This window comes from Colletotrichum tamarilloi, assembly GCF_030869305.1.
Source record: "Colletotrichum tamarilloi strain Tom-12 chromosome Unknown Scaffold_15.1, whole genome shotgun sequence".
NCBI lineage: Eukaryota > Fungi > Ascomycota > Sordariomycetes > Glomerellales > Glomerellaceae > Colletotrichum > Colletotrichum tamarilloi.
Genome location: NW_026849398.1, coordinates 581,207 through 715,126, shown reverse-complemented (window position 1 = coordinate 715,126; position 133,920 = coordinate 581,207). Strand labels below are relative to the sequence as shown.

The 133,920-nt window shown below is 53.6% G+C and overlaps 40 protein-coding genes across 40 annotated transcripts in view; 25 read left to right on the top strand and 15 right to left on the bottom strand.

Annotated features, from left to right (window-relative positions):
* Positions 1-1,819, top strand: part of CTAM01_05927 (uncharacterized protein) — a gene marked incomplete at both ends in the record, with an annotated part of 2,217 nt that extends 398 nt beyond the window's left edge. Inside the window, one exon of the mRNA XM_060521957.1 lies at positions 1-1,819. This exon is cut by the window's left edge and continues 398 nt beyond it. Coding sequence (XP_060383626.1) covers positions 1-1,819 — 1,819 coding nt within the window.
* A 3,691-nt stretch (positions 1,820-5,510) lies between these two features.
* CTAM01_05926 (KH domain-containing protein) lies at positions 5,511-6,768 on the top strand (the record flags this gene model as incomplete). The annotated part of the gene is made up of 3 exons (XM_060521956.1): positions 5,511-5,919; positions 5,975-6,576; positions 6,631-6,768. 3 exons carry the CDS (start codon positions 5,511-5,513, stop codon positions 6,766-6,768), a joined length of 1,149 nt encoding a protein of 382 aa, XP_060383625.1.
* Positions 6,769-8,351: 1,583 nt separating this feature from the next.
* On the top strand, positions 8,352-9,775 carry CTAM01_05925 (UAA transporter; the record flags this gene model as incomplete). The annotated part of the gene is made up of 3 exons (XM_060521955.1): positions 8,352-8,584; positions 8,677-9,470; positions 9,543-9,775. The coding sequence occupies 3 exons, from the start codon at positions 8,352-8,354 to the stop codon at positions 9,773-9,775; spliced, it is 1,260 nt and encodes a 419-aa protein (XP_060383624.1).
* A 2,290-nt stretch (positions 9,776-12,065) lies between these two features.
* Positions 12,066-14,420, bottom strand: CTAM01_05924 (dual specificity phosphatase; the record flags this gene model as incomplete). The annotated part of the gene is made up of 1 exon (XM_060521954.1): positions 12,066-14,420. One exon carries the CDS (start codon positions 14,418-14,420, stop codon positions 12,066-12,068), a length of 2,355 nt encoding a protein of 784 aa, XP_060383623.1.
* Positions 14,421-22,373: 7,953 nt separating this feature from the next.
* CTAM01_05923 (uncharacterized protein) lies at positions 22,374-22,787 on the top strand (the record flags this gene model as incomplete). Its single annotated transcript, XM_060521953.1, has 1 exon — positions 22,374-22,787. One exon carries the CDS (start codon positions 22,374-22,376, stop codon positions 22,785-22,787), a length of 414 nt encoding a protein of 137 aa, XP_060383622.1.
* Positions 22,788-23,248: 461 nt separating this feature from the next.
* On the top strand, positions 23,249-25,728 carry CTAM01_05922 (uncharacterized protein; the record flags this gene model as incomplete). Its single annotated transcript, XM_060521952.1, has 2 exons — positions 23,249-23,314; positions 25,672-25,728. The coding sequence occupies 2 exons, from the start codon at positions 23,249-23,251 to the stop codon at positions 25,726-25,728; spliced, it is 123 nt and encodes a 40-aa protein (XP_060383621.1).
* An 8,971-nt stretch (positions 25,729-34,699) lies between these two features.
* Positions 34,700-34,913, bottom strand: CTAM01_05921 (uncharacterized protein; the record flags this gene model as incomplete). The annotated part of the gene is made up of 2 exons (XM_060521951.1): positions 34,700-34,779; positions 34,838-34,913. The coding sequence occupies 2 exons, from the start codon at positions 34,911-34,913 to the stop codon at positions 34,700-34,702; spliced, it is 156 nt and encodes a 51-aa protein (XP_060383620.1).
* A 1,259-nt stretch (positions 34,914-36,172) lies between these two features.
* On the top strand, positions 36,173-36,526 carry CTAM01_05920 (uncharacterized protein; the record flags this gene model as incomplete). The annotated part of the gene is made up of 1 exon (XM_060521950.1): positions 36,173-36,526. A coding segment is annotated over one exon (354 nt), but the record flags the coding sequence as incomplete, so codon positions are not given.
* Positions 36,527-37,199: 673 nt separating this feature from the next.
* On the top strand, positions 37,200-40,994 carry CTAM01_05919 (uncharacterized protein; the record flags this gene model as incomplete). Its single annotated transcript, XM_060521949.1, has 2 exons — positions 37,200-38,714; positions 39,027-40,994. 2 exons carry the CDS (start codon positions 37,200-37,202, stop codon positions 40,992-40,994), a joined length of 3,483 nt encoding a protein of 1,160 aa, XP_060383618.1.
* A 1,022-nt stretch (positions 40,995-42,016) lies between these two features.
* CTAM01_05918 (Tpt1/KptA family RNA 2'-phosphotransferase) lies at positions 42,017-43,078 on the top strand (the record flags this gene model as incomplete). Its single annotated transcript, XM_060521948.1, has 2 exons — positions 42,017-42,244; positions 42,392-43,078. 2 exons carry the CDS (start codon positions 42,017-42,019, stop codon positions 43,076-43,078), a joined length of 915 nt encoding a protein of 304 aa, XP_060383617.1.
* Positions 43,079-43,560: 482 nt separating this feature from the next.
* On the bottom strand, positions 43,561-45,127 carry CTAM01_05917 (uncharacterized protein; the record flags this gene model as incomplete). The annotated part of the gene is made up of 2 exons (XM_060521947.1): positions 43,561-44,696; positions 44,911-45,127. The coding sequence occupies 2 exons, from the start codon at positions 45,125-45,127 to the stop codon at positions 43,561-43,563; spliced, it is 1,353 nt and encodes a 450-aa protein (XP_060383616.1).
* A 703-nt stretch (positions 45,128-45,830) lies between these two features.
* CTAM01_05916 (uncharacterized protein) lies at positions 45,831-46,877 on the bottom strand (the record flags this gene model as incomplete). Its single annotated transcript, XM_060521946.1, has 2 exons — positions 45,831-46,468; positions 46,535-46,877. The coding sequence occupies 2 exons, from the start codon at positions 46,875-46,877 to the stop codon at positions 45,831-45,833; spliced, it is 981 nt and encodes a 326-aa protein (XP_060383615.1).
* A 618-nt stretch (positions 46,878-47,495) lies between these two features.
* On the top strand, positions 47,496-50,850 carry CTAM01_05915 (WD repeat domain-containing protein; the record flags this gene model as incomplete). Its single annotated transcript, XM_060521945.1, has 5 exons — positions 47,496-48,075; positions 48,133-48,762; positions 48,813-49,382; positions 49,430-49,522; positions 49,574-50,850. The coding sequence occupies 5 exons, from the start codon at positions 47,496-47,498 to the stop codon at positions 50,848-50,850; spliced, it is 3,150 nt and encodes a 1,049-aa protein (XP_060383614.1).
* Positions 50,851-52,507: 1,657 nt separating this feature from the next.
* On the top strand, positions 52,508-52,642 carry CTAM01_05914 (uncharacterized protein; the record flags this gene model as incomplete). Its single annotated transcript, XM_060521944.1, has 1 exon — positions 52,508-52,642. A coding segment is annotated over one exon (135 nt), but the record flags the coding sequence as incomplete, so codon positions are not given.
* Positions 52,643-52,879: 237 nt separating this feature from the next.
* Positions 52,880-54,428, top strand: CTAM01_05913 (phosphoglycerate mutase; the record flags this gene model as incomplete). The annotated part of the gene is made up of 4 exons (XM_060521943.1): positions 52,880-52,915; positions 53,133-53,874; positions 53,941-54,052; positions 54,284-54,428. The coding sequence occupies 4 exons, from the start codon at positions 52,880-52,882 to the stop codon at positions 54,426-54,428; spliced, it is 1,035 nt and encodes a 344-aa protein (XP_060383612.1).
* A 240-nt stretch (positions 54,429-54,668) lies between these two features.
* Positions 54,669-54,836, top strand: CTAM01_05912 (uncharacterized protein; the record flags this gene model as incomplete). Its single annotated transcript, XM_060521942.1, has 1 exon — positions 54,669-54,836. The coding sequence occupies one exon, from the start codon at positions 54,669-54,671 to the stop codon at positions 54,834-54,836; it is 168 nt and encodes a 55-aa protein (XP_060383611.1).
* Positions 54,837-60,042: 5,206 nt separating this feature from the next.
* Positions 60,043-61,366, top strand: CTAM01_05911 (uncharacterized protein; the record flags this gene model as incomplete). The annotated part of the gene is made up of 3 exons (XM_060521941.1): positions 60,043-60,328; positions 60,394-61,227; positions 61,287-61,366. 3 exons carry the CDS (start codon positions 60,043-60,045, stop codon positions 61,364-61,366), a joined length of 1,200 nt encoding a protein of 399 aa, XP_060383610.1.
* A 1,152-nt stretch (positions 61,367-62,518) lies between these two features.
* On the bottom strand, positions 62,519-62,994 carry CTAM01_05910 (uncharacterized protein; the record flags this gene model as incomplete). The annotated part of the gene is made up of 2 exons (XM_060521940.1): positions 62,519-62,759; positions 62,825-62,994. 2 exons carry the CDS (start codon positions 62,992-62,994, stop codon positions 62,519-62,521), a joined length of 411 nt encoding a protein of 136 aa, XP_060383609.1.
* Positions 62,995-66,017: 3,023 nt separating this feature from the next.
* On the bottom strand, positions 66,018-68,524 carry CTAM01_05909 (WD repeat domain-containing protein; the record flags this gene model as incomplete). The annotated part of the gene is made up of 6 exons (XM_060521939.1): positions 66,018-67,270; positions 67,321-67,463; positions 67,514-68,046; positions 68,104-68,265; positions 68,322-68,439; positions 68,502-68,524. 6 exons carry the CDS (start codon positions 68,522-68,524, stop codon positions 66,018-66,020), a joined length of 2,232 nt encoding a protein of 743 aa, XP_060383608.1.
* Positions 68,525-69,024: 500 nt separating this feature from the next.
* CTAM01_05908 (adenylosuccinate lyase) lies at positions 69,025-71,757 on the top strand (the record flags this gene model as incomplete). The annotated part of the gene is made up of 16 exons (XM_060521938.1): positions 69,025-69,151; positions 69,215-69,342; positions 69,453-69,528; positions 69,589-69,611; positions 69,735-69,760; positions 69,809-69,886; positions 69,987-70,025; positions 70,078-70,433; positions 70,554-70,581; positions 70,703-70,832; positions 70,882-70,930; positions 70,991-71,040; positions 71,091-71,106; positions 71,154-71,215; positions 71,305-71,358; positions 71,431-71,757. The coding sequence occupies 16 exons, from the start codon at positions 69,025-69,027 to the stop codon at positions 71,755-71,757; spliced, it is 1,569 nt and encodes a 522-aa protein (XP_060383607.1).
* A 373-nt stretch (positions 71,758-72,130) lies between these two features.
* CTAM01_05907 (uncharacterized protein) lies at positions 72,131-72,487 on the bottom strand (the record flags this gene model as incomplete). Its single annotated transcript, XM_060521937.1, has 1 exon — positions 72,131-72,487. One exon carries the CDS (start codon positions 72,485-72,487, stop codon positions 72,131-72,133), a length of 357 nt encoding a protein of 118 aa, XP_060383606.1.
* Positions 72,488-73,590: 1,103 nt separating this feature from the next.
* On the top strand, positions 73,591-74,007 carry CTAM01_05906 (uncharacterized protein; the record flags this gene model as incomplete). Its single annotated transcript, XM_060521936.1, has 1 exon — positions 73,591-74,007. One exon carries the CDS (start codon positions 73,591-73,593, stop codon positions 74,005-74,007), a length of 417 nt encoding a protein of 138 aa, XP_060383605.1.
* A 1,958-nt stretch (positions 74,008-75,965) lies between these two features.
* CTAM01_05905 (uncharacterized protein) lies at positions 75,966-80,104 on the bottom strand (the record flags this gene model as incomplete). The annotated part of the gene is made up of 3 exons (XM_060521935.1): positions 75,966-79,383; positions 79,805-80,013; positions 80,102-80,104. 3 exons carry the CDS (start codon positions 80,102-80,104, stop codon positions 75,966-75,968), a joined length of 3,630 nt encoding a protein of 1,209 aa, XP_060383604.1.
* Positions 80,105-81,659: 1,555 nt separating this feature from the next.
* CTAM01_05904 (uncharacterized protein) lies at positions 81,660-81,860 on the top strand (the record flags this gene model as incomplete). Its single annotated transcript, XM_060521934.1, has 1 exon — positions 81,660-81,860. One exon carries the CDS (start codon positions 81,660-81,662, stop codon positions 81,858-81,860), a length of 201 nt encoding a protein of 66 aa, XP_060383603.1.
* Positions 81,861-84,582: 2,722 nt separating this feature from the next.
* CTAM01_05903 (uncharacterized protein) lies at positions 84,583-85,185 on the top strand (the record flags this gene model as incomplete). The annotated part of the gene is made up of 1 exon (XM_060521933.1): positions 84,583-85,185. The coding sequence occupies one exon, from the start codon at positions 84,583-84,585 to the stop codon at positions 85,183-85,185; it is 603 nt and encodes a 200-aa protein (XP_060383602.1).
* Positions 85,186-86,229: 1,044 nt separating this feature from the next.
* On the top strand, positions 86,230-86,562 carry CTAM01_05902 (uncharacterized protein; the record flags this gene model as incomplete). The annotated part of the gene is made up of 1 exon (XM_060521932.1): positions 86,230-86,562. The coding sequence occupies one exon, from the start codon at positions 86,230-86,232 to the stop codon at positions 86,560-86,562; it is 333 nt and encodes a 110-aa protein (XP_060383601.1).
* Positions 86,563-87,711: 1,149 nt separating this feature from the next.
* Positions 87,712-89,772, top strand: CTAM01_05901 (F-box domain-containing protein; the record flags this gene model as incomplete). Its single annotated transcript, XM_060521931.1, has 1 exon — positions 87,712-89,772. One exon carries the CDS (start codon positions 87,712-87,714, stop codon positions 89,770-89,772), a length of 2,061 nt encoding a protein of 686 aa, XP_060383600.1.
* Positions 89,773-90,436: 664 nt separating this feature from the next.
* CTAM01_05900 (uncharacterized protein) lies at positions 90,437-91,962 on the bottom strand (the record flags this gene model as incomplete). The annotated part of the gene is made up of 3 exons (XM_060521930.1): positions 90,437-90,678; positions 90,739-91,833; positions 91,890-91,962. 3 exons carry the CDS (start codon positions 91,960-91,962, stop codon positions 90,437-90,439), a joined length of 1,410 nt encoding a protein of 469 aa, XP_060383599.1.
* A 2,445-nt stretch (positions 91,963-94,407) lies between these two features.
* CTAM01_05899 (uncharacterized protein) lies at positions 94,408-96,447 on the top strand (the record flags this gene model as incomplete). The annotated part of the gene is made up of 4 exons (XM_060521929.1): positions 94,408-94,639; positions 94,710-95,158; positions 95,218-96,224; positions 96,333-96,447. The coding sequence occupies 4 exons, from the start codon at positions 94,408-94,410 to the stop codon at positions 96,445-96,447; spliced, it is 1,803 nt and encodes a 600-aa protein (XP_060383598.1).
* Positions 96,448-96,796: 349 nt separating this feature from the next.
* On the bottom strand, positions 96,797-98,923 carry CTAM01_05898 (uncharacterized protein; the record flags this gene model as incomplete). Its single annotated transcript, XM_060521928.1, has 1 exon — positions 96,797-98,923. The coding sequence occupies one exon, from the start codon at positions 98,921-98,923 to the stop codon at positions 96,797-96,799; it is 2,127 nt and encodes a 708-aa protein (XP_060383597.1).
* A 1,410-nt stretch (positions 98,924-100,333) lies between these two features.
* CTAM01_05897 (uncharacterized protein) lies at positions 100,334-102,253 on the bottom strand (the record flags this gene model as incomplete). Its single annotated transcript, XM_060521927.1, has 1 exon — positions 100,334-102,253. The coding sequence occupies one exon, from the start codon at positions 102,251-102,253 to the stop codon at positions 100,334-100,336; it is 1,920 nt and encodes a 639-aa protein (XP_060383596.1).
* Positions 102,254-102,594: 341 nt separating this feature from the next.
* On the bottom strand, positions 102,595-103,059 carry CTAM01_05896 (uncharacterized protein; the record flags this gene model as incomplete). Its single annotated transcript, XM_060521926.1, has 1 exon — positions 102,595-103,059. One exon carries the CDS (start codon positions 103,057-103,059, stop codon positions 102,595-102,597), a length of 465 nt encoding a protein of 154 aa, XP_060383595.1.
* Positions 103,060-107,352: 4,293 nt separating this feature from the next.
* On the top strand, positions 107,353-109,187 carry CTAM01_05895 (major facilitator superfamily transporter; the record flags this gene model as incomplete). The annotated part of the gene is made up of 3 exons (XM_060521925.1): positions 107,353-107,529; positions 107,634-107,734; positions 107,837-109,187. 3 exons carry the CDS (start codon positions 107,353-107,355, stop codon positions 109,185-109,187), a joined length of 1,629 nt encoding a protein of 542 aa, XP_060383594.1.
* Positions 109,188-112,725: 3,538 nt separating this feature from the next.
* CTAM01_05894 (6-phosphogluconolactonase) lies at positions 112,726-113,511 on the bottom strand (the record flags this gene model as incomplete). Its single annotated transcript, XM_060521924.1, has 1 exon — positions 112,726-113,511. One exon carries the CDS (start codon positions 113,509-113,511, stop codon positions 112,726-112,728), a length of 786 nt encoding a protein of 261 aa, XP_060383593.1.
* Positions 113,512-119,510: 5,999 nt separating this feature from the next.
* On the top strand, positions 119,511-121,217 carry CTAM01_05893 (Wd tetratricopeptide repeat domain-containing protein; the record flags this gene model as incomplete). The annotated part of the gene is made up of 1 exon (XM_060521923.1): positions 119,511-121,217. One exon carries the CDS (start codon positions 119,511-119,513, stop codon positions 121,215-121,217), a length of 1,707 nt encoding a protein of 568 aa, XP_060383592.1.
* A 1,461-nt stretch (positions 121,218-122,678) lies between these two features.
* On the bottom strand, positions 122,679-122,909 carry CTAM01_05892 (uncharacterized protein; the record flags this gene model as incomplete). The annotated part of the gene is made up of 1 exon (XM_060521922.1): positions 122,679-122,909. One exon carries the CDS (start codon positions 122,907-122,909, stop codon positions 122,679-122,681), a length of 231 nt encoding a protein of 76 aa, XP_060383591.1.
* Positions 122,910-125,217: 2,308 nt separating this feature from the next.
* Positions 125,218-126,843, bottom strand: CTAM01_05891 (uncharacterized protein; the record flags this gene model as incomplete). The annotated part of the gene is made up of 4 exons (XM_060521921.1): positions 125,218-125,673; positions 125,760-126,117; positions 126,312-126,525; positions 126,723-126,843. 4 exons carry the CDS (start codon positions 126,841-126,843, stop codon positions 125,218-125,220), a joined length of 1,149 nt encoding a protein of 382 aa, XP_060383590.1.
* A 1,186-nt stretch (positions 126,844-128,029) lies between these two features.
* On the top strand, positions 128,030-128,996 carry CTAM01_05890 (uncharacterized protein; the record flags this gene model as incomplete). The annotated part of the gene is made up of 4 exons (XM_060521920.1): positions 128,030-128,243; positions 128,340-128,506; positions 128,597-128,754; positions 128,837-128,996. The coding sequence occupies 4 exons, from the start codon at positions 128,030-128,032 to the stop codon at positions 128,994-128,996; spliced, it is 699 nt and encodes a 232-aa protein (XP_060383589.1).
* Positions 128,997-129,660: 664 nt separating this feature from the next.
* CTAM01_05889 (zinc finger protein ADR1) lies at positions 129,661-131,990 on the top strand (the record flags this gene model as incomplete). Its single annotated transcript, XM_060521919.1, has 6 exons — positions 129,661-129,717; positions 129,769-129,796; positions 129,846-130,167; positions 130,218-130,455; positions 130,521-130,655; positions 130,713-131,990. 6 exons carry the CDS (start codon positions 129,661-129,663, stop codon positions 131,988-131,990), a joined length of 2,058 nt encoding a protein of 685 aa, XP_060383588.1.
* A 254-nt stretch (positions 131,991-132,244) lies between these two features.
* On the top strand, positions 132,245-133,409 carry CTAM01_05888 (uncharacterized protein; the record flags this gene model as incomplete). The annotated part of the gene is made up of 4 exons (XM_060521918.1): positions 132,245-132,271; positions 132,328-132,516; positions 132,579-132,916; positions 133,010-133,409. 4 exons carry the CDS (start codon positions 132,245-132,247, stop codon positions 133,407-133,409), a joined length of 954 nt encoding a protein of 317 aa, XP_060383587.1.
* Positions 133,410-133,920: the final 511 nt, after the last annotated feature.

Sequence of the window (133,920 nt, the reverse complement as noted above, 5' to 3'; positions counted from 1 at the left end):
GGTTGCGGAACCTACACCCACTCAGCGCTCTTTCGTGCTACCCCCGCAGACGAACAAGGCGAGGTCATCACCGCCGCCTAGGAACCGTATCGCGCGCGCCTCGACGTTTGATCTCATGACCAACAACCTCGTCAATGTCGTCGACATGCCCTATGGCTCGGGCCTGTCGCCCATACCCAGTCCTGGCCTCCCGTCGCCGAACCAGCAACCCGGGGCCAGTTCAGGACCTTCATGGCAGCAGACAAACCGACAACCTAGTCCCGGATTATCGTGGCAGACTGCGAACACCAAACCGGCAATTAGCCCAGGGTTCTCATCTCAGGCGTCCTCGGCCAAGCCGCAGCCGAGCCCTGGATTCTCCAGTCAAATGTACGGAACTCAGAAGAAGTCGAGTCCGAAGCCAGCTAAACAGTCGGATCCTAACATTCTCTTTGATGCTGAAGAGTTCGAGCTTCAAGGAGACAACGATGACGATGACGATGATGAATTTGGAGACTTCGAGACTGTTCAGACTCCCTTCCCAGGCGCGGACATGAGCCCGACCCTGGACCCAAGGCCGCCGACCCAACAACAGCCATCACCGCAGCCCGCAAAGCAACAACCACCTTCCATGGACCTCCTCTCTCTCGACGATGACTTCGCTCCAGTCTCGCAGCCTCCACAAAAGAGACCTCAGCTCTCTTCTTTGAATCTCAACGCGCCCACATCGCCGTACCCCCAGGCTCCCAAGTCGCCCTCCTTCCAGGAACGTAACCCCTTTCCAGGGCTCGGTCTCACCACACCCACTTATGGCGACTTCAAGAAGGAGGAAAAGAAGGACGAGAAGCCCGAGTCGCCTACGCCTGTCACAGCCTGGCCAGCTTTCGGACAGACCTCACCCACGAAGCCTTCCGCCGCTAAGAAGCCTTCTGCTACCACCAATCTTCAAAAGACGCAGGAGGAGGACGAGTGGCCAGACTTTGAGGATTTCCCCGACGACGAGCCTTCTGCGATTGATTCTTCCAGGCCCCCGGAGAGCTGGGATTGGGACGCGGTCGACGGCGTCAAGTCGTCCACTCCAGCTCCAGCTCCTAAATCCAGCACCACTAGCACCGCCAAGAAAGCAGCCCCTAAAACCAAGAAAGAAGCATCACTGGCAACAGCCTCAGAAATCCCTGACGACGCCCCGCCGCCCATCAACATTCCTCCTCCCTCCGTTATCCTCTCCATCTTCCCGCAGTTACTCGACCTTGCAAACTCGTCACTCTTCAAACCCACGTCCCAGCTAGCGGCACCCATCCGGAAACGCATCCTCGAAGACCCGAGCACGGTGATCTTCCTCCGCGGCTACCTTCTCCTCGCCACCGTCGCCGCCCGCGTCATCGCGGGCCGCAAGCTCCGCTGGCACCGCGACAAGTTCTTGTCCCAGGGCATGGCCATCTCCGCGGCCGGCGCAAAGGGCATGAAGCTCGCGGGCGTGGACAAAGCGCAATCGGCGCGCGAGGACCGCGAGGCGGCGGACGTGGTAGGCGTGTGGAGGGAGCACGTCGGCAGGCTCCGGTCAGCCGTCGCGGCGGCCAACTCCACCGCCGGCGCCAAGAATCCGCGGGACCAGCTCCGCGTGCCCGAGCTCAACGAGACGATTCCCGTCTCGACGGCCAAGGTGGTGCCCACTGCGCCCAAGCCGTGCGTCATCTGCGGGCTGAAGCGCGACGAGCGGGTGAGCAAGGTGGACCATGAGGTCGAGGACAGCTTTGGGGAGTGGTGGGTTGAGCATTGGGGTCACAGGGCCTGCAAGAACTTTTGGGTCGAGCACGAGAAGCAGCTGCGTCAGAGGTAAAGGGAGACAGAGAGGGGAGTGGTTGTCGTAGTGGGCGGATGATGCGATTTACCTCGCATCTTGTATATAATTGCACTGCACATACATGATACCTCGAGTGCTTCATTTACATGGATTGGCCGGCTAAGGTCTTTTCCCAAATATCAAGGGCATCTAGATTGACAACTCAACAATTCTACAGGTGAAGCTTGACTGGCGAGGCCTTCAGGCACAGTGGCAACTCGAACTGAAAATGTGCAAAATCGGCTTGAGTTATCTCTGCGGCAGTGGACCATTTCTCAGAGGAGGGCCAGGTAAAAAGCTGCGGGATCCTGACCGAAAATTCTATAGCAGCTCCAGCTGTGCATACCTACTGCCTTTACCTAGGCAAGGTAGCTCGGGGTGAGCTGTAGCTTATCAATGAGCAAGGAAGAGGTACAATGCAGTCATGTTTAGTGAATGGCACGGGAGGGCTGCTCTTGGATTTGTTGACGGTTTGATCTACCCCGCTGTTGAGCTGCCTCGGTCAGCCAATCCGGAGTGCTGGAGGTGCAAAGTCTTCAGAGACTGTCCATTGGCATCGCGGCTCTGAGAGCTAGGGTCTCAGCAGCGACGGATGGCCGGACACTAGTCAAATGTCGGCAACGGCATCGTATGGTGACCGGCTAGCGGGGAGGCTGGCATTGAACGAATAGCAGGGCGTGATTGCTTTTCCCGTGCAGTCCGCGTAGTAAAGTGTGTGGCTTCGAGTTACACCAGATAAAGAGCTCTGTTTCTGTCGCAGGAAAGTCGAGAAACTTGACAGATATACGGGCGCTGGGTGCCATGTACTGTTGTATGAGCTGAGTCAATGCGGCGCAGGCGCAAACTCCAATGGGATTCCTGACATGCGATTTTGACAGATGGACGGCGTTTTGAGACCGGGACGAGTGGGAGGCTGGATCTGTCGGTGCCGTTTCGCTAAAGTGTCGGCCGCACTAGCCGGCCGCTCGCTCGACGTGTAAATAAGGGAAAGATGGCGGGGAGCCAAGCAATCAAAGTCACTTGTGCCCGCGCTGGATCACCGTTGACGCACACTGCAGCGCCGCAGCGTGGTGACGGGTGGAGCAGCAAAGTTCCCTTATTGATCGGGGCGTTGCCGTACCATGCTGGAGGAGCCGAGGAGGTTTTTTGGGGAATTGGTCAGCTCCTGGAGCTTGGGACGCCTGATGCGCAGCGACTCGAGCCTGCGACAGCTCTGAGGAACTTATCTGTCACTGAGGTGCAGACTGCGATTGCGATCCGAGCGAGACGGATGATGGCCACAAGAGCCGTTTGGTCGCATGTCGCGTGTCGCAAGTTGGGCAACATATGCCAAGTTGGATTGGACACTTGTTCGATCTGAAAGCTCGCCAGCGAAAGGTCCGATGCGGCTGGGTCAGGCACCACTGGCAGCAGATCCCAGGTAGGCTAGCAATGCGCATTACTTTGAAAGATTCAACCCTGGAATGGAAGACGATTCGAGACGGTCGGGAATGCTTCTTCCCTGTCGTGTGCCCTGGCGGGGATCAGTCCGAGGGAGAGCTACAATACTATGTAAGAGTACTACTGACATGTACTTCAAGAGGCCGCCTGAACGAGGGCCCCGAGCCAAAGTTTGCACCCCACCATTGAGGAGGTGTAAGTGGTGTGAGAGACAGAGGAAGAGATGGATGAATAGGTCTATCGAGGCTCGTGTGCTGAGAGAGGCATCGCAGTCCTTGTGAATATGGCGTGCCTATAATAGTGGCCGATACCTAGGCGAAAGATTGAGGCAGTCGAGGGGTTTTGGAGGGGACAGAGCTTGGATGCGAGACAGCTGGTCGCTTGGTGTCTCGTCTGCTCCATCTTCCGTCGTTACCTCACACCTGATCTTGCCGCATATCCAAAGTCGCATCCGTGAGTACCAGGGAAGACGGGAAATGGCAAGGAGGTGGAGGAGGTGGGTGTTTCCAGCTTCTTGAAGCCCGCCCGGACGGAAACTTGAAGGTTCCATGAGTGAGTGTCCCTCGAAAGGAAGGAGCCCAAGTGCTAGGTAAGCTCCATGTGGCGTGGAGGGGTCCCGTCCAAGGTGAAGTACCTACCTTACCTACCTTACCTACCTCACCTCCCATGCCTCAAGATGTACAGGCAAGATACCACTCGGGAAGCATGTGCAGGAGGGGCAGGATACTTGCTGTGACGATGGCCCTAGCGTTGCGACATGTATTGCTACGGCCAACTTCCGCCGATAAGGTACACGTGATCAATTGTTGCAGGGTGGGGCCATGGGTAGCCAGCGTTGAGGTCTGGATGCGTTTTCCTCTATTCACTGTCGTACCTACCCGGTCTTCCTGCCCACTCAAGCCCCTCACAGATCAGTCCCTTCCATCTTCCAGCGACGAGCTCCCCCGATTCTTTCCCCAGCACACCTAAGTACCATACCTTCCCTTACGCGACCCATTCTGGACCACAGACTTCCACTCAAGTATCCGCAAGGTACCTCTTGCACCACAACTTCCATTACACCCGACCACAGCTTAGGTACCTTACACAACCACCACCACCAGACACCTTCAATAGCCAGGCCGGGTACACCTGTCTTTCTGCTCCAACTCACATTATCGTAAGTACCTTCTACCTTTGCTTTTCCCAGCCCATCCAGAAAAGAAGGAGTTTGAAAAAAATACTGAGGCGCACTTTCCCTCCCATCGCTCTCACACACTCACATTTACCTACCGACTTTTTCTCCTCCCATTTTCCGCTCCCACTCTTCTTTTCCTTCACCTCACTTCTCCACGACCGACCTCACTTCTCTCTCCCGGCCTCCAACTCTTCACCTCTTCCACCTCTTCACCTCACCAACTCTTCCAAAACAATTCCTCTCACGACCGCCTCTTCAACTCTTCCACTCCCACTCTCAACCTCTCGCCCACACCCGAGCGCCTCTACCTCTCTCCCATCTACTCCTCTACCCCTCCATTTCTCAACTTTCCCGATCCACCACCCACTTCAATCCACCACCTCATCCTCCCCGCCACCCACTACGCAACTACACATCCGTCACCGCAAACGAGCTGCACCAACGCACTCCAACCTACCAATCTCTACAGACCGAAGCTTCCGCTTTACGGCTTCAATTCACTAACGTCCTGCTTTATTGCTTGACAGCTGAATTTCTACAAGTTTCACGCTTCCACGTCAGCGCATTAACTTGCAGCCAGTACCTTCCTGATCAAAAGTTCAGGAAAATACTACAGTAAGTTGCAGCACACAAAACTACCACCCCGCGCCATCATTACCCCCACTTTGAACGTGCAAGAGCTCCTGGCGTCAATCCGTCCACCATATCAGGACGGGTCAGGGTCAGGCATAGCTGACCCTGAAAATCGTCACGCTCTATATGGTATAAAAAATCCCGACTACCAAAGTTACGTGCCACGGCCACGGTTTGGAGGTAGTTTCGATTCTCCTGTTCACCTTTACGCGTCCTCGGGTGGGGAAGTCGACGTGCCTGCCCTGGACTATCGGGAAAACCACAACTTCTACAAAATCTGAACTCTTACTCTCCCTTGCCTTTCACTCTTTCCTCCCACTACACCACTTCCTTTTTCACCCATTTTTGGGTTATTTGTTGGATTATTGTACTAATTGCGCCTTTCTTTTAGAATCCTTTTCGAATCAATTGCCCCAAGCACTTTTCGAATCGCTCAAAATGTCCGCTACTCAGGATAACATTGCTGCCAACGGCAACGACCTCGTCGGCTCCCTCGACCAGTTGAAGCTTGATGATGGCGAGACCCGTCTTGGCCCTGACGGAGAGCCCGCACCCCGCACCGACGAGGAGTACGCCGGCTCTCAGCTCACTTTGAGAGCCATCGTTTCCTCCAAGGAGGCCGGTGTCATTATTGGAAAGGCTGGCAAGAATGTCGCCGAGCTTCGCGACGAGACTGGCGTCAAGGCCGGTGTCAGCAAGGTCGTCCAGGGCGTCCACGATCGTGTTCTCACCATCACCGGTGGCTGCCAGGCCATTTCTGAGGCCTATGCGATTGTCGCGCGCGCTCTCCTCGAGGGCGCTCCCGCCATGGGCATGGGAGGTGTTGTCTCCAACACTGGCACCCATCGTAAGTCTACCTCATGTAGTGCGCAAGGAAGAAATCGCTGACATAGCAATCTCAGCCATCAAGCTCTTGATTTCCCACAACCAGATGGGTACCATCATCGGTCGCCAAGGTCTCAAGATTAAGCACATCCAGGATGTGTCGGGCGTTCGCATGGTTGCCCAGAAGGAGATGCTACCCCAGTCCACTGAGCGCATCGTTGAGGTCCAAGGCACACCCGAGGGCATCAAGGGTGCGATTTGGGAAATCTGCAAGTGTCTCGTCGACGATTGGCAGAGAGGCACTGGTACCGTCCTCTACAACCCGGTCGTTCGCACTCAGCCGGGCACAACCTCCACCGTCAGCGGCACTTCAAACAGCTACTCTTCCGGTGGCGGTCGCGCCTCAGAGTACTCTGCCCCCCGCGTCATGCGCACTGGAAACGGTGCCGACTTCAGCACTACTACCAACAACGGCGGCAGTGGTGGTCGTCCTTACGGCCGTCGTTCCGATTCTGATGCTGCTTCCCGAGGCCCTCCCACCCACGACGAGAATGGCGAGGAGCTCCAGACTCAGAACATTAGCATTCCTGCTGATATGGTCGGTTGCATCATTGGCCGCGCTGGAAGCAAGATCTCCGAGATCCGCAAAACCTCTGGTGCCCGCATCTCTATCGCAAAGGTATGACACCTATTTACCACAAAACTTCATGCTCAAGATAACTAATCTGTCCAGGCTCCCCACGACGAGAGTGGCGAACGCATGTTCACCATCATGGGTACCGCCAAGGCTAACGAGTCTGCCCTTTTCCTGCTCTACGAGAACCTTGAGGCGGAGAAGATGCGCCGCCAGACGGCCAACTCTCCCGAGTAAAAAAAGCGTTTTCAGAATCGTCCCTTTTCAGTTCGTCATCCGGCCTCAGGGGCCGGTACTTGCAGACAATGGCCGCAAGGCTCAATATCTGAGATGAGGAGTGTCTTACTTCAGCACATCATCTCTGGGACGCGACAAAACGCTTTTATCAATTGCTTTGTTTTTCTTCGACTTTCGAATATCTGGGCCAAGGATCCCCAGACACGCGCACAAGTATGGTCGCCGGGATGGGACCACGACAACTTTCACTTTCCGTCTTCATGAACGCTTCGAGTTGCTTTTTGGGAGGATGGTCCTCCGGTCTACGTTTGGGCAGGCATCAGAGGTCCCTAGGTCTACGGACAGGGATTGTATTCAGCCTTTCCAAACCGAACATACGGCACGACTTATGATTACCTCATGCGGATACCTCTTTGAAGCAGAGTTGCTTGCTTCAAAAACATTAGTAATGAAAATCGGCCAGCAACTCTACACCCGACCCTGTTTACCCATCCCCAACCCGCCACGATTTCTCACTGGACCGAAGATATCCTCAGTGGCCTGTGTTTTCCAGCCGCTTTTTGGGCTATGGAACTCTTTACTCTCTTGGTATTGACTTCCGATGCCAGGGGGATTCTAGATAGTACATCCGACCCATAGCTAGGCGAATTAACACGTTTGAGCAAGGCCGCTCATAAAATTCTTGTCTCGTTGTCATTGATGTGTCTTGGAAACCTGTCGTGAACGTAGTCGGAAGGATGGTCTACTGGAGATGATGGCGTTCACTCCTATGATGTCCAATCACTGGAAATGGCAAAGGCGAAGCGACCGAGTCCATAGCGTTCTTGTCTCTATCATATGGGGTACTCATAAACGTAGCTAGTCATTTTCCAAAGACATTCGCTCTAAAAGTAAGCATAGGCTGAGAAGGACGGTTGGAAGGTGTCGAATTGCTTCCAGGATAAATTTGCGATCATGATGTGATTGGCCAATGTCAAGCGGGGTCTTGGGGACAAATGTTTGCAATGCCGATCCGGAGAAGAGACACCGGGCTGGGCTGATTACTGATAAGGTTAGGGCGGCGGCAAGTAAGCAGTGGAGGGGAGGGACCCTGAAGAGGCTTGGGCGGAATGGGTGCAGCGTGGTGTGCGTGGGTTGTGTGGTTCGGGGGGGACCTGGGGGGTAAGATGCAACGGGTAAGCTGTCCACCTTATTTTTATTTTGGGATGAAGCCAACCTGTCATTTGCCCAGCTGCTCCTTTGACGTTTACTGTCTGCATTCGCTTGTCTCCGTGTCCACATCTCCATCTCGGGTGTCTATCTTGCTGCTGCTCAAGCTCGAGGTATTGTAGCACTTTCGTTCTCTTCAACAAACATCTTTTCCCTTTCAAGCTTGCATTTTTAGAAGCTTCGCAGCCAGTCGTTGTCGCTCCCTTGCAGCGTTCCGTTTCTCCGGCCCCTTAGCTGCGCGCGCCCACCGTCCACGCTCAACGGGTATTGAGTCGCGCACCCATACTCGAGCTTTCTTTTCCCGTCCTTCGACACCAGCTTTTTGCAACACGACACACCAATCGATTCCCAGGAGAAAGAAACACAGCGACGCAATGGCGCGCTCGAAGCAGGCCACCCCTATCCGTCGACAGACATCGTCCGAATACTTTAGCAAAGCGGACGCCCTCAAGCGGACGCCCAGCAACAGCAATGGCGCCGCGACTTCTGTGACTACGAAGGAGGCCAACGGCAAGGTTGTCGCCACACCTGCGTCGGCGGTTGTTGAGGCAAAGGAGGCCGGCGCCCTCCAAATCCTGATTGCTGTAGGCGGTATCTACGCCTCATTGTACGTCCTGTGATTCTCTTGACTCCCCTAATCCCATGCCCTCTCCGAATACCTCTTCGCTCGGCGCATTGCTGACAAAAGACCTCGCGCAGTCTGACATGGGCCTACCTCCAAGAGAAGCTCACGACGACGCCCTACGGCCCAACGTCCAAACCCGAAGTCTTCAAGTACCCCGTCTTCCTCAACACGATCCAGTCTCTCTTCGCCGCGACGACGGGCCTCCTCTACCTGTGGTTCTCCTCCCGCAACGCCGCCTCCCTCCCGCCCGTCTTCCCCTCGCGCGGCATCGTCATGCCCCTCGCTCTCGTCGCCGTCACCTCCTCCCTCGCCTCGCCCTTTGGCTACGCCTCCTTGGCGCACATTGACTACATCACCTTTTTGCTCGCAAAGTCCTGCAAGCTAGTGCCCGTCATGCTCCTTCACACGACTCTCTTTGGCAAGCGCTACCCGCTGTACAAGTACCTGGTCGTCGCGGGCGTCACGGCGGGCGTCGCCGTCTTTACCTTGCACTCGGGCAGCAAGAAGAAGAAATCCGTCGTCAACCCGGACGCCAACATGCCCTGGGGCATGCTGCTTCTCAGCATCAACCTGCTGTTTGACGGCCTCACCAACAGCACCCAGGACTACATCTTTAGCACCTTCAAGGGATACACCGGCCCGCAGATGATGTGCGCCAACAACCTCATGAGCACGGCCGTCACGCTGGGCTACCTCGTGCTCAGCCCCTGGCTCGTCCACACCGGTCTCGGCGAGTATCTCGGCATGGACGTCGCCGGCAGCGCGGGCGAGCTGACGGCGGCGCTGGGTTTCATGGCGCGGTACCCCGCCGTGTGGTGGGATGTCCTCGGCTTCGCGGCGTGCGGCGCCGTCGGCCAGGTCTTTATCTGTATGTATTGGTCTATTTTCCTCCTGATACCTGAGAAACAACAGCCCTACTAACACTGCCGGCCTTTTGTAGTCTACACCCTCTCCACCTTCTCCTCGGTCCTCCTCGTCACCGTCACAGTCACCCGCAAGATGGTCACCATGGCCCTCTCCGTCTTCGCCTTCGGCCACAGCCTCACGAGCATGCAGTGGGCCGGCGTCTCCCTCGTCTTTGGCGCCATTGGCGCCGAGGCGCAGATTGCGACCAAGGAGAAGAGGGCCAAGGAGGCTGCGAAGCGCGCGGCGGCTGCTGGGAAGACGCAGTAAACGCAAGGATGGAAAGGAATGTTCTTTCAAGGTTGTTTAGCTTTGTATTCGGCACTCTTGCTTTAAGAGAGATCTTGACTGCAAGGCGGCAACTTCTTCTTCCTTCACGTTAACCTTTTTTCTATCTGAACCCCCTTTCTTGATCGAACCACTTTCTCATCCTCTTCGAGATATCCCAAAACCCTTTTAGCCCCGTGGTACACAACACAAAGGCCACACTTGTTCCTTTCTCGAGGCGGGGGCCCAAATAAGAATAGCAGAACTACCCATCCCTCTAAAGCCTGTAAATGACAACACACATCGTACAAAAGACTTCAAAAAAAAGGGAAAGCCTCAAAGTCGGGGGCCGGCGTTTGGTTGGCGTTTTTTTTTTTTTCTAGTATAGAATTATACAAGGATACAGACACATACAGAGAGTATACACCAAAGATCTGAGACTTTTTTCTCTGATAAAAGATGTCTTCTTCCTCTTTCGATACCAAGCATGATGATCATTGATCGAATCGCCTCGCGTCTGCTTCTTAACCTCTCTCGGCCCTATCTCCCCAGCCTCGCAGACTAAGATACTGTCTGTTTCATTTATCTACAGCAGAAGGAGTGTATGAATGTACACATCTATATGTGTGTGTGTGTGTGCTTCAAAAGGTGATGATAAAGGCCTTGCTCAACGTGAACCCTGAAATATGCCCCTCTGGCACGCCACGAACGCGCAGAGCCCGGCTAGACAGGTGAAGACTTCTCAGCGGAAAAAAAAAAAAAGTACTCTGCCCAAATCCCCTGAATGCCAACCCCGCGCGTTACGAACTCATCTCACTCTGCTCATAGTGTAAGTAAGTAGGTAATCATCAGAACCAGCAGGTATTAGACTGGGGTCAGAGTGTGTGCCATGTCATGCGTGTTGGACTACAAATCTTTTTACTCACTCCTCTGGGCCTATATGGAAATCCTTCATGTACAAAAAGCCCCCCAAGACGAGAAAATGTCTTCCTTACACACACTCCACCGAGACTGCTGGAGGGAGTATAGAAGTTCGACAATGTGTAGGCTATTGGGGACTTTTGTAAGGAGTGTTGAACGTCAGGCAAACCCAACGCTTTGTATAGCAAGACGAGAACGGAAGTCAGACATATTGCCAACACCGCTCTGAGCCTTGTCTTTGACAATTATCCTACATCGGTACCACGAAGAGACCAGCAGGACATGGACTTGTGAGCACACACCTTGTTTTGCTGGTGAATCACTTATGCATAGCATCATCACATTCACACAGAAACAATCAGAAACACTTGGTAATGCATACTTTGTATGACTCTTCGTTTTTTTACAATTCATCTACCTCACTCCCCCTCCACCCCATCCATGCATGCAGTTGTGGTATCCTCGTCTCATCCTCTCCTGCTTCCCTTTGGACTCCATATGCGTTGCGGTAGACTCATCCGTAGATGGACCGCATTGAAAGGAAAAGAAAAAAAGAAAACCCAAGCCTCAAACACAAGAAAATAGCATGGTGTCTTTGTGAGTGTTCCTCACGGCCGTACTCTCTTTCCAAGCGAGCCGGCCCCCGTCGGGAAAGTGCCTCATGAGATATAAGCCTGTACCAAAATCCCTTCCAACTCCGTCGTCCAAAGTGGGCACGCCAATAAACGATTGCAAGAAAGATGGCCGATCCCCGGTAGTCCTTGACTGTCCATGTCCAAACGATGAGAGACGTGTCTCCCATCTCCCCCGTTTCAATATTTGCGTTGTGAAAACGCAATTCTAAATTACACATTTTGGTTTATGGTTGTAGGGTACTTTTTCCGCAAAGTGGTTACGTGACGAAAGCCGTTGTCTCGCCACTCGCTGCGCTCTGAAAAAAGGCTTGAAAACGACAAAAGAGATGCCAACTCCAGGTGGATGCACCATTGAGCTAGGCTGGTGTTTGTATGAATTGGGAAGTAGGCACGTCCACACAATGGTCGGCAAGTTCCACTGTTGTCCTCCTTTTCGGTCCTTTGCCATTGACGATACGACTAATGCAACTGCCTTTTGATCGATTGATGCAGATCAAGGTATTCGAGTGTTTGCCATGCACCTGTTTCGGAAATCGTCCAAAGCCTCGGTGTCCGTCAACCTCGTATCGATTGCAACGACGGTCGCTGCATTGTTGCAATGCACGCGTATTTGACTAGTTCCATGTCGCAAAAAATAGCAACAATAGTCAAATTTCGGCCGAGTACCGCCGAGGTAGTTCGGTCCCGGGGCGTTTGGTGCTAGTGACTAGTGGCGGTGTGTTCCGTCCTGGCTGTGGTCATAGCAGCTCATCAATAGACCTCACAATTGGCGTTTCACCTTTTGTAGGCGGACTGCGCGGGTCGGCAACCTGGGTGGGTCGTCCGAAGGGGTAGAAAGGATCCCTGGGGAACATTGTTTCTCTAGGCGAGAACAGGCCTTCGCTTGGAGTTGGCGGAACCTCGACAAATTGCATGCCTGGAAATCCGTGATGGGAATCGTGCAGCGGGTTCTTCGTCATCGTCTCGGCCCGGGGTGACAGGAGAGCCGCGTCGTCAGGAACTGCGCCAACCATGAAGTGTCTATCTTTGGGAGCCGTAGCCTCCTCTTCGCGTTCCAGTGATGGGCCAAGGTTCAGACTAGAAAATCCAAAGCCAGCGGCAGGACCGAATCGGTGAGCTCCAAATCCGGGAGAAGGGGGCGGGCCAGGCGACGGCGGCGGCTTGGCAAAGAACGATGATGACGATGGTGGTGCAAGGCCCGAAACTGGCGGCGTAGGCTTGAAAGGCATCAAGCGATCAACGTCAAAGTTCCCAAACTTGGCAGAATTGTCGTTCTCCTTTTCGGACCAGGAGAAGCTTGATGGCGCTGAAGACGGACCAGGTGAGATTGGCTGACTGCCGGGTGTTGAAAGGCCTCTGGCACGGGTAGGGCTGCCCTTCTTCGGGCTCGAAGTTCCAGAGCTTCCTTCCTTCTCTCCAGGCAGAGGAGCGGTCAAAGGCTCTTTGGGTGCAATGTCAATAGCCGCATCTGCAGAGAGTGTCAGGCGGTGCTTCGTAGGGCTTCGTCCAGTGCGAGGGCGGAAGGCTGATCCAGGCGAGGTCTTCTTCTTCGACATCTGCTTCTGGAAATCCTGCAAGCAGTACATGAGCTTCATGTTGGGGCTGATCCACTTGCTCTTCTCCTGGGCGGCGTAGTAAGCGTCGTTGACGCTGAGCTCGGGGTTGCGGTACAAGCCGTAAGCAATAATGAGACTGGCGGATCGACTTGCGCCTTGCTGGCAGTGGACGAGCACCTTCTTACCCTCCTTCGTCCGTGTCTCAATGGTCTCGCAGAGGTGCATCAGATCCTGCGCAATATCCGTATTGTGGTCCCAGGGCATGTGGATGTACTCTGGGCGCTTGATAGAGAATGACATGGCCTTGGGCGTTGTCGGTGTTTCCGGTTTGTCGTTGGTTGGGAACTCGAAGGCGGTAGAAAAGCTAGCGTTTGACACAGCCGTGTCGGGAATGGGGCTGAGGACGGCTGGAGAGTCTGACATGACCTCGTCTGACTTGGGCAAGAAGTTGAAGGGGTTGTTAACTTCCCGCGCGACATTGATGACGGTGTCAAATTTGGAGGCTTCGTCGGCGGTCGGCTCCAAGTACAGATAGACATTGTCTTCGTAAATTGCAATGGGGCCATCCGGATAACCCGGCGTCTTCTGGTCCTCATTGTTCTCGTTCTCGTGGTAGGGTTCGAAGTCGAGGGTGGCGCGGCTCGCGAGCTGAGTCCTAATGGGCGAATCCTCCTCAACGATTGTCGTGTCGAACGACTGGCCCATACCAGTCTTTGTCGGCCTCAAAAACTCCGAAAGACCCGACTCGTTTCTTTCTAAAACCTTGGGGAAAGTCATTCCACCCGGAGGGCCAAAAGTCGCAGACTTCAGCGAGGGCAGCATGTGAGGTGACGAGGTCGAGTGCTTGAGGGCTCGTCTCTGCAAAATGGGTGCCATACCAGGGGTGCCGGGGACCTCTAGGGTATTTCGCATGACCAGATCTGACGTTTGGGTTTTGAGGCTGAGCTGACTAGGCTTACGCTTCATTGCTGGAATGGTCGGCTTGATGAAAGAGGGCGATGCGGGCTCGGAAACCAGTGTTGAGGCACTATTTCCCATGAAAGGCGGCTGAATTGACAGGCCCTTCATGTTCTTAGGACGACGCGGCGAAGGAGACGTCATCGGACGGCCGAAGCTAGTGGTTTCTGCTGCGGACATGGTGTTCATTGAAGACAATGGACCAAGGCCGCCAAAGGACGTGGCCGGGAAAGAGTTTAGGGGTATCAAGTTGACGGGAGAATCGGGGGATGATGAAGGGGACGGGTCCGACAGCGGGGAGCAGTCACTTGTTGAGAGCGTCGTTGTGGGCGAAGACTCGGCAGACTCGGACGCCTGAGTAGAGGTGCTATCGTGGTGCTTGTGAGAGTGGTCCATGGTCGGTCGCAAGGACTGGACCGGGCTGGCCAAGGGCTTTCCGGTGGCCTCCATATCGATCAATTTGGGGTCGACGAGGGTGACGGTCTCTTGAGCGGCGATTGTCTCTGCGTCAAGATCGAAGACTGACATGAAAGAGGGGATTTGATCTTCGTAGATCCTTCTTGCCGCTGCTGACGGCATGGTTCTGTGTACCTTTTGAATGGGCTGCCCGAATCCCTTCTCTCTTTCTCTTCTCTTGCGCGAGGGAAACGTGTTGGCGGCAGTCTCGGGGGACGAGACTGTGTAGGCCGCGAGGGGCAACGTTGGCGTAATGATTAAAGAAATGGTTGCGGCGTTTGGCGTGGAAGGAGCGGGAGTCGCGGTTGATGTTTGTAGAATGAAAAGAAAAGGCCGGTTGGCAGGCGAGCGGGCGGGCGATTGATTGTAGATCGGAGGACAGCGCTGCTGAATCCCGTGGATGGTTTTGTGTCCTCGTCGTCGGCGGGGTGGTTGTGGTGGTCCAAGTCTCTCGGCAGGACCGAAGTGTCTCTCTGTTCTCTAACTCCTCCTCGTACTCGGGGCGGTGCCGCAGGGTGCGCAGGGCAGGTGACCAGTCTCGCGACAGGAATAGGTCAGTCGAGGGTTCGTATGCGGCGGGGGCCCTGGTGGATAGTGGGTAAGAGTAGTAGGACGGTCGTCGTGGTGGTGGTTCGTGAGGTAGGAAGGAGGATAGAGGAAGACGAAGGGGAAGAAGAGTAGTAAGTTTGGTTGGTGATGGAAGAGAAATGGAGAAGAGAGAAAACAATGGCTAGTGGTCACGACGAAAACGGCGGCTCGGGGTTAGCACATGCTGTTGGTGGGAAAGAGATGTGGCACGGTCCGGTCAATACGGATGCATGGAAATCGCCAGGCGGGTATGCGTAAGGTGAGTGTAAGGTAAGGTGGTTGAAGGAAGAAGGATACTGAAGCTGGATTGGATTTGCTTGGTTTGAAAGGCGGCAGAGTATCCGTAGAATTGAGAATAAGGGGAGGTAGTGAATAAGAGAAGAGGGGGTGTTTGTGGTGATTTGGGATTGGGGTGGGAAGAAGGGAAAATGGTGGAAGAGAGACGTGAAGTGGTTGAAAGTTGAGGTGAATGGCGGATGTGGGAAGGGTTCGAGAGAGGAGTACCTAAGGCAAGGTAGAGTTGGGGATGGGCCAACAACTGGAAGGGGAAGGAAAGAGGAACTGGGGCCCTTGGGGCTCTTGCTCTTGCTCTTTGGGGGGGTGTGGGCCGTAGCAGAGAGGGCAGAAGTGAGAACCTGAAGGTGAAGGAAGGCCTGCACGCAAGCGACAACCAAGCGACTGGAGAGTGAAAGGCAGGCCGTCTGTCGCCCAGTCAGTTGCCCTCGTCGAACATGGACGGGCTGGGTTTGGCCTGGAGATGCTAGTCAAGGTCTCAAGGAAGGCCAACGGGTGGTGGGAGGGTACCCCCAGCCCAGGATCAAGTTGCTGGCTGAGGGCGAAGGGCGACCAGGACAGGGGTCCTTCCTTTCCCTGGTATACTACGGAGTAGGTACCACGCAGTAGAGACCAAGGTATCGCAGGAGGCAAGTTTGCGGCAAGAGGTACCTATGGAAACCTTACATTGCACCTGCCTTTCCACTTCCTATGCGGCTGGTCCTCGGTACGTACCTATCCTACCATGCCTCGTCCCCCCTCTCTCTGTCGCCTTCTGTCTGAGGTTCACCTGGCAAAAGTGTCTGAGTGCCCGGTAAGGATTGACGACGAACGTACCTTCTCTGAGCCCTTCCTGTGCCTTTTTATGTCCTCAGGTTAAGGTAAAGTACGGATCACATTAAGTAGCAATTACTACGAATAGAACACCAAGCATTGGATCTCTCCAGAGTGACTACGGATACCCTAAGCATTCGCTTTTCGCCAATGTATCTGGCATAGTAGTCGACACACAACGTAGACGTACGATGGTGAAAGGACAAGAACCACCAGCAACTGGCAAGTCTGGACCCGTACGGAGTACCCAGTGCTAAGGTAGTGGAGAGAGCTCGATGCAAGTGACAGAATTCCCTGTCTAGTCACCGGCCAGCACCTTTTGTCACAGAATGCTGTCCAGAACCCATCGCACGTACGGGTACGGAGTATGGATACCTAGAACGTGAAGGCAGCCCAGGCAGGCTGCAAAAGCGAGGCAAGGCAAGGCAAGGCAAGATGAGGAGGAGAGAGCAAGGCACGGGACACAGACAGGCACAAACTGGAACCCATCTCGACAAAACAAGGTAGGTAGTGCTGGCTGGCGGAGGGGTCAGATCGGGAATTGTTAGTGCGGCCTCGTCTACGGCCTCGTCTGCGCAAGCGCTACCCCCTTAGCTCCAGTATGCGAGGGCGTAGGCTGTAGCCGGAGGTTACTACGTGAGAGCCGTGGACTAGCCCGCCGCCATTGACGAGGACTTGGACTGGTGCCCGTCCTTGGGTTGATTTACTGTTGTTTTAGAGCCGTGGGCACCATCGCGCGACCAAGCCTAGTATATTGTCCACGGGCTATCAGAGTAGTAGTCTGTATCGAACTGCCCGCTCTGTCATCGTCAACACGGCACTCCGCTGTTGTGGGTACGAAGCAACGAACGGACAGACGGGCACAATGTGGTGACTCTGACCTGACACCTGCAATATGCAGAGAACAAGCAGCACAGAAGGCAACCGAACATCAGCACGTCTGTCTGGTTGGGAGTCGTCTGTCTGGACTGACTGATGCCGATGGGCAAAAGAGGGTGGAGGGGCAAAGGCAAGATTCCGGTGTTCCGCTGCCGCCGGCTGCTGCGCTGCAAGATGCAGAGGAACGGCAATGACTGGTCCAAACCCGGCTTCTAGGCCCTGTGTCCTCCTCTTTCCGTGCTCTCAGAGTCAGATCTCTGTCAGCTTGGTCTTGCAATTCACCAATTCAACCAATTCCTCCTTCTCCCCGTGCGAGTTTCTATGGTCCCCCCGCGACTGAGAAAGCGGCAGGAGAGAGCGTGTGTGTGGTGCGCACCTACTGTGTGTGTGTGAGAGGGAAAGAGAGGATTGGCCAGTGGCCGCCCAGCGTAAGTGGAGCCGCCCAACCACACCACTTCCCAGGACGGAATAAGTGGGGTTCATGGCTTGGGGCTTGGTGCGAGTGATCCCCTGGGTCCCTGTGTGTGCCTGGGTCACCCCCAGGAAGTGGGGCACTGGGGCTTCGTCGTGACTGGAGCGTATTTTGCGAAACATGACCGGGGTCTATTAATAGCCCGCCCTCCAGGACCAACTAAGCAAGTACGAATAGAGAAAGAAGGAAAGAAAAGAAAAGGTCCGCAGTCCCAGTCGCGTGCATGCGCCTTGTACTTCGTAGTCGCCCGTCGTCTGGAGGTCGGCGCCAATTTTGGACCAATGGCACGCCGGGGAGTTCCAATTTGGTCACTCCTGCCGTGCAGCCTCGGTACGTACCTGGCCTGTTGGATTCAGTTCATTTCAATCTTTTTGCCTCTTGCCCTCTTCACCACTGCTGGTTCGGGTTCATGGTTCATGGTCTCATGGATCTGCCCAATGTGTGTCCCAGATCCGTTTGCCTACATATATGTCTGTTGCAATTGCTTGCCTCAGTCAGAGTTGTAGTCACGAAAGTAGAGTTGTCGATCAAAAGCTATTCAACACTAAAGATGCTGACCTGCTGCACATATGAAGTGTTCCGTCATTTCTCGCCACTGTTTGGAGTTCTTGTCCCTGATGAAGCTGCTGCCGGCGTTGGTGCCGCGTCTTAATCTCCAGAGAGGAAAAAGATCTGCCAGGGGAACATCTACACACTCCATACACGCAGTAATACCTAGCAATGCGCCGTCGCAGTGGCGGCGGGATTCCGTCTTCCATTGATGGGTGCTTATTTCCGGCTCACTGTCAGTCTAGTGTTTGTTTCTGTGCCTCAAGGCTCAGCGAAATACCTCTCTGCACTTCCTCCTCCTCCGGTTGCGTTGGTTGTTCCACTTCGCTACGAAGAGAACGCCATGAGTTTGAAATTGCTGACCTGAGAACTCCTAATCAACCTATCAAGCTGGCTTCTCAGTGACATGCAGTGGCATGTCTACACATCACACGCACGCACTTACACACAAACGGTCACAGCGATCATACACACTAGTACAACACGCAGACACGGGCTCTCAAGCCATCTGTATCCGTAATACGGGGAGTCATTATTACCGTACGGAGTAATCCAAAGACTAGAAAGAAAATGACAGGCATGTCAAAAAGGAATATAGCTCAACGCCGCCAGGACTGGGCGCAAAGTTGCGGTGCGCAACGCCCAATCACCACTATTATTTCCTCTTAGCAACCCCGAGTGCCAGCGCGAACTCCCGAGCCCCTTGTCTTGTCTTGCCCTATCCAATGGAAGTTTCCGTCTTTCTGCTCTCTGCCTCGCTGAGGCTGTGATACCGAAGAAAAGAGTCTGAACTCTGTAACCGAACAGCCGCCGTCGTCCTGTCCTGCCCTCGGCGGCGGCCTCGTCTCTGGGCTGTCAGATCTCGCCCTGGGTGACCCATATCCCGGCTGTTCCCAGTAATTGCCTGCTACTACTTTTGGCGCAGAGGGCTGGCTCATCTCTGGAGGCGAGAGCCTCCTGGCGTCCTGTGCTTTTTTTTCTTGCTTGTCTTTCCCTGCCTTGCTCCCCCTCCACCCTTGCAACGAAATACCGAGACTCTGGTGCTGCTTGTGCCCTGCGGTGCTGTGCTTCTTGGGTTCCTTGCCTAAGTGGCTCTCCGGATATTCGTGCACTCTGTACAGTCAGCATTTCCAGTCCACATAGCACATTCCTCACGAGAACCCAAAATACCCTCCACTCAAATTTGTATAGGCAAATTCCGACCGACTCTCGGCCGGGATCGTGGGTTTCCGTGGGTTCGTTGAGAGTCAGTCTGGCAAATGTCGATTGCAGATCATTCCATCATTCCAAGCCCACTATAGAACATCATCATCGCCGGGCCGTGCTTCTCATTTGACAATTGACATGTAGCCAATCTGTTGAACCAGGCCAATATCCTTACCGACAACTGGGTCTTCGATCATTAAACCCAAGCCCACCGACCTGAACTGCCCTAGTCTAGAACATGATGTTTCTGAACCATACTTCGTACGTCTGCGGTTACTACCCACAGAGTACCGACGGCTTGCGCGACATGCCACGGCCACAGCCTGCGTTTGCCCGTTCGTGCCCTTTTCTAGATGCGGCCATCACCAGCCAACCACCGGTTTCAGTTTGAACCACCATCTTTTCGAGCAAGAAAAGCCGCCGCCGCCCTTTGTGGTGCCCGCGGCTCCGGCCTTAGCCGCCAAAACATGCTCGGGATACACGCTGTCCTTTCGCTGTCTTTGCCCTTCTGAACACGCCGTAACTGAACACAGCCTTCTTTGTGGCTCCTTCCCTCGGCGGCAACGAAACGCTGCGGCCGCCTGTAGTGTGTCCTCCTCCTCCCCCTCGAGTCCATTATCTCTCTCTATTTGCACTCATCAGCTCGAGTTTGTCCCTCGGTCTCGCCGCCGGACCCCCAATTGCGGTATTCAGTTGCGCGCGGCCAGGCAAGCAAGGCAGGATGGAGACCTTTATTTCATTTGTCGGAAACAGGTACAGAGGGCTCAGTATCCGTTGGAAGTTGATGGCCCCCCCCTACCTAAGTCGGTAAGAGCCACTATAGAGCTACACCCGATCTAGAATTTTGCAACTTCTCCATAGAGTCCATTCTCTCTCCTAAATCAAGGGACCTTTTGGACGAACGAAAATGGAGGTATCCGACTTTGGGGCTCAGTTGACCTATACTACGGATATTCCGTTCCACGTACAAAGAACCGCCCACCCACTCTGTAGGCGCAGGCTTTTATCTGTCGGCGGCTGACCGAGCAGAGGGGGGAGACGCGTCGTAGCCAGTCCCGTGGGATAGTTCGACGTTCGTCTCCATTCTGTGACCCTCGTCTTGCCAGGGATTAGGTTGCCAGTCACCCCAATTCACACTTCTCACAGGATAACGGCTCGCTACATCTTTCTCGAGTAGAGAGGATCGACATCACGAGTCACATGGAAAAGATACTCTCTTTTCCGGTAGGCTGATTATGAGAAAGAAAGAAAAAGGGCCAATCTCCCAGCTGGCACCCAAGGTTTATCGCTTGACAGGTTGGAAGCGGCTAGGGAATTCGATCGACTCTGGCCTCGTGGCAATACTAGGAACCAGAGACAAGATTGACAAGCCACACCTAAAGGCAACATTCCAGAGTCTCCCAGGGCGGCAGGCCTACCAGAGAGAAAGAGAAGCCGAAGGGGGGCACTCAGGGGCAGACGGGGGGTGGTCGGGTTGTCTTGTCAGGAAACCTTTTTCCCTTTGAACTGCTCTTTTTCATTCAAGTGAGGGCGAAAATCCCGTTCTTGACAACCAGAGACATCCCTCCTCCAGTCTTGCCAGCCAGATCCCTGCGCGTCCTCGTATGGGAGATGCCGAGGCAGGGCAGAGCCATCGTGGCTCCTCCATGGATGATACCTCTACCTGACGGAGGGACGGCTATAATGATCGATATTGTCTCTTTTTCTTCTTCCTTTTGCCAGAATTAGGAACACTATAGCCGGCGGCTCGTATATGTGTGTTCCTCTATTTACCCACGCTCACCGTTCGTCAATCTCTCGCAAGATAGATGGGATATCCACCGTCCCTCTTCGTCCCATGTATTGACTCACCCATCCTCCTCCATGCCCCCCCCCCCCCCCCCGTCTCATACTATAACGGCGGTGATGGTGGGGAGAAGAGGGGGGGAGGACACCGGCGTCATCATTTGCATCATCGCGACAACAAAGCAGTTGAAAGAAACGACGTTGACGTTGAAGAGCCTGGACGCGTTGGTCACATGGAAAACGGAGAAATAAAGAACGCTCGGATGCTGATACAACATCGTGGTCCTGAACTACAAGCAGAGCCTCCTGTTTTTCCCCCTTCCCCTTGTTGGATCACCGCATGAACTCCAGATGGTAACCCCGTCTTTTTTTTGTTTCTTGACAACGGGTTGGACGCTCGCAACACAGCAGGGTCATGTTTGCGGCAGACATTCGGCAAGCGGCAACGTAACACGGCGCGGGCGCCCAGCCAGCTCATCCCTAAAACATTCTCAGACTTGAACCAACTCATCGCAATTTCGCGATCGTAGATCAGGAAAATAAAACTCGGTAAAAAAAAACTGTTAGCGGGAACGACCTGCGAGTCTGCGACAAAGTAAAATCACGAGACTAGGTACGGACACAACAGCGTAGTAGTGTGCGATCGATCTTGCATTCCCTCCAAACCCTTTTAGCCATAGGATATACTATGAGAGCTTTTCCCTATGGTTTTTGTTTTTGTTTTTTGTGGCTTGCTCATCCCGCTGAAGGAGCACTGCAGCAAATGATTCAGGTTGGCTTTTGCCTCGTTCATACTGTGCTGCCTTGCCTCTCTTGGGTGTAAGTGTACAGTGTTCCCACGGTCGAGAGTTTTAAGAGGGAGAGAGAGGCAGAAACGAGTCTGTTGCGAGTCGCCGCCCCCACATCCTGCAGCTTTCCAATCTGGCGCTGCATGGGAGATTGGGAGCGTCGGGCCCTTGGTGTGAAATTTGAAGCTATTTTCCTCGACGTCTTGGCAGAATCTGAAACGAACAGGGATTGAACACCCCCTGAGTCGTCAGGGGGCGTGCGCCTTGGGTTTGATCCACTCCCGCGAGTCCGAAAAAAGAAGTGGCAGCGGCAACCTGCGCCAGAGCTCTGATTGGTCGCAAGGTTGACGGTTGCGTTACGGAGTACTTGGGAAGGAGAATCACCGCCAGCTGGCAACCACTTCCACTTCGTCTCTGAGGTGCAGTCTTCATCACCAACAACCTGGGAAAACACCAAGAACCATCGGCGAGCACCTCGGCTTCGGAAGGCAGGCCCAGAAGCACTAGAATGGAGAGTCCGGGGGACGGAGCCCTGATCACCACAGACCCAGCCAGGCCCCCTTCCTCGGAGCGAAGCAGGAAGGGAAGATCCAATGATCACCAGTTTCCTATCCGTATTTTGTAACAAAATAGTGGCAAAAAGAAGGAGCGGCAACTGCGCCAGAGGGGGGGGGGGGGGATGCATGGAAAGGGCAACCAAGGATGGGATATCGAAAAGTCGGTCTGTTCATCCCGCCAACACTCCCATGCCCTGCTTTTCCACAGGGAACATCCCATTCTGCCATCTCTTCCCTTAACTCACCTACCGCAGTACGCATGCGACATTGCTTCATCATCTTTCTTCACAACTTACTCACTTCTCTCCTCTGCAGCATGCGCCATGCCCGCGTCTATTTTAGGCGTCTATCTTCCGCAAATTACGACTCTGCAGGTGACCCTTTCCGGCGTACCACCGATACTCATTACCTAAGTACAGGCTACAGATGCTATCAACTCTCTGCGCGCCTCATGTACAATCCTGCCACAGGCGAGCATTCTTGCTTCTTTCTACTGCTCCAGGGCTCTCTCTCAAGTTTCAAAACGAGCCACTGGCGCCCCGGCAGATCTTCCACCTGAAGAGGAAATGGGGCCTACAAGAACCCTCAAATGTCGTTAACCCAGACCCCTTCCCCTGGTCACAGTCTGTGTGACCCTTCTGCCCAGTAAATCCGGGGCTGTTTTAGCTGCCCGGACTCATCTGCAAAAGGACAGCCGGCCGTTGATACATGCTCAAGTCAGTGCCAGTTTAAGCCTCGTTCGGAATTCCCGTTTAATGATGAGCCTCACCAGCTTAGGGCTCGCCGGCCCAGAATGAGAATGAGCAGAAAATAAGGGACATTTTTTCCAGCGCACATCCAAATCTTGTCGAGCAGCACCAAGTAATCTAACAAGAAATCTTGTTTGAACCTAGTGGCTATTGCTACCCAATTATGTCACTGCCATCCTGAGCGTCACGAAGAAACACCAGGCGCAAAAGGGCACGACAAACTTCTCGTCTCCGTCTCTCCCCCACCGTGCGCGATGAAGACGATGGCACGATGCACATCATCCAGTTCGCATCCAACTATGCCATTCCCGCCCACTCCGTCCCGTCCGCCATTTCGGTCGGTGGGCTTAGCTCTCCCGGCTCCCGAAATAAACCGTCACCTCATTTCGTCCCGTACGGTCCACGGATACCGGGCGACGCGTATCCTTCGTACAGATAAAGCTTGTGCCAGCGCGTACAGAGTACGTGCGTTCCTTTCAACGCATAACGGTTAATATCAATAAGGCATTCAAAGTCAAGCCCCCCATTTCCAGCCGGTGCCCCCTCCACGTCCGTCGTCACGGTACGCTGTGCTGTCACGGGTGGGAACCGTGGGAAGGACCTTGGACCATCAGGCGAACCTCTCGCGTTCACATCTCTACCTAGTGTATATCAAGGCCCATGACAATATCTCCGCCCGATCTCGATCCTTCATTCGACGACCTTGGACCTGCCATCTCCACCGTCTTCGGGTGTCTTCCCTAATATCAATCTACGCCGGAACTCTGCTTCAACTCTCCAACAACGCGCACCCATGTCTCGAGAGTCTGAACTTCTGAAGGCCCCCCCCAGTCCGTTTTAATTTGCCAAAGGGGCCCTACTCAGCCGAGCCTCAAATTCATTGCCGTTTTAGGACGGTGCCTGCCCCGAAGACTGTGTTATTGCTCCTAATTCTGATGCCCCGTCGCCCCAGCAATGCAAGACGGACGTTCAGGCAATAGGCATTGACCAGCCAGCCCTGAGCCGCTCTCCCAAGTTCTGGATGCGTAGCGAACGCGCCCATTGCTGTCCTCTTTTGTCGACGTCGTTGCAACTCGCGCCTCGTCAGAGCCTCGTGCTCCAGTTCTCGAACTCGCTATTGTCAAGACGGAGACGACGCTGGGATCGTTCCCGCCCTCCGTCTCCGTCTCGTCTCACCGACCGCGCAGCATTGCACCAACACAACGCACGCCGCGTCTGCTTGCTCAGCCCTGAAAGGCACACGCAAACATGGCGCTGTTACTTCATGCATTCACGGTTCTTTTTCCAGTCCAGAATTTGGTCGGGCCATCCCAGCTTGTCTGCCCTCTGTCTGCGGCTCCTTGCAACCCTGCAGCCAACTCTATCTCATCCACGTCTCCCCGATCACCATCGCTGGACCACAGATATAGTGTTCAGATACGTACAACGCCACTCTCCATCAAGTCCCATTGTCCCAGCCTTGGGCTCTTTGCCGTTGAGGGTCGCGTTGGGCCTCGTCACCTTTACGGTTTCGAACAGATACCGCGTCAGAGGTTGACAGCAACGAATTCCCAATCGTCCCACCACGGGCCGTATCATCAAACGACACTGAAGCCACCCGGGCGACGTTTTACTCGTCGGTCTTCCTCTCTCAAAAAGGGCTCTCTACATTTCTTGGTCGAGGATCCTCCTCGTCTCAGCTCCGTTGAAAGCACTGGTCTGTGTCTGTCGTCTGCCATCCCAAAAAAAGTTTGACGATTTCTCTTTCGCCAAACTTGAAGTTGCGGATCAAACACGCGGTTTGCTAGCATGACTGTGGTCCCTCTTCCCTATCCCCTCCCAGCCCCAGCCCCCAGCCCCCAGCCCCCCTTGAAGACAACCACCCCAGGCACAGGCACGGACACGAAACCGGCGACATGCTGTTTCAGCGTCCACCTTTCGTCCACTTCGTTCACGACCACGTCGCCCTAGCGACTATGCACGTGAGTTTCCGAGAACAACAGTAACGCAAGCTCACTCGGTTCGGTAACAGTGCCTCCCCTTGCTCGTGAATCCGTCGAGAAAGACATGGCACAATGGGTAATGATACAACGCGAGGTCCAACATACTTGATCAAGACGGGGCGTGATATCGGGCGCGGGCAGTGAGGTGGTTGTTTCCGGGACGCTCCCTCCACTACGTGATCCTAGCCCTCCTCACTATTGAATCTTTTCTTGGGACGCAGTTGTCCTTCGTCCGTTGCCGCCGCTGCTGCCCGAGACTACAAGGCAAGGCAAGGCAAGGTACCTCTGACTTTTGTCGATGCGTCCACTTGAACCTTCCCACCACACCAAACCACTCTCCTGGTAACACCACTGCTTGAGAACTTTAGTCTGGCAGTGCCGTGCCTTGTGTGCTTGTTGCTGCGTGTTGCTCCGGTGTAGTGTACTATGTATGTATGGTGTATGATGTGGACTTTTTTAAGGTTGACATCTGTAACCCGATCACGACAATCATTTACAGGGAGTGATCCACGGCCGGACAACCCCTCTTTCTGCCCGGCGCTGCGCGCAACACACGAGGCGGGACGGGCAAGGCATACTCTGGAGGTTCTACTGACTTTTCTCTGCTGCCTGACGTAGAAACCTGGGTGAAGGTGGTGGAATATGCCACACTTAAGCTGAGCTTTACCACGCGCGGCCCCTCTTCCACCCAATCTCCTCTCTCCTCTCGCAGAGCTCTCAAGCTCTCTCCCCAGGAGCCCGCTCCGGTGAGATCGAGCTCGAAAAGTAAAAGGGATAGTTAGAAGGGTGAAGCTAGCCGACTTAGCTCGGGTAGAAAGGGAGAAAGGGCGCCACCAAGCGACTCGGGAAATCAAGGGTCCTTTTCCCAAGATCAACGAAGTCGAGACCATACGAAGTCGAGACCATACGAAGTCGAGACCATACGAAGTCGAGACCATACGAATTCGAGCCACGGCCTGGCATATCCCCGGAATCTGGTTCAGAATCGACTAGTGCGTGGGAAATGTCCCGTCCGCTGGCGACGGCGGCGACAAGTGGAAAAGAGAGTAGGTGCTGTAGTAGTAGTCTTCGTAGACGGCGTGTGTGGAAAGTCCCGTGTCCGATTAAGAGTCCTGATTCTTCGCTCTCCGCCCGTACGCCCGCCCATGCGCCCCCCGCGCCCTCGGCCGCGCCAGCTCTGCGTTAGACCTGTTTGGTATCGGTGAGAGTGTTTGGAGGAGGCTTTTTGTTGCGATTTACCTACCGAATGCGGAAAGTCTTGCTTCCAGCGAGCGGCGGATGGCGATAACTCAGTATGGATCGGGGGGTAGTGAGGATGGAGAGTTCATTGAGTATATGAGGGATCGAGTCGAGTTTCTCTCCTCATCCAACGGCTGGATCAATATTGTCCCATCAATTGTTACGTAGGTCATCATATTCCTTCATAATAGATACTACATAGAGTCGTGTGAATTGCCCGTAATGAGTATTGTCCCTCGAGGTGCCATTAATACCTGGTGAACAAGTTCACTTTATACGCCCCCGGGAACAAGCCAAGTCAAATCATGTTTATAGTTCCTTGAGAGTAATAGCTCGTTCAAGAGCCGTGGTCTGTTAAAAGGTAAACTGAGGCGAGGTGAGGGGAGGTGAACTATCAAGTGGCTCTGTCCCCCGTATCCCCGACGCCGATCTTGCTGAGGCGGGGCTCGGAGGGGAGGGGGTTTGACCACCGGGTGGTGCGCGCCGGCCAGTATCCCCGCTTTTTACGTTTGGATGCGCCGGCCTGGCCCGCCGCCGTCGGGTCATGCATGAGTTTGAAGATATTTTGCAGCTGTCCTCGATGTCATCATTCTCTGGCGGAAGAGGTCTTTGTCGTGTCGCTTATTTTTAGTTATTGCATTCCTTCTTTGATGAGACTGAGTGTTCATTCTGGTTCTGCTTTGGTTAAAGAGCTAGGTACGTCATGGAGGACCAGGGCGGATAGGATATGAATACCTTACTTTCAAATAGACGATGGCGGTAAACAGCAAGCAAATTTTTATAATAACTGCCCGTAAGCGATGAGGTATCGGCGGCTAGGCTTTGTCTCCTTGTCTGCCTTGATTGGTTATCGTGTTCTCTTTGACTACGCGCGAGGGGGGGGGGGGGGTTAGCCAAAGCTTTTTTTCTGTTAGCCGGCCGGTGAGGTCGGTTACAATTGATCTTTCTACAGACTTTCGAGCAAGTTTACAGTCTTTGTGTACCTCAAGCGCGCGCATAGGGCGAACCCTTTGTGTTCTTCGATTTCGACCTCGAGTCGTAAGGGGCCGGGGTCGTTCGAGAGGGTTCGTGAAAATCTGGTCGAAAGGAGCAAAGTGCAGCTTAGACGTTAAGGCGGCGGCGGAGGCAGCGGTGGTATTGATGGTATATACTTCTCATGAACATGTACTCTGGTAATGACGAGTCTCTGGGTACCTAGTGGCTATAGTTTTAGAGACGGTAGGTCTGATGGGAATTTCACTACCTTCCTTTTCATGATGAACAATGAGCTCAATTGAGCATGAATATTGTGAAGTTTCGACTGGTATATGATGCTTTATCCCCTTCGATTCTCCTGCCTTTGAATCTTGACTGGCTTTTACTTTGAGTCTGCTCTGAGTAGGTTACTTATCTATGGACTTCTTCATAACCATGAAATCCTCACGTGCTCTTATAAGGGGCTGAACCCGTGTAAAACTGGCATCGCCTGAAGGCGTACAGCCAGATTTTCAGCGGTCCTCGTACAAAATCGTGAATGTTTTGCTATTGTATCACGATGCTCAGGTATTCTTGACTACGTGGGTGCGAAGTCCGTACGCAGCGTCAGAAGTTTTGGCCCAATCTATCGCCACATGCCATATCTAGGGACGTGAGGGGAATAAATCATGATGTGTCAGTTTACAAATGTTGGAAAAGCTGCCTGCTGTCAAAATTATCTCAGATCCCTCCGTAAAATCTGAATTGAGCGTGCCCATCACCTAGGTGTCTATCATTCATTGCGCTTTGTGTGGTTCGCGAGGACTCGACTGGAACTCTGGGGCTGCGAGGCTGTCAAACGATTGTACGAGTCCATTGCCTATAGTCAAAACACAACTCAAACTATGCCGAGATTAATCTGAAAGCAGGAGGGATTCGCTGAGGGTCGCTCCTGATAAGGCGTCTGCGCACACATTCGCAAGACATAACGTACTTGACCACGAAGTGCGTGCCGTTTCTGATGCCATTGGGAAGACATCATCTCTGAACTCTTTCCAGGTATCTTTTGTAGTCTTTAGCAGTGTTACTCGACCCAGTAGCTTTTCTAAGGAGTCATGCACAGAACTCGGTTACATTTTGCCAGATTCTTGGTGAATAGCTATAGCTTGCGTCATACGATCATTGCCAAAGTGGCCAAACTCCAGCCTCATTCAACTAACAAGAGCCCTATTCAGCGGTCTTACGGGAGGCCTCAATGATCTCATCAACTACAATGCTCAAGTTAGATCACAATCAGAGAGCTATGAAAGTCCCAAACCTCATAACGACGTCTATACCCTAGATACCCTCTGGGGGCCCGAACCTACCTATGCGGGTTGGTGGGGGGGGGGGGGGGGGGGTTCAAAAGAGGTCCTTGCTTCTGCCTATTAATGTACTATGCTGTATACGCATCCTTCTGCCCGTATAATCGAGAGAGTCTGTACCAATAGTAATATGACCTCTGAGGTCAGCATTATTATTCAAAACCACGATACTCTGAAGCATCTGTTCTAATTCTCTGTTCAAGTATTCAGAATGATCATATGAGTACAGGGTGGGTCGATTCTGAACAAAGAAAATAGAAGGACGAAGGAGCATTGTGCTCGGGTTGTACTAAACACACATACTGATGTGGTTACTACATGTTCCGGGAGGTGCCTATGAGGCATAAGGTCATTGAGCGTGCAGTCTGTTGGAGCACTGTTGAACCCCCCCTCCCCCTAGCCCGCGTAGGTAGTCTTGCGATGGACTGGCCTGAAGCCCGAGAATGCAGGATCGGCTACAAGGTTGTTGAGTTCCCCCTTTGCATTTTGTTGATAAGAGTCACAGGGCAGGAGAGACCAGAAGCCTGGCCACGAGCACTTTTGCCTGGTCTCTGCAGGCCTTCTACGGCCTGTCTCAAGCGAAAACTCTGATGAAAGCACATACGGTGGAGAGACTAGATGTCTATTTTAAAGAATAGAGAAGGAGTATGAGTGATCACTGCCCTGATACAGTACCATTCATGACGGAGACCTGCCTCGCCAATATCCGTCTTCCATCACATGAAGGCAGTCAAGCTTTCCAACCAAACACCCTTGGCAACCATTAATACTAAGGATAAAACAGTCTTTTTTTCTATAGTTCTCCCTCAATATTTGAAAATTTGGCGGTCTTGAATCTGTCAAAGATTTTGCGCCGTTTTAAGAGGGGTGTAACTGGCCCTCAATAAGTCTTGTTGACAAAGATCTATCCCAAGAGACTACTGCCCGGTAGACGATACTCAACGGAGTTGGAAGATGTCGGGAGTTCTTACACCAGGCTGACGAGGTGTGACGATGTAGAAGTAATTTTGACAGTGTCTGCCTGGGAAAACTGCCAGTCAGAGGTTGAGTTCCAATCGTCCTGGTTCTTACAGCACAGGAACCCTGCCAGTGGTTGTAACACAAAGCAATTGTGATTGTCATTTTTGATCAAGAAACGAAAATCCCCCTTGGATGAGCACTTATATGGACCAGTGATTACCTGCCTCTCCTACAAGTTTCCTCTTCATGCTTATCTTCCTTCCCTCTGCCTCTCTCCCCAGTGTCATTCATCTGTGGCTCTTCACTCGGCGAAGAGAATGCTATAAAAGACTCTTGAGATCGGGAAGAGTAAGAATTCTGCGTTGCATCACATCGGATACCCAGACTACACACATCTGTTCTGATGCTGATGTGGATCGACACGCATGTTTTACTACCCTCGGAACACCTGGCTACCTTTTGATCCGGCTCTTTTGTTCTCTGTGTGAACGCAATTATGATCTATGACAAATCGGAAGTAAAACTAGTTACGATAGTGCTGTTGAGAACTAACTTTCAGGCTCACAAGATCAGGTCGGAGACGGGAAGAACATTTTCCCTGCCGGCTTGAGATACTATGAAAACCTTTATATGCCCCTTGATTTCCACGGTGACTTGACCCGATATCTGGCATTCGGCAAGGTGAGTTCGAATGACCCAGTTTCTCTATGAATCAACTCACGTACTAGAAGGTACCGCCACTCCGCACAGCGGTAGAACTAATGGAGAAGAAGACAATACGTGTATAGAACTAGGAAAGCGCCCCTATTCCCATAAGATATGAACTCAAGGCTCTATCATACGACAAATTCTTCATCATTTTTCTCAGAGATACCAATTTCAAACACCCTAAAGGACGACAGAAACGCCTCGAGACTCGAAAAACCTCGACGAACACGAGCAAACCACAAAACGCGGTGACCAGAGAGGGAAAATCACACGCTCGATCCAACATCCTCAACTATCACGACACTAGTGTTCGTCAATCTCACTATGAATCAATACGCTGCAGTTGAAGGACCTCCAAAAGCCTGTATGTTTCCGCCCTTTGAGCCAACCCTGGGCTACCACGGAGTTGACCTTTGCAAAGGCCGATGTGGCAAGCCTGTTATCAATGGCATTTGGGGGATGGTTTCTTAGCAAGGCCATCTAAGCTCGCAATTAATTCCATCGCCACCAGAATGTCAGAAACACCGCAAAAACGGCTATCTTGGATCAATCAGCAGTGCCACCGTCCTCGGCATCAATACTACCGCTCCTTGGACAACACGGGCCCTTGGATACCTCCAGTAAGCAAGCCCACCCACCAGCCTGATCAGCTCTACACCTCTCCGGAGATTTCCTCAGCTCTGTAGATTCAAGGCGGACAAACCTTGAACTGAGAACAAGCCAAGATCTAGATGCTCTTCTCACGAGGTTTTTCTTCGCTCGCCGTGTCTCCGAAAAGCTTGGCCCGGACAAGAAACCTCGGATACCGGAAGAGCCAAGCGTACCAAGACCAACAGAACTTGTAGGAGTTCACAGATCGAATGGATACTTACGATTCTCTCGCGAACAAATATCGTATGGATGTTGGCAGTTCCTTGGCGGACGAAAACCGCCCTTCCCATATCAGATGGGAATCTACTGAGAGGAACATCATATTCGGCACCATCAACACAAAATCCCAATCACGCATGATGGTGAATAAAGTCCCAGAGTAATAGGAAAGGATGGAGGGGGGATAACGTCCTCATCATTCACGCACGCATCGGGAATCCAAAGGAGGGATGCAGAGTTGGGATGGAACATCCGTATACCATTCCCTTCAGGTAGGTCAAGGAAGAAGAGACATACAGGGCTGGTGAGGGTGGCTGGGTGATCGAGGAGAACCACGACCGAGCAACGAAGATGGGCTTCAAACCAGCCAAGAAAGTACTCACAAGAGCCGGATGTCAGATAATGCGTCCAATCAACCGATGGCTCTCATGATTAAACTTCGCCCTGCGAATAAACTTTTGGAGACGGGATGACTGCCTACCCGCCCGTCCATCCGCGAGCTTCAGAGGACATGATATCTCGGATCGAGCCTCAGAATAAGGCTCTCTCTTGACCCTTTCCTCAAATCTAGCCTTCGGACTTATGACATCCGATTCAAGTTGCAAGGCTTCTTACCCTTTGTTGCAGTCATCATTGGAGAGCAATCAAGGACTCAGCCGGCGACTTGACGGCAAGCAAATCGCGTATCAGAATATGAAGATGCGTTGGTCAACTGCACTCCAAGAGACGTCCATCATTCGAGAGTATCACGCAATGATAACGATTACTTCGTAGGGAATAGACGCAACAAAGAGCATCGCATAATCCAATACTTGGATATGCTTGACAAGAAAAGGGGGAAGATGCCCGGCCACGCAAGCCTCAAACAAGTTGAACTCTCAACCGTGAGATCGAACCCATGGTTCGTCCAGAGTGCCCGCCTCCAGACATACGACTCAAGAGATATAGGAGGACCACATAAATGTTTCGTTTGGTTCCGCGCATTCGAGATCCGTGGATGCTGGCTAGCGTTATGAGGCCATAGCCACTCTTCGGCCGTGACTGCCTTTCCTCGGGATATGTTTGCCGACTATATGTGAGGTTGTCTATGTTCACCGGAACGTTTACCGAAGTGTTCCGGGGTCTATTCTCAACTAGGGCTTACTGGAATCTGACGCCCATCAGACTTGGATACATAGAAAATTACTGCGCCCTGTTCAAGCACCCGCTTCGTCAAAGACCGCTAGGTGAGCTTATTCACAGGTCTTCCCGACTTCATTGGACTTCCAACTCATTTTGCTGACGCGCAACCATCAGGCGGGAAGACCGTGCGGCTGCAAGTATCCCTGCTCGTATCCGTACGAGAGGAGGAAGAACCGGACCATTGCGAACGCGGCTGATGGGCCCATAGTGTTCTTGTTGTGCTGCTGGTTTCGAACCCAAGGGAGAGGATTGCCAAACGACCCAAGTGATTCTATGTCGATATGTGATGCTCATTAGCGACGATCAAGTGCACCCCTGCGTGTTATGACAAGCAAAGGGAAACTTTCTTTTCAAGCAGTGTAAAGGGGCAATACACCACTACGGCAAGGCTCTTCCTTTCGATGTCAGAATATGGTCGGGAGAAGGCAATGTATCCGCTGTGACCGTGGAATGCCGCGGACAGCGGTAGCCGCTCAAACTACTTTTAGGACCCTGGCGATGGTGAAGGTAGAATAATCTTTGGCCGAAGAAGTGATGGGACATGCGTGCTGATGCATTTGATAAGTTCTATCACTGCTTCTTGGGTGGTAGCAGAAATAGTTTAGAGAGCATGGTTTGGTTTAGTGTCGCACGACTGAAGAAATGCAATGCATGTCTCGTTTGATGTGGTTGGAAAGGTTGAGACACACTCGATGCGGAGTGCGATGTGGCTTTGGAGCCACAGGAAACCGACTTTCTCTAGAATGTGATATTGCAGCCGATCTTTCACACGACTCAGTACTTCTAAGTTCTGGAACCTAGGAAATTAGTTGATCGCCCCAGCTGTATCCGTATCCAGTTCAGATATACGAACGGGCGAGCGGTATTGCGTTTCCTGCTTGAGGTTTGCGTGGCTGGCAATTCTGCACCTCATCGAAGTCTCATTCTAGTATCCTGGTCGTCGAGCCCCGGTTTGACGGTGATCGGCATCGCTAGCGTCTCCATCTCATAGGGACAGCAAATATCACCCAGGTTGAATCCATGTTTGCTTTGCGTGGAAGCCAACTATGCCATTTGGACACCTCCCCAGCAGCAACAATTAGTCCAGAAGAAAGGCCGTCGGAGAGGCTGCAAGCACTCGAGTGGTAGCACAAAGAATAAAACTGGCTGCGCGTTGGCGCGGATAACACAGTGGCGGGTGTTTCGCTCCTCCTGCATGTTGGGAGTCAAGTCACTGGTGATGACCTGCAGACCCCTTGTGACTGCATATCCGGGGGTCTGCATTCCGTAATGTCATTTCTCTGCCGTGGCGAGGAGTCGAGGACTCGGATCTCGAGGAAGTGGAAAACTGCAAAGTGACAGGTCGGCGCCGTCGCAGGTGGATTGCGAGGAGAGGAGCTCGAGCCTCGTCCCATGTTGCATTGGTGCCGACTAGCTTGGAGGAAACAGAAATTAGTTGGGGAGCACTGAGCGCAAAATGACAGAGGCACCCTTTGGCAGGCAGCTGTCAATCAGACGTCTGCATTTGCGGCCGTCGTGCCCCCACGAGTCCGAGTGTGAATCCAAAAGATTTGGCTGCGAGGTTTCGTCTGTTGTCTGTTCATACGGGTAGATCATCTCAAGAGACGAGCCCGATGTGACTAATCTTCGTATACCTAGCCATAAACGAGTGGAGTGCCGCCTCATGCCTCGGAATGCTTATGTTCTTTCGATCGAATTTGGCACAAATTACCTATCACCTGATCCCCCTATCTTGCCGGCCGTTGAGAAGGGTTTGCAAATTCTGCCAGCGTTATACTCAGCTCTCTATTGCGAGTGTTTTCTCCTGCTCTTATACAGAGATTGGTACGGAGTAGACAGGATCCAGATTCTGCGACCCGGAATCTTGGAGCAGTACGGACAGAGTAGCAGCGCTGCAGCATCGATGTTCCATGTTTGAGACAGGCACGAGTCCAAAGCCCGTGACCTCTTTGGCTTGGTTTGCAGCTGAAGTTGAGAAACGCTAAGACGACCGTCAGCGATGGTTTGACCGAAGCTAGAGGCTGGCTTGGAACCGGTCGAGGAGCCATCCCCTATTTCAGCTGGGCCAACCAGCCACCTCGAATGGTCGAGCTGTGAGTGACATCAAAGACCCCTGGAGGCTTGTTGCCCGAGAGCCGCAAATCCCTGTCCTCACAGCTCATTTGTCCTGATTAAGGTGCTGGACTTCCCTGCGGCATCTCCACCAAAATGGTCTTGGCCTTTTTGTTTTCTCAACGGCGGGACTCGGGGCCTTTGGTCTGTCTGGTATCCGTACCTGTGAGAGGGAGAGAGAGGGAGAACCCAGGTTTCGAGCATACGATATCTTTAGAGATGATAAGAAGCAGTCGAAGCAGTCGCGGCTGAAGATCTGGATCATACGTACGGAGTACGCCGTGAAGTAGAAATATGGTGCCAGTATTCCGTACTCCTGACAGTGCCTGTCCATGGGTCTATAAACAAAATCTATGGCTGGTGGATGTCGAGGTTAAGCGGAGTGAGGGAAGAGGGCGGTGTGTTGATGATTGGTGCCTCGACCCATTTCACTGCTCGGCAACGAAATCAGAGGGACAGGTTTACCGGAGAGGTGGCGGGAGCGCATACGGCCCGCCATAGGGATCCACGAAACCCATCTGCTGGCGGCTTCTGGATGGTTGTCTGCCGCGTTGAAGTGGTGCATTGTGGATGCGGTTGATATGTATGCCGCTTTTGGTGGCCGGGGTCGTCAGGCGAGGATCACGGCTGAAGCCTGAAGCACATGGGCATCAGTCAGGACTCAGGACTCAGGAACCGGGGCAGGCGTGGAATTGTGACGAGGTAAGATGTGCTGTACTTTCTGTATGCCAGGTCTTCGAGAGGGTAGTATCCGTAGCATCTAGAAGCAGAAAGTTTGAGACGAGGTTGAACAGAGTTACAAATGAGCGGTAGTATCTGCTATGCCGGATCGAAGTACGAAACACGCTTTGCTTTGCATCTTGAAGAGGTGTGACTGTAAGTGAGGTGCGAATAGATGTATCGTTAAACGGGAGGTTCCGGTCTTAGCTATTCACTCTTTCCGCAAGAATCTGTCGTAAATGGCAGGCCCCTGAGGAATATCGTCACCCAGTCGGCGAGAACAGAAGGGACATGATCAAATGGGAACGGACGAACAAATACGTATTTGTAAGTACTCAAGGTACGCAGCATTATCCACAGGCCAGTTGAGGTTTCCAGTAGAGTGGGATACCAGTGTACGGGCAGAGGTACCGGAGGGACTTGAGAAGAGGTCCGAGCTGTTCAGGTCTTGTAGCTGCAGGTTGAAAGTGATGGGATGAGGCATCCATATCCACATCCATACCCGTTCGTATAGACGGGTATCTGGAGCACGCAACCTGGATACCAGGTACTGGATGATGCCATATGGCAAGGTAAGGTAAAGTAAAGTAAAGTTGCGGTGGCCGACGAGATACCTGAGGTACCTTGCTTTGCCGGGTCTGTTTCTCTCTCTCCCCGCAGAAGGCAGAGAAGACGACAGAAAGAGCAAAGGAAGAAGAGGAGCAGGAAGGAGGTGTGAGTGGGAAAAACATGTAGTCAGTCAGGTAAGGTAGAGACGACGATCCATGACCAAACTTCCTCTTTCTTTCTGATCTTACTTCAATTTTTACCTTTGCCCTTTTTTAGCTTCTGTCCCATCTTCTTCTTGTCCCGTCCAGTCCCCGGATCGACTGCAACTTTCCTTCTCCCATTTGTCTATCCGACTGTCTGGATTGGGCCAGACTTAACCTTTTGAGGCAAAAACCACACACCACACACCAGAAAACAAGACACCAGGCGAGGAAGCCGTTGCTTTCACACCCCTCCTTCCTGCTTCCTCGATCCGCATTCGCACTGGACTTGTTCACGACGCTCCTTCCTGCCGATTCTAATACTAATTTCGAGCTCCCGCTCTCACAACGCTCTCTGCCGTCTACCATCTGCCACCAGCCCCATCGCTCACTCATTTTCGTCCAATTCCACCCTTTCCCACACACAACTGAGTTGTCCATCGCATCGAGAACGCCGGGCGTCCACCACCAAACACTCCTTGGATTTCCTACTCTTCGACAACAGCGACAACTTCTAATAAAACACACGCACACGCACACGCATGCATCTGCTCTCCCACTTGCAACTCACGAATACCGCAAAGCTCCCACGCCGCTAATTCGCACACTCGCACACTACTCCCACGTATCACCCGACGAGCCAGTGAGACACTTCCCGCTAGACGCCGACGTGCATACGCCCATCCAAATCATCCGAACGAACACCTGATGGACGATCGGAACATACACATTGTAGTACATCAACTGCTAATTGCTAATTAACGAGAGCAACGATCTACTCATACTGCCCGCGAAACTACCTACACACGACTTCACCAGGAGGAGAACCAGCAAGACGTGGCAGGGGAGAAAGGTTGCTTCGACATCTGGAAATTAGACACACGCACGAACCGCTAGAGGCCCAGAGGGGACAGCAACAACGAACATCCCAGAGTCACAAAATCTGCAGCATTGCAGAACCACAAAAAAGAGTAACCGTTGGGAGACGAAAAAAAGAAATAACGATAACGCTTATCAGCAAACAAACGCCTGCAGGCGTGCACACACCACTAATCGACCCGTGAGCCACAGAACGCGACCGGTTGCTCATTGGACGGGGTGGATTCCCATAGGAACTGGCCCTCGACTTTGGTGGACTGGGGTCAGTCAGAGACAAACAGCGCAAAAAGCTCACCCCCGGCCCAGGGAAACTGACGAAAAAAAAAAAAGAGGGCGAGGACGAAAAAAAAGAAGGGGAAGAAAAACAAAGGAGCCCGGCCAGACTCCTCGCAGGCGCAGCGACCGAAGCGAATTGAAAGCGGACCCCGAACCTGGATTTCCTGACTGAGAGAGAGCAGAGGCACCACCCGACCCCTAACAGCCCCCCCCCCCCCGACGCGAACATGGCCACGGCCACAGCAGCACCGCCAGCACCAGCACCCGCACCCGCACCCGCAACAGCAGCACCAGTACCAGCAGATGGTGGTTTCGAAGCTGCGGGCCATGCCCCGACTCTGAATCCCACACAGCTCTCTTCTGCTACGGTATCCGCATCCGCGTCCGCGTCCGCGTCTCCTTCATCCTCATTCTCTTCGCAAAGTGCTGTTGCATTCCATACTCCCTCACTTTCTGCGACATCTTCAGCAAATTCACCTTCTTCACCTTATCACGCACATCGGCTGAGCCACAACTCGTCCAAGCTTCCCGCTTTTCGATTCGCCGACTTACACAAGCAATACCAATCCCCACGCCTAGTGCTCCCCTCACTACTGCACCACATCCCGCCGTCGCCTGTCTCGCCTAAATCGACTCCAACATCCAACGAATTTCACTCGGCACCTGCGATTGGCACTGCCACCGACACAATCACTTTCACCGACACAGGCGCCCTCACTGACACTGACATTGGCATTGGCATAACCACCGACACTGACACCGCCTCTCCCACCACCCTGCCAACAACGTCAGACTTGCAGCTGCACCATCAGCAGCCACAACAACACAACGTCGACCCGGAAAACAACATCCCACCCCAAAGCACCCACTCGACTTCACTTCGACTACACGATCGGCGTCCCTCCCATCGCCAATTGTCCCAGCTCCCACCTCGGATTTCGAGTCCTATCCACGAACTGCCCGAGTCGCCTCCAAAACTCAGCCCTCGCTCCCGCGCATCAACGTATCAGGTTGCTACTCAGTCCACCCCTGCAGCTTCAGCCACCTCACCAAGACGGCCCGCGTCTTATCCCGACCGCCCCGTCATCGTGCAGTCCATCTCATCCCACAGCAACGTCGCAGATCTCAAGACACCTGCTGCCCCTCTCTCCCGACTGCAAACTCGACGTGCGGCTGCATACCGATCCCGCGAGTCGAATGCGACCGATAGCGAGTCACCATCCGCAGATACCGATCACTCGCAAGCCCCCGACACTCCCGACGACGTCGCTCAACCCCAAGGCGACAAAACAACAAAGGACTGGGCCAAGGGACAGCGTGAGCTGATACTGCCAAAGACTTTGGAGAACGCAAGCCCGACAGATGAAAAACGAAAGTCGATAGCCTCGCGACCCCCCGTATCCTTCAAAGCCACCACCGCCAGCACCCCGACCACCTCGGTGCGCGTGGCTCCCATCCGTTCCTTTCGCTCATCCGGGTCTCGTCGAAGTCTGGGACTTGACAGTAGCACCTCCACCATGCGCTCTTTTGACTTTGGCGACGACTACGCCGACTCCAATCAGCGCGACCGCACTCTGCGCGCCCTTGAAGGACGACGCGACGATGACTATTCGCAAATGACACCGCCGTTGTCAGCCGACGCCGACGACACGACCGGTGACGTCTTTATGAAAATCGCCAGACAGGAACCAACGCGCCGTGGCTCTAAAGAGGTTGCGCCAGCGGAGCAGCCAAGTGCCATAGTAAGTTTAGCCATCTTTCATGGGTTTGCGTTGTTGTTTCGGGAAATATGTTAGCGCGATGCAAACGGCCGTGCCCTGCGATGGCTGGCGTCTGTTCGCCACGATATCAAGCCGTCTTCCCGTATCTTTTTGCTTGATCTTCCCGCTCTTCCCACATTTTCCTATTCAAATTCCCCTTTTGGATATGATAGTCCACCACCTCTCTAGCGCTGCTTCATTTCCCACGCTCCGGTGACGCTAATCCAGGCGTACTGGATATGTTGATAGAGTTTCGCCATGGATGAACGTGAGCTTACTGACGATGAACAACAGGCCCGTGTCGCAAGATCTTCGCATCGCCGACCCCTCTCCGCTGCTGTTCCATTGTCTTATCATCATCCTGTATCCCCACCCCAAATCAGTCGCCGTCTGTCCGATCAACAAGAAACCTCCAAGAAGAGAATACGCCAATCGTCAGAGGACGACAGCACTGCTGACCCAATGGCTCGCGCGTTGGCGTACCGATCGCCTTTGACCCGAGACCGGCCTTCATCCGCGCACCCCGGCGAAGACCTTGGTCGCGTAAAGACATTCCATCAATCTTCGTCTCGCTCAACCGTCAACACACCCCGGTCCTTTACCTTTCAAGATCCGATGGGAGAGAACTCTCCATATGCACGGAGAAGGCCTTCTTTGACAGACAGCAACACCGGCTACTCTGCGCGCAGCTCGGCGTACAGACAATCCAACTTGTCGTATGGCCAAACGCGTACGTATAACTCTTCGCCATTGGTTCCTAAATCGATAGAAGCACCACGCACCGAAACGCACCAAGACGCAGCAACGACAGTCGAGGGAACCGAATCGACGGCGACAGCATCGACAAACGCACCGTCGACAGTGTGGGATGAATTGGATGATCTCAAGTCCCGTATCCATCGCCTGGAATTGACCGGCAAGTTACCCAAGACGTCGGGCGCCGCAATGTCAAGAGCCTCAGACGATCGCCCGCCGACCGCAACCAACACGACCATGTCCACCTCGCCGAAACGAGCTTCCGAAAGCCAGCATCCCCACACCGACGCAATTAGCACGACGTCTTCACAACGCGAGGTCCAGCAACCCATCCTTCTTTCTGCTGTCAATAAGTCCAAGCCATTCCTTAGTGAAGAGGTGGCCAAGGCACTCGAGGTGGCAGCAACAGACGCCCTGGCACTGGCCAACATGATGGGGACGGCAGGTCAGCCCGGGCCCATCTCCAGCGGTGCCAGCACAATTGGCGTCGGCACCAGCCTGACGGATCGTCAATTGCGACGCAAGGCTGACAGCATCTGCCGAAGCCTTACAGAGTTAGTCCTGGCATTGAGCGAAGAAGCGGCTGGCAACAAGACTCTCCAAGTCAACGTTCCTACACCAAAGGAAACGACGACACCAGTCACACCAACTATCAACAAGACCTTCACCGGCGGATCATCTGGCCAGCGACGTCCTAGCATAACGTCCGCCGAGCAGCAGACTCTCCCGAAGGCCAATGCTACCACGGTCACGAGCCCGAGGGCCCTCTCAAAATACGAAGAGAGGCGCAACACCATGCTTAACCCGGTTTCGCTCCCCAGTCCCAGGTTTGCTCTTCCACCCGGCACCATTCCTAGTACCCCCGGCGACAGCAGCAAAATGGCGAACCGAAAGTCATCCTTGTTCATTGGCCGTTCGCGCCGTGCTGTTACCGAAGAGCCTGAGGATGGCCGCAGGTCTTCTATGCTGAGGACCCGACGAGCAGGCACAGAGGAGCCGGAGGATTCACGCGAAGCAGCAGGCCGCGAGAATGGACGTCAAACGTCACTTCTTCGCTCACGGAGGGGAACTGTGGGCGGCGAAGACGAAGATGAATCTAGATTTCGTGCCCCGTCCCGCGCTGCTACAGAGCTCACCACACCGGCCCGCGCAGTCTCTCATACCTACCTCTCAAACACCAACTCCAACGAACTCTCATCACCAGCTTCTTCTGCCCTGCCTCGCAGACGGTTCGGAGCTTCCTCTATCACTTCTCGGCTGGTTGCGCCTTCCACACCATCGCTGGCGACGCGCCGATATCTGGAAAGAACTCCAGAACGCGAACAACCTTCCTCGGCTGAGAAAGTCACCGAAGAACGGCCGCAACAGGTTGTTGCGCAGCCGCGACACTTCTCTCTCAGTCACACTTCGTTGCTGAACCGGGCTAGCAGCATTAGCCGCAGACCGAATCGCGACAGCACGATAACGAATTCATCAACGGCTGCTCAGTCGGGCAGTTACCGATAACGTCTTTACGAATCACAGTCACACGGATGAATGTATCATAGATGTCTTATTCTCACGCTGGCGTCATTCTTGTTTTGCATATGGTAACACCGCATGGGCTCGGCAGCGGTTACTCTGTACTTGTATGACAATCCACGAGGGAAGGCCGATTGATTTCTTGGGATCCGCCTTTCCCGTTAAAAAAAAAACAGGCTGGAGTAGAGCATTTGTATATCGGGCAGTCCATAGGAAACAAAAGGTCAAGGACAGAAGCATAGGATGCTTCTGACTTGTTTGGTCAATTTTTTTTTCTCAGCTTGAGACTACGTGATGTTGTAAGAGATGTGACGTTTTGCGCATAAGGTAGGATGTAGATTCCATGCAACTGTGAGTATGTACATCTGGGACGCCTTAGCGCTGCGATTGAGTTTGGTCACATCGCCAGCGGACCAGCCATAAACACGCCAGGGCCCTTATGCGTGAGCGTCCGAGGCCGCCATTGCATCCGTTGTATTGAGAGGCAGTCGATTGAGCTGACAAGTTGACTCACCGGCGACGAGACCAAAAGGAAGTGGAAGTATGTTTGACAGGTGAAGGGGGGCTTTGTTCATTGGATGAGCCACTCACCATGGAAAGGAGGCTGTTTTTTTAAGCGGGTCTTGGGCCCAACCCAACTCCGACTTCACACATCGACCGACCTTACCTGCATACACTGAGGTTTTATACACAAGTCGTCTTACACGCTTTCTTCTCATCCAACGTCTTCACACATGCCAAACCGCCTCTTTGGATCTTCTTCTTCTTCCAGACGAATCAAACAGCTCGCTTCTCGTGGCTTCAGTTCAAGGAGACCGCTGAGTTTACGCTCCTCAGCGACGTTTGCTACTCAGTCGCGGACCCCACTTGCACCACCTTCCTCGACCGCGAGAGGGAACACCAGAAATTACACCAGGTGGAAGACGACTTTTGAACCTCAAAGGTTCACCGGTTCACTTTTGTTTCCGGCTCACTTTAGATCATCGTGGGCCCAGAAAAACGGAGAAATGGCCGACCAATTTGAAGAGACTGCCCCCGCGGCTGGCGACAGTGCGCAGCAACAGAAGAGAGGGGGAGGGGGACGCAGAGGCGGAAGGGGAGGCGGCGGTGGTCGAGGAGGGGGTCAGCCGAGGGAGGTATTGGTTTCCAAGGCGCTTTCGAAGCTTTTGAGGCACCAGGCTGAGAACGCGGGTCTCAAGCTTGACGAGGGCGGGTATGCGCCTCTGGACAAGGTGGTGAGTCTTGAAGGATTCTAACTTCCCTTTTCATAAATGAGAGATGATAAGAATCAGGGAAGAATTTGTCTTCTTGGAGGGTAGACATGATGGTTCTCCCGTCTCATGGTCAAACTCATCAACAGCTACTAACGAGGATACAAAAAGCTCGCATACGGTCCCATCAAGTCTCTCAAGGTAACCTTTTCCGACATCCAAGCCGCGGTCACGACGTCGGACAAGCAGCGCTTCGCACTCAAGCTCAACCCCACGGCGGCGGCGGCGGAGACGAGCGAGGAGCTATCGGCCGAGCCCTCGGACTGGCTGATCCGCGCGAACCAGGGCCACAGTATCAAAGTCGAGTCGGCGGGCCTGCTGACCCCCCTCACGCTCGAGGCGGGCAACGTGCCGGCGGTGGTGGTGCACGGGACGTACTTTGCGTTTTGGAAGCAGATTGAGGCGTCGGGCGGGTTGAAGAGGATGGGGCGGAACCACGTCCACTTTGCGACGGGGTTACCCGGCGATGAGAAGGGCGTCGTCAGCGGGATGAGGAAGGATGCCGAGGTGTTGGTGTATGTTGATGTCGAGAGGGCGTTGAGGGAGGAGGAGGGGATTAAGTGGTGGGTGAGTGAGAACGGGGTCGTGTTGACGGAGGGGGATGGGGAGGGGGTTGTGCCGTGCCGGTTGTTTAGGGAGGTTGTTGCGAGGGACGAGGGGAGCGGGGTTGGTGTGCTTTGGAGGGATGGGGAGAAGGTTGGTGAGTTGCCTGAGGGGTTGAGGATGAGGGCGCCGCCTGGGAAGGGGAGAGGCGGGAGGGGTGGTGGTGGTGGTGAGAGAAGGGGAGGGAAGGCTTGAGGTGGTGATGGTGAAGCGGAAGAAAGACCTAGACACATTGCAGAGGGACAGATGGGTTAGGCATAGACATGTGGTTTCCGCGAGTTGCAAAAGGAGGACTCTTAGGATCTACGGCCCACTAACCTCAGTTTGATGAACCTCCGGACCCGCGAGTACAGAAGACGTCCTACCGTGGCCATATATAAGACTACTCGTTTTAGTCAAACGTGAAGAAGGATATAAGTTATGATATGGGTAGCTGGCGGTCCTTTCACAACTTCCCCTTAGCAAGTCTCATGAAAGCGAAGCGATTGTTGCTGTGCTGTTGGCATACTTTTGGCCAACGAACCTCGACCCCCTATGTATCTCTGCGTTCAAAGCTCCTCATATCTGACATGCCCCCTTTCCACAAAGGTTACTCGCAAGAATCCATCTACAAGCTCATAATCACCACTCAAGTTTCCATGAAACCGCCCGAACCATCGCCCCTATCCGTCATACAATCACTTCCCTAGCAGAAGCTTAGCCGTCCTCTCCCTCTTCACGACCTCCCCCTCCAACCAAATCACAATCGCATCCGCCATCCTCTCCCTCGCAGCCTTCTTATGCAACACCCGCCGGACGGTACCCAGGTCGTCTGGGATCCGCGGGTTGCCGTCAAAGTCGGCGCGGCCTTCCCAGAAGTCCTCGAGCGCTGGGTCCGGCGTCAAGACGTACCGCGGCACGGGGAAGTGGAGCTGCGCGCAGAGGTCGCGGACGCGCTTCTCTGCTGATGTCGTTGCTGTTGCCGACTCTTGCCCTGGCGTTGCAGGTGTTGATACCCGTGCTGGTGTTGAGGTTGGCACGGGAGAGATGGCAGGCGTGGGGACCTGGGACTGCGCCGTGGCGGCGGCGGCGGTGGTGATGGGGACGCCGTCGCCGCCGAGAGAGGGTGTACTCGCCGTGGATGTAGTCGTCGAGTCTTGGGCGGCAGCAGAGGTTGGTGATGCTGTCACGTTGAGGGGGAGAGTTGATTCCGGCGCTCTGGAGGGTTGAGTGGATGTGGGAGGTGATGCTTGGTGACTGGGAAGACTGCTGCTGGTGCTGTTGCTTGCGGTGGTGCTGGGTGCCTGAGCTGGTAGCGATGGAGATGTCTTTGGAGGTTGGTTTGTGTCCTGCTTCTTCCTTGACGCGTCGGCACTGCTTTCTGTTGGCGGCGAGCTCGGCGGGGATCTCTTGGAGGGTAGGACTGACCCGGACGAGACGCCACGACTAGGAGAGGGAGAAGGAGCTGGAGCTGGAGCTGGAGCGGAAGCAGCAGCGGCGGCAGCGAGGGCAGCACTAGCAGCCGGGGCAAACGGCTTGGGAAACTTTGGCAGGTCACCCGAGGGCATCATGTGCCCGTTGTCAATGAGCCACTCGCACGCTGCTTTGGCCGCCCACTGCTTCGCGTCCTTCTTGCCCGGAAAGGACGGGCCGGCGCCGCCGCGGGAGACGTCTTCGCCGGCGTCCATGCCGTAGCCCGGCTGGGGGAAGACGTCGCCGGTGCTGTCAAACGTTGCTGAGCAGGCCCAGCGGAGCTCTTTGGCCTTGCCTAGGCCCTGTTCCTGGCGGGCTTCGTCGGTGAAGGTTACTTTTTGGTTTCTGACCTGTTGGAAATCTGCATGTTTTGGATATTTGATTAGTATGGGTTTGAGGAAATTAAATTCGATGAAGGTGGTTTAATGCTTCGGATCGAGAGAAATTCTGATGCTCTGGGGTTAAAGGGGAAGACGTTGCTTTCCCAGCCTCGAATAGATACATGATCCGATGCGGAGAATGAGGGAATTGTAAAGAGAAGTGTTTGGTGTATAAAGAAAAGTGCTTCAACTCACGATTCAACAGGCCGAGCCAGTTCGTTTTACCCAAGTCCGGTTCCGGTCGCGGGGCCGGACGGAGGAGGATGGCGATGGCCGAGACCTCGTGATCCGTGAGCGGGGCGGGGCGGCCGTGTTCTGCCTCGAAAGCTTCCTTGCCGGCAATGTAGGCTCGGAGGGCCGACCAGTCTACGCGCTGGACGGCTGTGCCGTTTGATGACGGGTCTCCTGCCATTGCGTGTGTATGTTGCGTGCGTGGGTGTGAGTGTGCGTTTCCGTATGTTAAAGTTGCTGCGGCTGCGGCTATGGTGCGCGCTATGGTCTTTGGTTTTACGGGTGACGATAGGTTATGAGTGAAAATGAGAGGATGTCTATGTGGCATCTAAAGCTGAAGAACATGAATGAGAATCATGTTGTATTCCATTAGATGTTCTCTTCTTGATGTATGAGAAGGAGGAAACGGAGGGGTTGAGACGGGTGAAGGTTAACCACGTTGGTGGGGTTGCGTTTTCTGGCCGCTCTGTCCAGTGTGGCTGCTTCTCTTGGCTGGGCCAAAACGGTGTTCTGCAGGAGGCTGCCACTTCTGCGTGGTGACGACCGTGACGCACCTGCAATGGAAGTCAACTCAATCTGGCGAACGTGATTCGTCGTTTATCCGCCCATCATAGATGTTGGTTTAAACATGATTGCAGCCTGGTCTTCGGCATACCTAATGTTAAGACTGCAGGTTTAGTATGACTTCAGATGACTTTCAAACGACATGTATCAACTAACACTGGGCAGCCGTAGAATACGCGATATGACGAGCAGTAAATGTGCTCGAGCTGACAATATTATCAAAGTGTGGTTTCCATTGACGTGATCCCATAAAACTTTTAGGGGGTATACTATTGACTACCAAAACGCTCAACACCTTGCTTGCTTTCTTTTTCCGAGCCTCACTCAAAGAAGCCCGTGCCGTCATCTTCCTCTTCCACCTTCGCGGGGGCCTTCCTGTCAGCCGCCCTGCGCTCCCTCCGGTTCATCGGCTGCTTGGGATCCCTCTTCTTCTCGAACGTCTTCTTCGACCTGGCCACCCAAGGGTCCTCCTCCTTGACTCTCTGCGGCCGGGTCTGTTGCGTCTGTCTCGCGGGCCGTTGCGGCCGGGCCTGGCGCTTGGCGGGGCCGTCTGCCGGTGACCTGCGATCGCGCAGCCGGTACAGGGCCACCTCGCCTTCCGGAAGGACCTTTTCGATCGTTGCCCACATCTTAGGTCGTTCGGCGTGGAGGAACTGCAGGGCCTTGGGTTGCTTGGAGGGTTTCGCATCTACATCTGCATCCGCATTCGCCTCCGCTTGCTCTTTCTGCTGCTGCTGCTCTTCCTCGGCCTTGTCCTCGTCTCCCTCCTCCTTGGCGTTCTTGTCCTTGTTGGGGTACAGACTCTCGTAGCGCTCCATCAGGGGGAAGAAGCGGGCGTAGGCGACGTCGACTTCGGCCACGTGGGCCTCGGCCTCGAGGCGCTTCTTTTCTTCGGGATCCTCGGATTGCTGGAGCTTCTTGCGGAGCTGCTTCAGTAGTCTCTCTGCCTTTTTCCGTTCTGCAAAGGAAAAAAAGAAACGGGGTTAGCTGATAGACATTGATGCAAGGAATGACGAAGACGAACCAAAAAATCGAACCATGTGGTACTTCTGAATCATGTCGCCTCTCCTCTTCTTGAAGTTGTGCTCCTCGACTCTCTCCTGCAGCGCCTCCAGCTCTTGTTCCAGCTCATTGCGTTTCGTAGCGGGCAGTTGCTTGCCGCTCTGCAAGAGTCTTCTGATATCTCTCGAGCGCGTCTTGTTCCAGTTTGTTGTGCCCTCTTTCGCCCTAGACTTCTTCTTAGTGGTCTTGAACCGCTTGTTCTCGTGCTCGCCGTCTTCCGAGCCCGATTGCTGCTGTTGCTCGTGGGTGTCGTCCGGGATTGTACCCTCCGCGGCGACCTCAGAATACGCTCGTTTCGTGCCCATTTCTATTGATTGTGTAGTGAATATCCTGCGTGATTTATGTTTGAATTGTGGTGTTGTGATGTGGTCGGTTGAGGTCGGCCAGAATGCTGTATGGAGGGTGAAGAACTGACGATGGCATCGCGAACTTCTCTTTCAAAAATTTGGCTCGTTATCGGCCTCAAGGAAGTTGCCGACCCCACCTGGGGTGCTTATCAGTCCCAAATGGGACTGGTAATGTGACTGGTCTGTGCGCGCCAATGACAGGTCCCAATTACAACGGCTCACTGATCTCAAAGTAAAGTAGTCCCACCCAAAGCTCCAGCGACTCCAGATGATACCTGATTGAAAGCGACTACTGGCATGGAACTTCTCTTTGCATACCTCATCTTCAAGATCATTCATTAATCGGTGTTGGGACCATAACAATCTCGGAATTTCTCAGGCAAAACGCCATTACCGCGCAGCTTATAGCGAACCAGTTCATCCAGTACGGCTCACATCACTCACGGGCTTGTTCAGGCAGCTCATGGATGAGCGCTCTTTCGACTTTCATTGTTGATATAGGTGTCTCTCTCTCGCTATTCGACTTAGAAAGGGGAAATCCGAGCTCATTACGATATTCAGGCGCGTGCGGTCGCCATGGACCGCCCGGAGCCTGGACTGATCAAATGGTCGCAGATACCCGGCTTCGACAGCTTTATCCACATAAACCTGCAACATCGCGTCGTGCAGCTATATGAGCCCACCGGACTTGCACAGAGGAACCGCTTCGATTACACAAGACTTTCAAAGCATGATGATTTCCCAACGCTCACTACCTATGACTGGTCGCCAACGGTCCCAGGTCTCCTGGCCGTCGGCACTCAAACGGGCGTCGTCAACTTGCTCAGGATGGACGACAACTCCAACGCCTATATTGAATTGAACCTCAAAATGACAAGAACATGTCAGGCGGTGGCATTCAACACCGAGGGTCTTCTTGCAGTTGGCTTGGATAGAGTGCGCATGGATCAGTGTCTACACATTTGGGACGTAAACAGGTTGTCGACGATGAATACGGCCGCCAAAGGCTTTCCCAAGGATCTCCACGCTTTCTCAGACCCAGCATATCGACTGGAACACAGCGTGTCAGTGTCGAGCGTTAAATTCTTTGAAGATAACCCAAAGACGCTGGTGGTCGGTATCAAAGCCCAAGGTCTACACATCCATGACCTGCGAGGTAAATAGCAACCGCACAATTTGTCGGAAGAAACCTGCTAATTTAATCTGACTGCAGAACCTGGCGCTGTTGTGACCTTTCAGACCAAGTGTAACAACAACCTGGCCATCGATTACGCTGACCAGAACTACTTCGCATCATCCGCACTGGATCAACCTGGCATCATGATTTGGGATAGACGAGCAACGTCTCGTCCAGTTGCCTCGCCATCTTATCTGGGCGCCGTTGACGAGGACGACCTTCCGTGGGGTGGAGCCTTGAGACTCGACAGAGTGGTTGAGATGGATGACGATTCCTCATTGAGCGAAAGCAAGCACTCCATCGTCCGTTCATTGCGCTACTGTCGAGACCGACGGGGTCTCCTGGCTGTGCTGTCTCGATCCGGCCAGCTCAAGGTCTTGGAGACGAACAAGGAGATAACGCATCGCGACATGGCCCTTGAAGGTAGCCCAGAGCTTCTCGAGGTCCACAAATCCCACGACATGGATGTTCAATACGGCGATAGCGGCAGGAAGAATGACAGAATTGTCTCTTTTGACTGGGTGACGCTCGACTCTTCGGTCCTGCAGCCTCGTCTCCTCGTCTTGCGGGCCAATGGGTCCTTTGAGATCCTCGAACAACCGTCGTATACCTCTGATTATCTGTATAAGCTGACACCTTGGCAACCACCACATCGTGGACTAGAAGGTACGTGTGCCAGACTGTTTAGAGAGATAAAGACCGCTCACACCATACAGAAGGAGGACCTTACCACGAGATTATGGAATTCGAGCCGTCCCAGTCTTCTGACATGCTCGGTCCCTTGTTTGTTGAGGAAGCACTGTCCGACATTCCTATTTTTGGCCCCGACAAGGCCGATGTTCAGACTATCGTGGATCAGACATTGCAGTCACAGTTCTCTGCAGCAGATCTCAACAGTAGGTTGACGGGCAATGATGCCAGCTCCTCGTCGCCCATCGATAAGTCCAAGTCTACTGCAGAAAAGATGCGAGCTCTGAGAACGGAACTTAAGGAGAAGGCAAGGAAAGCAGATGCGAATGGCGGCGAGAGCTCCATCATGGAAGAATCAGTCAGCTCGCTCGCCCAGTTATCACTATCTACCGATGGGCCGGTCTCGTGTCGTCACATGCATGAATCTCTTCTTTCGCTGCCCCTGAAGGCTCAGGACTTGTCGACGAAGGCACAGTGTCTCCTAGACCACGTCATGCTTCTTCGTGCGAAGGAGAAGTACCTTTTCGATTGCAATGTCAATCGTGTCGTGGTAGCCGATGATCCGTGGTTGCGGTATATGTGGGATTGGATTTCAGGTGAGCAGGACGAACGCACCAGGGTTATTGTTGCTAATCCTGAGCAGACGCCGAAGATGCTGCAGCGGATGGAGGCATGAAGTTGTCGCCGCTCGACCTTAGTTATATGGGCGTCTGTACCATCTGGTGTGATGATTTGGGTCCGTAAAGAGTCCGCTGCTATCACCAGATCCGTGACTAACATGTAGCAGGCCGGAAGCCATCATCCAGACTTCCAGAGGCATCTCCGATCCCCGAAACGACGTTGTGGGAGAAGTGTATTGGAAGCATTTGTAAGAAGCGGCGACTACCAAAGTACGAAGGCATCCACACCAAGAAGCCTTTCCACAGACAGCTGTGTCTAGATATCTGCGAATGGGGGGATACGGCGGCACATGAAGCCAGGGGAGCAGCGACGCACGATCCCAGCCAAGACTATCCGACAACGGCACACACGATGGCAGCAGCTCGGGCTCTCTTCAAGGGCAACACGCAGGAGGCGATTGGAATTCTGAAGACGGCGAGCGTAACACACCCAGAGTTGTTATTTGTCTCTCTCGCCCTGCAACTCATCGGAAAGAGCAATCATCACCTTAACAAGGAGCAGCTTGATTTCGACGAGGCCGTGGCATCGAAAACGGACCCCTATCTAAGGGCAATCTCGTCACTAATTGCCACGGGAGACTGGTTCGCCATTGCAAACCAAAAGTCCCTGCCCCTGTCAGACCGGGCCTACGTTGCAGTGCGGAACTTTAGCGACGAGCAACTCACCAAGTGGCTCAACGAACAGGTCTCAATGGCTGTGAGTACGGGAGATATTGAGGGCATTGTTCTCACGGGCATAACGGACAGGCTGGTGGACATTTTCGCCAAATACGTTGAGAAGTTCAACGACTTCCAGACGGCGACGCTAGTCATGTCGATATGTGCGCCACGTTACATTGACGACTACCGTTGCCTGGCTTGGAGGAATGCGTACAGGACATATCTACAGCGGCACAAGGCCTTCCTCCAGAGGACCAAGTTCGAGGTGGAGAGCACGAAGAAGAGCAAGCGTGGTGGGCGCCCAACGATCAAGCCGCCCTCGCGCCAGATTGCGCTCCGGTGCGTGTACTGCGACGCGGAGACGACTCTCGCTGGACAGGGAGGAGTCGGGTCGGGACCGCCGCCTGGGGCGCCTGATTCACGTAACCCCCTTATGGCGACGAGCATAAATGCGGGAATCAGCTGTCCCAACTGCGGTCGGCATCTGCCGCGGTGTGTTGTGTGTCTTGAGGTGGTGGGCGTTCCGAGGTCTGACCGACCGGAGCACAACGGTGAGCCGGAGAGGTGGATGGCAGCCAACTTCCCAACGTTTTGCTTGAAATGCGAACACGTTCTGCATCTGGACCATGCGAGGCAGTGGTTCACGAGGCACGTTGAGTGTCCGGTACCCGAGTGCCGTTGTCGATGCAATTTCAGGGCGAACCCAGAGCTGAACTACCACTGATTACTTATGAGCGGGCAGCCTGGTTGGTGAGATGGAGTCGGGATCAGGATTTGGTACACAGGATGCGGCGGATTGGAAGGAGGCAAGGGGAGGAGAGGAGAGGAGAAGAGAGGGCGCATCATGAACAAGGGCCCCGACTGCAAGCATGACTGCTGACGGGCGACGGGCGGCCGACGACGATGTGCCCCGTGTTTTGCTGGGGTTGTTTCTTATTATGTCCCGTCGGGTGGTTGTGACGGAATACTTATGACATGATTATGTATCTGCATTCATGGACTCTTGCAGATGGATTCTGGACTCTTTGACATTCTGCAACGGGTGCGGAAAGGGTGTTGCGGAGATTTGACCAGGCCCTGGTCAGCAGCATGCGTTGCCGCATAGCCTTCCTTCAACGGTGCGTGCGAGCGTGTGTGTAGTCCGCAAGGGAGTGTGTGCGTGTGTGTGAGAAAAAGAATGTGTAGGTACACATCGAGTACTCCCGCAGCCCCTTTCCGTGCAATCACAGCCACAGACGATACCAATAGCGACACGATATTGGCGCTGGATTGCCTTGTACGGATTCGAATGCAGAATTGGGCTGGGACTCGGTGAGGCCTGGACTTGTCACATTCGGCGCCCGTGCTGCAGGTTGATCGATCACCTGCGCATCTTCCAGGTTGCGGGGACTTTGACCGGTCGGTGGAATACTACGTTGGGATTCCCGGGTGATGCCCATTGCAGTGTCCCGGTCAGCGGCCTGTCCACACCCTGTTTTGATGATGTGTGATGTGTGTAGGTACTCCGTAATGTGTGTCGTCTGCCTGACACGCTCGTCGATTCTCTTGACAACCCACAAGTGCGTGGTGCGTGAGGTGGTGCGTGGCAGGCAGGCATCCGTCGCCCCAAGCCTACCTACCCAAGCCCTGAGCAGCCGCCGCCCATGGTTCCGTATCCAGTCACCCAGTATCCGCAGACCGGACTCGACAATGGTGTCGGGTGTAAAAGTGAGATGTGACCTGCCCCGAACGCGGGCTGGCAGGGGCGGAACCGGGAGAAGAGTGCCTGAGCAGTAGTGCGGTGGAGGGATGGATGGATGGATATCATTGAGGATCGTCACTTGTGAGGGTGTTCGGATGCCATGAGGTGCTGAAGGATGTGGGCCCCACTTACCTAAGGCAACCTAGGTGGTTGTATTTCGCACCCGTGAGGTAAGCTAGGGAGGACTGGCGTAAGGTGTCCAATGGCGTAGCTTCGCTAGGAAAGGTACTTGATTATCCGTACGATACCAAGGTAATCACGGTGCACCGAGAGTCCCCTTCCCAGGCACTCTAACCAGGTAAGGGTGGTAAGCAGGAGCGTGTAGGTATTCCCAATGTATTCCCAGGGCACTTTGGTCTGAGTAGGTAGGTAGGCTCTTTCCAGGTTTGGCCCTGCCTGCCCTACCCTGCCTGCCCCGAGTGCCCTGCCCTGGCCCAGTGGTCCCTTCCTTCCCAGCCCGTGGCAGGTCACTCTTGCCGTCCCATTTGCCTCGGCAGGGTGACTGCGTTGGTTTGGGGGAACACAAAGCGCACGGGGAACTGGTCCGGGCTCTTTACGCACTCTTAGTTGAACGACATCTTCAACCAACCGCCACCACGTCTTCTCCCGCACACATCCCACACACACGCATACGGAAACTCATTCACACGCAAACACTCTCAGACGTACGCACACCCAACCTCTCCTACTCCTCTTACTCCTCCATCACATCCTGTCCCAATTTACCGAGACCTGGACCAGACACCGAACATCCATGACTCCATACGGATACTGACCTGCCCACAGCCACAGAACCCTGCCCGGTTCTGCCTCACGCCTCACGGTCCTCACCTTATCCTGGAACCAACAAGCACCACGCACACGTACACACACACACACACGAGACACACGACGACAAACACTATACGCCCGGCCGACCCCATCGTTGCTTACCCGTTTTCTATCCCCATTTGGTCGGTCCTCTTCCAGGGATACAACTTGCGACGCTCCGCTTTGCTCTTTAGTCTCCAACATGTCATTGGAAGTAATCTACATCACCCGCCATGGAGTAAGTATCCGTTTCCCCCTGCCCGTTTCTGTCCAGTCTCCTTTCGTATCCGGCTTCATCTTCGAGACCAACGTTCCAACGAGAACGAGAATGGCTGAGAAGATGAGGGCTTGGGGAAAAGTTTCACTCATGAAACCTTCTTCAACCTATTCATCGCCAAACCCACACACCCTGGTACTTGATAAAGATCCGCGGGCAATTCTCTTGAATTTGTCAGTTGATGCTGGCCCTGCTGGTTTTGAGCAAGAGACTTAATTCTGACAACGGCCTTGGCGTTCTTCAGTTCCGGTCAAACTGGCTTGTCGACCCTGCCACGGGAAGCTACACGGCCTCCATCCCGTCACCGACAGGTATACCTGCGGATCCGGAATTGACTGCCCATGGCGTCGACCAGGCCAAGGAGCTGGGCGCCCACCTCCTGACCGTTGAGCCTCCAATCGACGCAGTTTATTCCAGCCCCTACTATCGCTGTCTGCAAACTATCACGCCCTTTGTTACTCTCAACCAGGAAAACCTCAACCGCCTTCGGGAAAAAGACGTTGGCGCTAAAGCCGATGCTGTCACCATTCGTCCCGAACACGGCCTCTGCGAATGGTATGGCGCCGCTCCATTCGAGCACCCGACTCCAGCCTCGAAAGACGTCTTGAAGCCAATGTTCCCTCACATCGATGACACGTATCAAAGCCGCGTCTATCCCGCCCGCAACGGTGAGACTATCGCTCAATTGCACGACCGTGTCGCTGCTGGTGTTCAAGCCATCATTGAGCAATGCGACGCCCAGGGCCACCGTGCAGTTATTCTGTGCTCCCACGCTGCCTCGATTATTGCTCTTGGCCGAGTCCTTACTGGCGAAATGCCCGAGAGTATTGATGCGGAAGATTTCCGAGCCTTTACCTGTGGATTAAGCATGTACCGGAGAAAATCACCCTCTTCTTCAGCAAAAACTCCAGGAACCGATGGTAGGATTCGAACCCCTACGTCATCATCAGGCTATTGGGGCTCACGGTTGACAATGGAACCAACAGGCCCAATCGCGGATACCAAGTCGTGGAGGAATGGTCGGGGAGTCGCAGGCGGGTGGATATGTGAGCTCAACAGCGATTGCAGCTTTCTGAGCGGAGGAGAAGAGAGGGGATGGTAAGTACTCAGATGGACTTCCCGCTCCAACCCGCACTCTCGCGCGCCCGCCCTGGCTGAGATCAATCCAATGGGACCTTGGCCGGCCCTCACCCTTGCTTTTGCCCGACACCCACCGAGGGGCCGCCCCTCCCTATCTTTTCTTTTCCCTACTCGTATTCCTCTACCACCGCCCGAGAATCTTCGGATGCTGTCCTCGGAAGTATGCTGACTTGAGAAAACAATCTACAGGCGATTCTCTGGCGACGAGTCCTTTTCCACGGCCGAAAACTCTTCGCAGGCCGACGCTGGAGTGGCGCTCGGCGTGGTGGTGGAAGGAAAAGTGAAACCTGACAAGGTCTCTCCCCACAGAGCTGCAGGTCATCATCGTCTCTAGGAATTGGCTCATTGGCGGCGTGCTTCGTCATTTGCATTGCAGTTTTTCTTCTTTTCATTCTCAGGATTCTACAAAGGACAGTTCCTCGACGGGTCGCTCAGAAGGGTCGAAGGCTGCAACAAAGTTCTAGGTCCTCCAGCCTGACTAAAACCGATCCGCACCATCCGTCCTTGCGGCCGATATACGATGGCAGCTAATGCCGGATAGACTTGCCTAGCTGCTGCGGGATGCATCATCTGCATGTCTCTGGCACGGGCTGGGTGCCATCAAATCTGCGAGCCAGTCAGCGCAGCGGCTAGCCCCGAATCCATGACAGAAAGACCCCTGTCACTTTCATCTTACAGCTGCCACACCATTTCATCGTTCCATCTCTTCAACTTCAACTGCTCACCCATTGCTCTCCATTGAATGCCTTCAGTACACGAATTCGCGCCTGAAATCTCGCCGCAAGCACATGGCTCCTCCTAACCTTCACCGTCTGATCTTTGTCAACCGAGATCGGCTCCTTCAGCTGAAGAAATCCAATTTCGTATCTGAGGCAGCCATTGGTGCTCAATGTCTATCCTGTGTCATGAGCACATGCAAGACGCTTGACGTGCCTGTATCTTGCGTCTCGCCTCGCCTCGCCTCGCCTTGCCTCGCCGCTGCCGTTCACTAACAGGTAATCTGGTTTCGATCCCTTGACATCTTGGCTCCTGAAGGGTTGCGCGGGGTCTACTGGCGAGAGCTCGAATATCGGCTGATTCCTTATCACAGTGCAGCTCAACATCGCGGATCCGTGTCCGCTTCCGTGCCCGCCACCTCCAGGCTACGCAGCCTCGCTCGCTCGCTCATTGCTCGGCCCCTGCTTGGGCCCCGGGAAGTGGATATTTGCATACAGAATAATAGCAATAACGAAATGAGTATCAGATCTGGTACGACGCTTTGCTGAAGAAAACTGACCTTGGCAGACCTTGCCGCAGGCATACCTACAAAGCAATCTCTCTAAATTTGGCACAATTGTTTTTCTGTCACGATACGGTCAAAGGACGGACACGCAACAACATCAAACGCCCGCTTGCCATTGTCAAGCTCAGCTTTTCGGTCGATTTCGAATTACCATTCTCCTACTACGTAGAAGGTTTAGTCTAGCGTCTGCGTGGGGTCCGATCGGTGCCGGATGCATCTTCCGAATCGCTCACCTAGTGTCCTTGCCGAGCCCCTAGCATCATCTTCGGATCTGGCTCGAAGTTGGCCTCCCTAGCGGTGTAGGTTCACACTATTTGACTCAGCTGGTCAACGAGGAGCGTTCCTGTTGAGTCTAGCAAGTACATCGTACACGGGGCGTACTGCCAGTGGCCACGGCAACTCTCAAGTCCTTCACAACACCATCGATTTCGCCAAGCTGCAGTTCTTGAGGAGCTCATGATCATCTCGCATGTGTCAAAAGAGCGGTGGACAAAGGCAGCTTTGCGTCAGCGCGAGATAGGAGGGTCGGATAGGGCTCACCGTCCTTGTGAAGAGCTCGGTCATGGACCAGGCCTCGAGGGTCTATTGCCATGTGTACGACTGGGGATGGCGATATTGTTTAGTCTGCATGTGTCTCTTGCAGGGAAAGGAAAGTACAGCCTTGGTTCGGCTGCAGAAGAGGTGATGATGGAGGGGTGTGTGACGTGCTTGGGAATTGCTGAACTCTCAGGGTGTTACCAAGGCGGCAGACAGTGCTAACCAAGGAGAGGATTCTTAATCGGGCGGCATGCTTCTGTCGATCATGGCCCATAGCCAGCCGCGAGCTTGTCTGTTTCGGAATTTCAATGCGGGTATTGGCTTGACGAGGTTGATGGTCAGGTTCCAAAAGGAAACAGGAGAATAACAACTGCGGTTAGCCACACATCCGCAGGGCGAATAGGTTGACGTGGTATTATTGCCAACAAAACACGCGCTGGGCTGGCAAAACCGTATGCAACGTACAGAAACGGGCAACCCAAAATATTTCGGCCGAATAGCTCCACGGAGCTCCTCTCATTAGCACCAGGGCTGATACGAATACTGGAGAGAATGCGAAGGTTTCGACGGATACACCGGGTACAACGGATAAAGGTTGCTAACACATATTTCGTGGCTTACGTTCCGTTCACAAGGCTTCTTTGCTCGTTCTCCGCAAATGATTTACATACAGGCATTTTGCGTGGGGTAGTACGAATGCTGCCATCAACCGGCAAGCGCATCTTCTAACTTCAGTACCATTCAAAATGAGCCAGCATCATAAGGGGCCTCCTGCAATCATATGTGGCACGTTGGGCGATTTACGGCGCAGAGTAGGAGGCTGTGAGATGAGCAAGCTGCCCGATGCGACGGTTTGCAGAACCAACTCCAACAAGTCAGAAACGTGCCCGCGATTCAAGGTGGTCCAACAAGAATCAAGCAATTACATGGGTTCGAGATGTATTTCTGGAGCACAAAGGGTCTTCTCATTAACGACTCGGCTGGTTCGAGTCGCAAAGTCGTCAGAGCTTTTGAGCGGTAAAAGGCAACTGCAAAGAGAAAAAGGAACGATAGATGCAGCGTGGCGAACCCTCCTGCATTTCACCCTCGACAAGGCATCGTCGCGTGGCTTTAACAAAGGGAGGGAGATCCCTGAATTTGACGGCAAGCTTGAGTTGAGTCTAGTAAAGAGTCCAGACGAGACGAGACAGGCAGGGTAATGAGATACCTCTCTGGCTGTATGGAATAAGAAACCTGGGGTCCGTTGGTTGGCCAGACGGTGATCCGGCCGGCAGCAGGTTCGCAGATGAGTGGGCAGCAGAGCTGCAAGTCAACACAAGAAGACCGTTACGGCATTATGCTTACCATAGACCGAGTCTTGCGGAGAGTCCGGGTGGCAGCGGGTTCTCCACCTAAAGACAAGTGTCTTCGCCAGCCCAGCCGCCATCTGTGGCCATCGAAATCTGCGGCGGCCAGTGGTTTCTTATTCCTACCGACTCGAATCATGGTGAAGATCCAGATTGTTCATTATGGAACATGACTACGTACTTTGGGGGGGGGGGGGGGGCTCTTGACACCATTACACCCCTCCCCCCGGTCAGCGCCAAACTAAGCGTACACAATCCTGCCAGACTGCCAACCTTTCCCGCCTCTTCACCAGACTTTGGCACCCTCGTCGGGCGGGCCCCCGCAAGAGAGTGAGCGGGTTGTACGCAGTAGAGACTCGACACGACGGCGGCCCCACAAACCGTCTTTCCTGACCCTAGAATGCGGCGGTAAGGCGGCTGCAGTCGACGACTACCGCGTGGCCATCCATGGGCGGCCATTTATCGATCCCTCCATCTCATCAGCGGGTACAACTCAGTGTGTGTCTCTCCCAAATCAGAAAGGTATCTCGAGCAACAACCTGAAAGATTACGATGAGCATTTCCTGCGAGATTTGAGGCGGGTATGTGAGTGTGTGTGGGGAGAGGCGGGTGGGTTAGCCAAAAGGACACTCAATTCTGCATCTCAGAATCACACCGACTTTGACTTGACGCCGAGGACTTGCCGTGAAGTGAGCAAGCCATTCTGCAAACACAACACATGGATGGCTGTTCGGTGAGGTAGATGTGGGCGGTATGTCATGGGTATGGGATTGGGGGGATGGCCGTTACAAAACGACAACGACAACGACAATGAGCCATGAACAACAATCAGAGCAAACACTGTTGGACACAGCCTGTCTCCGATTCCAGATGAGAGGGATGGAGGAGCAGAAGGATCATCTATTATTGCAATCATGAGTTCCAAAGTCCCGGGACCATGGACGACAACAGATGGTCCAACCGGTGCACGGCTGCCAAACTTTGGAGTCAGCTTTTGGGGGCCCCGAGTCGATCCAATGGCAGCCTTGTGTTGGTCCAACAGTAAATGGGGATTGAAGTCACACGAAGCAAAGAAGACATGGCATATGCCTGGCGGTTCCCTGTTCACTTCACTCAGTCTTTACCGTCACGACAGTGTAAAGAGCGTGAGTCTGTGAGAAGGTATCCCTACCCGACAGGGGCGGAGCCAGCGAAAAGAGGCACGGACGACGATGGAGTTGTGTTGTGTGCGGGTGTTTTTATCTCCACCTTATACCCACACCTCGAGTGTCCCGATCGAGTATCTAATCGTTCGTTCTTCGTCTCTGCTACGTCCGGAAGACAGTGGAACTCGCGGCTTGGCCCCCGAGCGACTACCACCTCACGCACCAGTTGTGACGCGCAGCTCGATCTAAGACTAGCGCCCCTGGAGGAGAATATCGACTGTGCAGCAGGTCCCGAATACCACCTGCACTCACTGGCATCCACACGGGGCTCGGGCTCGCCCTCGCTCGCTTGCCTCTCGCTTTGAGTCTAGGCTGCTGGCACGGCCTGGAGTGTCTAGGTTGCTAGCTGGGCTTGCAAGCTTGCACTGCACTGCACTGGGGGACCCGGGGGGGGGGGGGGCATCGGGCAGCGGCTGCACTACAGATGGCACTATTCCCCTTCATTACCCGGGCCCTCCACGGAAGACTGTAAGTAGTAGGTATGGATGGATACTGTGATGCACTCTCATCTCGACTATTGGGCTGCTTCGTCGACTGGAGCGACTTCCTCTCTCCCTTGCAAGCTGTGATCTCGCAAACCACCCCACCTGCTATCTGCGGGCGCTGCTGGTTCCTTCGATTCCCTCATTCACGCCTCCCCGTCTCACTCTCTCACTCTCTCCTCCTCTTGCTAGGTAGATAGGTACTGCTGTTGCTGCTGCTTTCTATTGATGCCGCTGCCATCAGTTGCATGCCCACGCTCCATCCTCGTCATTCCCAAACAGGCCACGACCCTGTTTGCTACATGCCTCCATTCAAAGACGGTGGCGTAAGGAAGATGGTTCTCCTGCAACGGCATGCATTACACAATTGAGGGGGGAGCATGGGAGGAAAGCCACACATTGACACACCCACGGCTAGGTCACTATGTACTTGGACGAGAAGCGCCCATCTCCTCTCACTCCAAGTCTCTCGCAGTCTCTCCCCCAGGTGACGAGCCAGGATCTTGACCCTGGATGAGGGGCGCTCGGCGCCAGCCAGACCTGACAGATTGGGCGACCTGCATGATACATGCCATGGATCTACACATTTGGTTGCGTCTGCACATTGCCTGCTTTAGCACCGAAGAAAAAATAAGAAACGGCTTTTCGCTGTCAGAAGCCTCCGAGCGGAGCCCCGATCTCCCTGGCCCTTGCTTGGAGCTATAGAGATAAACCTGGTCTTCAACTCAACCCCATCGAACCGGGGTCCTGGCTCTTTTCTTTCTCAACCGCGTGTGGAAACTTGAAAGAGAGAGAGAGAGAGAGGTCCCGGAGCAAAAAGAGATATAACAGAGACAGAGATCCATCGCGGCCGGGAACTTGATAATCAGGGTCTGACCCGTTGTCGATGACTCGTCTTGTTTCTTCCTCCCGATCAACACACACCTTTCGCCCCCAAAGATCTCACATTTTTCAACGTTGTTGTTACTTGATCAAGATCTCGGCAAGTGTTAGGCATCATTTCTGCCTTTCTTCTCTTTGCTGGCTTACACACTCTTGATCTGGATACCATCATCACTCCGGACCTCGACGTCTACTACCTACAACATCAAACAACATGTTTGTCAGGTTACAAGATCACCAGGACGGCATGGACAGACTGCCGCCTCCGCCAGCTATGAGTTACCACCAGAGCCGCACCGACGACGTACCAAGGGTGTTACCAAGCCTCTCATCATTCAGCTTCGACGACAGGATGGACGTGGACGCTCGTACCGATACAAAGCCGGGCCAGCGTCATGAGGTGGAAGTGGCAACAACCTTGGCCTCCATGGCATCATTCAACATCAAGTCGCCTACTCTTCCTTCTCCCACTCAGAGCTTCACCTCAATCAAGTCAGATGGTAGGACAATCTTTCCACTACAAGTGTCATCCAAGATGGGCTTTGAAGCTTACATCAACCTCCAGCCATGACGAGATCAACAAACTCTCAGTTCTCATCCCCTGAGCCGCGGTCACCAGATCTCCCTTCCGTCAACAGCCAGCTTTCCTTCACCAAGGATAGCACGGCACAGATTACGCTCCCCCGCCTTCGTGAACTGGATCTGCGGCTCCCCGAGCCCGAGTTCGTCCCCAGCCCGAGCTTCATGCCTTCCGCTATGACTGGAGGGCCTCGCCGAAGCAGTATCGAATCCCTCGGCTCCTTCCAAGAACCCAGGATGGACCTCTCCTCACCAACCGCCTACCGAATCCCGATGCCACCGATGCCACCGATGGCCTACCCTGACGCCCTCCCCTCGCCCACCTTCAGCAACTCACACCGCAACCCCCTCTCGCCACCCAGCCGCCGTCTCCAGCACAGGTTACCAGTGACTCTACGGACCGGCTGCAGCCCCAGCCGGAGACCCCGCCGCTCGCCCACGGGGTCCCGCTGCAACGTAAAGTACACGATCCAGCAGGTCGACTTCATCGACTACTTCCGCGTCGACCACCACCTGTCCTGGAAGGAGGTCGAGGCCAAGTACGCCTCCGTCTTCCCCGAGGACGCCGCAAAGGGCCACAAGCGTGGGCCTCAAGGCTTGCAGGGCGTCTACTACCGCAAGAACAAGCAGATCCCCGCCACGGATCCCAACAACCTGCTCGTCTTTGACGAGGACGATAACCCAAAGACGTTCCAGTGCGACGTCCGCGAGCAAGGGAAGAAGATGAACAACTCGATTGGCCTGCTGGGCATGCACCCCGAGCGCGCCATCACCTACGCGTGGGTTTCGGAAGAGCACAAGCGGCAATACGACAAGCTTGGTAGGTTTACCTTACTGTAAAGTGGTGACGAGAGCAATGGAAACTAATTTCTATACCAGGTCGCGCAAGACAAGCTCAGCTCGACGCCGCGGAGGCACGGAAGAAGAGGAGACGAGCAATTCAAAACAGCCGTCTTTGATTTTCTCCTTTTACCTTTCTCTCCCTCCCAAGTTTGCACTTTACTTCTACTCATGATATCCATTTCTTTACTCTTCATTTTCTCATTCCTATGAGAACCTATATACTACACACTTTGAGGAAAAGCTGCAAGAAGCAGCTCCCCTCACAACTTTGCCAAAAGAAAAAAAAGGGAATACACAAAACATCACGCTACACGAAGCGTGTAATCATTCATCTATCCAAAAGTGCAAGAGACACACAAAAAAAACTTGGTTTTCCAGAAGTGTACGATGACGAAGATCTGCGTCTGATGATGGGGCAGGGGCGTTGAACAAAGCAACATGGGAGTTTCATTCATTTTTCCATTCCCCTCACTTCTCGGTTTCCCCCAACTTCCCTGCAATCATGGTCACGGTACCAAAAATGGAGGGTTGGGCAAGGGTTTTTTCTTTTTAACCATTGAGGGCGGCACAGCAACAAGCGCAGGATACGCCGAGAGCAAGAGAGGGAGTTTTTTCCTGGGGGATAGTCTTATGAAATGGGATGATGCATGTGGTGTGAATGGTGCGCATGGATCAAGATAGTATGGAACATGGGAACAATGGATCAAAGGGAAACGTTGATGACAAGGAGTTGAAAGAGAAAGCATTATGCATTTTTTTTGGTTGTGTTTGGTTTCCGCAACTAACAATCTGGGGGGGGGGGGGGGCGAAAAAAAAGAAGATACCAGTTGGTTGTGGTGCGTTATGTGGGATGAGATGGGAATGGGAAAGCAAGGGGGGTTGCGGGTTGAGGTAGTCGGCGAAGACTTCGGAACTACCTATTTCTTTTCTTTTTCATGCTGCTTTCGGTTCTTCATACATGGTACGTGGGGATTACGATATACGAAGTGTGTCCACAATGCATTTTACAATGGGATTATGAAACGTCAAAAGAGGGTGGGAATGGGTTGGTTGGGCAGACGAGGGGGGGCTCCTGATTGCTCGTCTGGGGGCCACGCATAGAGGCATTGTTGGTCAGCCGGTTGGTTGGTTGGTTGGGGGTTTTCCTGGAAGACGGAAATAAAGGGATTAGTAGATTTTAGAAATCACTACGAATCAAAACCACGAGTTCAAAAATAATCCAACGTTATCCTCCGAACCCGGGATGAGCAGTTTGTGCGTCCCTTCCATCATCCCGTTCCAGAGCTCTGGAAACCCATTATTTGGTTTGCACAAGGCAACGGAAACGGGCCATCGGATCTTGTTCTTGACGGAATTCGCCTTATGGGGATTTCGAGGGAGATTTCAATCATGGTCAGACGAGGCGGACGGAAAGAAAAAGGGTTGTACACCTTTGTGGGGGGTTTCGTAGTCTCTGAACGTTGGACCGTTGTTACCATTGTCCTTCTCCCGTCTGAAACCGGGTGATCACTGCCCTTGAGCCAAGGGGGATTAGGCGAAGTGTCCAAGGGCACCTATTGTCGAATCCCACAAACATTGCCCATTGACATGGAATTTGGACTTGCTTGGAATTCCTCATCCAACATTGCTTGCAGTGTTGGTGCTGTGCTACCGAACCGTAAAGAGAATGCTGCGAGTATTGGCCTGTAGAGAATTCTAGAAATGTTCGTCCGTAGTCTATGGCATCACTCTTACGCAAGCGCATCTTTGGAACTTGGGGGTGGTTTGGGCGGTCTGTCTGTATCTCAGCCTGCTTTGTACCCTCTGCCCATTTTTGGTAGGGCGAATGTACGTACGCGTGTTTGCGAGCTCAGATGTATCGATTCTGACCGGGCTGACGGGCATGGCGCATGTTATGCGCAGCTGTCACCGGTTTGCTACAGCGGACAGTGTGACGTGAGTTGACGAGGCTGTGATGCGTAAAGTCCGATGTACATTTGAAGGCTATGTATAGGTCGACCGCATGATGATCTCCGGCCAAAGATAGGGGCGCAGCAAAACCAAGCGGCCGTAAGGGATGAAGCATTCTTTCTGCGGCGGCTAATTTTTCCAACGCAGGGACAGCGAACCGTCATGTCGGCCCTTCGTGAATAAGTTTGGCAGATGGTGACAAGCTGGGGGTGGCGTGGGTGACGAAAATGTTAGTAGAATCGATGCAAGATGGCGGTGGTGATGAAGAATGTTGGAGATGGTGGCGTAGATGGGATGTTAGCCTCGGCTCTGCCCCTATCAAACAACCTGGGACTGAGGTGAACCAGACAGTTGGGACCGTCATGTTGGTGATTTCTCTGTACGGAAGTGACAAGACAGGGTATGGAGGTACTGTTCTAATCTGTCACCCAGTATCCGAGCGAGGCTTGTTGGCAAGAGAGTGTGTAGGGAAGTATCTTGTTTGTTTGCTGCAATGTTTGCTTGCCGTTGCTGTGCTCAGCCAGCTAGAGGGAGTATTGATTGCTGTTGATTGCTGGCCTCATGTGACAACTCCACGCCCTTGATTGTTGTCTTGGAGAATTGCGTATTGCTATACAGAAACGCAACGGCGGGTTGAAGGGCGGATTCTTCACAGTGTGGTGCATATTCTCGAAGTTGCCAGTCGCACCTGAGGGGTGCAGCGGTTATTGTTTGTCAGACGCCCCAAGGCGGTGGACGTTCGGACTCGGATCTGCAGCGTCCCTTTCTTTGACGACGGTCTCCTTGTTCCCCCCTTCCTTTCCCATTTCAATATCCTGGCTCCTTTCTTGCCTCTCTGTGTGGCCTCGTGGACCTGCAGGGGCGAATGAAGTATTAGTTGGTGAAGATGGTGACCCGCTGCATGTTTGCTCTCCACTACGGCAGGACAGCTAATATCTTGCAACCAACATGCGGTTTCAGGGTCAGAGGCTGATCTGGCCTGGTGGCCGTTGGAGCGGAAGACTCCATCTCCAAAGCATTCAGTACTTGAAGTGTCGGGCGGCTGGTTTGCTTGCCTTGGCGTTCTCTCTCTCCGCGAGGGCCATCCTCATTCGGCGTGGAAGCTTCATCGAAGCGACATGTTCCCAAAAAAGGTGCTGACAGTGCGTGTCTCCAACAAACATCGACGCTTGACCCAGTCGTGTTTTCGACGTTGAACCGGCGTTGTCTACAACCACGCCCCTCCCCACCGCCAAGACCGGAGAGACGGGAATGGTGAACATTGAGCATTGTTCTGGGATGAAAGTGGGCCGGTTAGATGATGACCTTGTGACTTGTGTTGGACGTCGGTCCATGCAGTGTTTGTGAAGAAGTGGTCTTGGCTCGCCAGGTATGCGAGGATAACGTTCCGCGAGAGGCGAAACGTCCGAGGCAAAAGTAGAGTCTGTGTTGGAACGATGTGACAAAGTGGAGGCTGAAATTGACAGGTTCACCTAGACTGGTCCTGGCATCGGGTCCGTCGTTGGTTCTGCAAAGGCGTGAAGAATTTATCCACACTGGGTTAGTTCCAGGGTGGAGTGGTCCATCCAATATCAACCGGGTAGGCGTAACTAAACCAACAGGCTCCTTCCTCGGTTATCACTATGATCCTTCGTCTCCATCAAAATTGAGGTAGAAACGGCATCCTCGTCAGTGCCGTTGGCACACATTTCACTCGCGCGGGAGGAAGCCCGGGAGTCAGTCGGGGCCTTGCTGGTACAAGGCTCTGGAGACTGGGCGAGTATCTGACTGTCCGCATCGTGATGAAGTATATATTTGACGCTTATCTCAAAGTATTTATTCCCGATAAGCTGATTCTGTAAGCGTACAATAAATGGGTGTGTAACATTGAGGTTTTGACCTTTCGAGGGAATATGAGCAAAAGTATTCGCAGACGTGATGATGAATGGCTTTTCCTTCTGATACCCGCTGAGAGGTATATGGGACTGCCCGATAAGTTACAATCACGGCTGAGTACCTGGAAACATATTAGTGCTGGCTTAAGATTTTCGAAAGCCTCAACGCTTCCTGACCCCAAAAGACTAATAGAGAGAGCCGTGACGACTTAAAAGTAATACAAAGAAGAAAAAGGAAAGGAAAGGAATGTGGGCTGGGAGATACTGACTCTCGAATACACGCCCCTGCCCGGAATCGAACAGCGCGCCCCTCAGGCTAGCACGGCTTCATTGGAGTATTTGTTTTGACTTCTCTACGTCAGAGTGTGAACCACCCGGCCAATTGGCCGGATGGGTGCTGTTGACAGGAAGGACGTTGGGATAGAATATATCGGTATCATCGGGAGGTTGAGGAAGGTTCAGGCATGATTTCCAGTCGTTCAGGACGCTCTTTCCCATCACACTGTTACCTACCTACCCAAGGCAGCCGTCCGAGTCATTGAGGTACAACGAGAATCAAAATTTGATCATTTGGGGCCCAGTGGTTACCACAATCTGCCTCGTCGATGGTTCTGCGTTGGTATGATTCCACTAGAAGTGAAAGAAATCTCAAGTGTGATGATATTGAGAATGTACGTCTATTTTCACTGACTTCGACAGAACAGGCTGACTTATCCTATCAAATACCTAGTCGGTATCATCATGTCTCACAATTCAAAACAATGGCATGTCTTCTCACTGGGAAAGTCTGGCGATAGTCCAATATTGTAAAGGCCTTATTTCTCTCGATCTAATGAGAATGACGCATCTCTGCGCGAGCATAACATCGTAGTTATCGTATAGCTGGCTCCTGTAGCACTACTAATCATCATTAATTCTTCATCTAAACCTCTACTCGTGATTGTCACGGGAAGGGAGACTTGGGCTTGTCCATGGGCTGTAGTCCGAATATGTCGTCAGACTTGATTGGCATAGTCTGATCCTCGGAGTCAGCGACGACCTCACCGAACAGAAAGGCGTTGCGCTCCCTGCTGATATTCCCAGACGGCTTCTTGCGGTGTGCGCCTCCTGAGCTCGACTTGGGCAACTTGGGTGGTGAGGCGGACTGGGCAGACTGGTCTGGTTCTAGCATCCAAGAGAAGGAAGACTGGGCGAGGGTTGATCGTGTTGGGATAGGCGGTTGAGGTCGTTCCAATGGCTTCACGCGAGGTGCGTCAGCTTTTGGGCTTGAAACCAGTGCTGACGGATGTTCTGCTGGTTTATCGGCGGGTGCCTCTTGTGTAATGTCCATGACGTCGGGAATGGCTGTTTTCGAGGTCGTGGGTTTTGTCTTTTCATGCTCATCCAGAGACAATGTCGAAATGACGCCTGCCACACTCTCTGCAGCAACCGCCGCCCCTAGCACAGCACTGTCGTTCGCGTCTATTTCCATCAGGGTCTCGGTATTCGCCTCCTCCGGCGGTGGGCTGGTAAAGCCCTCCAGATTTGGTACTTCAATCGTCGGGTCTTCCAAGTAAACCTTTACAAATTGCACCTTGGCAGCCGCTACCTCGACAAGCTCCAACGTCTTGACCTTGTCTTCTAGATTAGTAGTAGCCAACGACCTGAGACTTGTCACTGTCTCGTCTAACATGTTGGCCAGCAGTTTATTCCGTTGCTCAATGGCAGCGATGGCCTGGGCTGCCGAGTCATCGCCAAGCAGTTGCCTTGCCATCCGAGGAGGATAGCGTACTTCGTTCAGCCCTTGCATGTTTCTCTTGATATCGCCCATGGCGTCTCGTACTGCTTGGTTGATGCCAAGTTTCTCGCCTCGCTCCAAAACGCTTTTGGCTGCGCCTTGAAAAAGTGCTTCCACACCACCTTGCTGTTGAATAAACCTACTCGCAGACGGAATTGGTGACTGGCCACCCTTGGTCCGATTTCTGAAGGACGAGAAAGCTTGGCCCATTGGTGTCGTGGGCCTCGAATTGCTAGCAGATTGTGTTGTGCTGGGCATTTTCCCGGTGTATTTCAAGAGGAGCGAAACGCCACCTGAGACATTGAGGTGTGTCTTCAGATACATCGCATCATCCACAAATGTATGCGGCCCGTGAGGAGCTTCCGGTGCCGGGTACTTGAGAAGCAGTTGCAAACAAACGGAGTAGTCCGCCTCGAGCACTGGCATTGATCAGCATCAGTGACGTTGGGTTATCCTGAAAAATACTCACAACTCCAGCGGATGCGAAGAAGCATAGCGACGCAAATTAGATCGATCAGACTGAGAGACGGATCGACCGCGAAGAGGGTATCCCATAGCACGAGCGTTTCATCAAAGGGAAACTCCCGTCCAAAGAGAAGACGAATCCAACGGCTGCAAGGTGTAAGTCGAAAGTCAACGTGGCTGGATACGGTTCAACTCACATTAGGAAGATTTGTGGCAGAATTTCAATGTCTTTGAGATGGTTCGCCAGCTCAGGATCGACCTTGGCCAAACAAACCTCATGTATGTGCTTGCTCTTCTCGACAATGGCCGATGTTTCCACCCGGTCTTTGGAAGCAGACGACATCGCTGCCCTTGAGATCGAGTCTTGGACTTCATAGAACGCCCTTGCCCTTTCCATGATCTTAGAGAATAAGGCAAAGGCGTCATGCTCAACGTACAGAGAGTCTAGCATAGCTAGCATTTTCGTATCGACATTGGTGCCAATGGGCGAGATAGCCGCGGCATCAAGCGCGTCCTTGTTAACAACAAAGAGGATGGGCGCAAGAAGTTCATGCATACCCTGACGATACCCACCACTATTTGGATGGAGCTTACAATACACGAACAATGCATCAATAATCATTGTCTGCGTCTGCTCCTCTTGATAGAATGGCTCATCTGGCAATCGGCGAACGTCTTGTGCAATCTCGGCCCTAATTATCTCGTCCTGCCGAACAGTATTCCACGGTGACTGGATAACATGTGAGCTAAAGATCTGTAACTGAGACACTGGCTTCATGCTACTCACCTTTGGATCGTCCGTCAAAGGATCAATGGCGACTTGGGCCAGCTCCTCGGGGTGCTTGATGAACTTCAAGAAGTGATCTCGTCTTTCTAAATAGAAACTTCGCGATTCGGCAAGCTGAGGCACCCAGTCCGATGATGGAACATCTGGCATCAGCAAGAATGCCTAAGAAGCTGTCAGCTCCAAGTTGAGATGAAATCAACTTCCAAGTTCACACCGACCTTCCAACAAATTGATCGGAGTCCCGAAATGCACGGACTGGAAGGCCCGTTATATCTGACTGCATTTTGCAAGTCTGACAGATTCCCAGCATGTTTTAATGTCTCGGTCCATCGTTTCCTATGAGTTGGATCAGTCGGTGAACATGATGTCACAGCTGGGATGGTGCGACTCGCACTCACTGGGCTTCATCGAGCGTCCTCATCTTATAGAGAAGAGGCAATGCTCCCCTGAGACCTGCAAAATACAATCAAACAGAAGCAGCGAGACTGGCATCCCAAGGCTTCGAGGATCCCAAAGCTTCACCGCGATAAGAAGAGATCAGGTTGGCGATGGATTGGGATGTAGTTCTTGTTGTGGTTGGAGGTGGCTGGAGAGGAACAGGGCGATGGCGGAAGCTTGGGCCAAGCCAAAGTACCGCTCGTCGTACCTGATGAGGTAAGAGAGCCCAGAAACTGCGATGGAGGGGCAGGGACAGAATGCAGGGGTCGGTGGCCTGGTGTGGGGCAGCGGGGCACTGCGAAATCTGCGACCGCCTGCCCAATTAAAAAGTACCCCGCGATCGGTCCAAGTCATGTCAGTGCCAGTCGCCGGACAATTTTCGTGCATTTACTTTCTGAGGGTGACTATTTTATAGCGAAGTTTTTTCCTTCATTGTGTAAGGCGTGAATATCCTCAGAAACTACCACACACACAAATCTCAAAATGTCCGGACTTGACACATACAAGACGCCCCTCGATGGCAGATATGCCAGCGAGGAGGCCAAGAAGCTGTTCTCCCAGCGCAACCGTCACTCCACCTGGAGACAGCTTTGGCTATGGTTGGCCGAGAGTGAGTGAAAAAGTCTCTCTCGCAGTGTCCGGGTGAAACTCATTGCTGATCTTGCTGCTATAGGCGAGAAGGAGCTTGGCATCGACGGAATCTCTGAGGAGGCTTTGGAGCAAATGAGAGCTCACCTGACATTGACCGATGAGGACTTCAAAGTGGCTGCCGTTGAGGAGAAGAGACGTCGTCATGACGTGGTGAGTAAATTCGTTCAATTTTGGGTCAATACTTCTCATGATGTTGACCGGCTCTTCACAGATGGCTCGTAAGTGGTTTGGGCGTAGGCTCTTACACGGATCATGATGAGATATTGACATATTCGGTCGCAGACGTTCACGCTTTCGGCCAAGTTGCGCCTGCCGCCGCTGGCATTATTCACCTCGGTAAGAATCCAGTCAATTGCGCGATGCGCGTCATCTCCCTTGTACTAATCTTATGTATAGGGGCGACGAGCTGCTTCGTCACTGTAAGTTGGCTTAAGTCCTCTCGCATCAAGGGAGCCGCCTTCCATGATTCTGGGACACTTTGGAACAGATAGAAAATTCTCCGAGACTTCATTTGGAACAAGGACTGACATATTATACTACAGGACAACGCAGAGCTCATCCTGATGAGGTAATGCAAGAAATATGACTTCAGAGGCTAAGAACTAACACCCAACAGAAATGCTATGGACCTTCTTTTGCCCAAGCTGGCCAAGGTCATTCACAACCTCTCTCAGTTCGCTCTTCAGCACAAGGAGTAAGTTAAGGCTTTGTAGAGCAGTTGGACCGGCACGACCTCTTGGACGATCCGTCTGCGAAGTCTTCCGTCTTAAGATAATGACTAACACAACCTACAGGCTCGCAACTCTGGGATTCACCCACTACCAGGCCGCACAGTGAGCCTCCACCCTGTTCCTGCACAAGTAACACACACTGAACTCCGTCCAGACTCATTACCGTGGGACGCCGCGCCGCACAATGGATCCAGGACTTGTGCATGGACTTGAAGAACATCGAGACCGCGCGCGAGCGTCTGGCCTTCCGTGGTGCGATGGGCACCACCGGAACCCAAGCTTCCTTCATGGAGATCTTCCAGGGTGACGGTGCCAAGATCGACAAGCTCAACGACCTTCTCTGTGAGAAGGCTGGCTTCCCTAAGACTTACGACATCTCAACCCAGACATACACCCGCAAGACCGATCTCGACGTCAGCAACGCTATTTGCGGCCTGGGCGCGACTGCCATGCACATCACCAATGACATCCGTCACCTCGCCCACTCCAAGGAGATGGAAGAGCCTTTTGGTGAGTGACTGATAGGCTCTCCTACCCCTGAAGCCCTGCATACTCAAGGAACATTTAAGTCGAGAGTCCAAAAAGGGGGATGCGGCTTTTGTTTGAATATCGAGCTGACAATGTCTCCAGAGAAGGACCAAATCGGTTCTTCGGCAATGTATGTTTAATTCCTAACTGGCTTAAGAAATGATATGCTGACTTCACCACAGGGCGTACAAGAGGTAGAAACATCCCGCGTTTTCTCTTCCCCCTATTTCGTCCTTATAGGGGCTCAGCAGATGGCACACGTCTTCACACTGGATGCTCGCACAGGCGGCCTTAACCAGCGACCAAGACACATTTCAACGAGCTGACACCACTACTAGAAACCCCATGCGCAGCGAGCGCATCTGCTCTCTCGGACGCAAGGTTAGTCGACTACACAGCGTGGAAGAGTATTGATGCTGACACCACCTAGCTGCGCTCTTTGCCGGCCAACTTCGCGGATACGTACGCGGACCAGTGGTGTAAGTCACTCAACACCCCGGGCCCCCAAGTGATTTTTTAACGTGCTAACACCTGGCTAGTTGAGCGCACGCTCGACGACTCTGCTATTCGGAGAATAGATATCCCCGAGGTAAGTTGACCCCGCTGGAAGTATGGAGACGCGGCGCTAATCAGTAGTAGATGTTCCTCTTGGCCGGTGAGTTTTGAGCGGCTCTAGACGCCACAGCCACCGCTCTGCTGAAGAAGTTGTGCTAACATGCCTAGATGCCATCCTTCTCGGACTCGACAACGTCACGTCCGGCCTGGTAAGTCCTTCTTCTCCACGCCTTCAGACTGGAAAACACCACGCTTGCCTACCCCAATCACTATGGAGTAAATCACTTACAGTTCACAGGTCATCTACCCTGAGGTCATCCGCGCCCACGTGATGGAAGAGCTCCCCTTCATGGTAAGCCCCAAAACATCCCCTGGAAAGTATGTTAGTCGCGCACAGATCGGCTACTAACCATGGCGACAAAAGGCAACCGAGAACATCATCATGAAGATCGTCGCCAAGGGCGGCTCGCGCCAGGAGGCCCACGAGGAGATCCGCGTTCTGTCCCACCAGGCCGCCGACGTCGTCAAGAAGCAGGGCGGCAAGAACGACCTCATCGAGCGCATCAAGGCCACCGAGTACTTCAAGCCCGTCTGGGACTCCATCGACCAGCTCCTGGACCCCAACCTGTTCACCGGTCGTTCCGCGACCATGGTCCAGCGCTACTGCGGCGAGGGCGGTCCTGTCCAGGAGCAGATCAAGCCCTACGCCGAGTACATCAAGAACACTGGCGCTGCCGAGCTCAACGTCTAAGTTGAGGTGGGCCGTGTCAGTGTAGTATGTTTTCTCGGACGGTGACCATGGCTGGCAATCAAGTCGGCTCTGAGTTGGGGGTTCACTCGCTTTAGGTTGATATGAGAGGGGATGAAAAAAAGCGCTTTAGAGGTCTGGCTGTTCATACGGCTGCCGCACGTGCTACCAAAAATCGTTTATGATTGCGTCTCGCAGGAGAAACAGGAAAATATAGACTGGGATTTACGGATCGTTGGAGACCAAGTGATCTTTATTATCAGTGTGACGCTATGCTAAGAACATGAAAAGTATCACAAGGTAGTCAAGAAGGTAACAACATAAAAGGCACCAAGCAACATAATCCACGGAAATTCTATTCTCTCTCCCAGAACAACTACGCCCACCCCCACATGTTCTCGATATTGTTACACCAGTCCGCCGGGATCCCGCAAAAGTTCTGATCGGCGGCCGTCGGCGCCGCGAAGCACTTGTTGCCGCCCGACTTGTTCCGGATGCACACGTACCCGACGGCCGTCGGGTTCGGCCACGCCTGCCGCAGCTGGCAGTCCGGGTTGAGCGTGATGGTCGTGCCCTTGTCGCGGGAGTACCACTGCCAGGTGTTGCAGCCGGGCGAGAAGCGGAACCCCGTGATGGCGTCTCCGCTGGCCGTCCTGTCGGCGCATTGTCCTCCTGCTTGGACGGAGACGGCCATGGCCGCTGCTGTGGCGGAGAGGAGTGAGGCGAGACGCATCTGTGTTGGGTGATTCACGTGTTAGTTATTGGGGGTTTTTTTTGGGATGGTGTTGCTTTTTCTTTTCTTCTCATGTGTTCTTGCGTAGAAGGGTAGGCGGGAACTGACTGTGAAGTTGGGTCTGCTTTATGGTAGGCCTTGGACTTGAACGGTTTTCAAGACTAGGTGGGGATCAACGTAGAGGGGACATCCGTCAAACGAGAGCAGTTGCGCTCGTCGACAAGTATATATGTGCGTGAACGAGATTGGCACGATTGGTGTTCATCCCATGATTAAGACGAATAGTCGACTCTTGAATTAGAGTTGTAGGTCTTGAGTTACCACAATTACCCTTGAATGGGTTCCCTAGAAATCAACTCAAATACAAATCCTTCCTTGAGTCGTTCGTCGTATATTCGGAAATGACGATCCCCCCTTGCCTGAGTCGTGTAAGTGGTTGGAGCAGAGGCGTAGCTAAAAGCTTAATTGATCGGTTGCGCGCCGAATTTACCTTATTCACGCTCAACTCAAAAGTGTGAAAGAAACCGTGCTCACGTTTCCACTGCCCAACCTCATTAGAGAACAGCATACCGGTTGGCTTGTTCGCGCGAATACGTGGGAAACCGTCAAACTTACCACGCTAATTACGAGGTCACTTGTCAGCCTCAACAACCAACCCACCGGCTGCCGAAGTGTCCGGCGGAAGTCGAGACTGATCATTAAGGCCGATGAGGCCGATGAAACCGCACTCGGAGGCTCCGTAGTCAAATTTCCCCCGGTGTGTCTAATTGATGATTTTAAGTATAGGCTCCCATGATGAAGCGAGTATTACAGCTCTGTGTCTAGTTTGGAAACTTGGTTGCCACTTTTACTAAAGCTTGTTGTATTATGAACTTCAACTCTTCGAGTTGCGAGCGGCTCGTATCTTTTACAAGTGAGGATCAGCATTATAAGTGACAGGCTGAAGCGCTCAGCATCCACATCTATAACCCCGATGTCTTCCTTCCCCAGCTGAGCCAGCAAGACCTCCCTCCAGCTCACGACTCTCTTTTAAAAGGCCAACTCTCTCACATTCATTACATCTCAAAGAGAGAGACACACACAGCAACTACATTCTTTTCGCAATGAAGCGGCAACACGTGGCCCTACCGGGCCTAAAGTCCCTGGCCGCCGCCATCCTCGTCGCCCGCGTCACCGAGGGTGCCAAAACCTACTGCGCCGACCAAAACAACGTCGTCGTGGCGGACGCCAACTGCGACGGCACCAAGCCCGCAGACACCTTCTTCATGTTCTTCAGCGAAGAGGACTCCATCCCCGTCGGCAGTGCCGTCGACCCTCTCAAGACGGATCTGTATGACAGCGCCGACCCGATCGAGAGACAAAATGCCAGGTTCCCTTTCGAGGTTGACGAGGCCAAGTTTGAGACTAGAGACATGGAGCATAACGGGTTTGGAAGGCGAGCTTGTGGAGGTAATGGTGGTGGTAGAGTTGGAGGCGGATATATTGGAAGGCCCATTGGTGGTGGCTACTATGGTGGTTAATAGTCTTGTCTGTCTGAGGATGAAGAGCGGAAAGATTTGAGGGTTTCAGGACCGATATTATACCACAAGATGCTTGAAAATCTCACGGAATCCTGCCACTGTTTGATAAATGACCTCGTTTTCAACGATGCTCCACAAGACTTCCGTCAGTACGACTTCCGTCAGCTTCTGGTAGCTGTGAGTGCGATCTGACCTCAATTCGAGGTTGATTCTCAGCCATGCAAGACTCACTAAATCTCCGTGCCTAGTCTAACGTTTGAAAAGCGCCAATGGTGAATGAAAACCTTGAAAATGTGACTCTCAGAGCTAGGCTTTTCGGACAGCGGTTTACCATGGCTCTCACACGACTCTCCCACGACCAGGTTCTCAGAACACAAGATCCAAAAGCTCCCTCTGGCCAGCCCCCCATCCCAAGCACCATATTGTCATCTCTCAGAACTTCATAGAAGAACGAACGTCGGAACGAAATTAGGATCGAAACCAAGCTCTCCCACACCCCTGCATCTCGCTTTCGCATACTGCCGACCTCCGAAGTGCTCGCCAGGTGAGTAAGTACCAACCAAGACCCCACGGGTCAACTCATCATAACAATTTTTGGCTCGCTTCTAATGCCCAAATCCCATCGGAGGTGTTCTCGTGGCCAAGGCATCATAGAATCTCGGCGTTTCCTATCTCAGCTACGGGCTTCTATCTACAGTATCGGTGAGCCTGGAAGATAATCAGAATCCACATGACATCCCAGAGATTGCTATTTAAACTCGAATCCCAGGCTCATTCATACAGAACCTCACCAACTAACAAATGATGTAGAGCAGCGTCGAAGGTTCTGCTGTCTGTTTCAACAGTTCCCTAGTGCCTTGTTCATCATCATTTCGAACACCGCCCAGATTCTATGTACCGACACCAAACCCCCTCCGCAGTCTGCCTCAGATCCAACCTCCGGCCCTCCTTCCTCTCCGCCCGTCAGATGATATTCACATGTGAATACACCATAGTCAATTATCGATGCTAGAAACCACACCGAAATGTAAATTCACCAATCTCACCTTCCCCGTTCATTTGCAAAGGCTACTCTCTCTTGAACATCCCTGGTATACGTGGATGAGCAACAGCAGACCTCTTGCAGTTTCACTCGGCCCGATCCCAGACTGGGTAAAGTTCCGCTTGAACCACCGTAGGACATCCTCAACAGTCAGGAGTATATATATATATATAGGGAACGCGCGAAGTCTCAACTGGGCCCTATGAAGAGGGATTCGGATGCAGCTTCACAAATTGCACTACGGATACATACACAGGCTACATCTGCCCGATTCTGGCAAGTGACACACATATCGGCACCATGGGATTTGATTGACACCACCATAATCAAGGGCGATCAAGAAAGGGGGCAAAATTAAACCATAATTATAGGCCTGACTGATATATACACATTACCCACTCGACCACTACCAACACGTCGACATCCACAAGGTTTCCGTATCATGAACAAAAAAAAAGCATACTTTGTATTTCCTATTCATAACGCCATTCTCTCCATTTCCCCAGTTCAGGCCCCCAAGCCATAGGTAGTATCTTTCTAAAAGCTCTCTGTTCTTTGCGCTGAAATTTGTCCCCAGACCACACCGGGAGCTCCATGCAGACCCATGACCGAAGGTGGGGTCGGTTGTCGTCGTTTTAACTTTACCCTCAGAGTCGTCAGTCACATGGACCCGGATCGAAAAACAACAACCCAAAAAAAAAAACAAAAAAGGTAGAAAGAAAATTTCGTCTTGTTGCGTCAAATGGCTCTCTCTCTAAGCACATCCGGCTCCGCCTCAGAACGAAAAGCCGTGCTGTTCAAGATTGCTCTTTAGGGTATCTTGACCAAATTTTACTCCATGGCCGTACCGTACGGCCGGCCCCTTTCCACCAGTCCCTCATGTCTCTTCCCCCCATCATCAATTCGTTTGCTTCCTTCACTCCTCGTCAACCTCCTGGCACCAAGGATGCGCGAGAACCTGGTTAATGTCATATCTCGCAGCCACATCCCGGTTGAGCATGCACCGCACCAGGTCAATGCTCTCGTCGCTCATCGTCCACGGGACTCGAAGGTCTCGGTCCATGATTTCGTCAATGCTGTAGAACGGGTTCTCCTTATAGATGATCGTGTAGAGCAAAATTCCGAGCGCCCAAACATCTTGCTCCTTGCCACCGTATGGCTTGCCAGCGAGTACCTCGGGAGCAGCGTAATCTGACCAGTCAGTTTCAATCACGATATAGGGGAAGCTATAAGACTTACCAATAGTGCCGACAAATACGTCAAAGGGGCCGTTCTTGATGTACGCTGCGCTTCCAAAGTCAATCAACTTGATGTTACCCTCGCCGTCCAAGACCACATTCTCGTCCTTGATGTCTCTATGGACCACCAGTGCCTTGGTGTGTAGATGGCCAATAGCCTTGGCAACCTGGACGAAGATACTACGGCACTCAGCCTCCTCCATGTTGCTGCGGAGCTCAATATAATCAAATAGATCCATGCCCGGTAATCCATGAGGCACCATCTCGATGTAGTAATTGACCTCATCCTCGAAGAAGGATTCCATTTCGACAATATTAGGATGTTGCAGATCGGGCCGGCGCAGGTAGTCGAGAACGTGAATCTCCAGAGGCACTGTGCCGAGCTTGCGATCTCTCGTCCACGTGTCTACAAGAATACGTCGCTTGGTCACGTACTTGAGAACCACCTTCTTCTGCGTCTTCTTATCTTTGGCCAATTTGACCTGACCGTAAGCGCCCTGGCCCATGTCTTCGAGGATCTGGAAGTCATTGATGGACTTTTTCTGCTGTGCTGGCTCAATAACCTTTGGCACGGATGGTTTTTCCTGCTTCTTGTCCGTGGGACGCTGTGAGCCGGTCAACTTTGCAGCGGCCGTCATCGCGACTTCCTTGAGTTGTTTGGTGATGGCAGATGCCGTCGACGACGAAGACTCTCGAGGTTTTGGCTCATCGGAATCCGAGCTAATCTCCAGTGGGGTGTGCGCCGGTGTCTGCCCAGGAGATGGCTGATGCAAGGGAGTTGTCGTTCCAGAGGCGGACGCCGACGTCACACCGAGCGTTGACCGGGCGGCGTGCATGTGCCTGGAGTAAGTAATCCAGAGAGCGAAGACCATTTCTGAGTGGGTGACAGAGAAAGAGTCGTCCTGGTTGTCCCCGTCCTTGTCTTCGTCCTCGTCCTCGATGACGGTCTCTTGGATTATGGTGGATTGTTTTGCGCTTCTGACCACCCGCATCTGCACGTCAACCTTGAGCTCTGACCCATCCCTGTGCTTTCCGGGTACGCCGTCCGGCCGCAAGAAACTCGCAGCCGCATCCGGGCGATTTTCCCGAAGACCCAGAATCGCCGACGCCCGGCGGAAGCTGTGCTCTGGCACCACAATCCCATCCTGCAGTTGAACACCATCCTCTTCCGTCAGAATATGGAGAATCTTTTCAAAGTCGGGCACCAAAGAGTCAATGGCCATGCCGTCGGGCTTTTCGTAGCCAAACAGAGCGCCGCAGAAGACCGAATTTGAGCTTTGAATCTTCAGAGTCTCTGGGTCCACGACGATGATCCCTGCAATATGCGGGAAGCTCGAGACGCGTAGCTCTGTCTTGCCCCGTACTTGCTCGACGCTGCAGGGAATGTTGACTTTGCTTGGGTTTGGGCATGTGAAAAACTTACGCCTCGCAATCTGCGCAAAGTCTACTTCGCCAGTGCGAGGGTCGATGCCTTGCCGAGGAATGCGTGGGATCAGCTTGCCGATATCCACGCCAGGTCTCAGTGACTCAAAGCCCCAAATTGGTGCTGTGGCTCCTGAAATTTTCTGGACAATGCCGTCGTCGTCCAGCTCAATCTGAGCTACATCTTCGTGGATTTCCTCAAGGACCCAAATGAGACCAACCCGCTTCTCCTTTACCCACAAACTGGCGGAACCCGTCGCACCGTTTCGTTTCTGGATTGGAACCACATCACCGCATAAAAGGACGCCTCTCGACCGACTGCTTTGGTGCCGTGAGCTTCCCCTGAGTTTGGGCGGGCTGGGATCTCCACTGTGAACGGTTTGTGCCTTGCGAGTGACAACTTTCGGGGGCTGTGATCTGGAGTTTGGCTTGCTCAAGAGCTGTGCCGTAATCCCACCTCGTCCGCCCAGAAGTGACGTTGACGTTGTCGAAGCAGCAGAAACCGTTGGTGCAGGTGTCGCTGTTTTCGGAATATCTTCCGCCTCTTTGGTAGTGTCTTCAGGATCCATCTGCAGCAGTTTCTTCTCCAACCAATCTCTCCGCTCTTCTTGAACGACCTCTAGAATACCCATCCGCCGCACTTCAGCCTTTGTGACCCCGAAAACCAAGCAAGCAAGGTCGTTGGCCGCGATAATCGTCCATGGCGGTTTTGACTCTGTTGTGAAAATGGCCTGCGCTGCTGGGACCCACCGTGTCGAGTGTCCATGCACAGCCGGGCCAAGTGCACTTGGCATGTTCGCGGTTGTTGGTGAAGCTAGCATCTCTTGAGCTGCCAGATAGGGTTGTGCCATGGTGTCGATGAGCTGCTGGTGAACCGAGACCGGTAGTGTATCTGTGAGCGTTCGCTTCAGGCTAAGTCTTCGAGATGGCGGCGGGGATGTCTTTGCAGTTGTTCCACTCTCGTTCGTCGGCGTCCTGCTCGAGTTTTCCGATTCACTGTCTCCCGTGGCGACTTTCTGATTTTCATCTTGCTGCTTTATTGACGGTCGGTCGTTCGGGGCAAATGTTGCAAACTGGGTCGCAGTTGGAGACTGACTGGGAGACTGAAAGGGTTCAGGGCTTGATGTTCGAGGAATGAAGTTCGCTTCAAAGAGATTCTCCCCCGAAACTTGCGGGGGGCCCGTCAAAGGACCGAGGATGGATTGATCCATGGATGGAAGGTTGCCCGCTCCGACAAGCTGTGCCCTAGCCAGCAAGTCCAGCATGTTCTGAGTCTCGACGTCCCCGGAGGCCCTTGCCTGGGCGCTCGCAAGCGCAACGTTGGAGGGTGAAACGGACCATCCCATCCGGTCTTTCATGAATTCTATGGATCGCTTGAGGACATTTTGCCGGTTGTGTATATACTCCTCGGACTGGTGGGCGAAAGAGAAGGAGTGTAATGACTCGGAGGGGAAGCGGGAGAGGTCTTCGGAGAAGTTAGGTGACGATGGATGAGAGCTAAACGGCATGCCGGGAGGGTTCGCGAGTAGTGTTGTCATAGATGTTGATCTCGATAGACCGATGGAGGAGCTTCTGGAAGGGGCTGCGGAGGGAGCTCGCGAAGACGGTTGTTGTCGAATTCGTCGCAATCCGGATAGACCGAGGCCATGGTCGTGGTCTGTTACAATGGAGGATCTATGACTGGAAAAAGGCCTGTCAGCACGATGATGCCTCAAATGACTATAGACTGCCATGTGATGGCCCAGTTGCCACCTGGTGACATCTTTTATGGTGCAGCCGCACCCGTAAGTGACATCCTTCGAGCTTGTCGCCAAGCAAAGCCACACTCAAATTGTTGCTGCCTCTTTTGCCGAAATACCATATCTCGGGTTGTTTTCACGCTCGACTCCCACTTGGTTTGGCCATTGGCATGAGCCATGCCGTGATGCGCTCACGCGGACCTGGCGCATCCCAAACATTAAAGCTCCCTCTGTTTCGTCGCCGAGACGCTTGCCTTGGCATTCTTCAACGCCCGACTCTTCCATGAGCTCGCAATCAGCTCAACAGCTTTACCGTTCAAGGAATATCACGGTGTAATCGTTGGGAAAGAACCAACCTTGGTGGCACATGGTCGCTGCCGTCTGCGACAGATCCGGCATCGAAGGAAAACCGCATTCGACCGCGGCCAGTGTTGTTGTCGTCGGTTATAACGGCGAGGTTTCCGGTGCTTCGGTTCTTGGGGAGTTGCAGCTGTGTTGTTGGGGTTCTGCTCCTTCCGCGAGGTTCTTCGTGATGTGAATCGGTGCCTGCGAGCCATGGAAAGGCCTGTGTTAGAGAGGGAGGAACATTTCGTGGGTCTGAGGGGAGAGAGAGACGGGAGGCGGGCTCTGTGTTGGGTGGCCGAAGGACGTACCATTGTTGTGAGGTCCCCCATGCGTCTGTAGCATAGTTGAAGAAAGATAGGCAGTCGACTCAGACAAATGTCAGGGTTAAGTAAATGCGGGCAAGAGGCGGATTCGACGATGCAGGCTCGGATTCGGCGGGGTCGAGGAGCGAGATTCGTTCTGGGAGGTATCGGGGTGCGGTCTCGTCTGCTCTGGGACGTGGTGGTGGGAGGGAGCAAATGGCAGTACCGGCGGTAGGTAGGTGTGTTGCTGGCCGAAAGGTAAGGTAGTTAAGGTATGGTGCTGCTGTACGACAGTGGCCGTTCCGGCTAAGGTGGGAGGTAAATGAGGTACGGATGCAACTGCTGCCCAGAAGATACCTCGGGCAGTTAAGGTGAGGCAGGGAGTCAATCAGTGGTGAGGTAAGTTAGGTAGATCGATCAGGCTCGGTGGGCAAGGTTTGCCACAAGGATGAGAGTGTGGGAGTCTTCGACGGGTGGGTGTGCGGTAAGGAACGTTTTTGTTCTTCTGCTTTGGTTGCTGGTGGTGCTGGCGTTGGCGCTGGTGCTGCAATGCTGGTGGTCCGACCAGAATAGAGTAAGGCGAACGAGGGAGGGAGACTTTTCAGGAAGGATTGATGGACCGATCCAGCAACAAGCGGTCGGGGAGAGATAGAGAGAGAGAGAGAGAGATTGTAGGTAAAGGTGAAGCTGAAGAAGCTGGTCCGTGTAGCGAGCAGCAAAGCAGTTGTGGTACTAGTCAGGTGCGGTAAGGTAAGGTATCCGTAGAGCAGGCAAAATGCAAGCAAGTAAGTAGCAGCAAATCCGGCAATAACGTAGTCAGGTAGACAGACAGACGGAGCAGGAGCAGCAGCAGGAGCAGGAAGCAGAGACGCGGACCTGCTCTGGCGGTGGTCCAGTCCGGTCCAATTCAACTCACCGAACGGCCAGGAAAGGGAACGTGAGTCGTCTCGCCGTCCCGTGCTAGTGCCACCTCAGTGCCAGCGCGCCAATGCCAGAATGCCAATGCCAGTGTCAGTGCCGGTGTCAATGCCGCAACCGGATGTCCCTGCTTGGTGGTGCTGGACTCTGGACTCTGGATTCAGGAGTGCTGTAGTACCGGTGCGGATAGAGTGCAGAGTGCTAGGTGTTGCTGGGCTGCCTCGGGTACAATCTGTTTTACCCTTTCTCTATGTGTCTCTTGGCTCTTCCCTTAATCACTCGAAAATCCCACTCTGGTTCTGTGCCGTTGACAAGCGCAACAAGACAGAGAGTCAGGCAGAGGAGAACGGGCGGGAGGGGCGTAGAGAAGCGAGTGGTCGTCCGTCTTCCAAGGCAAGGCGAGTGACTGGCTTTAACACCCACGTGCAGCTGGCCTCGTGAAAGAATCGTCTGCCGTAATCATACAAGATGACCTAAGACAACAAGCTGGAAAAGTGACAGAAAGCCCCCGGGATTGGTTTTCTGTGGCGTCCACGGTCCTGGGCGGTTCAGTCCAAAGTCCACAATGTTGCGGCAGATGCTTGTCCGAAAAGTGAGGGGCGGTCCTTCGAATGCTTGGAAAATTCCCACTCGTCAAGCGAATCCAATGATGCCGGAGGGCCTTGTAGGTAACAGTGGGTGGTGGCACGTCACGGACGAGGGAGCGGCGTGGGCGGCGGAGCTGGCGGGCGATGAAGACGAGGGAAAGGACGACGGGACAGAGGGCAGCACAAGCTCGCTCGGTGCCAAAGTTGAGATGGTTCGCTTCAGGATGAGTATGTTTGATGAACAAGTAGAAGAGGAATAAGTTTAGGGAATGGGGACGAGGGATGGAAAACCATAAAGACTGAGGGATAGGAAGAGAGGGCGGGGGAGGGAAAAAAACACAAGTCCACTTTCTGCCTCCAGTCATCGAAAATTTTGAGATGCATCTGCGTACGGAGTACACAACTTTTGCTACCAAATCTGCCTATTTCTCTCTACTTTATCATACACGGCACCGCCCACCTTTGGCGTCAAGTAACCTCGTAAAACCCCTTGTTCCCTCTCCAGAAAAACCCTCCCCTCGAATTCCGAACCTCGCGCAGTTATTTGCAGCTTTGGTGGGCGCACAACATGAGTTGCAAGCTTGACTTACAGCTTCGAAAAGCAAACGCATCACTGATTGGGGGGCTTAATATGCGGCAGTGGCCCTGGAAAACATGGCTGCAAAGTGGGGGGCACGCCTGAAGCCCGTACCCTTCACATTCATCGAGCTGTACCTATCTCACTCCTCACTTCATGCTGAAGCTCAGTCTCATCACACATTCACTCACTCACTCACTCACTCACTCACTTTATCCACCACCTCACCTGAAGCAGACCTGGAGGGGACATGCACGTGAAGCAGCAAAGCTCTTCAGCTGGACCGGCGGCGGACCCACCACGTCAACATTGAGCGGCCCCAATCTCCCGGGGAGAACACCAGCGAAGAAAGGGACAGCATACCTTATCCTGGGATACGTCACATTGCCGCAGCCAAGGCCGGCATTACAGTGCCTGACTGAAGCCGCTGTTGAGCCATCATCGCCTAGAGTGGCCCGCCGCCCAACGCTTCCCAAACATGCTTGATACTCATTGGGCAATGCCTCTTATCCGTAGACTCTCCATGTTCGACTTGCCCTACTCGCCATCCGAAACAAACGTTATCGACGCTCTTCTCCTGCCGAACCGCCGGAATTGAGACGAGAAAACGGACGAGCAGGGAAAAGATAAGCCAGCTAATAGCTGCCGACGATGAAAAAAACACACATTCCGTCGTCCGCCCACCAACCACCAGAACAACGGGGCAAATCCCTGTAGATATCTTTTTTCAAGGCGTAGCATCAGTGGCAACGCAACCTCCTGCTAACTGCCCAGACCCAAGTTGTCATCTACCATGCTTTACATATCAAGCACAGAGTAGCGTGTTCTCCAATTGAGGTATCTGTGAGCCTCTTCATCAACACCATCGATTCGAACCGCAAAAGCCGGAAATAAGAGAGTCGGGGTCGTTGCAAACAACCCCGTCAGAGCGACTGAGCAGTTGATGTGCCTCCCTGACATTATCAGGTCTTGCTTACCCGTCTCTGAGCAAAACCAGGAAGGAAAACATTGGCAAGCTGGCCGTTTGGATCAGGACGATTCTAGAGTCAATGAATAAGCGGCGCCTCGTCAGTGCCCTTCCCCAAGTTATCTTTGTCTACGCTTGAGCCGTACTTCCGTCTTTACGGAAAGTAGGCTCAAGGTACGAACAGAGACAAGGCCATGGTCTTGACTGGTTGGATAATGTCATTTGCGAACGCAGCATTGCTGGAATCGTGACGGCAACTCATTGATCCTCTTGTTACTTTAGGTAGGTTGTGGTCTCAGTGAATCGTGATTGGCACGATAGCTAGGTGAGCAACACGCGCAGTTTGTTGACGAGAATTTCGGCGACATGGTCGCTTTCCAGGCTTGCCGGCAACCCCGCATTTGGCGTTCTCTTTGCTGGAATCGAAGAATTCCAATCCCATCGAGCTTGCTATGACAGCACAGCGACTTTCTTTAGTCTCCTTCTCGGTCTCGCATGTACCACCAACAAGTCTACACAACCTTGACGACGCCGCAGGAGAGTCGGAAATCAAGTGAACGAGCTGGCATTATCTGCCAAGATATCAGCAGGGTTCGAGGTCGTTTCCCGTTGTAACCAAGTTACCGGAACATATTAGCGATGAGCTGCTCTACATACCTACCTAAGCTCCTGGTACCTTTGGCGGCCGGTCCAGAACACATGCGTACCTGTTATCTTATCGGAAGCTATCGGCAATCGAAAGGTACCTTAAGTACTTGAGCAGCACGTGGTTTATATTGACCACAGCAGCTAGTAGTAAAACTTTCCTTTCGTCCCGAGGCAAGGTAAGCTGAGAAAGTAAGTGCACGACCGACCTACGGCTCGGGTTCTGCATCAAAGCTGTGACACTCGCTATCCAGGTATGGGTGAGCGGATGCGATTTGTCTCTGTCGCATCCAAGACAACGAAGCATTGTCCGTTTAGTTTGACAAATTCGCGATTTGCGTAGCCGAGAAACTGTCAATCTGCCTCAAAGTGTAGCTCTTGTACGGATGGGGTTTGAGACAGCCGGTCACCAGACTACATAATGGAGATCACTTGGCAAGGAGTCGATGAGCGGTAGAGTCGTATCTTGTGGAGGGTACCGAGACAAGAGAGCGGCATGAGAAGAGCGTTCTCTCTGTACTAGGGCATACTTTGCGATCTTCTTAGATAACCAGAGTCTGTGACGAGGTGTCGCGTGGCTCACCGCTTGCTACGTTCTTATCTCGTACCCGGGTCGCATGATATGTCATGACGGTACGCAGAATTCCGATTTTCGGGTTGAGCTGCATCAGGCGACCAAGCGAATGTGTGTCTAGTGGTGCTAGAGCCGCTGCATTGACAAAACGGGGCTAGGGCGTGGAAAACTCGTAAACGTGTTCAGGATCGTAGTATCAGATTGCCATGACGGATCTGAATGCAGATCTGCCAAAGACTCGCGACCCTGCCAAGACTGCAAAATCAACCGGCTAGAAAGAAGAACATGTGCCTTCCAAACAGAGCGCGGCGATGTCAGCTTCGGCCAAGCTTCAGACGAACAGTGCTGGTCCCACTGACGGGTCAGAATCCGGACCGATCATGGCGGAAGATTTGCAGCGCTTGCCTCTTAAGCAGCTACCTACCAGCCGCACGGCTTTCTTGGAGCTCTCGAAAGAGCTGTGGCGAGGATCTTCAGAAAGAAAGGATTCTGAAGACAGATTCGATTGTCACCGTGTCTCTCGTAAACGTGGAGCGGGAGTGCCAGCCCCGCCAAAACCTCCGAATTCGGGTTCCAGAGAATGTTCCCCGTCTAAGGTTGTTCGGATGCAGCTACGGCAAAGAGCGAGGGAGAGAGAAAAAGACGGGGTTCGGCCGCCAACATGGCATTCTCCTCCGACAGGCAAAAGTCGGATCGAATGCCGTCTGCGGGGAGGCTGGGACACCAAAGACATGCTCCATGTCAGCTTTGGCACGAGGAAAGGTATCTAAGAGCAGCAACCGACCCAGGTGCTTGCCTCGCACCCAACCACATGTTCCTTGACCGAAATCGATCAGAAACAAGAACGTCCTGCCAAATCTGAGCTTGGCATATCCGTACCTTATTTGACCTTGTATCTTGACGAGTCAGTTCGCTCCCGCCAGTTTCGAGTGCAGTTGTTTCCCCGAGTCGGACAATCGGCAACTTATTCCCAACAACGACTTCAGATGGAGAAGAGACAAAAGTATCCGCAACGCAAGTGGTCCCAGGAAGGACTGTGGGAATGCTCTGACAGGCTCGAGAGACGGCGCCGCGGCCGTGCAGACAGTGAGCGGAAAGACGCCTTGAACGTCCCGGCGAGGGCGATGGCGGTTGGAGAAGTGAGGAGCAAGTTCCTCCAATGAGCGATGATAGAAACGGCGAAGCCGTGCTGCAACTTGCTAGTCGGTTCAGATACACCACACCAAGTGCGTTCAAGAGTTCAAGGGTCCAGCCAACACGCTAGCGAGCTAGAGACTGTTGGGTACCGCTCAGGATTCGTCCTGCAGATCTGGTGTTCAGGTCCCTGCTTATTGTAGACCCTCAAGAGGCGGAGGACCCTGCGATATGTTGCTGAATGCAGCAGGACATAGTGTGTCTTTTTCGGAGCATGAACGAGGTATGGTCGACGAGCCGTGTTGTGCCTGACGTACCATGACCTGGCGGTGATGATAAGGCAGATAGATTGCTTCTGGGAATTTGTCTCGTCGGATTGCACGTCAGTTGACTGAAAGAATGGCGGGATGAGGGATGGTGATGGTACCACGAAAAGGAAGAAGGTGACTTGGACAAGTGCTCATGTCATGCTCTCGCTCCCGCCTCTTGGGGGTCTTGGGGGGGCAAGTGCGGTGTCAGTCAGCAGCGGTCTGAATGGCTGTGTAAAGTGGAGCCAGGATCTTCTGTGATCCATTTTTATTCACCAGCAGCCGTAACGATTGGAGAGGGTAACATCGAGGAAGAAGAGGGCTTTCCTGTCTGCACTCCGGGCGGACCCCTCCTTCTTCCCCCCTCGTCCTTCCCCCACCTGCCCGCTCTTTGCGCCGGACCACGGGCCCCGCACGATGCACCATGTGGATACCTCACGGCAGAGGTATCTTTCTTGCGTTTCGGCCGCTACTGTCGACTTCTCTGAGTTCCCATGTCTTGCCTCGTTTTTTTTTTTGCCTCCTCTGGTCTGGCCTGGCCCTCACTGTGCCTCTTTGCTCGTACTGGCGGTGGCTTCTGCTTCCAGACTCTTTTCCGCCGCCATGCCTTTCCCCCAGCTATACAGAGCTATTGGATCCGGCTAGAAAGGAAGGTGAGAATATCCCAGCCAGCTCCATTCGTTTCGGCGGGGACTTTGTTTCCCAAGTCTTGGCTCCAAGCAGCCGAAATCCCGAACAGCCTGCTGTATGTGCATAGTAAAGCAAGGTAGAGAGACATGAGAACATCGCCAGTAGCCATCTTCAGACCCTTGGCCCTGGAGGCATTTACGAGCACTGTCGACCGTCAGACTGACCCGTTGGTGTGAGTGATGGGCATTATGTATGGCGAACCCGGGACCCATCGGTGTCCATCGATAAGGAGGGTCCTTGTTTCGCCGACACAAAGGGGATGGATGGTGGGATGGGATGGGATGGGATTGGGGGGGGGGGGGTGTGAGGGCCGTTTTGTGCTTCCGTCCAGAGCGCGTTTTAAGCTTCTACTTACTCCCCTTACCCGGCCTTCGGTGCGGTCTACCACAGTAAGGTATTGTGTCGGTCGTTCCATGTGTGAGTGGTTTTGTTTCCGCTCGACTCGACAACTTTTCTCTTGTTCTTTCTCTTTTAGCCCCCCCATCCGCCGACCTCTTCTCTTCTTCTTCAACTGCCACCCTCTCACCATCCCCTCTCTCACTCTTCGCAGCCTTGTTCGTGTCCCAGACACATCCTGCTCGTGTGACCTTCCACACAGGAATCAGAGGCCATGATATCTTGAGTCTTCCGTGTGCCATGTGCTCCGCCCCAACCCGTAAGGACCCCTTCCTCCAGCCTTCTGAGGCTCCACACCCCGCTACCTGCACCGGCTGACCTCCATTATCGATAGCCGGCTCACACCCGTTCAGATAGCAGATCTCCACCAAAAATCCCTAGACCCTGGCCACCCCTCCATCCTGACCCCCCTTCTAAGAGAGCCGACAGCCTTCAAGACCATAACCTCTCCCCGAGCACTCGCGCTTCATGTCTCATCCGTCTTCCTAGAGACTTGGCCTGTCTTTCGTCTGTTTCTCTGTGTGCCTGCGATCATCTCTTGCGACGTCGAATATGAAATAGGACCATCCGCCGACCGTTCCGAGCCTTTTCCCAACTCACCGGGACTAAGACGTGGACCACCGAGCTCAGCTTCACTGCCCCGCGCTACCAAACCTCGCCAACAAAGACGATACTGGGAGAAATTGCGCAACTTTGAGAAAACGGACTCGGTCGCAATTTGACTGTGGCAAAAAATTACAGCATTATTCGACGTCTTCTGTTCCTTGTCTAGAGGCGTTTTGTCCTTCAACCAGCTATCTCACTTGGTCAAGTCTTCGCTATGGCTGACATCGAAATCCCCGCCGGTCCGGCTCCTATGGAAGTCGTTGATGAGCAAGGCCCAGGCCTTTCAAATCCCTCAGGAAAAGCCAAAGGCCGGCACCGCGTGCTCTGTGGTGTGCAACGAATGTCGTCCACGCCTTCGTTGGCGAGGAGTGGCCGCACTAGATCACACAGCAATCCTCAACGTCCGAGGGGCAACGTTTCCTGCGTGAGCTTGGCAGGACCCTCAACCGCGGGGACCTCGTTCACTGGCGACTCTTATTTCCCCGCAGGCGCAACAGCATCAGGCTATGCCAGTGCCTCATCTTCCGTTCCAGGAACACCATCTAGCGAAATCATTCAGTTCGTAGGCATTGATGGCCGACTTGCTATTCGCCGGGTCGACAATGTCTTCCCTACTACGCAATCACCGGGAGCCCAAACCATTGGACTCCCATCCGATTTAAGGACGACGATTAAAGCCCAGGTTGCCAACCCCGCGGTTCCCAAGCGTGGCTTCAACTTCTGGGAGAACATGCCACACGAGATGCGCGTGCACATCTTCTCCTATCTATCACCCAAACAGCTTGTACGAGCTTCACGAGTTAGCAAGACTTTCCACAAGATCTGCTTTGATGGACAGCTTTGGACGTCTTTTGACGCCACGGAATTTTACCAAATCATCCCTGCCGAATCTCTTGCAAGAATCATCGTAGCCGCTGGGCCCTTCATCAAGGACCTCAACCTCAGGGGCTGCGTTCAGGTCGAACACTATAAGAGGGCCGAGGTAGTCGTCAAGGCCTGCAAGAACTTAGTCAACGCGACGCTCGAGGGATGCCGCAACTTCCAGCGCAACACGTTACACAGCCTGTTGAGAACGAACGATAAGCTCGCTCAGCTCAATTTGACTGGTTTGACAGCGGTTACCAACATGTCGTGCAAAATCATTGCCGAGTCATGTCCGCAGCTGGAGATGTTCAACGTCTCATGGTGCGTACATATGGACGCGAGAGGTATCAAGGCAGTAATCGAAGGGTGTCCGAGGTTGAAGGATTTGAGAGCGGGAGAGGTCAGAGGATTCGACAATCTTGAGGTCGCCGAAACGATATACAAGACGAACAGGCTGGAAAGACTGGTTCTGAACGGCTGTGCCGAGCTCAACGACCGCGCGCTCAAGGTCATGGTTCACGGCGAAGACCCCGAAATCGATATCCTCACCGACCGACCGATCGTTCCCCCGAGGAAATGGCGTCATCTCGACCTTAGCCGCTGCGCCCGTCTGACTTCCCAGGGCGTCAAGGCTCTGGGATACAACGTCCCGGAACTCCAGGGCCTGCGCCTGTCCGGCTGCACCGCCCTCACGGACGCCGCGCTGGAGCCAATCTTCGCATCGACTCCGCGCCTCACACACATTGAGCTCGAAGACCTCTCCGACCTCACAAACGCCCTCTTCTCAGAACACCTGGCCAAGGCACCCTGCGCGCCGTGGCTGGAGCACCTCTCCATCAGCTACTGCGAGAACCTCGGCGACAGCGGCGTCCTCCCCATCGTCAAGCACTGCGTCAGCCTCCGGGCCATCGATCTCGACAACACCCGCATCAGCGACCTTGTCCTCGCCGAGGCGGCCTTCATGGTCAGCAACCGCTCCCAGAGCAACGCCGTCAAGCCAAAACCCAAGGTCGGCCTGCATATGGTCGTCTACGACTGTCAAAACGTCACCTGGACCGGCATCCGCGAGGTCCTCTTCCGCAACGCGCAGTCCAAGCCGTCCATGGCCGAGATTGGCAAGTTCGCCTACGCGTCCGAGGCCATTGGCCTCAAGTGCTTTTACAAGTTCCAGATGACCGTCGACGAGCACATGAAGCGCGTGCTCCGCGGGGACCTCGCTGCCGCCAACCGCCTCGAGCACCGGTGGGCGGATTACATGCAGGCGAGCGAGGAAGCCGGGACCACGGGCGCCGGTCACCGCCGGCGCAGACGAAGAGCGAGGGAGGCGCAAATGTTGCATGCCGACGAGGAGGAGGGCGGTAACGGCGGTCGGAGGCGGGGTCGAACCGTCGGGGCGTGCACGATTATGTAGTGGGAGACAATTCTTCAGCTCGTGATCGTGTAAGTGAGACTTCAGGGTCTCACTTGGGGAAGAAGTCTTTCCAGCCAGCCACATTCTTTCCGACGATTTCTTCGTCACATGGCTCACATATTTACTTGGCGTTCTGGAGCCATCACACACACACACACACACATACAAGAGACAGCAAACACTCTTAACTTCCATTACTAGATCTGGGATGCAGCATCATCTTCAAGCCCGTGGAACGGAATTGAAACCCGGCGTCTCGCATCAGCAAAGGCGCTTTTATGCAGCATATTCTGTATTTATTTATTTTTTTCCTTTTACAGCTGGAGTATTAGATGGGAATCTGGGTTCGGAGGAGATATTGGCCTATTCCAAGGGGGTCTTTGGATGTGGAATCGAGGAATTTACCTCTTGTACTTACGTGAAGGAGAAGCACTCTCTCTTGACTCCACTTCAAGGTTGGATAAATAGGCTACTTCAATTGCACACACACCATACATTTCCTCAGTACAAATGTCATCGGAGCCATAACCTCACTTAGCTTTTCACGCAGTAGTGTGAACATAGACTGAATATTGAAAGCTACCCTTTTGGTATTATTCTCGAAAAAGTTCAGAGGCTAATCCACCCAGCAATTAGGTCGGACACTTTACATGTCGCCGTGCTTTTACATGTCGCCGTGCTGGCGAATGTAACGCCGAATCTTGTCCTGAAAGACGTCGTCCTCGTCCCGCCGCTCATCACCCTCCATGACGTACATATCGTCGTCCTCGTCCTCGTACGGATCGCGGGTGTCAAACTCCTCCTCATCCGAGGCATTGGCGTTGCGGAACAAGTAGGCGTGGCGATCGTACTCGTCCTCGGAATCGACCTCATCTTCGGGGTAATCCGCCGTGTAGTGATTCTCGGCTATGCGCACATTCATGTCAGTAAATGAGAAACAGAGCTTTGTTCGGTCCACAGACTTACCATTCTCGTCTTCATCATCGTCAAGATCCGAATCGTCGTCCTCGTTACCGTAAAACAGTTCCAAATCCTCTTGCGAATCGAACCTGAGCACACCAATCTGCTCGGGCGGAATCTCCGCCAGCACCGACTTCGAAGGCGCGAGCTCGTACACCTCAATAACGTAGTCGTCGTCGCTCTCGTCGTCGTCTTCGCTCGCCTCCGTCATGGCTTCGTCGCCGCCATTGAGCTTCTTGACCATTTCCGGGTGGCGCTCGGCAAAGCGTTTGGCTGGCGCCTTGGGCTTGAAGCGTGAAGGCGACGCAACGGCGGACGGCGAGCGCGGCGGCTGCTGCGGCGGCTGCTGCTCCATAGCCTGGAGATTCAGCCCGATCTCGTGGAGAACCCATTGGTCCATGTCGGCCGCGATCTTGCTCATATCCTGCGTGGGAGCCGCGCCGGGCATGGGCTTGCGCTGCGGCTCTCCGCTAGGCGTCTCCGGCCCTGTCGTCGCCTCGGAGGCTGCACGCGAGGGAGGGGGGCGTTTGGCAAGTGGCTTCTTAGGCGCCGGCTTGTGGTCCTCCTTCATCTCAACATCAGCTGGCAGACCCTCCGTGGTCATCGTCGTCGGTGTGGTGCCGCCAGACGCCGTGGCGACCCGGCGTGCGCTCTTCTTCTTCCCCCGCTCCACGAACACGGCTGTCCCGTAGCGTCCCCGCTTGGAGACACCGCCGGCCTTGAGTATAGTGCTGCCCCCAGGCGAACTCATGGCCGACCTGGACATGTGGAATCGTCTCGGCTCGGTGGCGGGGTTCTGAGGGCGTTGCTGATCGGAGGCGGTCTGCGGCAGGGGCTTCTGTGCATCGAGCTGGGTCCGTGGCGGCGGCGCCACTGCCGGTGCCGTTCCTGTCGGAAGAGCATGGCTGCTCGAGTGAGGTGGGCGATGCGGGCTCGAGATCTCGTCACCGGGCTTCGACGTCTGGATGACCGGTATGGAGGGTTGCGATGGGTGCTGTGCTGCGGCGGCAGCGCCAGCGGATCTTGCGGTGGCTTTGGCGAGGCGCCTCTGGTAGACCCAGCTGCTGCCGGCTAGATGTCGTTTGGATCCCGGCTCGAGTTCTGTCTCCTGTCAATTTGTCCGTCCGTTGATTGTAAAAAGGGAAGAGCGGTCGTACGAAGGTAGGTGACCGGAGCATCTTCATCGCCCCGCTTCCTCTTGATGTGGATCAGTTGAGGAGGGGCAGACATGATGGGCTAGAGAGAATAATAGACTGCAAAGTCAGAAAAACGTAAGGAATGGGGGTGTTATCGGGGTCGTGAATGATTTGTTGTGGATGCCGAGAAAGAAACCAAGCGCTCAGAAGTTGCATAGACAGTTCCTGAATTAGACTGGATCTGTTGCGACGTCGCAATTCATGCAGTTCTGGTTGACGATGGTTTTTCTGGAAGGTGGGTTTTTCTGGAAGCAGCCGCTAAGGCACACGGCAACCACATGTCGAGCACACCTAGGTCGTGACAGTGTGCTGCCCGTAGAGCTGCGATAAGAAATTCTTATCGCAGTACCTTATCACGTCATTGGCCAAGAATCTCACCGCTTCCGGCAGAAAATACGCCGGGCTGAGGATGGGGGAAATGGAAGCCCCGCCATTTCCGATCACGGTTGAGTTTCCCACCTTTTTTGAGCAGCACAAGCGTCAAGGTTCTAGATGCTGGATGAGATACGGCCAATTGAGCGTCTGAAATCATCCAGGAACGCTTCCCAAGCATCTTGAGTGCTATCATGTTGGTTTTTGAAAATTTCCAGATGACTGAGACATGGGGAGCTGGTCCCCGCTCTCGGTGAGCTTGGCGACATTCGAAACCTCTGCAGCATCTAGATACCCTTCCTCACTTGTGTAGCCTTTGGACAGGAGACGCTACTTTGGAGTTTTGCACGCGACCACCTCAGCCACCACGCCTGCGTATGGATCTCAAGGCAGTGGTGCTGAGATAAAAGGTCTATGGTATTGTTGTGTACTGCGTAGGTTTCGTAGGCTGCAACTTCGTTGATAAATAAACATTTGAGATGGAATTGTAGCTGATTGCCAGAGAAATACCCATTCCACGGAGCTTGTTTGGCATGATGGAGGTGGCTGTTAGCTCAATGTCTGAAGTTGCCGTCCCGGTCTGGGCCAGGCCCTCCAGTTCCAACTTCATCCACTGGGACCCACGATCAGCTTACCTTAGCCCAGCGACTGTGGAGCTGCATGGCTCGTGCGGTGCTAGAAAGTCTCCGATACTTTGGAAACGGGAGCAAACATAGCCAATGGCCATGTCCCAGCGACTCCCCTGCTCTCGGGATGCATCAGGGATGATGACGCACAAAGCATGCCGGCGCTGAGATGGAGCAGCTGGGTGGCCTTTGACTGCGGTGCTGATAACCGCTACTTTATGCTGGGGCAATGATTTGCGGGAGCTTCAGGTCGCGCATTGAGCGTTGCGTCGGGAGCTAAACCGCCAACAAAACTTGGATCAAACGGGGGAGGAATGGGTAATGTTGGTGAAAGAGAGGAAGCGGCGATCTCATCTCATGCCTCAGCATAGGTAGGCTTCTACTTCTATGGTCCATTCTCGTCTCATCAGGGACCAGCAATCGCCATGTGCCATACAAAATAGATGGTGCAATCCAGCTCAATTGCTGACAAGTCCGGGTATTATTTCTCATAGCGTTAGAAGCCATGGCAAACAAAGTACCCGACTGCAGGTCGCAAACCAGATTGCATTCAAACTCGGGCAAGTAAGGAAGCTGAAAGTGAGCAAGTGCTTTGCCTCAACTTTTCCTACCACCTTAGAAGGCTTACATAGCAATTAGCCTCCTCCATGACCTCGTCCTTCCCAACCTCTTTCACAGTCTCCTTCCTCTCCGGCCGGCACACCCCAACCTTTGACATGGCACATACGACATACGGAATAATCATGCAATGAACCCCTCCTGTGCCGCAGCTTCCCTGTTCTGAGCTGCTGCACCTCCCACCCACCTCACCCAGAACAAGGTACGGGCTTCTTGATCTCTCTGCTATCTGAGCTCCTCTCACCCAGCTCGAAGCATCTGCACGTTACGTTTCTCCTTCGGCCTCCGTATGGCCTTGCTGCAGTAAGCTCTGCCCCATTCTCCTCGTACTCTTCCAAACCCCAACCAGCTCGTTCCCTCAAAGCCGTTTCACTCGCACAAAATACGCAGCCCCCGAATCTTCCTCGTTGGCGTCGTTGCGTGAAACACTCATCCGGAGACTCCACACTCCAGATTCCTCCCGTAGAATTGTCTCGCACCCTTTGGTGTTCTTCCATTTCTTTTTTTCCTTCACCAAAAGTCAATCCCATCACCTTTGACGCCTTCTTGCTTCCTACGCCTAGCGCCGCATTTTAAGGTATCGCCCAGAGACAGCCGCATTCGTCAGCGTTGTTGCCCATCTCAACCCGCCACCCTCGCTGTGGGTTCCAAGGGAACGGCTTCCTTCTCTGCCATTTTCATCGAGTTTTCCTTCCCGAAAGGTTTCTCTTACCTGTGCTGACTTGAGCCGTGATAGAAGGGCAGCCGACGAAGAGAATCCACCTTTTCAAACGCTCGTCCTTGTGCGATTGAGTTGGCCGAGTGACGACGAGAGTTAAGCTACCCAACTTCAACCTACTTCGCCGCGGAGGCCGTCGTCGACAATGGTTTCCGTGACCATCACCTACAAGCAGCCCGGGACGCAGCCTCCCATCTTTGTCGCCGGCTCCTTCTCAAATCCAAAATGGGAGCCCCAGGAGATGGACTTCACCACCGAAGATGGTGGAGAACACACGTTCTACAAGAACATTGAAGTTCGGCCAAACACGCAGATCGAGTACAAGTTCCGTGTTGGTCTAGGGGACTGGTGGGTTCTTAACGAGACTGCAGCTATAGGTATGTTTGCCCCCAAGTTGCGCAATGCTGCGTTTTCAGCAAGCTCGTCTAACATGGACGTAATCTACAGTCACCGACGGATCTGGCAATCGTAACAACCTCCTGACAGCACCTGCGTCTCAAGAGTTGAAGGAACTCAACGGTGTGAACGGCGACAGCCAACCTGCAAGCGAAAACGCCTCAACTTCCGAAGACGTGAACGCGTCAAAAGCTGCCAGAGAGTATACTGCTGCCCAGCTTGAGCCGAAAACAAAGCTCCAAGATTATCTCAAGGACGAGGAGCGGCAAAGACTTTCGTCGACCCCGATCGGCCAAGTTGCGGACACCGCCGCAGAGGTCGCTGATACCGCCGAGAAACTTGACGCCGAGGTCGACATGTCTAGACTTGCAGCGCTCCCCAAGGGCGTGGAGCACCTTAAGGACGAGGAAAGGGGGCGTCTGTCTTCGACGCCGATTGAACAAGTTGCGAGCACTGCGGCTGAGGTTGCCGATTCTGCTCAGAAGCTAGACGCTGATGAGGTATGTGCCAAACAAGCGGCAGACTCATAATTGTAGAGCCATGACTGACAGTATGATAGGATCTTAAGGAAGAGGACTCGGACGACTGTCCTGCACCTTTATTCGCTCACGAAGCTCTTGGACCCTACGAGCCTTCAGCTGATGACGAAGATGAAATTCCAAAGGACTACGATCATCATGGCACTGTGGAGTACGATGTCGACGAGTATGACCTCAATGATCCCACCCTCGAGCGGTGGCCCTCTAACAGGGACGGAATCATCGATGCCGTGCGCAAGGTCGAGACTGGGCGCAACGAGGATCAGACTGCTTTCTATGGCGCGCCCATTTCACCTATAAATGGAACACGCCGGGCCAGTTCTGATCAATACTTCGATGAAGCTGTCCTTTCGTCTGGCCCCTCTAGTCCGGGCTCCACCAAGAGGCTGGAGCTTCCGCGAAAGTCACACGGCTCCATGGTCTCGGACAGATCACTCCTTTCTCTGGGATCAATCGCCGAAGAGGATAAGGAGACTCCGAATGCCGAGGAGGCCAATCGCGAGGATGAGGGCTTGGTCAGAGTTCCGAGCCCCGCGGTACGGCCAACGCCGCATGCTTTTACATCTCCCGGGAGTGATGATGACGAGGGAGTCGTTATGAAAGGCTCCAAATCCAGGAAAAGCTCAGAGTCGTCAAGCTCAGATTCACCTGCTGCCAACGGCCAGTCCAACGGCAAGCAGTCAAGGGATCTGTCGCCTAAGACTCGCCCCGCCGAGCCTTTGAGCCCTGCCATCCGCGTTGAGCCGCCCCAAGACAGAGCAAGCTCCAGTGTCAGTCAGGACGGCGAACTGGCAAGGGCTTCTGCTTCGAGCCCCGGCGGCGAGGCAACGACCTCCGGCCGCGATGGTGGTCACAAAGGCCAGCTCAAAAAGCGCGGGCCTGCATCGACCGAGCGTCCTGGAACACCTTCCTCGATACACAGCGTCGCAGACAGCAAAGGAGGCTGGCTCCAGGCCTTCTTCCGCGTATTGTTCGTAGACTGGATTGGTGGACTGTTTAGCCGGTTGTTCGGCAGCAAGAGAAAGGCGTAAGGTCATCTCTCTATTCCGGTTCGCATAGCACAGTGGATCGGTTGCTCGTGTTCTTCTCATTACCTTTTCCTTTGTTTGTCATTATTCCTCACAATATCTGACAGGTTGACTTTTGTCCGCAGGATGCTGGCCACGAGCACGGCTGCCATCGTTGTAGGAGTTGCATGGTGGAAGTTCGCCATGGGCGGCGACTTGACCTGGCTTGAAGCATTGATCTGATGGGTCACACAGAGATGGGAAGGGTGTGTGCGGGCCGAAATTGCAAAGCACCGGAGGTTGCAGTCAGAACAAAACAACTTTTGATTTGTACAATTAGGTAATGGGGTGTGGAAAGTATCGTTATGGACGATGAATCGATTACCAACAGCGGAAGTGGTGGATAACAGCGGAAAACAGAAGTTGCGTTGAGAGAGAGCATCAAAACAGACATTGATATTTGATGAATTTGACGCCGAGACACCTTTGCTCTGTCCAGGGTGCCTCTCCGGGAATCATCGCTTGCTTGCCTGCTGGCTTACTGTATGTGACGTACATTTATACGGGATCGGTCAGAACACAGTCTGTCTTCTTAAATCACTCTCCAAATGGCACCGGCTCTCTGGGTATCTCTGCCGCGGCCGTCGTCTCCCTCTCTATTCATCTTCTTAATCCACTCGTTCTCCCTCTGCACCGCCGCTGCCTCAATGTCTTCCATGACGGCCAGCTCGTCGAGCATGTCCCTGACGAGACTGCTGCATCCGTCCAACATGCGCTTCAAGCTCGACGCTTGTGTCGTAGTAGTACTATAGGCCGCGTCCTCGTCATCATCACCGCGATACTCTAGCTCCCTGAGCTGCGCATCCCACCCCTCGAGACGCCTTACCAACGCCGCGGCGTCGTCTTTCCACCGCGCGTCGAGGCCGCCGCCGAAACGGACGTCCGCGTTGTCGTCTAGGAGGGCGGAGGGGTCGGCGCCGTCTTCTGCGCGGGCGCGGGCGGCTTCGAGGTCGGCGAGGGAAGAGGCCCAGCGCTCGAAGGCGCGGACGAGGCGGTGGTGTTTTCCGCCTGGGTCGTCGAGGGACCAGAGGGATGTGAGGAGGGCGTCTAGGCGCTGGACGCGGTCTTCCAGCGGTAGGGATGATGTTGCTGCCTTGCCGCTTTTGCCGGTGGATGCTCCCCAGCTACTTAGGGCTGCGAGGTTACGGCGCTCCGCGGCGTCGGATTCGAGGGCTGCGAGGCTTCTCGCCGAGGCCGCGAGGTCGGCGTGGCGCGCGGCGAGTTTGGAGCGGGCGCTGGCGTGCCATTGGGACGTGACCTGCGGCAGGTCGCGGTGGAGGAGGTGGAGCTGGAGGAGCTCTGTTTGGAGGCGGGAGGTCTCTGCCGTGAGGGCGATGTTGGCGGGGAGTTTTGACGGGGACGGGGCGGCGAGGTAGGTTGCCGTCAGGGGTTTCGGGGCGAGGGATTTGGCGGGGGAGTAGTGCTGTTGCAAGGTCGAGAAGGCTGGGCGGAGGACTGGTTTTGTGGTTCTGGGTGGTGAGGTTGGGGAGGGGTGTCGTTGTTGGGCTTGTTGGCGGGCGAGGTGTGGTGGTGCTGTTGTTGCTGCTTGGTGGGATGGTGGCGGTTTTTGAGGTTGTTTGAGGGGCTGGCGGGTTGGTGCTGTTGTTGTGCTGCCTGCTCGGGCTGTGCGCGTTGATGTTGTGGTTGTTGCGGAGGAGAGGGAGGATACGGATGGTTTCGAGGAGAGGCGGTCTGTTGCTGAGGGGGGACGGGGTCTTGTGGTCGTGGATGCTGTTGAGGATGGGTAGGAAGACGTCGGAGGTGCGCCGTATAGGGACGTCGGGCGTGATCTCGGTGCGGCGCCAGTGGCCCCGGTAGACGACGTCTGGCTTGGGGGTCGGAGGACGGTGCTGTTGTTCAGGGTCGCGACGCTCCTTGCGCGCGCGTGGCCCTTTGTTGGACTCCCAGCTCCTACCGCTGTTGCTGCTGCTCCTGTTGAAGTCGTCGTTGGTGCACCGGCGCGTCTTGAGGATGGTAGACCGCCCGAGGTGGTCGGTCTCGCTGTCGTAGGCGTCGACGGTCCGGAACCAGCGCCGGTTCTACCTGCAGCAGCATTGGATGACGAGACGAGGCTGAGGTTGCTCGTCGAGGCGTTTGCGGGATATCGCGTCCGTGTCAGTCCCGGTTCCCTCGTCGAAGTCGTCCTTGTAAGGCCCGAGAGCGCGCTTGTCCTGCTTAAAGGGGCGCTTATTGGTCCCGAGCTAGCTAGTCCTCCTCCTGCTCCAGCACCTGCTACCACATCTCTCTGTCTCGTCGAAATCGACGTTGTCACGGACGCTGGTTGGCGCGTCGAAGAGCTTCTGCTCAGCAGCGACGATAAGGGGTTCGGCCTCTTCTTCTTGGGCGCCTCGGAGGCGGTTGTGGCCGCCGCCGCTGTACTGCTCGCGACGCTGACGCCGGAGACGGTGCGTGTTGTGGGACGTGTTGCGGCGAGGGACCGGGGCGCGGGTAGTCTACTCGGGGATACGGGGCGGTGGGATGTGGACGCCGACGCTGATGGCGCTGCTGCTGCTCCTCCTGTGGTCGAGCTCGCGGGGCCTCTAGCTGCCGTGATTGAAGCCGAGGAGGATACGGAGGTTGCGGTCGTAGGGGGAAGATCGGTCGAGGAGCCCTGCGTTGGCTTTCGCAGGGAGCGGGTGCGGGCTAGCGACGAGGACATGACTACGCCGGGGTCTCTGGTATGTGTGTGGTGATCATGCGGTTCTGGAGGTCGGTGGTTCTCTCCCGATGCTCGATGGTCCCGCTGGTCTCGGCGCGAGTCGCGGCCCGGTTTCGAGGTCTCTGCGGGGACCCCGCGCTCGCGGTCGGTTGTTCGGTCAATTGGTGAGTTAGCGAAAGAGTCGCCAATGCGAGATTGATGAGGGTCGCAGCGAAATCGGTGGGTATCTTCGCCAAAGGGCCGCCGGGTTCGCGATGTTGATGTTGATTTTCGACGTCAGGGGCCGCGCCGTACGGTTTCTTTGCGGTGTGGGGGTTGCTAGGGGCCCGGGCGACGGTGGGGGGCCGATGATGGGTGAGGATCAGGACCAGGTTCAGATGGGAGTTTGCATTAAGATAGAACGGTACTTATGGCTAATGGTTAGAACTGGCCACAACAAAAGTATTGCAGTAGCGGGCCGGTCCAGCCATCGCCCTGCAGGACTCCAAGGAGTCTTCTAGCGCCGGCGCTTGGATCTCCTCGACTCCAACGTCGGCGGGCTGAGCCGAACAGTGGCACCCCGTCTGTTCGCGAATCTCAGCTGGTGTCTTTTTATTTCCTTCCGTTTATTTTCTCCGATGAGACCCCTCCCTACCAGTCCGTATGGATACTCCGTACTTCGTAACATCCCTCGTGTGTCCGCCAACGCGATGCAGTAATTTCCGGTACATCCGGTAAATAACTCAACCTGCCTGATTTCTCCCCCCTTCTCGCTGAACGTCGTGCCCCGACACATTTGCAGATGGGCAAGTCGAGGAAACAGTTCCTGCGCGTCTTTGCTTATTACACGAAGCGTTGCGCTTCTCGTTGGTGTGTCCCTGAGTTCTGGGACGTATATAGCACCACAGTTCACCGCATATACGAGCTTGAAGATCTTTACTTTGAATTTCCTTTTCTTCTTTTTTGAAAAAAGTAGTCGGGCTTCAATTCTGGCTCTCTGAGAGCCCACCCTTCCAAAATCTGGAGTTAACCTGTCTTTCCCCATTTGCCTGTATTGTCCTTTCTCGTTATCAAGCTTCGTTTTCGTATGCTCAGAGCTTGCATCAAGCAAGTAGTAGTAGTAGTAGTGATCCCTTCCAACAAACAAGAAAAATGTGCGCGTGACCCTTTTCCATCCTTTTCCCTGGGGGCCACGACTTCCTATAGACAAACATTGGTATCTTGGGGTCGAGAAGGGGTATCAGCCAATCGACCTCTCTATCTAATTTCGCAATGCAGAAAGTTGATCATTTTCCCTTGGTGACGAAGATCCGTGAAAGTCCGGCCGCCGGGGAAAATGTTGAAAAACCGCTTGGAAGTGAAAATGACCATGTGATTTCCCTATACCAAGCAAACAAGAAGAGAATTGGAAAAATGTGAATTTGAAGGCAATCAGGCTGTGACTGATTGCTGGTTCTGTTGCTGTTGTTGAGCGTCTGTACGCTGCTCTTCCTTCTCGGGGGCCTCGATGCCAGCTGCCGTGGGAGGACGCTCCTGGGAGCCGCCGCTCTGAGGGTTGCCCTCCAAGTGAGCCATAAGCTTCCGGAGGTCTCTGCGGTTGCTGTTGAAGATTTGCAGGCAGGAAGCGCACATGCGTACGTAGCAGAACTGGCACTTGTAACGATCCTCGGTATCGGCCTTGCCGCACGTCTGGCATGTTAGGGCGTAGTTGCGGTTGCGAGTTCGGTCCATGGTGCGGTGCTTGACGTAGCAATCGAACATGCTCTCTTTTAACGGCAGAGCCTTGTAGATCATGCCGGGGCTGGGAGGCTCGGAACCCTGCATGGGGAAGAACGACGCGCGAGGGTCGGCAGGCGGCAGGTCCTTGACCTTGAGCTCGCGGTACTCGACGGGTTCTTGGTTGGGGCGCTGATCTCTCGAGGCAGGTCGCATATCTCCCTGCGCGAATCCGGGTGCTGGCGCATAGGGTACATACTCCCGCTGCTGCTGCTGCTGCTGCTGCTTGTTGGAGGCGGCCCGAGGCGGCAGCTGGTTCTGAGGATCGGGACTAACAGGGCTGACTGCAAAGTCTCTCGTGATTGTCGGGGGAGCCTCGTTGCTGGTCACAGGCCCATCTGCGCGCATTTGAGGCAAGCTTTGAGCGTTGTGTAAGTTGCGGGCCGTGACCGCTTTGCGGGGGATAGGAGGCTTGGACTCGTTCGATTGCTCGCGGCCAGGCTCGGGAGAGGAAGCGGGTGAGACGGGCGATACGATTGTTTCGACAACCGGCGTTTTGACGTCTTCCTTCTCATAATCGGGAGTCGGCAGGCGTTGAGTTGGCGAGAGCGCAGTGTCGCTATGAGACGTTCCCACATTTGCGCCATTTTGACCATCGCGCAAATGATGGACTTTCTCCTTCAACCGCGAGACCTCTTGGCCCATGTTGTTCGTCTGAGCCGCCTGACTTTGAGAGGGAACTGGGCGAATATTTCTGCCGGGAAGATTTGATGTGCTGCGAGGAGGAAACTGTTGCTGCTGGGCCGGAGGAGGAGTTGCTGTGTAAGATGATTGCGCGGTGTTCGGCTGAGAAGAAGCAGCGGTTGACCCGTGGCTGACTGTTAGGTGTAGATCTGGCACCTCTATATTACGATCAGATTTTACGGATCTCCTCCTCCATAGTGGTCGCTGTTGTTGCTGAGGCGATGCTGCCGATACATAGCTTGTCGGGCTGCCAGCAGTCGGGGCGGGTGCCGAGTTGACCGGAGCGGCGCCGGCCTGCTCATTGTAGTAGGCCGGGTGAGGTGGTAGGCCCTTGTTGGATGTGAACTTTTGTGCGCCGTAGTGGTCATTGTCACCGGATGACAACGAGGTTGGCGTCAAAATCTTGTTTTCCCTTGTCCCATACTGTTCAGAGTTGTATGCCTGGCTCGAATCTCTCTGACTTGCGCTTCCATCCGGCGACATGATGAGGGATTCCCCTGAGCTTCTTGAATAGGCCGAGAGCAGACTGCCGATGGAGTTCCTTTCGTCCTCGGGAGAATACTGCTCTTGCTGCTTCTGCTGGTTCGCCGGGGCGGAGGGCGGTGGTGCTTGCTTTGCAACTGGGCGGCGAGGTATATGTACCGGGGGCAACGCTTTTGTCTCGAGAGGAGGGAGGGGAGGGAGAGACTGGTTGAGGGGTTGCGGTGGTGGAAGCGGTTTGTCTGACATGGCGAATGTCTTCGTCTTCTTGGACGGGAGGGGAGGAACGGGAGGTATCGAAGGGAGCTGCTTAGACTTGGGAAGAGATTCGGCCTTTGGAGACGGAGGGGTGGGTAGGGCTTTTGAGAAGCGGGATCTTCCCTTGCGACTGTGAGAACGGAGGAAGTCCATTTTGAACGAGGGCCCCCGGATGGGATGGCGGTGGGTTACCCTATAATTGGGATGACGGCGCAGTATCCGTACTGCGTACTCCGTTACCCCTTCCCCTTTGCTACCTTGCCTCACTTCTCTTTGGCTTGACTGCGGATGTAGTTTTTGGTCTGCTTAGACTCTCACCAATCGGCTGGCTAGAGGAAATCACCAAGGAGGTAGGGCCAGGGGGGGTCAAGGCACCGGAAGCTGACCACGGAGGGCTGGTGGGACTCGAGAACGTGGGACGACGGTTTGAACAGGTTGATTGGAGCGATGAAGTTCGAGGGGTGGGTTTGCCTTTGCCACGACGTTGAGTATTTTCAGTGCCGCAGTGTTGCGATGCTAGGAGAAACAAGCATCAAGGGTCTTGAGAATTGAGGAGTAGGGAGGAGTAGACGAGGATTCCGCGACGAGGACCGCAGCATATGCCTGTAGGATAAGGAGTACCTTGGTAAGGAGAAAGAAGAAACTTGAGAGGAGTGTCCAGGAGTTGGTTGGATAAGAATGTAACTTGACGGGGTGGCAGAAGCAGAACAATGAGTGAATGACACCGGAAGAGATGGGAGACGGAAGAGAGAGTACAGGGTAATAGGTGAGGTGGTAAGGAAGTGTAGTGCGTAGTGCGTAGAGGGGGGGGAGGGGGGTGTAAGTTCGGCTTCAAGTTTAAAGCTGGCAGCCACGGAGAACCCTGCGACGGGGCCGGGTGTCTGAACATTGACCTTGTCTTCCCTCTCTCTGTGGTTGGGAAGTTGGGAAAGTTGGGATGGGATTGACAAAGATGTCATCGATATGTTCAAGGTGGAAAAGTACCTTGTGGATTGCCCACCTCGTCAGCAATGCAAAAAGGCACTGGACCTCAGATGCGTTAGTACCAAGGGGTCCGGATACGCGGCGTGCCTAACATGTAGGCGTGTCTACCATGGTATCTGCCTGCCTACCTTTACTAGGTACCTAAGGTAAGCACCAAAGGTCACCTCAATAATTGGACGGAAGACATGCTGGGTGAAGTATCTTGAGTGTGTTGTCAGCAGCCAAAAGCTACTTAGGTAACTACTTGAAGTACCTTAGGTAAGGTAAAGCATCGCAATCCTTCCATTTACTTCGCGACAAAAGGCACTATTTTATTTTTGCTAGCGTGCCTGCCTGCCTGGACGACTACGGCACCGTGGCACCACAATGTCCGTCATTGGCTCCGTCAGACTGGATCCGGCCCCTCCCATCTCAAAGTGCGGAGCAATTGGCAGTTGCAACCCTCCTCAGCGTCCCAGCAGACATCGGCAGCCCTGCAATGAAAGCAGGCATTGCAAGCAGGATTCAGGAACAGAACAACACTTGCCGGGGTTGTTCGGGGCTGGGTTATTCTTTGGGGGCTGGCTTGTGCGTGCACACTGGCAGTCTGGCAGCACTGCTTGGCCGGCTGGGGCTGGTGGAGTGGCGGCTCGCAGTTGTCTTGACACGTCCCCATGTACCCCACCACCAATTTCACTATGGACAACGACTTTGACAGCGCACCCACCTCAAGGTACCTAGGTAACCACCTCACCAGTCCACCACCATCGGCACCTGCATCATCAACCTACCTCTACTCACGGGCAACGGAGGCCGAGACGGGGCCACCTCTTCAGGCTTCAGCTGTCAATGTCAATCCCTCCCATGCGCAATCCGGGCTGTGCTTACTCTCCAGACTCCAAAGCGCACTACTTCGTACCGCTACCACGAGTCTACGACTACGAATCACTCAGCAACACAACAGCCAGCCACTCTTCTCTCACAATCGACCTCTTCCCGAACGCATCCATTCTCTCGAGCGAATACCTACAGTCTGCATTCACGCAACCCAAAAGCCCACTGGCTTTCGCTTTCACGCACATGCGCATGCGGCTCCTGATTCAATCCCATCTTTAATCTTATCCTGCATGCCTCGGTCGCGGCAGCTTCGAGACATTAATCAGAAGACAAGACAGGCGTGCCTCCAACACACCACTCGACCACTACCCCTGCCCTCTTCGTCACCAATGACCACTCGTCCCCAATTCCCATCTCGATTGTTAGTAGGCTGTTTCAGCCCGCTGATGGAGGGGACTGCCAGTATTCCTTCGACCCAGGCCCGCGTTTAATCACTACGGATCGTACATCCCAATGGCCGAGAATGCATCTTGTTACGAGTTGACTGTACAACATGGGCTTCTCCTCACTCCTTCGTTCTCAACTTCTGAAGGGTTCGCCAAATGACGCCATGGCCTCGTTCGTCAGCTGTCTACAGAGTCCAAATGGCGAGGCCAGCCGAGTATCCAAGATGAGGTACCTACAGGGCCCCTACGACAAGAATCTCGTCTCCCTCATCCGATGATTTGTTCCGGCGTATCTGTACGACAATTCGTTTGCGGCGCGTATATGGATACGTCCTCCATGATGCTCGTGATGGATGGCACCCTACCTGCGCCTCAGCCGCCATGCCGCGTGTTGAGGCGACATGCACCTCGTTTCGCACTTGGCTCGAGTCGGTATCGGCATCGCTACCAGAACGCTCGATTTCTTCTGCGCTACCATGGCTACCTACCTATCCATGCTATTATGTGCGCCATCACGAACGATTCCCTCAAAGAAACAGAGGATTGCACTCAAGCTAAACTACTGGTGGGCCGCCGTTTCTGCCCGCAACGCCTGTTTGCGGAATCGAAATTACCTTACTAGCATCATGGCCTGTCCAGTGGGATGTGGGACCTAATGGAATGCACCGTTGCAGACTCGAAGCAGGGAGAACTGAGGTCACAAAAGTCACCAATCGCAGCCCACGCACAGTCTCGTTGAAGCTGAACAGAGGCCGCCGTCCAGCCACCCTCGACGTGGCAGAGGTTAAACCCGCATGATGTCTCGCCCGTGCGTAGACATAGCGCGACGCACGCGATTAGACTATTACGATCTCGAGCTCTAGCCTTGCAATCTGTCAACTAACTGTGCCTTCTAGACCGTGTACGATCATTGACAGCTGGTCTGCGTTCGCCGCTCGCGTTTCTAGGTCCGCCGCCATGAACGCCCATTCACAGGAAATCGTAGCGACCCGAGCCTGCCATATAGCGATCTGCATCAGGGAAGCCAACCAGACTTCAGAGCCTTACGGCTGCTGGGTCGAGGGCGGAGTCACATCTCACGTTCAAATCCCCGTCCGGCATCAGAGATATGTGGGTGCCTTGCGGCTCGCTAAGCCCAGGAGCCCGCGCTGCCCGCGTCCCCCCTGACGCGGGATCGGTTCAGCAAAGACGACGTGAAATACAAGTCTGATGAACATCGGATCAAACCCCCTGAGAGCTGCGCCTGGTGTCGAAAGAGTATACTGCGGCTGCAAAACTGGCTTTATTACCGGAGTAGTGCCCCGGAGGGAACCCTACGTGAGTGCCTACACATAACAGCGCAATGCCCTTGTCGCTCGCATGAACAGCAGGTTTGAGCCATTTTGAGTTCCTCGGCCATCCGAGTCTCACACGCCTGCTCCTGGGATGACCTTGCAAGCACTTCAGACCGAGGGGTGCCGTGCCTCCGCCGGGCTTCCCCTGTGGCCTGTGCCCCCCCTTGAACGCCAGAGGGCTTTTTTGATGACGACAAGTTGTCCAACTCCAGTCTCCCGCCTTGCAGACGCACAAAGTTGGGACGACATAAGGGGTCTGATGTGCCATGGTCGCACTGCGTACCACTCTGCCATCCGTCGACCTTTGACTATTGAAAGCTTACATTCGCGAGGAGGAGTGTTGGATCGTGAGACGACATCGACTGGAACCTATTCAAAGATGTGGTACAGCACACGAGAATCGCCGACGCTATTCCAAAGTGCTTCCCACGCTGTCAGGTACTCCGCACTCAATGAGTCGATTCGAATGAGACAAGTGGCCGTTTGATTGAGGAGCGACATCCGCGGGCTTGGCACGAAAAAGGACGCATTGCAGCGGACCAACGACAAAGGCCTTGTTCCTGTTGGTCCAAGTCTAGCCCGCCCTCGAATGGTTCGCATCGCAGCACGCAGGTTACGTTCTTGCGGGAACCCGCATTGCGGAAAATATAGATTAACATTAAAATGACTTTTGGGGCAGCCTTTGTGGAAGGATGGAGCAGAGACGCGACGGTTTGTTTCACACCGGCAGGATTTTTAAGATGAGATTCGATCCGTCCCCATTCCACATCATGGTGAGCTCCCTCGGTCACACACTCACACTACAGTTCATTGATCTCTCTGGCGCTGCTTACCTACTCTGCCGGTCGATTGATTTGATTAACGAGGTGACTGGTCAGTTGATGTCCGGGAAGCTCGGGGCGATTCGGTCGAAGGCCGGGCGATATGAGGAGTTTTCCCCCTACGAGGTTATGGGTTTTGGGAGCAGTGAAGCGGGTGAACGGGTTGCCAAGCACACCAGGCCGATTTGATCTCCGACGCCGTTACATTTCCACCTTACCGGCTAACAACCCTGGTTCCGTCACAGTCTGGCCCGGTGGCCGTGTCTTCGCATTCTTGTTTTTTTGGTTCGCCGTTGTCGATGAAGGTTTCGCATCGAGGACTTGACTGCAGAAAGTCTCTGTTCCAGTACGACCTGGATCCGAACCAAATCACGAACTAGGGTTCAGATCAACATCTCTTTTGCTGTCTTGATTTTTGTTTGTAGGACTCGGGACGGGAGACAATTTGAGCCAAAATGCTCTTCAGGCTCCACTCTTGAAGAGACTTTTGCGATCACGTGCTTCGCTGCGGGAGTGTCGTCAGAGGCGATAAGGCCCGGCCTGGGCTTATCGGGCGGCCAACCATCCGATGAGGACCCCGACAGAAACGGAGCTTAACTGTATGCAGGAGGCAGATTAGAAATCCTCGTCGGCCACAATGCGAAAGTCGGAGAGATAGCGGGGGAGAGATAGGGAAAATCAATTGACTTCATAAACGACCGGCAATTGGTATTGTCTATCCTGCTCTTAGAGCGATTTCAACGTTTTGGCAAAAGGGGGGAAAGACAGCAGAAGTCTCGCCAGTAATTTCCATCAGGTTCCCAAAGCACAGCAGCAGCATTAGTTTCGGCCGTTACTTCGTTTCCGCAAAGATGACCGGCTCCGTCAATGGCACCTCCGTTCCGACGGAGACGTCGCCGCTACTGCGCAACTCCGACTCGGAGGCGGCCAATGGCAACGGCAACGACACTGACGCCGGTGAAAATCGGGACGGCAACCCGGAGATGGCCAAGAAGATGCACTTTCTTCTTCCGGCCGTCGGTATCGGCGTAGGTTCCACTCCAGCCCGGGTCCCTTCCTCGGCGCAAGGCCTCCGGCAGCGGCTCAGGTCGACCGCTCAGAACTCGGCAGGGACTAACTGGTGTTTTTCTAGATCTATCTCTGCGCTGTCGACCAGCTGCTCACCGTGGCGACGTACGCCAAGATTGGGAGCGAGCTTCACGCGCTGAATTATACGAGCTGGCTCGCAACATCGTGAGTAACACGCCCTCCCTCACCCTCAGAGAAACTCATCTCATCCGGCTTCATGCCCGATGTAAGACAACGAAGAGCGAAGTACTAACATGATGCCCACAGCTACTACATCACCCTCACCAGCTTCCAACCCCTCTACGGCAAACTCAGCGACATCTTCGGCCGCAAAGAGTGCCTCCTCTTCGCTTACACAGTCTTCGCACTCGGTTCTCTGGGCTGCGGCCTAGCACAGTCCTTCACCCAGCTCTGCGTCGCCCGCGCCATAGCCGGCATTGGCGGCGGCGGCATGAACAGCGTTGTCGCCATCCTCCTCAGCGACATCGTCCCGCTCCGCGACCGCGGCGTCTGGCAAGGGTACCTCAACATCATCTTCGCCGCCGGCACCTCCACCGGCGCGCCCCTCGGCGGCCTCCTCGCAGACTCGGTCGGCTGGCGCTGGTCCTTCACGGGCCAGGTCCCGCTCTGCGTACTCGCGTTCTTGGCGGTGTACTTTGTCCTCGACGTGCCCAAGACGGACCACGCGCACTGGCGCGAAAAGGTGAAGCGCATCGACTTCCTCGGCGCCGCTACCCTCGTCGCCGCCGTCGTGGCCCTGCTCGTGGGCCTGGATTCGGGCTCTAACAACGGGTGGTCGAGTAAGCTTACCGTCGCCGCGCTCGCCGCCACGCCCGTCCTGTTCTCCGTCTTTGTATACGTCGAGATGCGCGTCGCGTCGCACCCCTTTGCGCCGGGCCATATCATCTTTGACCGCTCGCTGTTCGCGTGCTACCTCGCAAACTTCTTCGGCATAGCGGGCCACATCGCCTCCATCTTCTTCATCCCGCTCTTCTTCCAGGCCGTGCAGGGCGCCTCGGCCACCCTCGCGGGCGCGGCGCTCGTGCCGGCCATGATCACCTCCGTCACGGCGAGCGTCAGCTCGGGCTACTTTATGAAGCGCAAAGGCCGGTACTACACCCTCACGGTGCTCGCCTACGGTCTCATGGTCGTCGCCGTGGCTCCCACGGTCGCGGCGCTGTACTTCCGCTCCTCGGCGGGCGTGGTGGGCGGCATGGCGCTGCTCGCGCTCGGCGGCGGCGCGGGCATCACGACGACGCTGGTGGCGCTGCTGGCTAACGCCGCGTCCCGGGATTCTGCGGTGGTGGTGGCGTGCTCGTACCTGTTCCGGAGCCTCGGGTCGAGCATCGGGATTAGTGTGTGCTCGTCTGTGCTGCAGCAGGTGCTGCGGACGCAGCTGGCGGCGCGGCTGCGGGACGGGGACGAGGCGAGGCGCGTTGAGGAGCGGGTTCGGGAGAGTTTGGATTATATTCGGGAGCTGCCGCCTGCTGTTGCCGGGGAGGTGAGGGCGAGTTATCAGGTTGCGACGTTGGGGGCCATGGTGCCTATGGCGGCGTTGCTTGTGCTTGCTTTTTTGAGTACGTTTTTTATCAAGGAGAAGGCTTTGGGGAAAAAGTAGAGAGTGTGAGGGAGAGGAGTTGGGAGAGAGGAATTTTCTCTCTTGGGGTGGAAGGTTCACTGCGAGGTGTAGATCTGCGATCTGGTGTCATCTATACACTCATGAGGTAGATTCTGTTGTGATACAAACTTTACGGAGAGGTGAGAGGTTTGCTGTACACTTACCGGCTGGACATATTTCCTCTGCGTAAGGTAATGAATGGGTCGGCTTGGAAGCGCGTTCATATCCTGTATATAAATACCTCATGCAGAGGTCTCGAACCCAAGACCTGATCTCTAAACGTGGCAAATTGCCACGCACTTCAGCGTAAAGAACAGAGGTTGTAGGCCAACACCTGTGGCTTGAAGCCGGCACTGAGGGACATGTGAGAACGGTGTCACGGAGAGAGAATACAGAGTATGTTTTCATGCCATGATTTGTGTGTGGAATTTGCAGCTGTGCATTTTTTTTCTCTCCCTCTCAAGGTGACTTGTACGGCTTTTGTATCTGTATAATATGAATACCGGGCCGCGTAAGGTGGCTGGGTAGTCATTGTGTGGGAGGAATCTGCTGGGAGACTCATTTTTACCGTACATAAGCCCCATCCAGAGGTATCTCGGATTCAATTCTGAAAAGACAAATCCCGCGGGCTTTCGGGCTGGTCCGTGAGCACGTGCTTCTTGACGGGTGAGAAGCAGACGGACGATGATGTCGCTGGTTTCTAGCCAAATCGCTAGTTGACTGGCTGGAGCGACGAGCCAGTAGACAGATGGTAAGGTTCTAAAGCTCTATATATCCTGCTCTTCTCATACCAATGCCCGTATATATTGTATTCTCATTTGAATTTCCTCTGAGTGAGAGAGAGGAGAACAGAGAATGGTCATGTTACTGTATAGATCTTAAAGTCTATAAACTCCCTAAGAAGAAGTCTGTCTGCCAAAAGAGATGCCATCGCTAAAAGCATAGACTTCCAAAAAGAGATATCTCCAGCCTAGGCTCTTGGGGATTCATTGAGCGGATGAGTCTGCTGCTTAATTTCAAGGGTTCTTAGACGCGCCCAATTCGTGTTACTAAGTCGGTTGATCGATAGATTAGGTTTGAGTGCTTCGTTTTCTGCATAGGCTAAGTAGTATAAGCACCCGATTTCCGATACCACTAAGGTAATCAGCGCGGCAAGGGTTAGTTCTTGGTGAGTCTATTGAAGAGGTTCATAAGAAAGCTAAGCTTCTTTCCACCGAAGCAGATACGCAGCGCCTTCTAAGTAGAGAAAGGGCGAAAGAGAGCGGGGATTCCCTCACACTCGTCGCCTCTAGATACTAGTGCTTGGGCTTGTATCACAAACAAACATGTAAAGAGATTTGAAGAAATTTAGAAGCTGCTGCAACCTAGACTCGGAAACGGGTGGGCAAGATATATTTTGCAGCTGTGCTCAGGAATCAGGTGTCCAAAGCAATCCTGGACAACTGAGGTAGAGAGCAGATTGCCTCATCCAATTAGAGAATAGAGCAGAGGAGAAAGGGGCGACATAAGACACTTGTCAGCAAGAATGCCGGGGTATTCAAACTGAAGCAGAGATTGCCCTGCGCCTCAGGCTGACAGGCACATTTCTAGTATGCAATTGATGCGGCGGCGTATTTCTAGGGCCCAGGGAAAGTGTAAGGTCTTGGTAGGCATAGGTCAACGACATTGACTATAATAGTGTCCGGATGTTTGTCCTTCCTCGTGACCAGCCGTTGCAGTAGCAGAAGAAGGGAGAGAGTGTAACTTGTCCATTTCAATTCATCTCGTCGTGCTCTTGTGAGAATTATGAAGGGATCCACCAGCCCGTCTTCGCTGCCCCCATCTTCAACTGCTACTTCTTCAACTCCGTGCCCCCAGTATACAGGAACACGAACCAGAAGACAAGAATCAGAACAGGTACTATTATAAAACATCAGGGAGGTGCTCATTTTCTCGCCAGGTCCTGAAATTCATGGTCTCTGAAGTTATACCTTGATGAACAACCGCGAGGGACTCCCACGGGTCCAGTCAGTGTGGCAGTCAGACCAATGCGGTCATCGAAAAGAGAACTCTGGGTACACGCGCACACGGACCATTGAGACGCCAAGGCGTCTCTGCAAGCCTTTCTTGTTCGTATTATTGATGAAGCGGGCACCTTAACCCTCCCATTCCGGCTCTATTACGCCGACCCTCATTTCTCATCAAGGATGGAGAAGGAAGTGGTAAGCAAGAGGTGCGTGAATCATCAGAAGAGCAATGGCACCGGACAACAGGGTAAAAGAGGAACGCGTAGCTTAACACCCCTGATTCTCCGTTAGATGTCCTATTTTCAAGATCCGGAGTAGAAAGAAAACATCTCGAGCAAGTCTCGAATGTCCGTTAGAATGACTGCCTTGATCAGCATAGAACGGAGACGCGTAATACGGGGGTCGGTCGTATCGTCTCAAAAACAAATCGGAAAAAGAAACTCAACCTGAGGACTGAATCTCTCAGTTCAAATGCTGTGATTCGAACTCGTAGCCTGTCATTGAGTAGGCTGTCTGTGTATTAATGTGATTGTTCCTTGTTGTTGGAGCTTTGCTCACGCCATCACCCAATTAGTCAGACAGGCGCCTTCCGGCTGGCAACAGGAGCATGGCTGAGGGGATCTAGACGACTTGGACTTCTTTCTAATCATAAGGCAGGAATTGGATTTCCTTCTCACATACCTTACTCGGCCCGAGATTTTGGGTAGGCAGGCTCGGTGAGGGCCTGAGGGGGAAGACCTCTACCGTTTTCTCATCTTCCCCCACGTCAGCAATGCATGACTGGAGAAAAAGTTCATATCCTCAGCCCTACATGGATCTTCATCGGCGGGGTGAGGTCATGTGGCGTCCTATTACCAAGGTAGACGTAGGCAGATGCGACTTTCATGCGGGATGCAGGAAACGAAGGCAAAAACGCAAAGGCACTGCTCGCCACCAACCCCCCCACGTGCTTGGGAAATGAGGAGAGGACTGAGAATGGTACTAAATCACGATACATTCGATTACTCGTTGATGGGGCGTTGATGGGAATATATGTCTTTTTTGCATTTGCTTGGCCCCTTCTCCTTGGTGAGAGAGGAGAACCGTCGAGCTATCTACCCACAGTTGTGCGTCACGGCGGTTGAAAAACTGTACCCGCCGATCCGCCTGGCAAAGTTTCCCTCCCAAAGTCTCTCGTCTCGTTCCTTTGTATCGTGAAATCATAAAGTCTGACGTGAATGGATATCAAAAGTTCGAGGCCCAGCGAACAGATAGCAAATCCTGAAAAAGGGGTGGTGGGAAAGAGTTCCGGGGGCAACCCAAGACGAGGTAAACTGGGCATGGACGCCAGGTCTCTGAAGCTCGCGACCAAGCCAGCGATTGTCGGTACAGTCCTTTTTTTTCCCTTCGTAATTTCCATCCCTTTGAGAGATGTGCCGTTCGTTGAGTCTCTGTCTATCTGGAACGAGCAATGGTTATTCTTTTTATTTCGCAATCGTCCTCCACATCATCAGATCTATCCACCGTCTCTCCTCACCGTGGTTCTTTGGTGTTTACAAGAACGAACGGCGGGGGAAGCTGACGCCCTCAACGGCGGCGTTATCGACGAACCAGCTGACGCGGTCGCCGGCGCCCTCGTTGACCAGGGCGCAGGGAAGTCCATCGCCGTGCTCAAAAATCCTCTTCATGATCTCCTTCTTACCGCCACCAGTGGCGACAAAGGCAATCTTGACGCCGTGGTTCACGACGGGAAGAGTGAGAGTGATGCGCTTGGGCGGGGGCTTGGGGGAGTCCTCGATGGGAGCAACCCAGGCAGTCGTCTCGCGCAGCAGTTCGTGACCGGGGAACAGACTGCAGGTGTGTCCGTCGGGACCGGAGCCGAGGAGCAACAAGTCGAAGATGGGGAGACGCACGCTGTCGCGGCTGGCAAAGCTGGTGACGAGGGTCTTTTCGTACTGATCGGCCAGCTCCTGAGTGTCGTTCAGGTAGGTGGTGTCGATGGGATGGACGGTCGGGGCACCGAGGTCCTCGGGGATCTTGTCGAGCAGCTGGCTCTTGAGGAGAGCATAGTTGGAGTCCTCGTGGTCGAGGGGAACAGCGCGCTCGTCGGCGAAGAAGATTTCCCACTTTCCAAAGTGAACCTGGTCTTCGGGGCCGGTGGAGGGTGTGAGCAGTGCCTGGGCCAAAGCCTTTGGCAGCGAGCCGCCAGAGACGGCGACCTTGAAGGCACCGTGACGATTCAGACCTGCATTTTGTGCCTGGATGACGTAGGATCGCAGGGCGGGCGCGAGTTCGTCAACCGACGGGTAGGCGAAGAGATTTGGCTGTTTGTTGCTCATGGTGGGGTAAAGTAAGCTGGAGGTAGGTTGGTGGAAGGCGGAAGGCGGGGGGCGGAGAAGTGTGATGTCGGAAGCGAGGTTTACGTTGCGAAGGGGGGCGAAGAGGAGGATGTGAAGGAAAACGGTCTGCTGTCGGTGCAGAATGAGGGGCGGTCCGAAATTGGAGAAGGTGCGCACAAACTCCGGCTTCTTGCTGCGGGATGTACTGCGTTTTGCTAGGCAGGGCGAATATGCTTGCGTGTTCCGTGTGGTTGGTTGAAAGTTGGAGGTTCAGACGAAGATGGAAGCTTTGAGAGAGCCGTCTGTCAGTCTGCACACGGGAGGGACGTAATAAGGACCGAGGAGATAAATAGCGTCGGTCTAAGAATCAAGCGGCGGGATGGGTCATGGATGTTTCCAGATGTTAAGGGCCAAAAAACCACAAAAGATAGGTAGACCCAAAACCGATAGCGGGGCAGATGATTGAATATTTTGTATCTGTGTCACCTTTTTTTTATTTTTATTTTTTAATCGGGGCAGAAAGTGCAGTTCACACAGTGAGGCCAGGTACGTATTCATACACCTTACGTTTGGCACAGATTGGAAGTCGAAAGACGCAAAGAGCACCTCACCTCAGTCCAGCAGCTTGGGCAGGCTGCAGTTGAGCAATTTGAGTGTGGCTCGACCCAATTATTCTCTGCCGGCTGTGCTCTGGAGCTGCAATCCAAACGATTTGTTTGGCTCAAAGGTCAATGAGTAGCCAGTGCTTGGTGCTTGATGGTTGGTGGTAATAGTCTCATGTGAGATAGCGTAGGACGAGGGCGGGCGGATGTATGCGGGCTGCAGGTAAATTTGCACCGTTTCACCATGGATTCGTGATCGATAACGGCGGGCAAAAGGCAAGTCAGGCCTTGATCAGAGCACTTGCTGCGGCACCTCACTATACTCTATTCCTTATTCTTTACCTCAGGTACGCAAGTGCGTGTACTGTGTAAAATGGCGGGGTTGCCATGTTTCCAGTGGACCGGCTGTGAGGTGGTAATCTGTATCTCGAATGCCTTTTCCTAGCTTCATTGTTGACCTGCCGTAGAGTCCGGACTTTTAATAAGGATATTTTGAAAGCCTTGAGCTGTTGACTCGCCAGATAACGTCGGTGGTGGCAGTCGTTACTATCCATAATATGCTTCATTCTTGACAATCAAGAGATGAAGAGCCCGTTTTGAATGCCACAAAGCTGGATGCAATCAGCAGAGTCAGACTGAGTGATGATGAATGATTTGTCCGCAAAGCTAACTGTAGTTGTCGTTGGTCCGTTAGTGCTTCCGTAAGGTACACATTGATGATTTGCCGAAGCAGTTGCGCTGCCCTCAAGGGTCAAGGGACCATTGCAGTTCCGGGAATGGACACTCATTGTCCGGCATGGCGCTGATGCAGCACTACTGTTGTAGATCGAGTCGGCGTGTCGGGTGGCTGGTGGCTGGAGGATTTAGGGCGATGAGATGGCTGGAAGTAGAACAAGTTTGGCGGGATGATTTTGTGGCGAACCAAGTCGTGAACCCACTGCAGTGAGAGCGCAGCTGGTAGATCCAGCCAAGGAAGGACGACCATGACGGCTCACGGCCCCTGACCGAGCTGCCCGGCGGTCGGGAAGCAGCGCCGCTGCCTCAGAGCTAGAGCATGGAAGCATCTGAAATTGATTGCTCGGGTGCATTTTTGTATGCATCCCGTGGGGTCCATGGATTTCGATAAGAAACGGCAAAGTTGAAGCGCAACGGAAGGATGAGCGGAAAGAGGGATTTAGCCTAAGCACCAAGCACAGAAGGTGGAAGGATCCTTCCTGCCTTCCTACCTTTCCGCATTGCTGGTCTCAGCGTTCCTGCCGAATCTAATGTGAACTGAGGTAATAGCAGGCTTCCGTTCTCAGCTAAGGTACCTAGGGCAGCACTTGCCCGGAGTGAAGCACCGACTGGTAGTAAGAAAGCAGACAAGACTAGATGGCAGGAATTATACCACAAACTCCTTTTTGTTAATATTACTTTCAATTTGCGAAATGCAGCGCTTCTGCTTTGGAAAAGTAGACAAAGTCTGTCCGGGGTGGGCAATTCGGACTGCGAGCATCGTTGCGAATGTCATGCATGTCGTCAACCCATGAAGAGCGAGCGCCAGGCACAATCGCTTCTCGCATTCCAACAACCTGCCGGAGGAAACGCTCCTGGAGCCATTAGCCCGCCCACATGCCCCTCCTCAACCACCTACCTCACCTCAAGCACTGCTGCGGCAGTGTACCCGAATGCAGCGCGACCACATACCTATTCAAGAAGCATGCCAACTATTAGCTTGTTCAATTGCTTCCGAAGCAAACGCCATTAGCTCCAAGTTACGCTTTCACACCTACGAGTGTGCGATTGTGGTCGACTCGATGCTCAGAATTAGTGCTCGCCTGACAGGAGTTACTGATCCAAGTTCATTCGCTGTATCCGTATATACCTCAAAATAGACATGACTGACACCATTTGCAGTGTCAACTCCACACTTGTCCATCAAGCCAATCGCCCTTCTGCTGGTTCGTCGCATGCAATGCAGCGCTGCGGACAGACATCAGGAAACCGCCAGCCTCATGTTGAACGTGGGATCGACACCACGATACACCTCAATGGACGAGACCACCGATTTATCCACGTTGTCACTCCCACGTTGCTATTGTGCTGCCAGCCTTTGGCATGTGCCAGCGAGTCTGGGGAAGACGCCTAGACCACTGGCCCGAACCGGCGCGCCTCCTGCGAACTACCGGCCGAATCCAATATCAGAATCAACTCTATTATGCTATTTCCACGTCAAAGGACAACAGTCCGATCTTTTGATGCCTGGTGTCCTATAGATCGCGGGCCACCGGCAAATGCCTGATTTGCAGTGCGCCCTCAATTCTCCAAAATGTGCGAAATCGCAGTCCAAGTTCCGCGTCTCTGCTGCGTTACACAAGAAGATACACGAGGAATAATACTGTCGAGCATCGGTGCCTTATTCGCTATCCAAGAACACATTTGTTATGCCAAATCGACGATATACTTCGGTATCCACTATTGGTCTCTGCGTGCCTGTCAATATCGCCAGTGCGGGCACAGGTACAGAGGCTGATGAGTGACATCTCTACAAGTCGCTACCTCGAAAGCTTCGTCACCTCTCTTCTGCATTATCACTCACGTCAGCAATAGCGTTTGATTCATCTTGAAGAAACTTGACAGATTTTACGAGTCTTTACATGAACGAGTCCGGAGTGCGTCATTGTTCGCGGTGCGTTTGATAGACCCCTGCATGACTCGACAAAATCAACCACCAGGCGGTTGATAAACTCGGTGGATTAAACGATCACAGCCGGTGCAAACTTGACGGTGCATCAGGATGTTGCGCCGGGCATCGATGCATCTCGACAATGACGTCACTGCGACGAACTGACTCGGAAGTCGTCCATCTCCAATTCAAGGGAACCATCACGAACCACCGGGCGGACGGGGGTTCAGCAGAAACCTGGTCCAGCTACTGCGGGGACGCTGTCGTCATAATGTTGACTCGAATACCAAAAAAGGAGGGGTGTTGGCGGGTCGCAGCGCTTGAAGTGAAGCGCCGCTTTCTGAAACGGAATCCCGCGATATCATCATCCACAAACGGTCCGGATGTCAATTCAGCAAAATTACGCGCGTGATGGCCCGCGGGGGGAGCAACGATCAAGACCAGGCAATCGCCGATGTATGTGTAAGAGGCGTCCGATTTACAGCAGTGCGCTGCAGGAAGTGGACATGATTCACGTCGGCGGTGTGCCCAAGGCCTCGAATCCACACTTGACGGCGCATGCTGTTGGTTCGTTCGTCGCGACCAGGCCGGAGCACGCGGAGCTATTCCCGTGTTTGATATACTACCTACATACGACAATGCCACAGCTGATATCGAGCGACAAACGGTGGGGACCGGGTTGCAGCAGATGCGACGAAAAGTGTCAATCAACTGGACCCTTAATCACGAATGGGACGGGAAGGCAGTATCCTCGGGGCGACCCAGTGCTAGGTAGGGTGCCAGGGCCCTTGCAAGTAAGCCTCATTCTGCGTTTTGCCCTGCTGCTCCAGCTATCCCTTGCTGCCCCAGATGGCGATCAGGCACTGGCAAGGACTTGTCGAAGAAACAAAGGACAGGAATAACTCCGGCACTGCGGTAAAAAAATGGAGGCCCCTTTCCAGACTTCGTACAGAAAGGCAGGCAACTGGACAGAAAAGGTATCTGATCGGCCCAACGGGCGTCAAATGCTCCATCGGCCGCGTCTATTTCTTGTCGAATGTATCAGTACGAACAAGGCACGAATACCGTACTGCATAGGATTGCGCCGGCATGTGAATTGTTACGAGGAAAAAAAGGTTCATGCGGAAGAAACGAGAACCCATAAAAGGCAAAAAAGTCAAAACGGAAATGACGGGATGAAAGCAACGGGGAGACTAGACACTGACGTCACTAGACATGCGGTTCCTTGAAGAGGGTTCCCAGGTCTCAAGCCAATTCGCGACAAGTCGCAATCCCCAGTATCCACGGGAGAAGAGCTCGGGCAAGCGCGTGGTACGTGAGGCTGACAGGGTCGAGTCCCCTTGTTGCTGAGTCGCAAAGCCAAGTGGTACGAAACCATGTTTTCACTGCCACTGCCCCGTCTCAACCGTCCATCGAAGGGTCATCTTACCAGGAACCATGGACCACGGACTTCAAGGCAAATCAAGGGTCGCAACCTATCCGTACATCTAACTTTCCCCCCCTTAGAGGACGCAGCATGGGTATGCGATGGTCTCTCAGCCAGTCACGCCGTTGCGCCTGGCGGTTCAACGTCAAGACGTTCCGGGTTGAATGCGCTTGCGGTCTTGGGAGCGGTTGTCCGCAAGTCACAAAGACCAGGTAGGGCAGTTTTACCCCTCCACGCGAAGGACCCTGAAGTTCCAGTTTTCAAGGGTCCAGTCCAGAACCCCCCACTTGTCACCACGCACCAACGGACCCCAATCCGCGGCCAATATCCAATTGATGAGTTGCAAATTTCTTCCCCTTCCCTTTCGAGGTCAAGGTCGACGACGACTTGCGTCTGTGTTTAATTTCCATCTTGTTGCCCCCTTTTAAAAAACGGCATACTTGGACGGACCGGCCATCAACCAAAAATAGGGTCTCCGTCTTACTGGGACCAAGCTAAACAAACCGGGCTAGTCACCTCCGGCTACAACTGTCAAGACAGGCAGCAAACGCCAATCGAGGAGAATCAGAGAGAAGAGCAGCACAGGATCAAGCACGACTAAAACCAGAGAGGCATCAGGGCGCGCCATCACCCGCCAGACCAACACCATCGCATCACCTTCATTTCCGTCTGATTGACGAATAAGGACGCCTTCCTTCCTTCCAGTCCTGCCATCTCATTCTCGCCTCTTTTCCTTCATCGGCCCTTCCCCCCCCTTCAAATCTACTTACTCTCGTTTCCCCCATTTTTCAAATCCGTTTTCCCCGGGCTCTTTCTTTACGCTGTAATTCAACGACTTCCAACGGATACAGCCCGGGCAGGGTTGCCATAAAGTGGTCTGACCAGTTGTGGGCTTGCCCCGTTCTCTTTGCCCAAAAAAAACCCCCTCTCAGTCGAAAAAAATAAAACAATTAAAAAAAAAAAAAAAAAAGACCTCGAGACACAACCGCGCGCAGCCGTGTGCCGGGCTTTTTCCTCCTAGGGTTCAGGTTCATCTCACCGTTCCGTTCCCGAGACGGTGTTCCATTAAGGTACCACAACACGTCCGCTCGACTTGGACCTTGAGCCCAGCAATACCAGGATCGTTATTCTCCTCACTGACGTCAGTGTCACTTGCATCCAATTTCGATCTCGATTCCTGGGCGGCATCTCCCTTCTTTTGCCTTGTTTCCCTTCTTTTTATCAGCAGCCCTGCCTGCACCTTGTTGGATGCTAGCCCCGAACAGTGCTGCCCAAGCGCTTTGCTACTAGCTTCCTTTTCTTCACCATGTCGACAGCAAGCACCACTACCACGGGCAATGAGTCGCCCTTGGAGGATGAAAACACTCGACGCTCAGAAGGTCTACTCGAGCATCGCCGACGTCTCACAGAGACTTTGGTCGATAACCCATACGACTTGATCACTTACCTCGAACGTGCCGTTGTCCACTCTGAATTGGGCTACCCCGACTTGGCCGCTGGCGATGCCTATAAAGCTCTTCTTTTGACCGACGACGTCCTCCACGAGGGCTCTGAGTATCACGAGCAAGCTATCGAGGCTCTTGGATCCCGCCCTCTGGACCCACTACCTATTGTCCTGGACCATGGCATTCTGTCGAAGCTCGGAAGCGACTATCTGACAGACGAGGCCAGAGACCAAGCAAGCCTCGTCGCTCATGTAGCCAAACTATCCTCTGTTCGCGCCTTTCAGATTCTTGCCCTCAGTCTTCTGTTGTGCGGATGCCTGAAAAGCGCGCACGAGTTTTGCGACCGAGGTCTGCTGATCGCTCCCGAGAACGACGAACTCCTTCAAACGATGGGATACATCAAGCATGTGGCGAGTCGGAGATGTCGCAGAGACGACTTCAACATCAACGTTCTTCCGGAATGGGGGCTTGTTCGGAGGGAAGTCTACCCCTGGAACACATACGAGCCTGACCGTTTTGCTCCCGAGTCCCTCGAATTTCTGAACGCCGAACTATCAAAGTCTGCACCCAAGTGTGCGGTACAATTGTCTAAGCTCCCGGTCCTTTTAGAGGCAGCCAGCGATATGGATGACTACGATATCATACCCACTTGCAATCAGCTGGGCCTCTTTGCGACGCAAGACATTGCGCCAGGAGAGGCCGTCTTGGAAGAATATTCGCTTTTGACCGCCAATAATCGCCTCAAGGAACCAGTCTGCGATGCGTGTAGTGCGGAACTGCCACCGTTGGGCAGCGAGCCGGCCGCTGTCAGCTGCGACGAATGTTACGACACAGTTTTCTGTAGCCAACACTGTCACGATATGGCGCAAGAACTTTACCACCCTGCTGTATGCGAGAAGGATGTCGACGCCATCGCCAAGGACCCTGAAGCTTCGGAAGCCGATGAGACATTACACCTGCTTCTTCTTGCGCGTGTCTTGGCCATGTCCAACCACCAAGAAATACATCCCTTGGATGTGACACAGATCAAGTACATCTGGGGTGACTTTGTGCCTTCCGCATCGAACGATATCGAGATCTCACCGAGTGCGAATCCGCCGCCGGAATGGACGCTGCCCTTCTCGTTCAAGTACAATATCGAGACACCCTTCCACATCCTCGAAAAGATGGACGTCGACATTTATAGCACTATTCAAGAACACGATTTGTGGGTTCTGAATACCCTCTACAGCAAATTCCGCGGAACGGCATCAGCCCGTAAGAACCCACGCGATGGTCGACCCGATGTCGCTGCAGTACACCCCCTTTGGTGCTTAGCCAACCACGACTGCGATCCGAACGTCACATGGGATTGGGGAGGACAGATGACACTTTGGGCGCGGAAGACAAAGGTTGTGGGCGGCGCTCCAGGAGGGCTCAAGGCTGGTGAAGAGGTCTTGAACCACTACTGCGACGTAACAATGCCCGTCGATCAACGAAGGGCTTGGGCAAAGGGAAGTCTCGGCGGATGGTGCATGTGCCAAAGATGCCGAGACGAAGCTGCTGCTGCCGAGCCGCAAGCATCCTGAACCTTGCTCATCATCAACCGCAAGATTTGAAGACCTACCAGAGACTTGACAGTCTACACTGCCTACTTTCGACCGGCGATTTTTGAACCTCGGAAAACTTGCGATTAGCGAGCGATTTACGGGGAATTAGAGGAAACATACCATTAGAGATTATATCATTGGAGGGGTCGGAATTCGGGGTCGAGGCAACAGGAAGATCCATTTTTTACGTCCACTAGGTTAGGGATACCTACCTTAGGATATGCTTGTACACGAGCCCCCTGGTCATGGACTTGGGGGAGAGAGGGAGACATACACGACAAAATAATCGCGAAACGTCCTTTTTTATGCATACTACTGTGGACAATTTCTAGTTCACATACACCCTACGCTTTATCGCCTCCGTCTTTCTTCTATCTGCGATACCACCAGGCCTACCCCTCGAGGCCATTCGCATGTTAGAAGCATTCGTCCACAGCGTTCTAGAGAAGCTCGAAAGTATATACTGGCATCTGTGAACACTGATGGATCCAGGTCTTGAGCTCTTACGGGTATTTCTGTATACCTTTTGGTATTAGCACTCAGCCCTGATGGTCTTGGGAGTAGGTGTTGCTACAGCGTGTAAGACAGGCTACAGGCTACAGACAAAGATGCCTATCCAGCCTGTGTCTCAATGGTTTGATTGATATGCGCAGAGCACACAGTGATAAACACAGCGCTACATGTATCATTTGGGTAATGCACGAATGGCGACTTCTTTGGAGAGGCTGAGGTTGAGGTTGCCGAGAGCGATATCCCCAAGATGTCGCACTATCGCAATCAAGCCAAGTACCCTGAGTCGACTTCCTCTAGGTTAGCCACGCAACTACTCGACGCCAATGTTCTATTCTCCTTAAAGCGTATCAGGAGCAGGCGGTAGGAAAAATATTGAATAGACTTTGAAAAATCGATGTCGTTGGCTTCCATGCTGGGAACCGGCGCTGCAGTTGGGCAGGGCGATGCGAACGTGCAGGGCAGACAACATAACGATGCCGCATGCAAGATGACGCCAGGATCGGAATACCGATGACAAGGCAAATGGTTGCCTAGTCTCAGGCATGTAATATTGGATGTCACAGCACGACGCAACCCATGGTGATGATCCAATATAAAAGATTATTTTGAGAAATGCGTTCTTTTATTGATGACGTCATTGAACAGTTATCAAGTTGGAAACAAAGGCACCCAAGTCTGCTCCTCCAAAGCTGAGGAACTCACTCTGAACAATACCAGGGTTTCCCTCGCAACGGGTTCCGTGTGCCGGAAGGATCGGAACGACACAATTGAGTAGACCACCCCATGGGCCATCTAGGCGGCATACACACCCAGCACCTTGCTAAGCCTTCTGGAGGAAACCCGTCCTCACAAGCCTATTGTTTTTCTCCCCTTCTGCACAGATCCGCCGTTCCAGTCGAGAGACTACTCATTGCGAATCGCACCGTTTCATTTGAACGGGCACCGCGTGTCGAGGCAGACGCCGATGCTGGGCGTGTAGCCCGCGCAGTTGAGGTCCGCGGCGCAGCCGACGGAAGGGCCGCCGTAGCAGCAGCAGCACTCTGCCTTTGTGGGGGCGCGCTTGTCGAGGGTGGTGGTCTCGGTTCCGCCTGGGGTGGTGGCGGCTGCTGCTGTGACGGCGGCGGCGAGGGCGAGGGCGAAGAGAGATTTGAGTTGCATTTTGATTTTGGGGGGGGGGGGGGGGGGGGGGGGGGGGGGGGGGGGGGGGGGGGGGGGGGGGGGGGGGGGGGGGGGGGGGGGGGGGGGGGGGGGGGGGGGGGGGGGGGGGGGGGAAGTGTTTGGAGAAGTGGGATTTAGGCTTCTGTGTGGATGGAGTATGGTGCCTTTGTCTTTGAGATTGACGTGCTTCACTGAAAGAATTGGTGATGCTTTATGTAGGTTTGGCATTCAAAGGTATGTGGCATTTTTGCTGGGAGATTCGAGGTGATGAAGAGAGAGGATGTTATCTACATTCCTATTATGGAGTCATCCACCGATAGGATTCGTTAAACCTCGAGTGATCACTGTCTTAATTGACAGTATCGGGGGGCACCAGGAGCTGACAAGAAGCGGGGGAGGGGGTTGAGTAAGGCAACGAGTGAAATCATCGGTTCTCAGAAACCCCTCTCTGTCTTATACGAAAGACTTACAGCGTTTTCAAGCTCTCGTATCTTGAGTAAGCGAGCTGAAGGAGTCTTCGGGCGTAGAAGGATTTGCGGCACAGCAATCTGGTGATCGCGGGGCTTTATAGATACCTTGAAAAGGCCTTATCTGAGCTGACAATCCGGAAGGTGCCAAGAAGGAAGGAATTGAGTCTAATGCGGGTTGAGTTCAGGGTTGAATACTCGATGCAGAAGGTGATTGTATTGAATTCTTGTCTCTTGATTCTTTGTGGCGATTTTGTTTACGTGAAGGATGTGCTTGGTTTGAGTGGATCTGCATCCTCTTGTCGTTCAGGTCAATCGAATGCAACATACGATGGAAAAGACCGTGAATCGCAAGAATACGTGGTATAGCGGGAGCACAGTGACTAGGCATTCGGTTTGGGGACTTTTCTTGACACTTGCTTTATCAAAAGCTACAGAAGGACGAACCGCTGCTACTGCTGCTACTTTGAAGATATTCCTCTAAAATCCGCAAGGTAGGAGTCAGCTGGGCTCGAATGGCCCGCTGAGTTGGAAATTAGCATCGCGATGTAGACGTGAAGTTGAGAAAACTCGCGTCATGTGACCCGAGTATACAAATTGGAGGATTCAGAGTGGATTTATAGTCCCGATTGAGCAGCGAAACTTATAGGCCTGAAGTCTGAGATTTGGGACGGCCGCGACGGAGGAAATGCCCGCCTCCGCGGACCGCGGGAGTGGCACCTCTCTCTCTAGTGTCTCGGTTCGGGATTGAAGACGGGGCCTCGTCCGCCTCCGCGGCTCAGCAAACTGATTGGCTCAAATCAACACGGAGCCCGCTCCGAACCTCTCTGGAGTCTGGGAGAGGGGATGTTGATCCCAAGGAAGAAGCCGAGTTGACTCAGTTGACTCAGTTGAGAGCCGAGGCGGCGGCAGGCAGCGGAGGGGCAGCCCGCCTCCGCGGGATAGAGAAAGCCAAGGGTCTTGGACTAACTCGAATCTTGGATACGGGAATAGTGAGAAACAGTGGTCTTTGGGTCACTGTACGAGGTCCTGGAGTCGCTGATTGGAACAAGAACGAACAACGTGCTAAGAACGTTTGGTTCAACGTAGACAAACCCCTAACGGAGCTTCATCCGGCTCCGAAATGGTGGCGATTTTGTTGACTTTTTTCTTTTTTGGCGGCCTGTGTAACGTATTACGCTGGCAGGCAACGCAGGTCCGTCCCACCCTCATTCCGGTTCTTTTCCTCCGCGGTGCGCGCGATGCGTGTTCGGGGTTACTTATCACGAAGGCTGGCTGGCGGGGCATAGTCCGTCGCCGCCGAAGCAGCTTTCACGTACAATCTGATCATTGTTCGGTGGCTTGAGAACAGAAATGGTAACGACGGAGCGGTGCCCGGCTCCGCGAAGCAATCATATCGACGTTGATGTCTGTTTCTATATAAGGGCGTCTATTGCGCTCGAGATGGTGTGAAATTCGCCTAGCCCAGAGGGCTTGGGTAAGCAGAAGACGGACGGGCTCTGCTGCCACCCCCTTCCTTCACTGCCAGCTGATCCTCTTGTCTGGCTGCCTTCTTTCCTTTGCCATACGCAGCCAAGTTTGCTGCTGTGATTTTGAGGCAACTGGTTTTCTGCCAACGTCGAGAATGCCAATCCTCAGGTTCTGGATGCAGATATCAGTTTCATTAAGACTACAAGCCGGCTTGCTTTGGTATCTTTGATTTCTCTTCGGATCAGCAATAGTGGGCAGCGACCCTGTTTCGAGCGATGTCTTGGATGTTGTCCTACTATCGGACCAGTGATCGGAACCCCGGAAACAACCGTTGAGTGTGAACAGCGCACAACCACGATAAGATTGCTTGCCTAGAGCTCGTCGTGGATCTCACGCTTCTCTTCTCCAGTCTCCTTGGTTGCCTCCTTGGTCTCCTCAGTCTCCACCTTGGAACCGTCTCGCCCCTTCACTGGGACCTCCTCCATGATCTGCTCCACAATCTCCTCATCCGCAGTCGGCTCACCCACCTGCCAGGCATCGGCGTTACCTTCAGAGATATCGGCGATGTGCTGCGCGACCGCGTCTACCGTGATCTTGTCACCGTTGAACGGGAACGCCAAGCCCACAGCCGGGTTATAGACCGCCACGCCCTCGGTGGCATCCGGCGGCAGACCAAAGAGCGACGGCATATCGGGGTACTCGCCGAGGTCGACCGTCACGAAGGTGATGTACTCGTGGTACTGCTTTGCCATGGGTTTCACAGCCGATGTCCAAGAGTCTAGGTTCTCTTCGACCGTCGAGAAGAAGTAGGTCAACGACTTGCCGGACTGTGGACATCTCATACGTTAGTAGTTTGCCTCTTGGACGTTACATGAAAAACATCTGTAAGACTGCAAAAGGGTTGCCAACTGACGCTTAAATACTCGGCCTCATTTCTCCTCGTCAACCGCGGCACGAGCTGCGACGCGCACTTTTTCAGCATCTTCTCCATCGAGTCGACCTCGTCCAGCTCGGACGTCATGTGGAATGCGCCGTCGGCGTTGTTATAGCACGCGATCCGCCCGGGCGCCTCGTCAATCGTCGTCAGCCCAAAGACGTAGCGATCGCGGTAGCGCCCGGCCATCTCGGTGAAGCGCTCGCGCAGGCTGGTCTCGGACTCGGCCATGTGCGCGATCAACACCACGTCGTCGTCCTTGTTGAAGGATTTCGCGGCCTTGCTGTCGAGAGGGACCACGGCGGGGCGGAGCATGCGGCGGACGAAGGCGGTGATTCTGCAAAAAAGAGAGACGCGGGCGGCTTAGCTGAAGCTCCTTTGTGAGGTGATCAGGGGGGGGGGGGGGGGGGGAGTGGGGGGGGGGGGGGGGGGGGGGGGAGGGGGGGGGAGGGGGGGGGGGGGGGGGGGGGGGGGGGGTGGGGTGGGGGGGGGGGGGGGGGGGGGGGGGGGGGGCGATGATGATGAACATACTCAGAGGCCTTTCTGGGGCCGCGGTAGTGGTGCTTCATGCCGCCTTGGCGGTAGAGACGGATGGCGGGGTAGGAAGCGACGTCGTGTTCGGAGCAGAGCGAGGCTGAAGTCGAGCAGTCTACTGAAAGAGCGGCCGGGACGGCATCTTCGACGGCGGACCAGTGCTTTTCGAGGGCTGTGCTGGCGTCGCTGTTGTCCGTGTTAACGAATGTTGCTGTAGAGGTGCAGAATGTCGTACGTTGAGGGCTTTGTTAAGGTCAGCGCGTTGCTAATATGTGGCGGCAGCATCGAACTCGTGAGAGTATTCGCAAGGGCATCAGCTCAAGGACCAGAGGCTCGGCTTACCTCAATAACTGTACATGGCGTCAGCATGCTGTCGGAGAGAGGTCTCGTGAGACTGGTACAACTTACACGCTACTAGGCTGTGCTCGTTCGCCTTGAGGGCATCGCGGACTTCGGTGTCGGTCTTGTGCTGCCAACCCAGGCCCGCGCCGGTAAGTGCGAGCAACGGCAAGAGAGTCTTTAGAGACATGGTGAGGAGCTTTGGTGAGAACAAAATGTGCCCTACGCTACCTATGCGATCGGCACCTGTCAAGTGAGTGGTGGTGGGGGTGGAAAAGAAGCTTAAAAGGAGGCAAGATCCGAAGAGAAGGATGAAAGATTGGCGCGAAAAAGAGGACGGCAAGCTCCGGATCAGGGGAGGTAGCTACCCCATGTAAGGTGTTGAATTGGGTTTTTGACTCGCCGTGGCTCTCGTGGCGGGTGCCTCCTGACGGGGGATGGGTGGCCGTCTGATTGGTGCAAGATCGGAGGGTGCGGCCGAGACTCCTGAAACGGCGGGCGGGCAGGGATATTGATGAGGGGCCGTTTGATCGCCGGAGCCAGTGGGGTCGGTGGGGCCGTGGCAGCGGTGACATTCGAGACAAATATTCGCGAGGATCGCAAGATCACACTCTGAAGAAGGAGACATTGATATTGAGCGAATGAGGGCTTACTCGATCTATGAGTTCAGTTCTTAAGTAAAAGGAAACAAGTTAAGTCGCATGGATTACACATGAGTATCCATGCTATCAGCGCCATGTATTTACCAGTGGTACGAGCGTTTCCCTGACTGACTGAAGTGCGCCGAGCTGGAGGATATCAGCTCTTCGAGATATCAAAGGCACCACAGCGTCAGATCTTCATTTTGAAACGAATCTGTTCTCTTCTCGTAGGTACGACAAAGCTATCTAAAGTGCTCTGAAAGATCAGGTGTTGCTTGACGGTATCGATGACCTGAGGCGAGGGTGATTTCAATTTCACGCAGCTTACGTAGTGGCCCAAGGCCTGTACGCCATTTGGCGCCATCAAGGGGTAAGACTTCCAGCATTCTCTTTGATTAAATCGAAAGGAGACTTTGTGTCAAATCCTTTTTAGAAAACATGCTTTGGCTCGCAGGGCAGAAGAGAATAAAGAGCCAAGGGAGCAAGGGAGTGGGCATCTTGGTACCGTAGTACCACGACGAACACTGCGGTCCCAATGCGGTCAATCAACAGTCAAAGCAAAACGACATCCAGAATTTGACTCATGTTGTCCAGTCGGTCCACCATCTCTATATAACAGGCTTCTACCCTTTCTACATATGGACAGATCTCAGCAGTCGATTGGAATTCCAGCACTACAGCTTCCGTTTCCGTATCGACAGGCCATGATCATCTCGTCATCCAGAATTATCCAAGATGGTTCTTCTACTCAGAATTGCAATCTTTGCCCTGGCAACTGCTCCTTTGATAGCTGCGGCTCCGACTGATGTTCGATCACCTAGTCCGCCACGCTCGTCCCCACCTTTCACCTTCGAGCAATGGGCTGATGATATTATCAACAACCCCACGGCTCAGCACATATCTGCTAAAGAGGCAGCAGAAGCTTCAATTAGATCTCGGAACATCATCGGTGTGTTCTTCAACTGCCCATGACTTCGTGTAAATTTGTGGTATGGGACCAAGAAAGGTGCTGAATTATCTGCTAACATCCCACTCTCCGCAATAGGCTGGCAATCTACAACCCCTCGCAACACTTCTTGGTCTGAAGAATCCAATGGAAGTCAATCAAATAAGCGCGATAAAGTCTTCCTCAAATCCAAGACTTCTGAAAGTGGCAAGATCATTGATATCAACACCGTTCGATGCAACGGCTTCCCCACAAATATGGCACCGGTATGTCTTGATGTCTATCCACTCTATCTCAGTGGGTCACAAAACAGTTCATCTGGCTGACAGTCTGCATTCTATTTTACTGTACTGCAGATTGAGAACGCCGCCTGGTGCATTCAGTGGCTTGCAAACCAAGATGACAACAAGTGCATTGTTATGGAAAAGGAGGTGACAGGGTTCTGCCGCTCAAATGGGCAAACTTTCATTCTCGGATGGAGGAAGAACAAGAAATCTCTGCACCAGTCAACTTGGTAAGCGCTCGCTCTCGTCCTCAACTTAGGCCTCCTCGCTCCTCAAAGCTACTTTGACTGACAAGATACTCCCGAACCATAGCCAGGAAATCGCAAGAACTGCGGGAAGGATCATGGATTACTGCACAAGTAGCGGATTCGTACAAGGAGAAACAACTGCGTGGAATGATACGGCTACTGGAGTTATGATTCGGACGTTTGAGTCGGGTGCTATTGACAAAAACATCAAGCTTGAGATGTGATTGGATTTTCGAAACAGCTCTCGACGAGCCTAAAGCGTTTCTTTGTTATTTTTTCTTCTTTCTAGAGACGAAAATTGACCTCCTTTTGCTACCTACCTTTGTAGTTTCGTTCGAGTGAAACCTAAATAAACTGCGAAGACTTAGTAGTAACTGTAGGTACTCAACCCTACCATTTACAAAGGACATCGTGACAGATCTTTACACCTTAATCGCTGAGTCGCTCCTTGAAACACAGTTTATAGGATGTATTTCTCAATACTTCATGCATTCATGACTGAAAACTTCTACCTATGGGGAACTGAGAATTTGCCCGCCTCATTCGCAAATCGCTAAGAATCTAGACTCAAGACTGACAACTCTCTGGCTGTAGAGTCTGTGAGATTGATAACGACTCATGAAGTGTTTCATCATAAGAAATAAAGTATTTATTAATTGGAAACGTTATGAAATAAAGTTTCAGCTTCATTTTCAATTGTATTCGCCCTCGCCTGTGTGGCGTAGGAGTCTAGTGTAGAGGAGTATGCCAATAGGCAGACCCTCAGTTGTAGTATGCAACAAGACGAATCGATAAGCATAGACGCACGGGCCCATCACCCCTTTAGCTACTTCTCCGTTTGCCGGGGTCCTCAACGTCCACCCGAACATCAAAAGCAGCATTGCGCCCATGATGAGTTCGCGGCCCTTCACCTGCACAGAGTGCACGCAGACATTTACGAGAAATGTAGGTATCCTTAAACCTCCACTCAATCATGGTGACTAAGACACGTCAAAGGAAAACTTGGAACGACATAAACGCTCAAGTATGTGTCAGCCCCAAAATTTCAAAGTTGCGAAGCTCACACTTGCCAGGACATGGTAGCGATAGCCGCAGGCCGTTCAAATGCGAAAATTGTAAAGCCAGGTTCACCAGAAAGGATGTGTGCAAGAGACACGCCGAAAGATGTAGAGGCACGTTCAGCCGTGTGTTGATGGTCGCCGGTATTCAGAACGGAGCGGAGCAACCGGCACCGGCCTTTGAAGACACTGCTCTTTCACCAGACGACCAGGATGATTCGCCCTTTTCAACTTCTCAGGAAGGCGTTATCGCTGGAGTTGGAGATGACACCATCTACCAAAATAGCCCACCAGAAGCTGCAGAAGTGCCTGACGCGGATGAGCTTCTAGTGACGGAGTAGGTTATCCAAAGATACGGTCTCATTTCACAACTAACTGATTCCTCAGGATTATGACGAGCGGAACAGAAACTTACGTATCAACGTATTTCGAGAATTTCCATCCATCATTCCCACTTGTGCATCGACAAAGCCTAGGGAATGAGTTACCCAAGTTATCGAAGCAGATCATCGTTTCAATTGGCATGCTATATGCTTCTAGGAATGTGTCTGAGGAGGAAACGGCATCTTTGACGCGGAAGAGCCAAACCCTATGGAATCATGGCCATGATGAACTTTGGCGAGTTGTAAGTCTGAACTGCGATATCAAGTCAAGCATTGACTGTTTTAGTACTATGCTCACCTATGCTAGGTTGAGGCGGACTGGAGAGAAATCCGCAGGACATGGGTTATGCAAGCATGGCTCCTGCATATAATCTATGGGGCCTTCACTGGCAATGCATCTGACTTCGACAAATCAAAGAAGATGTTGCGATGGATTGTAGACGTAAGATGTTCATACTGATAGGTGCTGGCTAATTTCTCATTAACCTGACCTGAATAGGCCGCCCGAGACCTCGGTCTCCTCCGTCAAAACGTTTTCCAGTCAACATCCAGGTTCAGAGACTCGGAAGAACAGACATTACACGATCACTGGTTTTCATACGTTGAGTCGGAGTCCATGAAGCTATCCATGTACACTCTGCTGTTTCTCGACTTTCATGTTTTCTCCCCTTGCAACATTCGCCCGCTTACCACTCCCACCGAGCTCGATTGGGAGCTGCCCCTTGCTTCATCATTATGGGAAGCGGACACATCGTTAGCATGGGCTCAACGGCTCGGAGACGAACCCCGAACCGTCGGACTGACCCGGTCTCACGACACGCCTGGCATGACTTGCCCAACAACAAAATCACTAAACCTTGCCATGCAATCATTGATGACGGACACACCGAGTCCGCAACTTTTAGCGGCGCTACGTGCTTCGCCGATGGCAACACTCTTCGTTCTCACCAGTCTCGATTCACTCGTCAGGGATTTTACCCGGTGCTACTATCAACTCCCACCGGCTTTGGCCGACCCAAACGCGTACCACATTCTCACTCAATCTCAAAACCGACAGGTCAGTGCAGCTTTACGATACGTCTCTGAGATCATCACAACGCAAATCGCAGCGGTAGATAGCTTGAACTGGCACATCTTGAACTTTGCTGAGCGTATCGCGCTATCTGTTAAGCTTGCGCTCTGCAAACCCGATGATCTTCTGATTGGTGGTATCGTGGAGAATAGCGTCGTTGCTGGCCTCACCACCGCGACACATCTCACCATGGGACTTCAAGTTGGAGCTCGCAGATCGTTGCAAAACCTCCTCAGATACAACTCCGGCGATGACGGGATGTTGATCTTCCTTGATGACTTGATGGACGTCCTGTCAAGTGTGACAAGCATCGAGAGGCAAGATCCGTTGCGAGAAGCGCCGTGGGCGACGGTGGCTTCATACAAGATCCTCCTGGCAATATGGAGATTACTGCGATGGGCAACGGGAGAGATGCGACGGAAGTCAGAGACCCAGCCGACCGTCCGCACTCGGTTTGAGGCCTCCACCATTGTCTTCAATTCCATCCTTGAAGTCTTGCAGCGACAAGAGGACATCGATGGCCAAACTCGGCGCCTCTCGGTTCGGGAGTCTACCGCATTAGGCATGGCGTCGGAGGCGAGCGAGGTACGCTTCATGGAAACTGTATTGCAGTTCTGGAAGGGGAGACCTGTTTGGGCAATGGGGTCCTTCATGACAACGGTGCTCGAGGAGGTCATCTCGGCTGGTGGTATGGCTTATGAGTAAGGGTGTGCGGACTAGTGCGCGGCGAGTAGGCCGCTGCCCCGGACTAGGGTTGCTGCGGAGCTCCGCCGCAGCCACCACTTATCTCGAACTGTATATCTACACTTTCAAGAGGCACTTGAATTGTCACCTGGAGTAGTCTGTGACATCCCGAATTTCCCGAGTCGTTTCAATCTTCCAAAGGGGCTTACCACCGGCTATATCCTACACAAAGTCAACGTTGATTGTGTCCCCGTCAAACAGACGCCAAGAAAATCATGGCTGCACAGGAGAATTTTGGATGGGTATTACTTCCCCTACTATAGTCATCATTCCCTTGTTCACTCACACGTGACTCTAGTTTGGTCTGGGGTCAATGGGAATTGGCATGGCACTGAATCTGCAGAAACACCTTGCATCGAAGGGTCTACCGCCTCTTCGGTACAGCAACCGAACGCTTTCGCGAGGTGAATCTCTGCGGGAAGCCGGGGGACTTCCTCAACGAGACTTCGAGACTTTGGTCCTCAAGTCATCCGTCATATTCACAATGGTAGTTTCTAATCGTGCTTGTAATTTCGTGGCATTTCCGCAATTGCTTATTGACCATCACAGATCTCAAACGATGAGGTCCTGGACAGTCTTGTATCGAAGGCTCTCGACACTTGGAGCAGCGCCATACTCGAAGGCAAGATATGGGTTGATACATCAACAGTCCATCCAGATACTGCAGCGAGGTGCTCCGAACGTCTTGCTAAAGTGGGCGCTACATTCGTTGCGTCCCCTGTCTTTGGAGCTAGCCCTATGGCGGCGGCTGGTCAGCTCATCTTTGCCATGGCCGGCCCCCCCACTGCTATCGAAAAGCTGAGGCCGTTTGTGGTTGGTGTCATGGGAAAAAGCATAATAGATATGGGCGAAGATGTCCGTAAATCAAGCTTGCTCAAGATATCAGGGTGAGCATTGCGTTTTATTATTGGCCATTGTTGAACCAAATCGGTCCGAGATTGGAATTTGCCCACAATACTAATCACATCTTTCTGGAACAGAAACATCTTTGTCATTGGCTTCCAGGAGTTGACTGCCGAAGCGCAAGTCTTTGCCGAGAAAACCGGGCTCGGTACCCGCCAGATGGAACAGTTCATCAGGGACATGTACGGCCCCGTTATCGAGAGCTACTCGAAGCGCATGACAACGGGCGCATACGCGCCACCCTTGGGGACACCCCCTGGCTTCGCAGTGTCCCTGGCGGCCAAGGATGCCGGACACGCGGTGAGGATCGCCGAGGAGCATGGTACAAGAATACCGACTATCGAAACAGCGTTGTGCCGTATGGAGGCCGCTAGGAAGTATGCAGGAGAATCATTGGATAGCTCGTCAATCTATGGTGCAGCTCGGCTCGAAGCCTCATTGCCTTTTTGGAACGAGAATAGCAGACAGTCTAATTAGAATGAATTTGTCTTTGAAGTCAGTCACTTGGACCGTTCTTCAGACGGAAAATTTGTCAAAATAGTGCACGAAGGCAAGAAATCATTCCTGCTGTCATGATTGACGATTCACTGCCCCTTATACCTCTACAAAGTTCAATATTGAACAACCAGATATCACGGATAGCCCAAACCTTTCCCAGTAACACCAGACAGTGTACTGGTACAGGGATTTGCGTCACTCCAAATTACATGACTAGGTGTACATATCCCACAAAGCCAGCTAACCATGACCTACTGACCCGGATCCGGGGAGAGGGAACGGGGCTCCGCTGATCCATCCAGCTGGATACTAGCTCCATAGACAACTGTCATGTTATCTAGCGCCATGTGTTAGAGTGTGTGTCAAGGAGCGAGGAAAGACTCGGAGATAACGGCAACGGCACTCAGCCGGGATATGGATGTCTCATCCCGTCGTACCCCAAGATTGCGGAGCTCGCTGCGTCGACCGGGCCAACCCCAAAATGCGGGGG